The following is a 144,179-nucleotide window of genomic DNA, read 5'->3' as shown; positions in this document are numbered from 1 at the left end:
TGGCGGCGAAACTGTTGGCAAGAAACCGTCAGACATCCTTGACCACATGCGGCGCTTAGCACCAGCCACGGGCTGCGAGGCAGTTATTCGATCGTTGTTTCTGGCGGAGCTTCCAAACTCGATCCGACCGCTCATTTCGGTATGGGACGAGAACAACCTTGACAAATTGGCGGAGATTGCAGATAAAATGCTTGAAGCTAGCGAGCCAGGTTCTGCATTTGTTGAGTCAACGGCACTAACAGAGCAGCAGCACCAAGTTGATGCTCTGAGCGGCAAGCAAACCGGCATGTCAGAAGTAACATCGGCATTACGAGCGCTCACTACAAAAGTCGACAAGCTTCAGGGCGAGCTACGCCAATCAAAACATGCCCAATCGTCACGGCATCCACATGATAGCTCTAATGATGTCGGTTCGAAACTATGTTTCTACCACACTAGATTCGGTGAGAATGCTCGCAAGTGCCAGCCAGCATGTCCACGCTACCAGTCGTCAAACTAAAGATGCTACCGTTGACTCAGCTGGTAAACGGTAGCGCAGTAACCACCAGCAGCCACAAAGCTCCAAACATTCAACAAATTGGCCTGGACCGGCGTCTACACATCAAAAGATCGCTTGTCAAACCAATCATTCCTTATTGATTCCGGATCAGTGGTGTCAGTGATTCCACGCAGCATGGCACCGCACACACGCATCAACGGCAGACTTTATCTGTATGCCGCCAACCAATCTACAATCAAAACCTATGGAAATTGTACTCTTCAGCTCGACCTGGCCCTGCATCGCTCGTTCACATGGCCATTCATCATCGCTGATGTACAAACACCTATAATCGGCGCAGACTTCCTTGCCGCACATCATCTCCTCGTCGACGTCAGTGAACAACGATTGCTTGACAACTCAAAGTCAACTCCTCACCATGGCACCACTGACCCGTCACACGACTCTGGATCTCTGGAACTCAAGTCCTCGAATATGTCAGCTGATGTGCAAAAGATCGACAAAATGGTTTGTCTCGAGCGAGTCCATGCACACAACGTTTGTCACTTCATTAAAACAAGCGGCGCACCTGTAGCTGAGCGACCTAGACGATTATCTGGCGAGAAACTTGCTTCAGCCAAATCGCAAGTCAATACGCTCATTGATAAGGGAATTTGCCGTTACTCCAAAAGCCCATGGGCCAGTCCCTTGCACATGGTGGCTAAAAGGATGGATCTTGGCGCGCCTGTGGCGATTACCGCAAGCTGAATGGAATTACGGTTCCAGACCGTTATCCGATTCCACACATTCAGGATTTTGCTGATCGCCTTCACAATAAGAAAATTTTCACAACGCTAGATCTCGAAAAGGCTTATTACCAAATTCCCATGGCGCAGGAGGACATAGAGAAGACGGCTATTTGCACTCCATTTGGCTTGATTGAATTTGTTTTTATGCCATTTGGACTAAAAAATGCAACGCAAACGTTCCAGCGGTTCATTGACCAGATCTTCCGTGAAATTGATTACGTGTTTTGTTATGTTGATGACATTCTCATCATGTCGAGCTCGGAAGAGCAGCATAAGCAACACGTGCAAAATGTTCTTAACATTCTTAAGAAACACGGATTGGTCATCAACCGAGACAAATGCAATTTTGCTCAGGCAGAGGTACAGTTCCTTGGCTATGTGGTCAGCAGCAAAGGCATAAAACCACCACAGGACCGAATAAGCGCGATGTTGAACTTCCCACAGCCACAAACAATCTGTGAACTGGGCCGATTCCTGGAATTTTGAATTATTATCGACGCTGCATCCCTCACGCCTCGCGAATACAGGCTCCCCTCAACGACTTAACACGCAACATGAAAAGAATGACAGGCGTCCCATTGATTGGAATCCTGAATCTATAAACACTTTTCTGGAATGCAAAAGAAGCTTGGCAAACGCAACCACGCTCGTCTACCCCAATCCACGCGCTGATCTCTGCCTGGTGTGTGACGCGTCGGACACAGCTATTGAGCTGTTTTGGAGCAGAGCTCTGAACATGGTTGGCAACCTCTTGGATTTTATTCCAAAAGCTCAATAGTACAGAACGCAACTACAGCACATACGACCGCGAATTGTTGGCAATCTACGAGGCGATAAAACATTTCAAGCATGTATTGGAAGCAAGAGTGTTTGTGATCAAAACTGATCATAAGCCCCTAATTTATGCCTTTTCACAGCGACCGGAGAAGGCGTCACCTCGCCAATTGCGACATCTTAGTTTCATTTCCCAATTTTCAACCTCAATTTGTCATTTGAGTGGCGACGAAAACGTGGTTGCAGATGCATTATCCCGTTTAAACGCAATATCCATGCCGTCATCACTCGACGCCCAAAGCATTCAAGAGGCGCAAGCATCAGACGGCGAGTTATCTGCACTTCTAAATGGAACAACTTCGCTGCAGCTGCAACCTGTGGAGCTCACCAAAGAAGTCTTTGTGTACTGCGATGTTTCAACCGGATCCGTTCGTCCATACATTCCTCAGTCATTGCGACACCGCATTTTCTCCCACGTACATGCATTGTCACACCCTAGCGGCAGAGCAACGCTTAAACAAATCCGGCACAAGTACGTGTGGCCTTCTATGTGTAAAGATGTCCTGTCATGGTCAAGGAATTGTTTATCATGTCAAAAGGCGAAAATCCACAAACACAATTCATTGTTGCCTGAAAAGATTGCGATTCCAGATCATCGATTCGAGCATGTCCATCTGGACATTGTCATTATGCCACTGGTCGACGGATACAGGTACTGCCTCACAATGATTGACAGATTCTCTCGCTGGCCGGAGGCGGTCCCTCTTCGAGACATGACTGCGGAAACTGTCTGCAGAGCTTTTGGAACTGCTGGATAGCGCGATTTGGTTGTCCAAGGATCATAACGACAGACCAAGGAACGCAATTTGAATCCGCACTATTCAAATCATTAGCGAATCTCGTGGGAAGCAATCATATCCATACAACTCCGTACCATCCACAGTCAAATGGTATGATCGAGCGCTGGCATAGGTCCTTGAAGGCTGCGTTGATGTGCGACTCCGAGACACCGTGGTTAAAAGTGCTTCCTACCGCCCTCCTTGGCCTCCGTACTTGCATCAAGGAGGACTTACAAGCTTCGGCTGCTGAGATGCTTTATGGATGCACACTTCATCTGCCTAACGATTATTTCGCAGATTTAAATTCGCCGCCAAGACCAGCTGAGTTTGTCAATGAATTTCGAACCAGCATGCAAGCGCTAAGGCCCATCTCGGCAGCACACCACAGCAAGCCAAAACTATTCATTCACAAGCATATCCACGAATGTTCCCATGTTTTGTGAGAACTGATGCCGTGAAGCAACCGCTGCAACCACCATACTCTGGGCCATACCAAGTGATCGACAAGCTTTCAGATCGAGTTTTGTTATTCGAATGAATGGCAAGGACACATCTATCTCAGTGGACAGACTGAAACCAGCATACTTAGAGAGCAACGACCCTAGCAACGAGACGGAGGATTCCTTAACCACAAAAACTCGGTGCACAAAAACTTATGAAAGACGTGTCTAGAGGGGAGTACTGTGGCAACTCTGTCATCCACCTAGTGCCCACATGCTGGCAACACCAATCGATGAGTGGGTTAATCGTTAATCGTTCGCAGCCAACTTCACTTAATTGTGTGCTTTCAATTTCATCAGACTGATACGTATATATTAATCAATAAAGTTAAGTTGAATACAACGGCGTTTTCATCAAATCTCTCACACCTATGAAGACGCCAAAGTGCCAACAAAATACAGTTATCCTAAAAGTTTATACTTACATTAAACAATTATTGTACATTTAACATTTAACTAACAAAATTGGATTATTTACATATATATACATAACTTTAATAAATATACTACATTAACTACTTTTTCTACAAAAGAGCCGTGGCGCTGACGTTTTCCAATAGCAAAAAACTTTGCCTACTTTTAGGCCCAACAAAGAAATTTGCTCGGCTCAAGCGACCACTATAGCTTGTTGATCACCGTGCCATATCCCGAACTATCAAAATTTATTTGAGTGTTGGCCGGTTTAAGCTGGATAGGAGTTGATGAACTCGACGATGTGTTGATTCCATATGACGAGAATGAGCGGCCTATATGCGCTGCTCTATTGCGCTTAAAACCCGCGACAGCTGCCTGCACATTAACGGCTTCATGTAAGCCATTGGCAGGTCCAATTGGATCTTGAGGAGCAGCTCCATCTAATTGCTGACAAGCAATCGTCATCTCTTTTCCAGCCACGTTCCTCCCGATTTGCCATAGTCTTGGTTGAGGTTATGTCACGAAGTGACAAAGTGTTCCACACACGATATCTCCAAAACCTGATATTATTCTAGATTCAGACTTAATGTTTCCGATGAGACTGAATAATTCAGAATGAGACTGAATATTTCAGAATGAGACAGAATATTTCAGAATGTTGGCACCTGATCCGTGGCTTGGTTGGTGTGCCGTTGCTCGTAATTCGAGCAGACCACTGCACGAAAACAACAACTCTGTAGTGGATCAAAATCTGCTGAAATCTTTATTATTTTATTACATTTTGTACATTTCATTAAAACTTTCATAATTTTACTTACATTCGTGCTCTGCACACCTTCAAAACCCTATTATATTCTTCACAATTTTTGCCTCTACTTGGGCTCACATACAAATCAAAAGTAAATCACGATGCCAAAATTTACAGCTGCATTACTACATCTAGCGGGCCTAACGGTGAAATTCCCAAGCATAAAAGAGAATCACCGATTACAAACGACCAGTAGGAAATGCGCTTACAAAGCCCCAGTAGAGAATTTAGTTCGCCCGCCAACACTATGCTTTGCTCCGAACAGGGGCAACTGGTCGTACCTATGTATACCTACCTATACCTATATATTGTGTAACTTATACACACTCAAAAGAACGGTGGTGTAAGATTGTTAATTAACTCTTTTATATTTTTGTGTTTAAAATTGGGAGAGCGACTGTTGTTATCGCTACTCCCTGTCTTTATTCAATGATTTCTTATTTTTCTTACATTAAGGCTTGCTAGCTGCCGGCGCAGCGGCAGAGCAGCCGTTTTATGTATTATATTTATTATATATATATATCATAACAATATGTAAGTATGTCGAGAGGAAGAGTTATGCGCGCATTTATATATACATAGCGACGGTCAAGCGTGAGAACGCTGACTTAGCCATTTGGGCGGTCGCTGCTATCAAGTGCGGATCATATATCGAATGCACTGACTATGTGCAGAGGGCACTTATCGTTAGCGACAAAGTCGCTGTTAATGTAAACATTGTTGGCATAACAACAAAGTGTTGCAGCCTTATTTATATGTATGTGTATACATATGTACGCCTACTGCAGTGGAACGATTATGTACTTGTCGGAGTCTGTTCTGCCGAAGTCTGTTCATTCAGGCGATTGTTCTGTTCTGTTCAGGCGATTGCATGAGCACACTGCTCGTTCGATCCTTTTATTGCCTACGCCACAATCATCGAACATCGAACTAGCTGTACTTGTCAAAACTACAAAATGGAGACAACCAATCACCGCGCAAATAACGGATTATGCAATCTAACATGCAAGTTATCACCCAGCTCACATAACAAATCTTATTGGAAATATAAACACTTTCAATTTCTCACTTCAGCATATTTCCAATTAGTCCAATTCCAATTGCGAAGTCATTTTTGATGTAAACAATTATTCCTTAGCATAAACACAATTAACGTAAAGCCCAGATCATAATGCGCAAACCTAAATGTAAACTCAACAGCGAATGCTGACATGTCAAAACGCAATTGTAAACACAATTGCATTTCACACTTCGATCTTTGATTTCATCATCCGTTTTGTAAACATAAAGAAGCTTTGTCCCATCTTAGCTGACTTGCAGCATAAGTCCACTTTTGTACTTTAGTTCTAATTTGGTATCCGAATTAAGCGGAAGCTTGCAGCTCCCAACAAACAAATATATTTTTCTATTCAGTACAACTGAATTGATTAATTGGCGCCCGAACGTGGGACTGGTGTTAAAACATACAAAAAGGATCCGTAACTAAATCCTTTGTATCGCGAGAAAAAAGAATTCGGTATCAAAAGTAACCAATAATATAAAACGTTACTCGAACTCAATAACTCAAAACTATCGTGAGCATAAAAAATTTTCCTATAGCTGGAAAAACCGTGTGTTCCGAAACTCAAAACAAGTGACGAAGTTACTTGAACTCAAATCATAGTGAGCATCAATGTTCCGAAAAACAAAACAAGTGACGAAGTTACTTAAGCACAAATTATAGTGAGCATCAATGTTCCGAAAACAAAACAAGTGACGAACTTACTTAAGCACAAATCATAGTGAGCATCAACAAATTTCCTATAGCTGGAAAAACTGTGTGTTTCGAAAACGAAACAAGTGCTGAACAACACAAGTTAACAAGAGCATTAAAAATTTCCTTTAAATTGGAAAAACGTGTGTTCGAAAACTCAAACAAGTGGGAGTGATCCAAAAGAAAACATCAAATAAGTTATGTGAACATAACGCAGTGTATTTGAAAAAATACTCGAAATGAAAAGGTTTTCAAAGTTTTCAAAGTTGTATCAAAATCATCCAAAAGAAGGAGGTCCAAAATCATCCAAAAGAAGGAAGACTACAACCAACAAGAAGGAGGTCCAACCTGACGGGAGCCAAGTGAGCTTCAGTTATTTTAATTGCTTATAAGTAAAATTAATAATTAAACCCTGGACGAATTGATAAGTGATTTTGAAAAATTAAACATGGCTGTAAATAATAATTTGGCGGCAGATCTTGTTACTAAATTAATAGCCAATCAAACCAAGGCTCTTCAAAACAAATTGCGGAGTTAAATTTGCAAATCTCGACTAACACAAATACAGTAGAAGAATATAAATCCACAGTCATCAACGATTCAATTTGTTGTGACGAATCTTTCGATGTTGTCAAATCTGTTCCCGAGTTTTCGGAAATTTTAACCAATATGTCAGTTGGCATGAATCCGCCACTGGTGCCATGAAAATGTATAAGGAAAATAGTAGAAGATACGTAGGCGCGCTTACTATCCTAAGAAACAAAGTGACAGGGAAAGCGAACGACACCTTAACGAATCATGGAACAGTCTTAAATTTAGAAGCCATCTTATCTAGATTGGATTTCGCTTATAGCGATAAACGTCCAATTTATATAATTGAACAAGAATTGAGTGTTCTAAGGCAAGGCAGAATGACCCTGGTAGAATACTACAATTTGGTTAATAAAAACTCACCTTACTGGTGAATAAAACAATCATGACATATGGCAACAATGCCAATGTCATAACAGAAACTCACCTTACTGGTGAATAAAACAATCACGACATATGGCAACAATGCCAATGTCATAACAGAAATGAACAAAAGAATAGAGATAACGCTTTGCGGATCTTTATCACTGGTTTAAACGGTTCAATGTCAGAAATTATGTTTTCTCTCAAGCCCGAAAATTTACCTAATGCCTTGGCAAAAGCCCAAGAGCTAGAGGCAAACCATCAAAGCAAACTTTGCTTACAATTATTATGCAAATACAGTGCAAAATAATAATAACTCAGATTCAAAAGGTTCAGGAAAAGAAATCTGAAACTGTGAATCAAAATAACAAAAGTTTAACAATCATAACGGAAAAACAATAATAATCTCCGTTTTAATCAAGCAGTGAATAACCAAAATCAAAATCCTGTACAAGGTAATAACCAGTTACCAGAACCAATGGAAATAGATCCATCGATTCAAATTCAAAACAAACCATATAATCAAAATCGTTCACATCCTATGAAACGCGATTGTGCTTCTGTTTCTGTACAACAAGCAAATAAAGTAATGCGTATCAATAACCTTGATGAGGACCATTTTTTAGAAGAACAGGGGACAACTCCCATTCATCTTCAGAATAGATAAGAAAGAAAATAAGAACCTAAAATACTAATTGATACTGGAGCAACTGCTTGCTATATCAAAAAAGGTATATATAATAACATTAATTGGCAATTAAGAAAAGAGTTAGAACAGTAAATGGCTTTAGCCTTATTACGCATTTCCATAATATAAATATTTTCGGCAAACGCCACAGATTTTACGAAATAGAAAACCTGTGTGGTGACCTACTGGTCGGCTCAAATCTATTAAAAGTATGAATACTATAATAGATATTTCTAAGGAAATCTATATTATAACAACAAAATTGAAGAAATAAATTGCGAAATAAATGCTCAAGAGACATTAGGCAATCTGCAAAGTTTAGATGAGTCTTTTGACATTGTTCAAAATAAAGCAAGGAAAACTTTTCCTTATTTCAAGTGTCTGATCATGACTCATCGTCATCAAGTGACGCTGATGATCAACTCAAAGCAAAACGCATAAAAAGAAAGTCAAAAGAGCAGACGTTCAAATACGTCGATATCCTCAAAGACAACAGAAAACAAACCAAGCCATTCATCTAATGAAATAAATGAAATGGAAAACTTGGACAATCTGGAACAACAAATTGTTCAAGACATAATAACAAAAGATTTCTAAACTTCAAACGTGTTTTCCCTTTAGAACAGATATTAAAGGAGAAATAAGAACTTTGAATGATGATGCAATATACTGTAAACAATATCCTTATCCGCATTCAGTTAACAATTTTGTTAACAAGGAAAATAATAGGATGTTAGCAGAAAACATAATAAGACCTAGTAAAAGTCCCTACAATTCTGCAGTATGGGTAGTAGGAAAGAAAGGCGAAGACGGTACTCCAAAAATCGGTTAGTAATCGATTTCAAAAACTGAACGATAATACCATTCCGGACAGGTATCCTGATCCTACAGTAATATTATCTAACCTTGGAAAAGCACGATTCAATAGATGTAGAATCAGGTTTTCATCAAATATTGATGAAAAACGAAGACATTGAAAAACAGCATTTTCCATTAACAATGGAAAATATGAATTTCTCCGTTTACCATTCGGATTAACAAATGCACCAAGAATTTTTCAGAGAGCAATGGATAATATCTTACGAGATAAAATCGGCAAAATATTTCACATTTACATAGACGACATAATAGTGTTTTCAGAAACTGCCAAACAACATTCAGATGATTTACAAGAAATCATTGAAATCTTATACAATGCAAACATGAAAATTTCTTTAGAGAAATCTAAATTTTTCCGAAAAGAAATAGAATTTCTTGGATATATAGTATCCCACAAAATTATAAAACAGACCATCAAAAGGTCAAAACAATAATAAATTTTCCTCCACCTAACGATATAAAGAGAACTACGAGGTTTCTTAGGACTTACCGGATATTACAGGAAATTTGTAAACAACTATGCAGCCATAGCTAAACCATTAACCAAATACTTACAAGGCCATAATGGAAAAGTTACAAAACATATCTCAAGGAAAACAGAAATAACTCTTGACGAAGAGGCAATGCAAGCCTTTCAAAATTTGAAATCCCAGTTAATCACAAAAGTTGAATTAACACAGCCAGATTATTCAAAAGAAATTTGTCCTTACAACAGACGCATCTGATTTTGCTATAGAAGCCGTACTTTCACAAGATAATAACCAATTACCTTCATTTCCAAAACTTTGAATAAAACAGAAAGAAATTATGCAACCAACGAAAGAGAATTATATGCCATTGTGTGGGCATTAAAAAATCTCAGAAATTACTTGTACGGAGTAACCAATCTAGAAATCCATACAGATCATCAACCTCTTTCGCAGTATCTGCACGTAATCCTAATTCAAAAATGAAAAGATGGCATGCATTTATTGAAGAATTCTCTTCTAAAATATTTTATAAACCAGGAGCAACAAACGTCGTTGCAGACTCTTTATCAAGAGTTATTATAAACCCCATAACTAACGAAAACATTGAGTTGTCCGATATTGAAATAATTCCGCTGACAGCAGTAATCAAATTATAATTGAGGAAACTAATAAACCTTTAAACCAATTCAAACAACAATTACTCATTGCAAAAAATAGATTCACAATCCATGATAAATACGAAGTATTTAATAAAACAAGGCACATTATAGAGTACGATACAGTCGATAATTTGATTGCCATTTTGAAAGAGTTCCTCCAACCAAACCTTACAACAGGTATTCAATGTACTCCTGAAGATTTGTATCCAATTCAAAATATTATTAAAAACACTTTTACAAATAAATTCCTTTATACAAGAAAATTCGTTCAAGATATAGAAAACAAAGATGATCAAGAAATAATTATAGAAGAGACACATGCTCGAGCACATAGAGGATTCGATGAAAATCTTAAACAAATCCTTAAATATTACTATTGGCCAACTTTGTATAAAAACTTCAACACTATATTCATTATTGTGAAATTTGTAACAAAAATAAATATAACACGCACCCCAAATTAATACCGATATCTAAAGCACTCATTCCAGAACGAGAAGGAGAACAATTGCACATTGACATTTTTTATGCAGAAAAATTATCATTCATTACTTGCGTAGATGCATATTCGAAATTTCTAGTAGTGAAACAAATAGAAAACAAATCTAACATGGAAAATAAAGTACTAGAATTACTCCAAGTCTTTCCGTTTGCAAAATCCGTTATGATGGATAATGAACCTAGTTTTTCATCAGCTCAATTTAAATCAGCTATGTATGAATCGCGCAGACTTAACAATTTATTTCGCAGATCCCAGACATAGTTTAACCAATGGTCAAGTAGAAAGAGTACATTTAACATTAATTGAAATTTCTCGTTGCATTCAAGAAGAATTTAAAATAATGGATCTTTCCGAGGTCATATATAGAGCGGCGAAAGAATACAATAATACTATTCAATCAACAACCCAGCAAAACCATTTGACATATTGTTTAATAAAACATGATAACTTACCAGCCAAACTTCAAACAGCTCAAGACAAAATGTTAGAATACCATAATGAAAAAGGAACACCCGAAAATTATCATGTGGGAGAAGTAATTTACGAGAAAAAACATGGTGAAAGAAATAAATTAAGACCCAGATATAAAAAACAAGTTGTTAAAGAAGACTTGGGAAATAAAGTAATAATAAATAACAGAGAGAGAATAATTCATAAAGATAACATAAAATTTTAAATACCATTTTACTTATTTAATATTTTTTTATATATATATTTTATTATTTATCATGAAGATATACATGATTCTATGCATTTTACTACCGATTTGTGGTTCGGAAATTATTAATTATTCAAACGACGACTACGTCTTACTAGAGGATACAGACCAATTATTATTATACGAAACAGATGGAGAAGTTTTCCACGTTACTAACTTAAGTTTTTAGAATGACATATTTGAGAAAGAACTAAAATTTTTCAAAAACAAGAACAGTACTATCGATTGGGAAGTAACGATGGAATTAAATTTAATCAAAACACTTATTTCTCAACTCACACCTCACAAAGTTTTTAAACGCAGCGTCAATGAGCTAGGTACATGATAAATATTCAAACTAAAATCAATCAACACGTACAGAACAATAATCAACAAAATAAAATTAATTCTGCAATTTTTAAAGAAGTAGCCGAAGTATCAAAAATTTTAAAAAATATTTAACTTGATCAAGAATTTTTATTAAAAAATACAGACTCAAATTATTATCAATTCGACCTACAAGATTTGTTAAACACTATAACCTTTTCAAAAGCCAAAATATTAAATCCAAAAATATTAAGCAAAGAAGATATGATAAAAATTTTTAACCACTAAAAATTAAACATTACTTTAATTCACCTTTTAGATGTTTCGTCTTTTTCATTATATCATTATATCATATCAAGGTTTAATCATAATTTATATAAAATATCCAACTGTTAACTATGGTTGTAAGTTATATCACGCAAAAGCAATAGCTCAAGAAGATGGAAAATTATTTGTAAACAACAAAGTAGCTAAATGCAATAACACTTTTTACGCCATCGGAAAATATAAAAGAAATATTTAATAGCTTTGCTAAAATTAATTTTGAATCAAATTGTTTTGTAAACCTTCTTAATAAAAAATTTGCAAGTTGTATAAAATTAACTGAAAAAATAGACCCACAGAAATCATAACAGATGGTGCTCTTCTTGTATCAGGAACAAATTATATTATTGAAACATTGTTTATTGGCTCTTATCTGGTTACATTTAAAAACATGGTTGTAATCAATAATACATCCTATTTTAACGAAAAGAAAAATATTAAACTATATAAAAGACAAAAAATTTACAAACTATTTAGTAACTGAATACCAACCTACTAATATCACAGAATTACAAATGGAAAACATAAGCGTTTTATCAAGAATTGTTATCATTTTAGAAAATAACCATTCTAAAATAACATTTTTATTATTTGTATTAATTTTAATATTTTTTGTGATAAAGCTTCTTAAGTACCGGCCCGCGTATTTCAATTATTGCAACCTTTTAAAAGCAAAAGAATTCTGAAAATCAAAATTATAATTTACCAAATCAAGAATTAGAGCTTGATAAATAAATTAAATCAAAAAGTTGAAGATTTGATTTCATCATCCGTTTTGTAAATATAAAGAAGCTTAGTCCCATCTTAGCTGACTTGCAGCATAAGATCACTTTTGCACTTTAGTTCTAATTTGATATCCGAATAAAGCGGAATCTTGCAGCTCCCAACAAACAAATATATTTTTTCTATTCAGTACAACTGAATTGATTAATTTGCACACTCTTAACATAACTTTACTTTAACATAACTTAGGTTATATTCTCTTAAAGACTTTTTTCATTTACAAATTCAAGCAAAAGATCGTTTAACATTTTTGAATTTTACAAATCAAATCATCAATTCCATTGCCAATCACATGACTTGTCGAAAACACTTCAGTTTCAACAGACCTTTTGAACAGACTTTGTTCCTTGTAATTTACATCAAGCTCTTCTGGAACTTGCACATCCTATAACTTTCGCAAGCTTTCATGTGGATACTTGTAACGTCTATTGTTCTGTGTAGACTTTAAAACTTATCTATCTCCATTCAATACCTCAACACCCAAAAAGGTCCTTTGAACTTTCAATTGTTGTCTCTAGCTGTTTTTCAGCAACACAAAGTCACCCACACGGAACCTAATTATCTTAGCCAAATTTTTTTACAAAATTTTTATACCCGCTACCCATAGGGTATGTATGTATGTATGTATGTAACAGGTAGAAGAAGGCATCTCTGACCATATAAAGTATATATATTCTTGATCAGCATCAAAAGCCGAGACGATCTAGCCATGCCCGTCTGTCCGTATGAACACCTAGATCTCAGAGACTATAAGAGATGGAGCTATAATTTTTTTCGACAGTATTTGTTATGTTTGCAGATCAAGTTTGTTTCAAATTTTTGCCACGCCCACTCCCGCTCCTGCAAATCAATAATAACAAGAGTAATATTAAAGCTAGACGTGCGAATTTTGGTATATACAATAATAACAATGGTCTTCGTGATTCTTAAAAATTTGGTTGCGATCAGATAAAAATTGTTTAAGTTATAATACCCTTCTACCCTATGGGTAGCGGGTATAAAAATAATATTGTAATTGGTAAAAAATATTGGATCAAGGGTTATTAGTGGAATATTACTAAAGCAATACTCAAAATGTTTTATCGAAGGAAGAAGTGTATGAGCGGTTGCAACTTGTGTTAGACGTTCAGGATTCTCATTTAACATTTCAATATGTTTTTCTTGAGATTCCATTAGCTGTGGGATAAAATCGAAGAGAAGATACATCCAACTTTCAAGAAAATAGAATTGCTAGTGTCTTTGCTCCTAAAACATGGAAGAGATTGCTAGATATGAGAAGAAAACCAGTACGAAAGCTACAGTCGAGTGTGCTCGAGTGTCTGTCCGTCTGTCCGTATTGTAACGAACACGTCTTGGGCGTCGTCTTATAATAAGACGACCCGTTGAGTGGGCAGCAAACTGGAAGCATACTCTGCCTACATTGTCGACTAAAGCTCAGGAAAGTGGGGTGGGTCTTTTGCCACCTAGTAAGCTACCGTGCCACACAGATAAAAGAAGGTAGACAGAGTTAAGACGGGAACAGACAGGATAGGCTATCAACCGATAGACCGGTTAAGAAGTATATGCATTCAATATATAAATAAGAAGAACGAAGATATTCTTCTCTACCCTCCCAACCTGTAAAAGCTTCTGGCTCTATGCCTTTACCCAAATTTAGCAACAACAAGTAATATCAGGTGCCCATTACCTTATAATTTATTTCAACTTCATGATTATTCAACGGTGTTAAGATCAAAAGACTTCAAAAATACTTTAATGCATGTACAAAACTTCATTTTATGCATTATTTGCCTACTATACTACTTTTATCTAGTATTTCCTAATAGGATGGGTATGAATATAATACTAATAAGAATAATAATAACAATAATAATAGCTGTCATATACGAATGATTTCGGTGCGGCTATGCCGTGATGATTGATGAGTTGATGAGCTGGGTGAACTTCAAAAAGGATTAGAATATATAACAGCTTTGATATAATATTATATACATACCATACCCATATGAGGACTTACTATTTGATTTTATCTAACTTAAAATATAATACTAAATATAAAATTTAAATTTAAATTCAAATATGAATTACATTTCAATACTATTTTTAATTGAATTTACGTTATATTGTTGAACATTTTATATGGCAAAAGAAAAATTATATACGAGAAAAGAAACAGCAACAAAGGCGGCAGCGAGTGCAATAGCCCTATCGACGGCGTCAGAAGCAGCAACGAAAAACGGCAGTGGTCTCCAGTGGCAATCGCACTGTCAACACAACATCCAATGAGAGATGCGACGACGAGTGGCGGCAAAAGATCTCAATGCCGACGAGTGGTGCAGGCTCGGCAACTCATAGCCGCGAGTTGTAGCAACGAGTCTGCGAAACGCGCAGCCTCAGCAGCGCATGGCGCAACTTCCACGATGATAATGAGAAGTGGCAACGATCAGCTCTATGCTAATCCGTTCTCTCTCAAAGGATTTATCCGGCGCTTGTGTTCCTTCTGGAACCGTTTTAGCAACGCATGGCGTCGCTTCTACAGCCTCCTGCTGTCTTGGGTGTCACTAAACTGGTGACTCAAGTGCAAATATCTAGGCGCTTGGTGGCAACTCCTTTGCAAAGTTGTTGCCACGCCTTTTTGGCGCGGGGCCTCTGCAGTTGCAGATCAGTTGGTGTGTGCTGTACAGTGGTCGTTGCCACGTGATTACACACACACAATATCCTACACCAGGAAAAACGTACTAATTAAAATTATGAAATTTTCTCGCTACGTACCTTGTAAAACCAACGAGAGGGCCGAAGAAAATCAAAACAATGCCCTTTGAAAAGTGCGCACTCCCGAACAACACCAATAAAATATATATATATAATATTGTGACGGATGCCGTCAGATTTATTTTCAATATTTTCTGCGGCACACTTTTATCTTTGTAGCTGTCGAATTGAAAAGAGATGGTCTAGCCTAGATTAAGCATGGATATCGATATTGCTTGATTAATCTAAGTTAGATATCGATATTATTTAATACAATACTTTTGTGAATGGCAAAAGTGATCCTGCCAACTCACTGCAAATATTCGATTGATAATTAATAATATACTAACATCTGTTGGCGAGTGCATCAATCATCGAATGCAGATGTTATCGCGCGCAGCTGTTAGCTTGCACAACAGTCGCGTCGCAAATATTGATGCCGCCATACAATTCAAATTCAAACTGCAATTAACGGACATTGCTCACCCCTGCAGTATGAACACCTAGATCTCAGAGACTATAAGAGATAGAGCTATAATTTTTTCGACAGTATTTGTTATGTTTACACGCAGACCAAGTTTGTTTCAAATTTTTTGCCAAATTTTTTCCGGAAGACCTTTTCCATACTTTCCAATTGCTGTCGTAAATATCTTTATATTTTGTTCCGCCAATCGCGTACGTATGTGTGCATGTGTGTTTATTTTTGTAAGTGCAAGTGCATATTAGTGAAAAGTGTAAATTATTAAGAGAGCTACTAAAGTGCAAGTATTATATATTGTATATTCCATACTTATGTAAACATACATAATAACTAAAATCCACGCTGTGTGTACCAGCATTTCGTATTGCTTTTAATTCTTGTCCGTTTTATGTTTTGTATGTCGCGATAATCGCCGACATACATACATACACACATACTTCGTGCACTCTCTTGTCCGCAAGCTCTCTTGCTCTCGCTCTCTCGTCACATACACACATACTTTTGTGCACTCGCTCTTGTTCGCAAGAGTTATACATTTGTCACCACTTACCACTTCCCCATCTCATTTGTCACCACTTACCACTTACCCAACACTAACACATACAAAGCATTCCATTAGATCGGGATTGCGATCGTCAATTATGTAAACATAAACATTCAAGCTTCCACTATAAACTAATAACCCAAACTGGGACTGCTAGCTTCTTTAACGTAAACATAAACAACCAAGCTTGCACTCTAAAGTCAGAATATGCTAACGTAATTATAAACAACTCAGACGGTTTGGCTGCCGCCAACATCCAAGTATAAAATAGCACTTCTTGCACAGCTTAGTTTCAGTTTGTATCAATTCTCTGAATAAACCAGTTCAAATCTACGACACTGTGTACATTCTTATTTATTGAAATACAACTCATGTATATATGTCAAACATATATAACTGGCGCAGCCGGTCTGAACGGACGGATAAATTAATAACACACTAAGAAGTAACATTTGAACTAGCTGAAAAGGCATAACAAGTGTTATCGAAAGTGAAAAAGTTAAAACAAAAACAAAACACACACTAAGAAGTGATATTTGAACTTAGCTGAAAAGGCATAACAATTATCGCCAAAAGTGAAAAAGTGTAAAACAATAGTGGCATAAAAGGGACAAAGTCATAATTGTGCAACTAAACTAACAAATCTAAAAAAAATATATAAACTGGACAAGATGGTACTCTCCATGGATTCATTGCTTCAGTGGACCAGATTATGCAGGAATATGCAGATGATGCGGATCAGGTTTTCAGCGTTATATTCAACACGAAGATTCAAGGACAGGCAAGAACAGTTCTCACCATCAATACACCGACAACGTGGGAGGAATGCAAGGAGAAATTGCGACATCATTACCGGCCAAGAATGGACCAAATGGGTTTGACTAGGAAGATCAACAATCTCAGAGTGACATCTATTAAAGATTTAGATATTAAGGTAAGGTACATAGTGGAAGAAATAACAGACTTTGCTGTATTTGAAAATAATGAAAGCTTAGTAAAAATATTAAGTTCACTATTGATTCAACGAATAAAAGAATTAGCTGCAGGCTCCATGGCAGTCTCGCTAATGCCATTAACAACAGTGCAAATGGTTAGAAATGAAATTGCTAAATATATCGGTCTAAATTTTGGAAATTTAAATCAAAAGATTCTTAATTCGTAAAAATACCGAGAATGACTCAGGTAACAATATTGATCAAAGAAATAATAATAATAACAACAATAATAATAATAATAATAACAATAATAATAATAAAACAACAATAATAATGGCAATTTTCCAAAAAGTCAAAATACTAGGAGACAATATAACAATCAACAACAAAATAGGAATAACAATACTAATCCACAATACAATCATAACTATAACAATAATCAACAAAATCAGAATACTAACAATAATCCACATCAATATCCAAATAATAATTACAATAAAAATGAAAGTCAAAATGTTAGACAGAATCCCCAGAGGCAATGAGTGTTGATAATATAATTGATGAGGATAATAAAAGTACAACAAGTGAAATCCCTAAAGATTTTTTACCCAGTAGCCTCGGATGAAAGAAAAATTTTAATAGAAGGAACAATTGAAGATTGTAAATTTACTTTTTGTTAGATACTGGATCCACAATTAGTATATTAAACACAAATAGAGTGCAGGAAAATTTATACAAAATAATTGAAAAATATTCAAAAACAATTCATACAATTAATGCAAAGTTTGAAACTAATAATTACTTAGTTATGACAGAAGCACCAAGAGAATTTCAATATTCTCCACAAGTTCGTTCAAGATGGGTGGCTTTACCCTGAATAAATCATATGATTTTCTATTGGGTATGGACTTCATCCAAAGAAACGTTCAATTTATTGATTTCAAGAAGAAAACAATTAAACTGATAAATGATGCTGAAATTCCATTCCATTCCAAGCATCCTGAAGAGGCTTGTGTTTTGGAAGTAAGTGAAATTGAAAGCTTTATTTAACAGATTTAAATTTAGAAGAAAAGGAAATTATTACCAATCTAAACAAAAGATTTAACAAGTTATACTATAAAGAAGGCGACCAATTGACAAATACAAATACAGTGGTACACAATATAAGAACAATAACGGACCAACCGATCAATTCGAAAATTTACAGGTGTTCTCCAAAATATGAAGAAGAAATTCGAAAACAAATTTTAGAAATGGAAAGAAACGGCATAATAAGAAAAAGCAGAAGTAAATACAGCTCACCTATATGAATGGTGCCAAAGAAAATAGATAATTCAGGAGTACAAAAATATAGATTATGTGTAGACTATCGTCGATTAAATCATGTAACAATACCAGACAAATATCCGTTACCTCTCATGGACTCAATATTAGACAAACTTGGTAGGGCTCAATATTTCAGTACATTGGACTTAGCAAAAGGTTATCATCAAATCTTGATGGCTGAAGAAGACATAGAAGACAGCGTTTGTTTCACCATTAGGACTTTATGAATACGTTAGAATGCCATTCGGACTAAAAACGCACCAGCAACTTTTCAAAGATTAATGAATGATGTTTTAAGAGATTACATAAACAAAATATGTGTAGTCTACTTAGACGACATTTTAATATTCTCAACAACGCTCGAAGAACACAAACATGCTTTAGAAAAATTTTTAAAAACTCCAAGAACACAGATTAAAAAATACAAGTAAATAAATGCTCATTTATGAAACAAGATACAGAATTTTTAGGACATGTACTCAGTAAAGACGGAATTCGACCAAATCCAAAAAGATACAAGATATTTTAGCTATTCCAATCCCAAAAACAGAAAAACAACTAAAAGGTTTTTTAGGCATGACTGGTTTTTATAGAAAGTTCATAAAAGATTACTCAAAAATTGCATACCCTATGATCAAATATTTACAAAAAGGAAATAATATTAATAAAAATGACCCAGAATTTATAGATTCTTTTGAAAATTTAAAAGAACTTATAAGCTCACATCCAATTTTGAAATTCCCAGAATTCGATAAACTTTTTACATTAACGACAGATGCGAGTGATTTTGCAATAGGAGCAGTGTTATCACAGCAAACTCAGCCAATAGCATTCGTATCTAGGACCCTAAACAAACACGAAAAGCAATACAGCGCGACAGATAAAGAATTTCTGGCAATTGTGTATGCCGTAGACTACTTTAGGCATTACCTATATGGCACACAATTTACAATTATAACTGATCACCAACCAATTATGTATCTAAATAAAAAATACAAAGGGAAAAATCTCAAGGACAAACATCAAAGATGGATATTGAAACTACAAGAATTTGATTGTGATATCAAATATTTAAAAGGAAAAAATAACAAAGTGGCGGATTTCCTCAGTAGGCAGGAAACAGCCCGCTTATAGACAAAGAAAATATTAATGAATCAAATTTAGCATTGACAGACACAATTCACTCAGCAAACGAGAACGAACCAATAGATTTTTATATAACAGATGATATAGTTAATAAATTCAAAACTCAAATCATTATCACATATTTAGCAACAGACCGTATAATTAAAAATAAAGGCAGAAAAATTATTGAAATTAATCCAGCAGACGACAATTTAGAAATAGAACAGAAACTCTTAAACAATATTAATAGGGGAACTATTGGCATATATTCAGAAGTACCAGATTCCATTTACTATAAAGTACAATGTATTATAATAGACAGTTTTAAAGACACGAAAAATATAAAATTCTTAAAATGTACAAAACGAGCAGTAGACATAAATGACGAACAGGAACTCCACAAACAAATAGCTTTATATCACACAAAAGAATCCCTATATAGTGGCATGAACGAGACATTTTATAGTTTGAAAGACAAAATTTATTATCCAAAACTTAGAGAGCACATTAACTTAGTTATATCCAACTGCACAAAATGTAGAGAAATTAAGTATGACAGGAAACCGATCAAAGCAAAATTCAATATCACAGAAACTCCTCAAGAGAAAAATGAAATAATTCAAATAGACATTTTCCATATCAAACACCGATCATTTGTTACAATCATAGATAAACTTACAAAATTTGTAGCTGCATACAATATAAAAGATAGGAATTGGAGGGCAAAATTGCAAATTATAATAGAGCAATTCACAAAATTTAGCAAGCCCAACAAAATTATTATGGATAATGAATTTAGATCAGAACAGATTCAAAGTTTCTTAAATAAAGAAAAGTCGAGTTACATTTAACAAAACCAAACTCGCACACAGGTAACGCAGACATTGAAAGACTTCACTCCACGTTAATAGAAATTGTCAATAGCATAGATGAAGACATCTCGATAGAATCAAAAATTCAAATTGCTGTCAACACTTACAATAATAGGTATCACACAACTATAAAATGCTCCCCAAACGAAGCTAAAAATACAAAGAACTCACAAGACCTTAAAAGAAATAATAAGCGCTAACAAAGAAAAATCATAACAAAACTAAATGAAGAAAGAGAACAGTATGAAGAAAAAGAAAGGAAGGACCAATTAAAAATTACAAAAGATTAAGACATAAAGATGAGCCGTATTTTAGATACGCCAAACTAGAAGATATTCATCCATGTAATATCAAAAGACCATTAAAATGGAACAAAATTAAAATACATGCACATATACATTAACAGTTTTAGTAATAAATACATATATATATATACATTTTTTTCTTTTACTCGCACTTTCAGAATATTTTATTAATCACTTTAATGATTTTATCAATGACACATGCTAGACTGCATGTGGTCCCAATTCAAGAGGAGGCAGGATATGTCCCTATACATATGTATTCTACAGAAATTGTAAATGAAACTATTTTAATTTTGCACATTATTGACATTAATCAAATCACAATAATAATCAATAAAATATACGACAATATAAAGAATATCGAAATTAATTGATGAAATAGAATTACTAAGGGCAAAAGTAAGTTCTATCACTCCATCAACACGAACAGAAAGAGGTATTTTTAATGGAATAGGCACCGTACATAATTGGCTATTTGGCATTATGAACAATGAGGACAGGGAAGAAATTATAGAACACTTAAATATAATAGATCAAAATAATCACAATGCAATCACTAACTTAAACCAACAAATTCACATTAACAACCATTTTAATAATACTATTAACACACTAGCAGGCATAATCCATCAAGACAGAAATATGATAGAACTTCTTTCAGCCTAAATGAATAACCAAACAAAAGAAACAATAAAAACATATTATTCAATAATCAAATGAGAACTTTAAAAAATATTGAAGAAAAATTAAATTATATTCAAGAAACCATTGCATCAGCAAAAAACAATATATTTTTACCAGAAATATTATCAAAAGACGAAATAAATAAATTTAAAATAGATTTTTATAAAATTAAATTAATCAGAATGGGCATATTAAAATACAAAAACAACGCAATTGTCATGGCAATCAAGCTACCCAAAAACTTTATAAAAACAGACATCAAGATCATAACTGCAATACCTAACAGCAACAATATTCAAATTGATCAAGAAAATTTACTAATTACTCAAATTTGTAATAAAATATACGATTATAAAGAAAATGTAATTTTAAGGGAACTAACATTAAGTAAAAGCTGCACAATAAACAACAATTGTAAATTCAAATTCAACAATAAATCCAGTATAGAACAAATAGATGATGAAACAATAATTGTAAGAAACAGTAAAACGAAAAATTAAAACAAAATTGCGATCAAAGAAATATTACATTAAATGGAAACTACTTAATACAATTTGTTAACTGTAAAATTCAAATATTATCTGAAAACTTTGCAAATGAACAAATAGAATTTTATGATAGATTTTTTACCCAACAAACTTATTGAACCAATCTTATAAAAACACAATAAACTTTGAACACTTCTCAATACAGAACTTTGAAAACTTACAAGAAATCACAGAGTTAAAATTTCATAAAAAATAAGTTATGGCATTTCAATTACATTTGCAATTATTATATTAATATTAATATTTTACTTGTGTATAAAATTAAGACCTAATAATATTCATGTTAATTTTAAAAAGAATTCAGGAGAATTCAAATTCTGGCGATGGAGGAGTTATACATTTGTCACCACTTACCACTTCCCCATCTCATTTGTCACCACTTACCACTTCCCCATCTCATTTGTCACCACTTACCACTTACCCAACACTAACACATACAAAGCATTCCATTAGATCGGGATTGCGATCGTCAATTATGTAAACATAAACATTCAAGCTTCCACTATAAACTAATAACCCAAACTGGGACTGCTAGCTTCTTTAACGTAAACATAAACAACCAAGCTTGCACTCTAAAGTCAGAATATGCTAACGTAATTATAAACAACTCAGACGGTTTGGCTGCCGCCAACATCCAAGTATAAAATAGCACTTCTTGCACAGCTTAGTTTCAGTTTGTATCAATTCTCTGAATAAACCAGTTCAAATCTACGACACTGTGTACATTCTTATTTATTGAAATACAACTCATGTATATATATGTCAAACATATATAACTCAAGCGCACCGGCTTGTAGCAGCGCTTGCTCTATCTCTCTCCGAATACAAACATACGTGCACTTCGCCTGCTCGAACGTTTGACAGCGTAGTGCAGACATACATACATACATACGTACATACTGAAAGTACTTCTGCGAGTAAAGTAGAAGTTTGGTTTTTATTATATTCAAGGTATGTATTTTCAAAAAAATCAATGTTTGTGACCGGTCTATAAATGTGTAGCTCATAAAACGTAGTGGTAATTCAGTGTATTAACAACTAGCCCGGATTAGCGTACACCTGTCTTTCGTGAGTAGAACTTAATTTATTCAACTGAATTCAGTCTAACTCCTTTATTAGCCGAAAGTGTGAATCAGTGGCGTCCAAAATGTGTAATATCAACTGCTATTATCTGCTAGCCTTGAAACTATGGTACTTTTTAGACACAGTGTTAGTACCAAAAAGGGATCTTTTTTTAGTATTGCACTCAGAAGTCATCCCATTTTTTTCCATCATCCCATCATTTTTTAGATAAAGTTTAAAAATGGAATATGTTAGTGAAGTCCAAATAAAATAAAAATAAAACCAAATTTTTAAATAAAAAAAAAAATTTTTAAATTAAAAAAAATAAAAAAAAAAAATTTTTAACTTAAAAATTCTATGATTTTTCTGATCAGTGAAAAAAAACCGACTGAAGATATCTATTTTAGTTTAGAAGTTATTAATTAAATGCCGCTAGCGGGACCAAATCGCCCACTGTGCGCCCTGGAGAATTATCCGGAGGACCTGATGAGGCTGTACAATAGGTGCCTCCGGAGGAGCCTTCTTCGTACCGACCGATCTGCTTACTAGACACGGCGGGCAAAGCGCTAGAAACGTTAGTACGGGAGCGCCTGGAGGTCGCTATAAACCGTGCAGGGGCTTATCACCATGGCAGTTTGGTTTCCGGAAGGGTCGCTCTACGATTCAGGCTATCAGCCATATTATGGACAAGGCGGAGGAGGCAAAGACGATTACTGCAGTCAAAGCAGTGCGGGATTGGCTGGAAGAAGCAGGGGCTCCGACTGGCGGAGCATAAAACCGAGGCCGTGTTAGTTACTTCCAGGAAAAGGTGGAGTTTGTTGACATCGTAGTTGGGGATACAACGATACGTACGCAAGCCACTATGACCTATCTCGGAGTCAAGGTGGACAACAGACTCCACGGCCTTAGCTCGAATAATGCCGAATACAGGGGCCTAGGCAGAAAAGAAGGTTACTGCTCACGAACGTGGTCAGGTCCATCAGCCTTTACGCAGCCCCGATCTGGCTAAAGGGAACAGAGATCGGTACCTTCCTGAGGCAGATGAACTCGGTGCACAGGATCTGCGCGCTCAGAATGTGCTGCGCATTCCGGACGGTATCGGGAGAAGCTGTAATGGTCCTTGCGGGAACAGCGCCATACAGGCACCAGAACGCGCGAAGGCCAGGGATAGAGCCAGCATCATCCAGGAGTGGCAGGCAAGGTGGAACAGAGGCACGAAAGGTCGGTGGACACATCGCCTGATACCGGACGTGTCAAGGTGGTTAGACAGAGGTCACGGAGAGATGAACTTTACCTAACACAATTATTAAGTGGTCACGGGTGTTTGGAAGGATACCTGCACCGTTTCGGCCATGCATCAGACCCTTACTGCGCCCACTGCGAGCCGCAGGTGGTGGAAGATGCAGAGCACGTCTTTTGCACTGCGGACGCTTCGCGGGTGCTAGAGAAGAACTAGAGGTCCGCCTTGAGGGGCGTGTCTAGACGGAGTCCGTAGTCGAGCATATGGTAAGCTCGAAGGAGAAATGGGTGGCTGTGAACACGATGGCAGTGGCAGTAATGAAGCAGCTAAGAAGAGAAGAGATAGCACGAATCGCAGCCAACTCAGAAGAGGGCCGATAAAGGCCGAACCCTCCCTCTGAAGTAATACCTCACGGCAGTTCCGGGGAGTGCGTTGAATGCGGGAGAAACAGGCGTTAGCCTGGTTTCGCAGGATCACTTGAACGTACTGCCACCCACACACATACACACACACACTCACACACTCACACACACACACTCTCCTAGTCACTAAGCTTAGTTTTAGAATAAAACAAGTAAAAAGCTACAGTCGAGTGCACTCGACTGTGAGATACCCTCTACCCATTTTGAATAAAAGAAATATATTTTGCGATATTTTCTCAAAATATACCAAATATACTGCAAAATACTAAAATATACCGAATGGTATATTTGGTATATCGACATAGTACCGTATTCAAAATATACCATAGACGGGACAATATACCAGATTGTCAGCCAAAGCAACTAAGACCCCTAGTAAGTAGGCGTTTTGCCCATACAAAAGTATTTCTTTAATAACTTAGACAATTTTTATCTGATCGCAACCAAATTTTCAGAAATCATAAATACTATAGAACTCTAGCTTTAAAATTACGCTTGTTATTCGATTTTTTGATTTGCAGGGGCGGAAGTGGGCGTGGCAAAAATTTGAAACAAACTTGATCTGCGTGCAAACATAACAAATGCTGTCGAAAAAAATTATAGCTCTATCTCTTATAGTTTCTGAGATCCAGTGTTTCATACGGACAGACGGACAGACGGACAGACACACAGACGGACAGACGGACGTGCCTATATCGTCTCGGCTGTTGACGCTGATCAAGAATATATATACTTTATAGGGTCGGAGATGCCTCCTTCTACCTGTTATATACATTTCCTGCCGGCACAAAGTTATAATACCCTTCTACCCTATGGGTAGCGGGTATAAAACGAACAACAGAAGCGCACACATAACAACATTCTGTTTTGGCAGCAGACAGACAAAAAAATCATGGTTTCAATTAGATTTGAAATCATACAAATTACTGCTGACCAATTTAATTTTTTTAAATTTTCACTTGTAATATTGATATTAAAACGGCAATATGCATATAAATAGTTTTTTGCTTTTATTTTTAGTGTGTTTCACATTTTAGTATGTATAATTCAACAAAATCAAAGGGCTGTAATTAGTTGTACAATATAAAACGCAATAAAAACATGTGAAATTCAAAGAAACATTTCAATTAAACGTAAACAGTTGGAATATTTTTTTTTTTTTTTTCGTTTAATTTTTATTTACAATTTGTCTTAAGACAATAAGTAAATTTTATGACTAATATTTACATAACAGGAATAGCAGATTTCCAGTGAAACCTGCTATTAAATAAAACTTCTTGTTTACTTAAATTTACCTTTCAGGAGATCAAGAATGTGAAATCTTTTAAGTCTTCTAACAGTTGAGCTATTGTCTAAAATACCTAAGTCTTCTAACAGTTGAGCTATTGTCTAAAATACCTAAGTCTTCTAACAGTTGAGCTATTGTCTTAAAGACCTAGGGCTAAATTATTTACATGATTGTGAAGTCTATCTGTATATTTCTTACTATATTTCTTTATCTCTTCTTTTATAGTTGGAATATTTAGATCTCTGTGAATATTTGCATTGGTTACATAAAATGGAGCGTTAACAATTTGTCGCAATGTTTTTGATTGGTAGCGCTGAAGTATTTCAATATTTGAATTGCTAGTTGTTCCCCAGAGCTGAATAGCGTATGTCCAAACAGAGGAGAATTTTGTTTTCCAAAGTAACCGCGGATTTTCTACTTAGTAACCAGGACATTTTCAGTGTTTTATTTTGAGTTGTTGACATTTCGCTTTTAAGTGCGGTTTCCATGTTAGTCTGCGGTCGAGGTGCATGCCAAGATACTTCACACAGGATCTTCTGGAATTACTGAGCCGTAAAGTGTTACATTAGGGCATCTTCCTGGTCTTAGTGCAAACTTTATTTGGACAGACTTCAGGGAATTAATTTTAATTTTCCAGCGAAGAAACCAGGCTTCAATCAGACTGAGCTCACTTTGCAACAGTTGAGATGCTTCGTCTCGAGAAGAGCTTGTTGCCAGAATGGCTGTATCGTCAGCATATGTTGCAATGGTGCAGTTGTTTGTTGCTGGCATATCTGCCGTGTACAAAGTGTAGAGGACTGGTCCTAGTACACTCCCTTGAGGAACGCCTGCGTTTATGAGAAATAGTGTTGATGTATCATTTCTCTGCTGAACGTAGAAGCATCTCTTCGACAAGTAGGATCTCAGTAATAGATAGTATGGGGCAGGTAGCCAATTCTTTATCTTGAAGAGCAGTCCGATCAAACGCTTGTTGAACATCAAGAAACGTAGCAGTACAGTATTTTTGTTCTCAAGTGCATATACAATTTCATTAATGACCCTATAACATTGTTCAGTGGTGCAGTGGCCTCTTCTAAATCCGAATTGATATTCAGGAATGATGGCAAGTTCGTCCAAAATTGGCAACATCCTCTTAAGTAGTATTTTTCAAATACTTTCGAGAATATTGTCAACAGACTAATGGAACGGTAGGATGATAGTTCAGCTTCTGGCTTGTTTGGCTTGAGGATCATAATGATTTCTGCACATTTCCATTGACTTGGGAAATGGTCTAGCCTGAGAATAAACACTAGCGTTAGAGATCGTATGCATTTTAATGATAGAGTTTTAAGAGTGATGCCGTCTATCTTATCCGGGCCTGGAGATTTTTATTGTTTAAGCATTTAATTTCTGACACGACTTCGTTAACCTGAATTCTTTTAATAGGCAAGCTCATTTGACAAGGTGACCCAAGAGAGTTTTCTATTTCAGCTTCTGTCATAGGATTGTCAATGTCATTTGGAAATGTCTAAGGAAACTTTTCAATCAAAAAGTATAAATTGAAATATTTATAGAATAGTAAACAAGATTTATATTAATAGCAAATTGCACTTGTTCTTTTCGTAAACAAACTTCAAAACCAAAATCGAAAACGTCATTTCGCAATAAGTACGCAACATATACATATGCAATCAAGATTAGCGGCAACAAAGCGGGCGTGGTGCTAAATTGCCGCACATGCACCCGGGCATGTAAACAATACAAGTCGCTGCAGGATGAGATCGAGATTGCTTAACTTTCCTCAAAAAGCCAGAATTCCTTCTGCCCGCTGTATTTATATTTTTCCCGCAATCACGCTTTAAAAAATCCAGATCTGACGGGAAAAAAGCGGAAGTGACACCACTGCTATGAATTGGACGACGGACAAGTGGTTTGCGACGCCATCCCGCATTGAGTGATAATGTCCAGCTGCCGTCCAGAACCACTTGAGACTTTACTTTTAAGCTTATCATGCGAAGAACATAAAAACAAAGAAGGCTACAGTCAAATGTGCTCAACTCTGAGACCCTGTACTCATTTTGAAGAAAGTCAAAATATAGCGGTATTAATTTTTAAATATACCAAAATAACCGCAGAAATACTGGAAATTTACCAAAGGATCACATTTACCAAAGGGAGCACATATTTTTTCGTTCTCGTTTTTCAAAACGAAAACAAAAAGTGAATACCGGAGCATGCCTGTATGTACCTAGAATATCCTTTGGTAAATTTCCAGTATTTCTGCGGTTATTTTGGTATATTTAAAAATTAAAATGAGTAGCGGGGGTCTCAGAGTTGAGCACACTTGACTGTAGCCTTTTGTTTTTATGTTCTTCGCATGATAAGCTTAAAAGTATGCAATATTTCGTTCTCCAATTACAAATTTGTATGGCATAATTGCAGGTTTGTTTACATAAATTAAAAACGTAAACAGTAAATTTTACTTTTTCGCCTGTTGTAATTCTCAAGTGGTTCTGGACGGTAGCTGGACATTATCACTCTCAATGCGGGATGACGACGCAACCACTTGTCCGTCGTCCAATTCATAGCAGTGGTGTGCATGGTATGCAGTGGTATGCAGTGGTATGCATATAAATAGTTTTTTGCTTTTATTTTTAGTGTGTTTCACATTTTAGTATGTATAATTCAACAAAATCAAAGGGCTGTAATTAGTTGTACAATATAAAACGCAATAAAAACATGTGAAATTCAAAGAAACATTTCAATTAAACGTAAACAGTTGGAATATTTTTTTTTTTTTTGTTTTCGTTTAATTTTTATTTACAATTTGTCTTAAGACAATAAGTAAATTTTATGACTAATATTTACATAACAGGAATAGCAGATTTCCAGTGAAACCTGCTATTAAATAAAACTTCTTGTTTACTTAAATTTACCTTTCAGGGAGATCAAGAATGTGAAATCTTTTAAGTCTTCTAACAGTTGAGCTATTGTCTAAAATACCTAAGTCTTCTAACAGTTGAGCTATTGTCTAAAATACCTAAGTCTTCTAACAGTTGAGCTATTGTCTTAAAGACCTAGGGCTAAATTATTTACATGATTGTGAAGTCTATCTGTATATTTCTTACTATATTTCTTTATCTCTTCTTTTTATAGTTGGAATATTTAGATCTCTGTGAATATTTGCATTGGTTACATAAAATGGAGCGTTAACAATTTGTCGCAATGTTTTTTGATTGGTAGCGCTGAAGTATTTCAATATTTGAATTGCTAGTTGTTCCCCAGAGCTGAATAGCGTATGTCCAAACAGAGGAGAATTTTGTTTTCCAAAGTAACCGCGGATTTTCTACTTAGTAACCAGGACATTTTCAGTGTTTTTATTTTGAGTTGTTGACATTTCGCTTTTAAGTGCGGTTTCCATGTTAGTCTGCGGTCGAGGTGCATGCCAAGATACTTCACACAGGATCTTCTGGAATTACTGAGCCGTAAAGTGTTACATTAGGGCATCTTCCTGGTCTTAGTGCAAACTTTATTTGGACAGACTTCAGGGGATTAATTTTAATTTTCCAGCGAAGAAACCAGGCTTCAATCAGACTGAGCTCACTTTGCAACAGTTGAGATGCTTCGTCTCGAGAAGAGCTTGTTGCCAGAATGGCTGTATCGTCAGCATATGTTGCAATGGTGCAGTTGTTTGTTGCTGGCATATCTGCCGTGTACAAAGTGTAGAGGACTGGTCCTAGTACACTCCCTTGAGGAACGCCTGCGTTTATGAGAAATAGTGTTGATGTATCATTTCTCTGCTGAACGTAGAAGCATCTCTTCGACAAGTAGGATCTCAGTAATAGATAGTATGGGGCAGGTAGCCAATTCTTTATCTTGAAGAGCAGTCCGATCAAACGCTTGTTGAACATCAAAACGTAGCAGTACAGTATTTTTGTTCTCAAGTGCATATACAATTTCATTAATGACCCTATAACATTGTTCAGTGGTGCAGTGGCCTCTTCTAAATCCGAATTGATATTCAGGAATGATGGCAAGTTCGTCCAAAATTGGCAACATCCTCTTAAGTAGTATTTTTCAAATACTTTCGAGAATATTGTCAACAGACTAATGGAACGGTAGGATGATAGTTCAGCTTCTGGCTTGTTTGGCTTGAGGATCATAATGATTTCTGCACATTTCCATTGACTTGGGAAATGGTCTAGCCTGAGAATAAACACTAGCGTTAGAGATCGTATGCATTTTAATGATAGAGTTTTAAGAGTGATGCCGTCTATCTTATCCGGGCCTGGAGATTTTTATTGTTTAAGCATTTAATTTCTGACACGACTTCGTTAACCTGAATTCTTTTAATAGGCAAGCTCATTTGACAAGGTGACCCAAGAGAGTTTTCTATTTCAGCTTCTGTCATAGGATTGTCAATGTCATTTGGAAATGTCTAAGGAAACTTTTCAATCAAAAGTATAAATTGAAATATTTATAGAATAGTAAACAAGATTTATATTAATAGCAAATTGCACTTGTTCTTTTTCGTAAACAAACTTCAAAACCAAAATCGAAAACGTCATTTCGCAATAAGTACGCAACATATACATATGCAATCAAGATTAGCGGCAACAAAGCGGGCGTGGTGCTAAATTGCCGCACATGCACCCGGGCATGTAAACAATACAAGTCGCTGCAGGATGAGATCGAGATTGCTTAACTTTCCTCAAAAGCCAGAATTCCTTCTGCCCGCTGTATTTATATTTTTCCCGCAATCACGCTTTAAAAAATCCAGATCTGACGGGAAAAAGCGGAAGTGACACCACTGCTATGAATTGGACGACGGACAAGTGGTTGCGACGCCATCCCGCATTGAGTGATAATGTCCAGCTGCCGTCCAGAACCACTTGAGACTTTTACTTTTAAACTTATCATGCGAAGAACATAAAACAAAGAAGGCTACAGTCAAATGTGCTCAACTCTGAGACCCCTGTACTCATTTTGAAGAAAGTCAAAATATAGCGGTATTAATTTTTAAATATACCAAAATAACCGCAGAAATACTGGAAATTTACCAAAGGATCACATTTACCAAAGGGAGCACATATTTTTTCGTTCTCGTTTTCAAAACGAAAACAAAAAGTGAATACCGGAGCATGCCTGTATGTACCTAGAATATCCTTTGGTAAATTTCCAGTATTTCTGCGGTTATTTTGGTATATTTAAAATTAAAATGAGTAGCGGGGTCTCAGAGTTGAGCACACTTGACTGTAGCCTTTTGTTTTTTATGTTCTTCGCATGATAAGCTTAAAAGTATGCAATATTTCGTTCTCCAATTACAAATTTGTATGGCATAATTGCAGGTTTGTTTACATAAATTAAAAACGTAAACAGTAAATTTTACTTTTCGCCTGTTGTAATTCTCAAGTGGTTCTGGACGGTAGCTGGACATTATCACTCTCAATGCGGGATGACGACGCAACCACTTGTCCGTCGTCCAATTCATAGCAGTGGTGTGTGTCATTTCCGCTTTTTCCCGTCAGATCTGGATTTTTAAAGCGTGATTGCGGGAAAAATATAAATACAGCGGGCAGCGGGAATTCTGGCTTTTGAGGAAAGTTAAGCAATCTCGATCTCATCCTGCAGCAATTTGTATTGTTTACATGCCCGGGTGCATGTGCGGCAATTTAGCTTTGTTGCCGCTCATCTTGATTGCATATGTATATGTTGCGTACTTATTGGGAAATTACGTTTTCGATTTTGGGTTTTGATGTTTGTTTACGAAAAGAACAAGTGCAATTTGCTACTAATATAAATCTTATTTATTATTCTATGAATATTTCAATTTATACTTTTTGATTGAAAAGTTTCCTTAGACATTTCCAAATGACATTGACAATCCTATGACAGAAGCTAAAATAGAAAACTTTCTTGGGTCACCTTGTCAAATGAGCTTGCCTATTAAAAGAATTCAGGTTAACGAAGTCGTGTCAGAAATTAAATGCTTAAACAATAAAAATCTCCAGGCCCGGATAAGATAGACGGCATCACTCTTAAAACTCTATCATTAAAATGCATACGATCTCTAACGCTAGTATTTATTCTCAGGCTAGACCATTTCCCAAGTCAATGGAAATGTGCAGAAATCATTATGATCCTCAAGCCAAACAAGCCAGAAGCTGAACTATCATCCTACCGTTCCATTAGTCTGTTGACAATATTCTCGAAAGTATTTGAAAAATACTACTTAAGAGGATGTTGCCAATTTTGGACGAACTTGCCATCATTCCTGAATATCAATTCGGATTTAGAAGAGGCCACTGCACCACTGAACAATGTTATAGGGTCATTAATGAAATTGTATATGCACTTGAGAACAAAAATACTGTACTGCTACGTTTCTTGATGTTCAACAAGCGTTTGATCGGACTGCTCTTCAAGATAAAGAATTGGCTACCTGCCCCATACTATCTATTACTGAGATCCTACTTGTCGAAGAGATGCTTCTACGTTCAGCAGAGAAATGATATAAATGACATAAACACTATTTCTCATAAACGCAGGCGTTCCTCAAGGGAGTGTACTAGGACCAGTCCTCTACACTTTGTACACGGCAAATATGCCAGCAACAAACAACTGCACCATTGCAACATATGCTGACGATACAGCCATTCTGGCAACAAGCTCTTCTCGAGACGAAGCATCTCAACTGTTGCAAAGTGAGCTCAGTCTGATTGAAGCCTGGTTTCTTCGCTGGAAAATTAAAATTAATTCCCTGAAGTCTGTCCAAATAACTTTTGCACTAAGACCAGGAAAATGCCTAATGTAACACTTTACGGCTCAGTAATTCCAGAATATCCTGTGTGAAGTATCTTGGCATGCACCTCGACCGCAGACTAACATGGAAACCGCACTTAAAAGCGAAATGTCAACAACTCAAAATAAAAACACTGAAAATGTCCTGGTTACTAAGTAGAAAATCCGCGGTTACTTTGGAAAACAAAATTCTCCTCTGTTTGGACATACGCTATTCAGCTCTGGGGAACAACTAGCAATTCAAATATTGAAATACTTCAGCGCTACCTATCAAAAACATTGCGACAAATTGTTAACGCTCCATTTTATGTAACCAATGCAAATATTCACAGAGATCTAAATATTCCAACTATAAAAGAAGAGATAAAAGAAATATAGTAAGAAATATACACACAATCATGTACATAATTTAGCCTTAGGTCTTTTAGACAATAGCTCAACTGCTAGAAGACTTAAAAGATTTCACATTCTTGATCTCCCTGAAAGGTAAATTTAAGTAAACAAGAAGTTATATTTAATAGCAGGTTTCACTGGAAACGTTTAATTGAAATGTTTCTTTCAATTTCACATGTTTTTATTGCGTTTTTACATTGTACAACTAATTACAGCCCTTTGATTTTATTAAATTATACATACTAAAATGTGAAACATACTAAAAACAAAAAGCAAAAACTATTTACTTCCATATTGCCGTTTTAATATCAATATTACAAGTGAAAATTTAAAAAAATTAAATTGGTCAGCAGTTATTTGTATGATTTCAAATCTAATTGAAACCTTGATTTTTTTTTGTCTGTCTGCTGCCAAAGCAGAATGTTGTTATGTGTGCGCTTCTGTTGTCTGTTTTTTTTATTCTAAAACTAAGCTTAGTGACTAGGAGAGTGTGTTGGTTTACACCCCGGCAGGAAAATCTTCAAAAGATTCCATCTACCTCCTGTAGATTGATATGTGCGATTCTTACGCACTAAAACCTCCGTATGGTCTTGAATGTCCAGTACGTGCTCACCGGGACTGTCAATAAAGATACTTCGTCGGTGAGCAGGATGTAATGCTTCTATGCATTCCTTCCTAGGAGAGTGTGTGTTTGCGAGTGTATTTTTTTTTTTTTATTCGGAGGAACTAGATCTAATACTAAATATAACAAATATAACATAACATTAGGCACTAGAATATAGAAAAAGGATAGAAAGAAAACTGTCAAGGAAATTCTCGTGGTACTGCCGTGAGGTATTGCTTCACGAGACCTTAACGGGAGCTCACTCCCTCCGTTACGCCTGCGGGTACGTTCCCTTTCGAGAGTTCGTTGTGCGGTGGTCACCTTTTCTGCATAGCTGCATACCGCTGACCAGTATTCCTCCTTCTCCAGCATACGGTTTACAATAGAGTCCGTCGTGACTCTACATCCTATCGCTTCTTCTAGCTCTCGTCTCTCATTAGCAAAGCGCCGACAGCACAGTAGTATGTGTTTCGCCGTTTCTTCAGCTTCGGGGTAGCAATATAGGCACATCGGGTCGCTGTCGTGTCCAAATCTACATAGGTAGCTGCGGAAGCAGCCGTGCCCACTCAGGATCTGCGTCAGATGATAGTTGACGAATCCGAAATTTCTGCTGACCCATTTGCCTATGTTTGGGATCATAGCATGGGTCCAGCGGCCCTTACTAGATGTGTCCCACTTATCTTGCCATTTCCTTAGGCACTCTGTCTTAAAATTGGTCGACATGTATTGAACATCCTCCATCTGGTTAGCCCTCTTGTGCTTGTAGCTGTGAGACCTCTCTATCGCCAGAGTATCCAACGGCATCATGCCAGCTATCACTAAAGCGGCGTCATCCGATATGGTCCTGAAGCCACTGCAGACTCGCAACGCGCAGAGTCGATAGGCCGACTGCATCTTCCGCCTATACGCCTTCACCTCCATTGCTTGCACCCATACTGGAGCGCCATAGAGCATTGTTGCTCTAACCACATTTTGTAGCAGTAGTCTCCGACCTTACTTAGGGCCGCGCGTATTTAGCATTATTCGACTCAATGCCTGCCCTACGGCAGCAGCTCTTTTACCAGCATACTCCAGGTGTTCGCGGAAGCTAAGCCGCGTGTCGATTAGGACGCCTAAGTATTTAATGGCTCGGCTCGACACTATTGAGGTCCGACCAAGGTTAATGTGAGCCACTTCGACGATCTTTCGGCTACTTATCAGGACCGCTTCAGTCTTGTGATCGGCCAATTGCAGCCCCACTGTCGCAAGCCAGTCTTTGACAGTGGCAACCGCTGCACTACAAAGTAGCTCAGCGTCGCCTAGTTGTTTCGCTGTCACCACTAAGGCCACATCGTCTGCAAAGCCGACAATGGTTACAGACTCTGGAACGTCGAGCCGCAATATGCCATCGTACATGATGTTCCATAGTAGCGGGCCCAACACTGATCCTTGCGGTACTCCTCCAGTGATGTTGAACGATTTGGTTCCGTTATCCGTTCTATATCTCAGAATGCGTTTCCTGAAGTAGTCCTCAATTATTTCCATTAGGTAGCTCGGGGTGTTGAACCGCCTTAAGGCGCCTATAATGCAGCTCCAGTTTGCAGAATTGAAGGCGTTCTTGACGTCCAGAGTCATGACTATGCAGTACTCCTTTGCACCACCACGCCATCTTCTGCCTGCTATGGCTCTCCTTGCTATGTCCGTTACTTGTGAGCTAGCGTCTACGGTTGAGTGATGCTTTCTGAAACCATATTGCATGGGTGACAGATCTCCTGCTTGTCGGACAGACTCCTCTAGCCTATGGCTCACCAGCCTCTCAATATTTTGCCTGTTGTATCAAGCAGACAAATCGGTCGGTAGGACGACGGCGAATCTAGTGGCTTGTTCGGCTTTGGGATCAGCACCAGATTCTGCAGTTTCCATGGGCGGGGAAAGACACCTTGCCTCATACACTGTCAAAAACTTCTGTAAAGCACTGCGGATGGAGCCTGATCGCCATCTTCAGCGCACGATTTGGGATCGCGTCCGGCCCAGGTGACTTGGAGTCCTTGATTCTTGCCGCTGCCAGCATTACTTCCTCTACCGTAATCTCTGGGACCTCCGTATAGAGCCGGTGCTCTACGTGATCTTCCACTGATGGAACAGTGAATGAGCCCGTGAACAGAGAATCCACTATGCCGTTTAGGACGCTTGAGTTTTTAAGCACCACTTTGTAGGCCATTCCCCAGATGTCTCGGTCGGCTTCGTCGCAAAGTTCTAGGAATTTCTCCTTCTTGCTGCTCAAGATGGACTTCTTCAGCAGCCTGCGATTAAGCGCGTACTCCAGCCTTCTTGCCTCAAAATCAGCTCTGCCTCGTGAACGTTGCAGGATCCTTCGCGATCTTATACATCGCCTTCTTACGTCTGCGATCTGCTGGTTCCACCAGTATACTGGTACGTGGTGTCTTTTGCACGATCTTCTCGCCGCCATGCTAGCGTCGCAGGCATCCGTTATTGAACGCATGAGCAGCTCGGCGCTCACCTCTGCGTTGTCACTCCAGTTGGGAACTGCAAAGGATCCAGCGAAAGCTTCCGGGTCCAGGGTGTCAACTTTGTAAGCCGTTCCGCTCTGTAATCCGTTTGCTCGCGGTGACTCGGTATGGTCCAAATCTATCGTGATCGCCCTATGATAACTCGCTGTGTAGACATTGCTAATGGCCCATTTCGCTGATCTAGCAATTGGATAGCTAACGAATGCTAGATCTATAACCGATCCAGTGCCAGCTCTGGTAAAAGTGTGTTGGTTGCCATGGTTCATGTGGGCCAGGTCTAATGTGGCAAGGGCTTCCAACACTGTTTGTCCTCGGGCGTTTGTCCGGCTGCTACCCCATTCCTCCGCCCAGGCATTGAAGTCACCAGCGATGATCACCTGTGGCTTTCCCCTTACATCGAGTGCTATCTCCTCCATGACGGATGCGAATTCTGAGATGGTGAGATTGGGAGCCAGATAACAGCTGTATAGCCACTGGTTCCCCATCTAGCCCGCACGAACCCACGCGATGAGCGCACATCAGTAAGCTGGGGCTGTTCCAGGCCACATACCCATATTGACGCCTTTCCTTCCGTGTCTTCGACGTACTTTGGACTATGAATTCTCTTATATGGTTCGCTCAGCAAAGCAGCATCCACCTTTAACTCTCTAACCGTCTGCTTCAGTAGCTCTTGGGCCGCCAAGCAGTGGTTTAAGTTGAGCTGCAGGAGCCTTTGAGACATTTTGGCCCCGCGTGACCCGCTGACCCCTTTGAGAGGGCAGTGACTGCTTCCTGCGTGATGTCTGGTATCCTCTTTGCCCGCATCTGCACAGATGAAGCATTTAGCAGCATTTTTGCAAAGCGCCGCTTTATGGCCAGCTGCACCGCATCTTAGACAGCACCCAGAGCGGTCGATCGTGCTCTTGCAAAACTTAGCAATATGTCCAAACTCAGGCATTTGTAGCACCTCTTTTTCTGGCCTCTCAGGCCTTTCTCTCACTCTACAGCTTGTCCAGCCTATCCGGATTTTTCCATTCTGTAGAATAGATGATGCAGCCTCCTTCGGCACACTAACGATTGCCAGCTGCATACCGTCAAAACCTAGCCTAAGTGCTTTGATGGCACTTAGCTCCAGATTCGCTTGGCTGAGTTTTCACAGGCTACCAGCACGTCTTCTTTAGAAACCAGGCAGTCTATATCTCTGATCTCCAGGATGGTTTCCTGAGTTAGAGCTCTCACTTTGTCTTTCAAGCCGAGCGCTTCGCTTAATTCTTCTTTCATTTTTAGCATAGATGGCTTGGAGTTCATCCCAATTTCCAGAATCAGTCCGTCGCCGGCAGTTTTTCTTGTCCGCCTTACTTGCTCCCCGACGCTCTGTAACTTGCTATCGTTGCTACGCGTCACTAATTTGAGCACTTCACTATAGGATATCCCATCCGTGGGTTGGATAATAATGGCGTCCGGCCTTCTGCGTCTTCTCGGTGGCTTATTTGTGGATTTGCGCCCTTAAGTATCCTGACGCACTCTTTCCTTCTCTGCTTTATTCTTAACCGTAGGATAAATACGCTGCTTGGATATGGGCTTCGTGGAAGAATCAGTTTTGTGCTTGCCTTGGTCACCGCATTACTCGGCGAGGTCTGCGTCGACGAGCTACGTACGCTATTGAAGACTTCATCCATTTTCTTTGCGGTCACCTGCTCCACTGTCTCTACAGCCGACATCTTTAAACTAGCTGCCATCTCAATTTGCACGGTTTTGATTCGTGCGAACGTATTCTTGTTTGTTTGTGTGACGTGTCGCACTTCTCTGGGCGTAAATGTCTTAATCAGCCCATCGATCAACTCGCCCAGCTCTTCTACCGCCTCTTGAAGTCTTCTATGGATCTTAATCTTTTTGACACCGCTTCAGATGAGACACCAGGACTCCGATCCTCCCGGGCTCTTTTGGGCGTTGCCGCTTCTTCGCCTGCATCAAAGCTAAACACAAGCTCATCCACCTTTGGGGGCGCAGATGCAGGCCCTCCGCTCTGGGGCGATCTTGCGACTCTTGGAAGCTTGAGGAACTTTGCCAGCATCTCAGCTTCCGCCTCACTCGTCTCAATATTGCTCATGACGAGCAATATCGGTCACTAACCAATCTGCAATACTCAATATAATATAATAACGCTCTACCAAGCAGTCCAACGTTGGCCGAGAATTTCCTACGACTTTTGTCGGAGGAGGTTATACCGCCCCGACTCGGTCACCAGGGCCTCTGTTTTTTGAGCGCCGTTACACGGCAGAGGTTGGTAATTGGTCAGTTCCACGACCTTTAGCTCACGATTCTGCTATGGCAGGCGCTAAAATTAAGTAAGAACCTTCGGCTATGCAGCACTTTCTGTAGCTCCTGAAAGTATGCCGCGATTCTTTACTCCTTTTGGTTCGTGTCACAGCTATGGGTCATATATGCAGTGGTTTGTCTCTTTGCTATGCTCACCACTCAGCTGTTTGAATTGGCTCCACCGGTTTGCAATCCGCAATCGCTGTCCAGCACTGCCACCAGCTGATCGTCTGACAGCTGACAGAGTGTGACGAGATTGCAGAAAAAATGCAAAGTGCAGTGAAAGTGGAAACAACAAAAGAGAGATTCGCCAGAAAAGGACAGTGAGTGTACTTACTCACTGAGCGAGAGATGGTGTATCTCTGCCCCTCTCCGACCCGAACCCACGGGTCACGCTTGGGCCGCCGAAATAAAAACACCAAAACTCCGGCCGCATGGACTCGAGCGGCAGAAGTATGATGCAGAGTGAGTGACTCTACTTGCCGAGAAGCGTTTGATACTATTTCCAATTTTTGCAGGCTGTGCTTACTGCTTAAACGACTCGGTGCACTATCGGCTTAACAAAAAACGCGTCCGCGCACTTGCACACTTGACACTTGGACACTTGTTTGCGAGTGTGTGTGTGTGTGTGTGTTTTTTTTTTTGGTTTACACTCCGGCAGGAAAATCTTCAAAAGATTCCATCTACCTCCTGTAGATTGATATGTGCGATTCTTACGCACTAAAACCTCCGTATGGTCTCGTCTGTCAAGTACGTGCTCACCGGGACTGTCAATAAAGATACTACGTCGGTGAGCAGGAATGTAATGCTTCTATGCATTCCTTCGTCATATTGCGCGAATTCGCGTTCGCTAGGTACTCGTTTGGTCGCCTTGTACGACAAGCCAAGATGGCTGAGATGGTATTCTTAACCCGCCACCCCACGGGCGTCGAGGATCAGCTATCGGCGCCTGGTCTGTTGGTCGTCTCGTCAGCTCGCACTCGTGTCATTATATTGATGATGATATCGTGGCACGCCTGCCATGTCACAGCGTCTGCCATCATCGCAGCTAGCAATCCCGCTGGTGATAGTGGAGATCCTATCATTCTCGTCAAACGTTCCCTCTCGTCAGTAAAGCCTGAGCAGTGTAGAAGCACGTGCTCTGCTGACCCCACCTCATGCACGCAGTAAATGCACTCTGGGGTATCTACGTGATGAAACCTTGCTAGGTACCTCCGAAAGCACCCATGATCAGTAAGGAACTGAGTTAGGTGATAATCCAGCTCCTTGTGTTTGCAGTGGGTCCATGCTATTAGGTCAGGAATAAGAACGTTTGTCCATCGACCTTTTGTTGATGATCGCCATCTGCCCTGCCGGTTGGCTCCCGCCCGCATGTCTGCAAGTGCCCTGATCTCCAGGTCAACTGGTAGCGTCCTGCCAGCACTAGTGCCGCATCCTCCGAGATGGTACGGAAGCCCATTATCAGGCGTAGGGCTACTGTGCGATAGACCGCCCGCATCTCCTTCAGATAGGACGGTTTTCCCGTTACGCAGCTCCATATTGGAGCGGCGTAGAGCAGTGTCGCCCTCGTCACTGAGGCCATCAGCCTCTAGCAGGCATTCTGGGGCCGGCGACATTCGGCATTAGCCTAGCTAGCACAGTAGCTGTCATAGCCGCCTTCCTGCTGGCATATTTTGCATGTTCCTTGAAGCTCAGCCTATGGTCGACCAAGACCTCCAAGTACTTCAATGCCTCCGCTGACTCCAATTGTACGCCATTTACAGATATTTGCAACTTCTCAACCCCTTTCCTGCTGCTTAGTAGAACCACTTCGCTCTTATGTGCTGCAATTTCGAGCCCTGCATTCTGTAACCAGCCAGTAGCTGCTACAATGGTATTATTGCAAAGAGATTGCAGTTCTACCAGTGTCTTGGCTACGGCAGTGATGGCCACGTCGTCCGCAAAGCAGTGTAGCTGCGTATCACGAGGTGTACTGATGGTCAGGATACCATTATACATAATGTTCCACAGAATTGGTCAAGGACCGACCCTGCGGAACTCCCGAGGTGACTTGGTACTTTTTGGGGAATCGGTCGTTTCGTACCAAAGTACTCGGTCCCTAAAATAGCTGCCAATTATACCCTTTAGGTAATCTGGGATTCCCATGGAGCTCATGGCACTAAGAATACTGGTCCATCTTGCTGTATTAAAGGCGTTCTTCACGTTCTCCCGCTAGTGCATTTTGTGCAATATCCCGGACGTTGGCCAATGCGTCAAGAGTGCTCCTTCCCTTTCGGAAGCCATACTGTTGATGGTCCAGCCCATTAGGTCCCTCCGTAAAAGCTTCTATCCTACTGTAGATTATTCGCTCGAATAGCTTTCCCACGATATCCAGCAGGCGGTAACCACTGGCGTTGGATGTGTCGCCTTTCCCTTTCGGAATAAGAACAAGTTTTTGCTCTTTCCATGTGCTCGGGAATATCCCTTCCATGAGACATTGTTGGAAGGTGCTGCTGAATATGTCCGGTTTGGCTACTGCAACGGCTTTTACAACTATTCCTGGGATACCGTCAAGTCCAGGGGCCTTACCGGGCTTTATCCTGCTAGCGGCTTGTAGTATTTCATCAGGAGTGATGCAAGGAAAAAGTGCTCCAGGAGATACCTGCGCCGGCTGCCATAGGGATGTTTGCTTGGGAAACAGCTCCTCTACGATGTTCGACATGTCATTGTCAATTTTGTTGACGTCCCACGCCCGTCTTAACTCACTTATCCGTTGTTTGCTTATCACGCACGTCAGTGTAACATTAAAACAATCAATGCATGGTCACTCATTGTCACGTCGTCAAGTACCTCCCACTTCGCATTCCCTGCTACAGCCCTACTGGCGAAGGTGACGTCAATGTATGATGAGCCTCTGTCATTGTCAAATGTTGGTTTGAGTCCGTCGTTCAGCAATATCAGGTCAAGCTGACTCATTGCATTAATGACTGCCCTACCTCGTTGATTTGATGTTCGGCTCCCCATTCTACTGCCCAGGCGTTAAGGTCGCCCGCTATAACCGCTGGCCCTCTTACTCTCGCATGTTGTACCAGATGCTCCAGCATCTCTTCGAATTAGTCATAACTATCGCTCGGAGGGGCGTAGACGCCCCTTTGCATACGCAAAGCCACGATGGGGAGCGGACGGAACTTCCTGTACGTGTATTCCGGTGCAGCATTTTACCGCCGCCTTTCCTCGCTCGTCTAGTATAATGTCTGCGTTCCCCACTAAAGATGTAGGGCTCACTCAACAAAGGAGATCTACCTTGCGTTCCACTGCGGTTTGTTGTAGTAGGCTCTGGGCAGCCGCCCTGCATGGTGCTGGCTCCTTATTCCTTCCTGTTTTTGGCCTTCTTGTATTTTGGACACGCAAAACCACCAGTCGCATGGTTCCTATCTTCGCTGCAGATAAGGCATTTATACTGTTCTACGCAGCCTTTAGCTTTATGTCCCCTGCCTCCACATCGTAGGCAGCAATCTGAGCGATCTGTATGCCTGCAGTTGCTTGCGCGGTGCCTGAAGCCTAAGCATCTGAAGCATCGCATTGGCCTAGTGTCTTGGGTGATCCGACACCTAGACCATCCCACGGTTACGGTACCCTTCTTAAGTACCGTGATAGCGTCAGTTATATCCAGCATTAACGTGGCGACTTGGGTCCCGTCTCGCATTCTTCTCATGCTTCGCACTTCCGGCTTTGAGATCTCACCAAACTGAGTCTTAAGGCATAGGGCAAGGTCTTCGGCAGTCGTTGCCTCGTCCATACCAGTACACAGTAAGGTGGTCTTTTGTGATCCCGAGCCAACTGAGGCTAGTTCGTTCAGGGAATTCTCTATGCCCTCTCTGATCTTACTAGCTAGAGGACCTGATTTTCGCTCAATTCCAGTATTAGTTCTCCCTTCTGGGTCCGTCTAATTTTTGGACTTGTTTTCCTATATCTGTCAAACTCGGGTCCCCTTCAATTTCCGTAGTATTTCTACATACGTAGTCTCTCCCGTCTTGGTCACTATAAGCGCCTCTGGTTTCTTGCGCAGCTTTTAGGCTGTACTTTCATCCACTCAAAGCTTTTGCTATTGGGGCTCGGCTTCTTGATCACTTCAGCATATGATGTCTTCTTGCTTGTTTCCATCTTTTGCTATGTTGCCCATTATTATTCTGGGGCATCGCTTTCTTTTCTTCCGGTTCCTTGGCTACAGGCGTCCGTTTTTCTTAAGGCCCTCTGTTTGGGTGCTAACATTCCTGGCGAGAACCTCCTTTGTGTTTCCTTCCTGTAGCTTCAGTGCTCTATTATTGAGAGCGGAGAGTTCAGCTATTGCATCCTTTGATACCTTAGTGACGTGTCGCTGAGTCTCGAATGCTGCCGTGAGTACGCTGATTCTGCTTTGCATTTTATTAAGAATACTAAGCAGATCATCATTTTGCCATGCCGTGGACAGATCCACAGGCCGTAAAGGCGAGACAGGTGGTGATCTTGTTCCAAACTTTTGAGTCGGGACGCTGATGAGATCGGTAATCCCATTGCTAGCACCGTGCACCCCGAGTTCTGAAAATTTCGCCGGGTCCGGTCGTAGTGTCGAGCTCTCCTTCGTAGGGTTGTCCGATGGTGGGACTGGCTTTGACCTCTGCATTTACGCAACTTTAAGGTTTGGTTGCGTTGACGCGGGTCGTTGTTCACCCTGGTGTGCTTCCCTACATGCAGCCAATTCGGACGCCCGTTGAGATGGCGCAGATACAGCAGCAATTACAGGCACTCTTATCGGCGAGTGTGAAACCCTTGGCTTCCTTGCGAACGGGTCAGCATTCGCCACTTCTTCCGATCGCTGTCGATCCGCAGACTCCTGTATATCTCTCCTCTCTCTCTCCTCTTCTCCCTTCCTTCCTTTGCTTGTTGTCAACATCGTTGTGATTGGGTCCCTACTCTAAGTCGTTATCAATGTTCGTAATACAGTCGTGTCTAATGATCTCATGGTTGTCTATGTAGCAGGGAGGCCATGCGAGGGTTGACATACGCCTTCATGGGGTCGTATGTTCAGAGCCAGATCCACGTAAATCAGGAGCAGTCTCAACTGAGCCTGTACGCCCAACTGAATGGGGACGAACCATTGAGCGTGCTTAGAGGTCAGTCACGATTTTAACGGGACGGGGCAGTCACAGCATTAGCCTAGTAGTCGTTTCGACAAGATATCACTCTGTCTACTCAGATACTAGAATACTGTGACTGTCAGCCCAACTCATCAAATCAGAAGTGGTGTTTCCAGTATCCTAATCAAGGCTGTACTGGGCTCGGCCTTGATACCACATTAGTCGACTTTTACGACAAGCAGTGGTTAGCGGAGGTGGTATTCTCATAACCGCCACCACCACGGGTGTGTGTGTGTGTGTGTGTGTGTGTTTTTTTTTTGGTTTACACCCCGGCAGGAAAATCTTCAAAAGATTCCATCTACCTCCTGTAGATGGATATGTGCGATTCTTACGCACTAAAACCTCCGTATGGTCTCGTCTGTCCAGTACGTGCTCACCGGGACTGTCAATAAAGATACTACGTCGGTGAGCAGGAATGTAATGCTTCTATGCATTCCTTCGTCATATTGCGCGAATACGCGCCCGCTGGGAACTCGTTTAGTCGCCTTGTACGACAAGCCGAGACGGCTGAGATGGTATTCTTAACCCGCCACCCCACGGGCGTCGAGGATCAGCTATCGCTGCCTGGTCTGTTGGTCGTCTCGTCAGCTCGCACTCGTGTCATTATATTGATGATGATATCGTGGCACGCCTGCCATGTCACAGCGTCTGCCATCATCGCAGCTAATAATCCCGATGGTGATAGTGGAGATCCTATCATTCTCGTCAATTGTTCTCTCTCGTCAGTAAAGCGTGAGCAGTGTAGAAGCACGTGCTCTGCTGACTCCACCTCATTCACGCAGTAAATGCACTGTGGGGTATCTACGTGATGAAACCTTGCTAGGTACCTCCGAAAGCAGCCATGGTCAGTAAGGAACTGAGTTAGGTGATAATCCAGCTCCTTGTGTTTGCAGTTGGTCCATGCTATTAGGTCAGGAATAAGTACGTTTGTCCATCGACCTTTTGTTGATGATCGCCATCTGCCCTGCCACTCAACTAACAGATGCTCGTACACTATGGTCGGGTTGGCTCCCGCCCGCATGTCTGCAAGTGCCCTGATCTCCAGGTCAACTGGTGGCGTCCCTGCCAGCACCAGTGCCGCATCCTCCGAGATGGTACGGAAGCCCATTATCAGGCGTAGGGCTACTGTGCGATAGACCGCCCGCATCTCCTTCAGATAGGACGGTTTTCCCGTTACGCAGCTCCATATTGGAGCGGCGTAGAGCAGTGTCGCCCTCGTCACTGAGGCCATAAGCCTTCTTGCGGGCATTCTGGGGCCGCCGACATTCGGCATTAACCTAGCTAGCACAGTAGCTGTCATAGCCGCCTTCCTGCTGGCATATTTTGCATGTTCCTTGAAGCTCAGCCTATGGTCGACCAAGACCCCCAAGTACTTCAATGCCTCCGCTGACTCCAATTGTACACCATTTACAGATATTTGCAACTTCTCAACCCCTTTCCTGCTGCTTAGTAGAAACACTTCGGTCTTATGTGCTGCAATTTCGAGCCCTACATTCTGTAACCAGCCAGTAGCTGCTACAATGGTATTATTGCAAAGAGATTGCAGTTCTACCAGTGTCTTGGCTACGGCAGTGATGGCCACGTCGTCCGCAAAGCAGTGTAGCTGCGTATCACGAGGTGTACTGATGGTCAGGATACCATTATACATAATGTTCCACAGAATTGGTCCAAGGACCGACCCTGCGGAACTCCCGAGGTGACTTGGTACTTTTTGGGGAATCGGTCGTTTCGTACCAAAGTACTCGGTCCCTAAAATAGCTGCCAATTATACCCTTTAGGTAATCTGGGATTTCCATGGAGCTCATGGCACTAAGAATACTGGTCCATCTTGCTGTGTTAAAGGCGTTCTTCACGTCTAAAGTGACGATAGCACAGTATTTCTTTGCTCCTCCTAGCCATCTTTCTCCCGCTAGTGCATTTTGTGCAATATCCCGGACGTTGGCCAATGCGTCAAGAGTGCTCCTTCCTTTCGGAAGCCATACTGTTGATGGGCTAGTCCATTAGGTCCCTCCGTAAAGCTTCTATCCTACTGTAGATTATTCGCTCGAATAGCTTTCCCATAATATCCAGCAGGCAGAGTGGGCGGTAACCACTGGCGTTGGATGTGTCGCCCTTCCCTTTCGGAATAAGAACAAGTTTCTGCTCTTTCCATGTGCTCGGGAATATCCCTTCCATGAGACATTGTTGGAAGGTGCTGCTGAATATGTCCGGTTTGGCTACTGCAACGGCTTTTACAACTATCCTGGGATACCGTCAAGTCCAGGGGCCTTACCGGGCTTTATCCTGCTAGCGGCTTGTAGAATTTCCTCAGGAGTGATGCAAGGAAAAGTGCTCCAGGAGATACATGCGCCGGCTGCCATAGGGATGTTTGCTTGGGAAACAGCTCCTCTACGATGTTCGCCATGACATCGGGCTCCATATATATTTTCTTCCCTGCTGATTTAATCCTCTTGTAGACGATTTTATATACCGGGCCCCATGGGTTCTCGTCAACACTTGCGAGCAGGTCCTTGAACGCCTCGGCTTTGGCTTTTGCAATGGCTTTTTCAACGTGGCACGAGCTATTCTATGGCGGTCAACCATGTGCGAGTGGTTTCGCGCCCCCGTGCCCGCTGTGCCCGTCTCCTCGCTGTGAAGCACTCCGTCCTCAATTCCCTAAGGGAGTCACTCCACCAATATACTGGTGGTTTAGTCTTCTTTCGCGTTCTACGCGGCATTGTTGCATCGCATATCCTTCTTAGTGATTGCGTAAGGTTTGATACCATTGTCTCTGCAGGTCAATTGGGTTTTCCAGATCGTCAATAACGTAATTTAGCATGTCATTGTCAATTTTGTTGACGTCCACGCCCGTCCTAACTCACTTATTCGTTGTTTGCTTATCACGCACGTCAGTGTAACATTAAAAACAATCAATGCATGGTCACTCATTGTTACGTCGTCCAGTACCTCCCACTTCGCATTCCCTGCTACAGCCCTACTGGCGAAGGTGACGTCAATGTATGATGAGCCTCTGTCGTTGTCAAATGTTGGTTTGAGTCCGTCGTTCAGCAATATCAGGTCGAGCTGACTCATTGCATTAATGACTGCCCTACCTCGTTGATTTGATGTTCGGCTCCCCATTCTACTGCCCAGGCGTTGAAGTCGCCCGCTATAACCGCTGGCCCTCTTACTCTCGCATGTTGTACCAGATGCTCCAGCATCTCTTCGAATTGGTCATAACTATCGCTCGGAGGGGCGTAGACGCTGTAGAAATGAACCCCTTCAATTTTGCATACGCAAAGCCACGATGGGGAGCGGACAGAACTTCCTGTACGTGTATTCCGGTGCAGCATTTTACCGCCGCCTTTCCTCGCTCGTCTAGTATAATGTCTGCGTTCCCCCCACTAGAGATGTAGGGCTCACTCAACAAAGGACATCTACCTTGCGTTCCACTGCGGTTTGTTGTAGTAGGCTCTGGGCAGCCGCGCAGTGGTTTACGTTCAGCTGGGCAATTCTAAGTTGGCTCTGCATGGTGCTGGCTCCTTACTTCTTCCTTCTGGCTCCTTACTCCTTCCTTCCTGCCTTCTTGTATTTTGGACACGCAAAACCACCAGTCGCATGGTTCCTATCCTCGCTGCAGATTAGGCATTTATACTGTTCTACACAGCCTTTAGCTTTATGTCCCCTGCCTCCACATCGTAGGCAGCAATCTGAGCGATCTGTATCCCTGCAGTTGCTTGCGCGGTGCCCGAAGCCTAAGCATCTAAAGCATCGCATTGGCCTAGTGTCTTGGGTGATCCGACACCTAGACCATCCCACGGTTACGGTACCCTTCTTTAGTACCGTGATAGCGTCAGCTATATCCAGCATTAACGTGGCTACTTGGGTCCCATCACGCATTTTTCTCATGCCTCGCACATCCGGCTTTGAGATCTCACCAAACTGAGTCTTAAGGCATAGGGCAAGGTCTTCGGCAGTCGTTGCCTCGTCCATACCAGTACACAGTAAGGTGGTCTTCTGTGATCCCGAGCGAACTGAGGCTAGTTCGTTCAGGGAATTCTCTATGCCCTCTCTGATCTTATTAGCTAGTGGACCTGATTTTCGCTCCAATTCCAGGATTAGTTCTCCTTCTGGGTCCGTCTAATTTTTTGGACTTGTTTTCCTATATCTATCAGACTCGGGTCCCCCTTCAATTTCCGTAGTATTTCTACATACGTAGTCTCTCCGTCTTGGTCACTATAAGCGCCTCTGGTTTCTTGCGCAGCTTTTAGGCTGCACCTTCTTCCACTCAAAGCTTTTGCTATTGGGGCTCGGCTTCTTGATCACTTCAGCATATGATGTCTTCTTGTTTGGTTCCATCTTTTGCTATGTTGCCCATTATTATTCTGGGGCATCGCTTTCTTTTCTTCCGGTTCCTTGGCTACAGGCGTCCGTTTTTCTTAAGGCCCTCTGTTTGGGTGCTAACATTCCTGGCGAGAACCTCCTTTGTGTTTCCTTCCTGTAGCTTCAGTGCTCTATTATTGAGAGCGGAGAGTTCAGCTATTGCATCCTTTGATACCTTAGTGACGTGTCGCTGAGTCTCGAATGCTGCCGTGAGTACGCTGATTCTGCTTTGCATTTTATTAAGGATACTAAGCAGATCATCATTTTGCCATGCCGTGGACAGATCCACAGGCCGTAAAGGCGAGACAGGTGGTGATCTGGTTCCAAACTTTTGAGTCGGGACGCTGATGAGATCGGTAATCCCATTGCTAGCACCGTGCACCCCAAGTTCTGAAGATTTCGCCGGGTCCGGTAGTAGTGTCGACGAGCTCTCCTTCATAGGGTTGTCCGATGGTGGGACTGGCTTTGACCTCTGCATCTGCGCAACTGCAGCCAATACGGACGCCCGTTCAGATGGCGCAGATACCGCTGCAATTACAGGCACTCTTATCGGCGAGTGTGAAACCCTTGGCTTCCTTGTGAACGGGTCAGCATTCGCCACTCCTACCGATCGATCCGCAGACTCCTGTATATCTCTCCTCTCTCTCTCCTCTTCTCCTTCCTTCCTTTGCTTGTTGTCAACATCGTTGTGATTGGGTCCCTACTCTAAGTCGTTATCAATGTTCGTAATACAGTCGTGTCTAATGATCTCATGGTTGTCTATGTAGCAGGGAGGCCATGCGAGGGTTGACATACGCCTTCATGGGGTCGTATGTTCAGAGCCAGATCCACGTAGGTCAGGAGTAGTCTCAACTGAGCCTGTACGCCCAACTGAATGGGGACGAACCATTGAGCGTGCTTAGAGGTCAGCCACGATTTTAACGGGACGGGGCAGTCACAGCATTAGCCTAGTAGTCGTTTCGACAAGATATCACTCTGTCTACTCAGATACTAGAATACTGTGACTGTCAGCCCAACTCTTCAAATCAGAAGTGGTGTTTCCAGTATCCTAATCAAGGCTCTACTGGGCTCGGCCTGTGTGTGTGTGTGTTTTTTATTTTCATGGACGTTGACGCACCGCAGTACGTTCAAGTGGTCCTGCGAAACCAGGCTAACGCCTGTTTCTCCCGCATTTAACGCACTCCCCGGAACTGCCGTGAGGTAATACTTCAGGGGAGGGTTCGGCCTTTATCGGCCCTCTTCTGGGTTGGCTGGGATTCGTGCTCTCTCTTCTCTTCTTAGCTGCTTCATTACAGCCACTGCCATCGTGTTCACCGCCACCCATTTCTCCCTCGAGCTTATCATGTGCTCGACTACGGACTCCGTCTCGACACGCCCCTCAAGGCGGGCTTCTAGTTCTTCTCTAGCACCTGCGAAGCGTCCGCAGTGCAGAAAGACGTGCTCTGCATCCTCCACCACCTGCGGCTCGCAGTGGGCGCAGTAAGGATCTGATGCATGGCCGAAACGGTGCAGGTATCCTTTGAAACACCCGTGACCACTTAGTAATTGTGTTAGGTAAAGTTCATCTCTCCGTGACCTCTGTCTAACCACCTTGAAATGTCTGGTACCAGGCGATGTGTCCACCGACCTTTCGTGCCGCTGTTCCACCTTGCCTGCCACTCCTGTATGATACTGGCTCTATCCCTGGCCTTCGCGCGCTCTGCTGCCTGTAGATCGAATGGCGCTGTTCCCGCAAGGACCATTGCAGCTTCTCCCGATACCGTCCGGAATGCGCAACACATTCTGAGCGCGCAGATCCGGTGCACCGAGTTCATCTGCCTCAGGAAGGTGCCGCTCTCCGTTCCCTTTAGCCAGATCGGGGCTGCGTAAAGGCTGATGGACCTGACCACGTTCGTGAGCAGTAACCTTCTTTTCTGCCTAGGGCCACCTGTGTTCGGCATTATTCGGGCTAAGGCCGTGGATGCGGTTGCTGCCTTACTCGCCGCGTACATGAGGTGTGCTCGAAAGTTGAGTCTGTTGTCCACCTTGACTCCGAGATAGGTCATAGTGGCCTGCGAGCGTATCGTTGTATCCCCAACTACGATATTAACAAACTCCACCTTTTTCCTTGAAGTAACTAACACGGCCTCGGTTTTATGCTCCGCCAGTCGGAGCCCTACTTCTTCCAGCCAATCCCGTACTGCTTTGACTGCAGTATTCGTCTTTGCCTCTATATCCGTCAGGTGCTTCGCGACCGTCACGATCGCTATGTCGTCTGCAAATCCGACAATATTCACACCGTCCGGCATCCTTAAGCGGAGGACTCCGTCGTACATAGCGTTCCACAAGGTGGGGCCGAGCACTGATCCCTGGGGGACGCCTCCAGTGACCTCGTAGCTCTCAGTGCCTGTACTGGTCGTGTACCAGAGCTTCCTGTCGCTAAGGTAACTTGCAATTATCCGGGTGAGGTAGCTCGGGATATTGAAGTGCTGCAGCGCGTGCAAGATCCTATGCCAGCTGGCAGAATTAAAGGCATTTCTTATATCCAGTGCGGTGATGAGGCAGTACTCCTTACTGCCCCAGAGCCAGCGCTCCCCCGCGATTGCCTTCTCCGCCTTGTCCATAATTTGGCTGATAGCCTGAATCGTAGAGCGACCCTTCCGGAACCCAAACTGCCATGGTGATAAGCCCCCTGCACGGTTTATAGCGACCTCCAGGCGCTCCCGTACTAGCGTTTCTAGCGCTTTGCCCGCCGTGTCTAGTAAACAGATCGGTCGGTACGAGGAAGGCTCTTCCGGAGGTTTCCCCCCTTTCGGGATTAGCACGAGCGACTGCTTTTTCCATCGGGCAGGGAACACTCCTTCCTCTAGGCACCTATTGTACAGCCTCATCAGGTCCTCCGGGTAATTCTCCAGGGCGGCTTTGATGGCCAGACTAGGGATACCATCGGGGCCGGGCGACTTGTTCACCTTGATGCCTCTAGCGACATCCCGGAGCTCTTCCCGAGTAACTGCGGGGAAGCTGATACGATGTCCTTGCAGTAGCGTATTTGGCCTTCCTACTCTACTCTGCAGTGGGAATAGTTCGCGCACAATCCTGCCAAGGAGGGTTGGGCAGGATGGACTGGGAGTCCTAAACGCTTTCAGCCTCTTCATCGTCAGCTTGTAGGCCATACCCCACGGGTCGTTGTCCGCCTCGTTCACCAGATGCTGGAAGGACGCCCTCTTGCTTTCCTTGATAAGTTTCGCCAGAATCCGTCTCTTTGTGTTGTGTACTCCTCTCAGGTACTCGTATGCGGAACCAGGGGCAGCACGCTGGTAGTTCCGCCTGGCTCGGAGGCACTCTCTCCTTGCGTCCGCTATCTCGTCGTTCCACCAGTGGACTTGCGGAAGACGACTTCCTCCCTGCACTCTCCTGGACATTGAGGCATCGCAAGCACTCGCTATCCTTGCCATTACCTTGCTGGCCATAACCTCCGCCGTGCCATCCAGCTCTGCTCCTCTGATCATATAATTGAAGACCTCGCTATCGAAGGACCTCATATTATATGAGAGTCTCCTGGGGTGCTTCTCCGTAGCAGGTTTCCACCAATCTCCGTAATAATCGCAGAGTGGTCGCTATGCGTGTAATCACCGCATACCTTCCAGGATGCTCTGCGTGAAAGGCTGCTACTTACGAAAGTAACATCGATGGTGGATCCCATACTACCCCTACTGAACGTGTACTGGTTGCCAGAGTTTAGCAGCACTACATCCATCCTCCAGCAGAGCTTGACCTTTGTCGTTGGTCCTCGCGCTCCCCACTCCGTGGCCCAAGCGTTAAAGTCCCCTGCAATGAGGCATGGCGTCTTTGACCTCGCGTCATCCGCAAGTTCATCCGTAGCCGCCCTGAAGCTTTGTAAATCCATGGATGGAGGCAGATAGCAACTATAGAAATAGATCGGGCCTATCCTGGCTCGGACAAAAGCTACCGCTTTTGACTTCTGACATCATCGCCGGGTTTCCCCGCAACTCCACACCGCTGCCTTACCACATCTGTCCCCGACCCACGTATTGGGGATTTCTGTCTGTAGGGTTCGCATAGAATGGCAACATCGATTTTCCTTTCCCTAAGAGTCTGTTCTAGCAGGTCCTGTGCCGCTGCGCAGTGATTCAAATTTAATTGGTATATGCGCATCATTTATGTGACCGGGCGACAGCCTTCTTAAAAACGGACAAAGAAGGCTATTTGTTGCGTGCTTGCAATCCTTTTCTCCTTTCCTTGTGCACAGCATGCAGGCCTTATCCTCCTTGCAGTTCCTGGCCTGGTGCCCTCTTCCTCCACAGTTAAAGCAGTGGTCCTTGCAATCCGTCTCGGATGTGCATCTACTTGCTACATGGCCGAACTCCATGCATCTGAAGCATCGAATAGGCTGTACCTTCTGTCTAATGCGACAGATGACCCAGCCTATACGGATTTTGCCTGCAGATAGTAACTTCCCCGCCAATCCGCCGGATACCCTCAGTGTGGCTGTTTGGGTGCCTCCGTACGCCGGCCGAAGCGATTGTAATGAGGATCGGCTGATGTCCGTACCTCCAAACTGGGTGACCAGAGCCTCCAGGATTTCTGCTTCTGTCGTCAGCTCATCAATGTCTTTTACCTCTAGCGACACGGTTTCCGACAGCACCCGGACTTCCGCCTTGTCACCTAAAAGTGTGCTCACAGCCTCCTGCATGACCTTCGTGTTAGGATCGGAAGCGCGCACCAGTTCGAAGAGTAGTTCGCCTTTTGCGGACTTCCTAATTCCCTTCACTAGTTGAGCTAGATCCTTGAGTCGAGGTTCTGTCTTCACCGATCGCAGGATATCCGCGTAGCTCACTCCCGTCGCTCCTTGGATGACAATCGCATCCGGCTTTGACTGCCTAACTCGCTTCTTCTTCGGCTCCACCTTCGTCCAACTCTCGCGCTGCTGCTTATCGCCGCCTGTGCATCTACCTTCCCTTGCCTTGTTTTCCTTCCTAGGTTTACCATTCCGGATCATTGGCTCCCTTGCGTGGGACTCCGTTGTTGCCGCTGTGTCAGCGGGGCTGTCACCTTTCCGCCTCCGGGCCTCTTTGTCGACTCCTTTCCAACATTGTTCTTCCGGGATGGTTTGTCACTAGGTGACTCGCCTTTCTGCATGGGTGAGGAGGTGCCGAGGCTATTCTCCTTAATCTCCTTATACAGGTTTGTAATCTCCTCGATCAGATTCCTCATCGGTTGGTGAATAGATCTCCGACCTTCGAGCATATCGTTAAGGAGACCAATTTTCTCCCCGAGTACCGTAAATTTCACCGGGTCCGATCGTAGTGACGACGAGCCCTCCTTCGTAGCGTTGTCCGATGGTGGGACTGATTTTGACCTCAGCGTTTGCGCAACTTTAAGATTAAGTTGCATTGGCGGGGTCGTTGTTCGCCCTGCTGTGTTTCCATAACTGTAGCCGATTCAGACGCTCGTTCAGATGGCCCAGATACCGCAGCAATTACTGGCACTCTTATCGGCGAGTGGGAAACCCTCGACTTCCTTGCGAACGGGTCAACCTTCGCCGCTCCTTCCGATCGCTGTCGATCCGCAGACTCATGCAATTCTCTCCTTTCTCTCTCCTCTCCTCCTTCCTTCCTTCTCTTGTTGTAAACATCGTTGTGATTGGGTCCCAACTCTAAGTCGTTATCAATGTTCGTAGTGCAGTCGTGTCTAATGATCTCATGGTTGTCTATGTATCAGGAGGCCATGCGAGGGTTGACATACGCCTTCATGGGGTCGTATGTTCAGAGCCAGATCCACGTAGGTCAGGAGTAGTCTCAACTGAGCCTGTACGCCCAACTGAATGGGGACGAACCATTGAGCGTGCTTAGAGGTCAGCCACGATTTTAACGGGACGGGGGCAGTCAGAGCATTAGCCTAGTAGTCGTTTCGACAAGATATCACTCTGTCTACTCAGATACTAGAATACTGTGACTGTCAGCCCAACTCATCAAGTCAGAGGTGGTGTTTCCAGTATCCTAATCAAGGCTGTACTGGGCTCGGCCTTGATACCACTTTAGTCGCCTTTTACGACAAGCAGTGGTTGACTGAGGTGGTATTCTCATGTAACCGCCACCACACGGTGTTGTGTGTGTGTGTGTGTGTGTGTATGTGTGTGTGTGTGTGTGTGTGTGTGTGTGTGTGTGTGTGTGTGTGTGTGTGTGTGTGTGTGTGTGTGTGTGTGTGTGTGTGTGTGTGTGTGTGTGTGTGTGTGTGTGTGTTTGTGTGTGTGTGTGTGTGTGGGTGGGTGTGTTCTTTTTTTTTATTCAACTGTGCTCTACTATTACTAACGTTAATATGCTAACGAGATACATGAAATAAATAATGCAATGCTTCACAAGAGCGCCACCTATTCCATCGACTCTCTCCTGGCTCTCTCCATGCTTCTTTGGGTCTGCATCACAGTTGACACAAACTCGCATATCACAACCCAGTTGTCCACTGATTGCAGCATTAGCGGGACCAAATTTCCCATCACGATCGATGCAGACGAACATAGTATGCTCAGCATCCTCCAGTGTTCCACACTCAGAACAGTCGCCAGAAGCTTCATGACCAAAGCGGTGCAGGTAACTTCTGAAGCATCCATGGCCGCTTAGCACCCGAGTCAAGTCGAAGTTGACTTGGCCGTGCTTCCTACCAGTCCATACACCGATGTTCGGGATAAGCCGATGCGTTCAGCGGCCTTTTAGAGACCTATCCCAACGTCGCTGCCACCTCTCTAAGCATTCTTGTTGTCCTGCAGTCCGAACAGTTCGTGTTTCGGCGTTGCTGTGGTACCGGGATCGCAGCTGCCGATAAGTAGCAGCTCAATCTCTAGCCATTTCCACAAACGGAGGTACACCAGCGATGACGAAAGCTGCGTCCTCAGAGATTGTGCGAAATCCACTAATGATGCGGATGGCACTCTTTCTGATCGTTGCCTCCAGCCGTTGGCAGTAACTCCTGGTGTCCAGTGCTCGAACCCATACTGGTGCCACGAACAGTGCGATGGATCGCATGGCACCCGCGATCAGAGATCGTCGCAATTGTTTTGGGCCTCCAGTATTCGCCATGAGCCTTGAAAGTAGCCGGTTCATGCCTGCAGCTTTATTGCTCGTCGCTTCCAGGTGCTCTCGAAAGCTGAGCCTTGTATCGATCCATACTCCCAGATACTTTATCGCTCTTTTGGACGAAATAGTTGTGCAAACGACCGAAATTTTCGCAACTTCTACAAAAATTTTTTAAATTAAAAAAAATTAAAAAAAAATTAATAAAAAATTTTTAACTTAAAAATTCTATGATTTTTCTGATCAGTGAAAAACCGACTGAAGATATCTATTTTAGTTTAGAAGTTATTAATTAAATGCCGCTAGCGGGACCAAATCGCCCACTGTGTGGCGGTGGCGATTTTCTCATTCGAACAGTACACTGGCAGATGGTGGTGGGTGGATGATCTTCTGGGGGCATCGTATCTTTGCATGCTTGCGCTAACGCATGCAATGCTGTCGTAGCCATCTGCCCAGCGCTTCCTGCCGCTTCATACACTGGATGCGAGCGCTGAAGCGCAGCACATCCATTTTATCCGCGTTGAAGTTAACCCATCGTGATGGATCACCTGTATTGCTGGGGCGCCGCCCGCCAACGTCGCACAGAATGACACGGTGGTGGCAAGCTGTGTAGGCGTCGCTCAAGCGCCAACGTGCCGAAGGCGACAGCGCGCTGCACACATAAGTCAGGATGACTATGGACCCCACGCCAGCTCTACAGGAAGTCTGCTGCGTGCCCTCGTTCAAGAGGATTAGATCCAGCATTTGGAACGTTTCCGTCACAATCGAGCCTCTCGCATTTGTGCAGGACTGCCCCATTCCATTGCCCATGCATTGAAGTCGCCGCCGACAATTAATGGGAAGCGGCCTATAGCATCTGCTGCGAGTTCATCCAGAATGCGTCCGTACTCCTCCAGAGAAAGACTGAGGGCCAGATACACGCTATAGACCCATGTACCGCCAATTTTTGCTCGCACAAATCCACGTGCAGCATGCTCGTGTCCGAACTGCAACGGTGATTTGCCGCACACCCAGATTGCTGCCTTGCCCGTAGTATTCGCTGAGCCTGTTACCGCTCTGTACGGTTCGCTTAGGATAGCTACGTCAGCGCTATCATCTCGAACTGCTTGCTGAAGAAGGTCATGCGCAGCTGCACAGTGATTTAGGTTGAGCTGGACTACTTGCATGAGTGTGCTTTCGTTGCGCTCTTTGTTGCCAATGGGCAATTGCGACTACCAGCCTGGTGGTTTAGCTGTTTGCTTCCGTTTGCGCAGCAGATGTAGCAATTCGCTGCGTTGGTGCACAATGCCACTTTGTGACCAGGTACTCCACATCTTAGACAGCAGTTAAGTAGTTGGAATATCAAGTTTCTATACAAATCTAATTCTTGTACAAGGAAGTTAATTAGGGTCACCTGTCATTAATGTCAATTTAGGGGTAATAAAAATGCAATTTAATTAGGGTCACCTGTTGAAATGTCAAGTGTGAGGTAATAAAGATGCAATTTAATTAGGGTCGCCTGTGGAAATGACAAGTGTGGGATTTGTGTGACGAATCGTACGCGACCCGAGACGGGGCGATGAAAGGATCGGGATCGGGGGCGTTTCGTCACACAAATCCTTCGGAGTCGGGGTCGGGGTCGAGGTCGCTTGTCCCGAGACGCCCTCGGGGTCGGGGTCGAGATCGCTTGTCCCGACACGCCCTCGGGGTCGGGGTCGCACTTGGGCTCGCACTCGGGGTCGCGGTCGAAAACGATTCGTAGATCGAGGGCGAAAACGTGCTCTCGAGGTCGCGTGTCCCGAGACGAGACGGTTAGGGGATCGGGGTCGGGGTCGCAGTCGATTCGTAGATCGTACTCGAAAACGTGAGACGAAGTCGTCCTACGAAAACGTGATACGCTCTTTAACGAACGTAGCGTACGAACGCGCGAACACCCACCTCGAAAACGTAGGGCGTGGGGCAACGCATCATACTAGATCGAAACGTTACGAAACGAAAGGACGGAAACGTGACGCAGCGCCACATCCAAGACGATCGAATACGTGAACGTCTAACACGAATCAACGTTACGAAACGTGATGAAATATGCTCGGAAGCCCAACGCTACCTGTAAAACGATCGTAGGCGCCACGCTACCTGTAAAACGAACGAAGGTGTGATGCCCACTTGTCTCGTCAATTCGAATGTATTCGAAATCGGAGCGGAGGAAGGAAGACGTGATGAACGTTAAAAAGGATGGGAACATGATGTAATTCAGAAGAGAGTACAACACCATTTCCAAGACACTTGAAGATAAAATAGAAAAACCGAATAGTGCTGTAAAAATTCAATTTCCCTTAAAGATATACTATTCTTCTTTGCATGTTCTGTATGTAACATAATTTTATTTCCAAATGCATTGTTTAAAATCGATTCTCTAAACTAACATACATTTTATAATTTTTTTATTTTTGTGAGCGAACAGTATAGAATTGACAGGCACATGTATCGACTCCATCCTCCACATCGTTATGAGCCCAACAACAGGATGCGAAATGTTGTCCATGAACATTAGAAACCAATGGTCCATCACATATTCTATTATTAAAATATTTCAATGATTCTGATAAATATTCCATGTGTTCAGGAAAAATTTTTCCTTAAAAATTTTCATAAAATTATTTATTCCAGTTATAAGTTGTTGTATCGAAATATGAGTTGTGGAGTTGGTCTTGTTTTCAATCAATATCATTTTAAATTTCTTTCGATCCGTTGACGTCTACTCGTAATGATTTCAAAAGGTGAATGAAGAAATATTTTGAGAAAAAATTATACGATACGTTGAACTAATCCGGTCAGTGGGGTATATTCAACTAGACGATCGTGAATGAGAAGGCAACTCACTTGGTACTCTTAATTCAGTTGAAATTTTAACATCAATTGGCCCTGATTTGACCGACTCGTTTTGATATGAAAGATCAACAACAACAATAGGAGCCTTTGACTTGAAGTCTAGTGGTGATAAAAGTGGACGAGGCTCGCGGTTGTAGTAACTCTCTTGGAATTTCACGTACATATCATACAAGGCAGCAAACCGATTTTCATTGAATTTTACATTTAAATCTTCATATGGATAGACTTCAGAATTTAAATACACTTTTGCATTTCTCAAATTGTTTGTAATTAGATTGCCATTTAATGTAAACGTTCTCTATTTGCAGCTAGCTTAACGTTCCATACATGATGAGTCCCTGTACCAACGAGGGATTTATATAACAATCCCAGCTGCGGAATGAAAGTGGAAGTGTAGCTCCACTTTTGACTACATTGAACATTTTAATTTTAGTAGTATCGCTTGGAACAATGTGGGTATTTTCCAAATAATGTTCTGTATAGCAATTTTATGTTCAACACCTCCGACTGTTTTTCAAACATATCATTCATATTTTTAGCTAGCAAGAGAATGAGTTCATGTTTACAATTTAATATAACTTTTTATGATCTTCAGCGAATCCCATTAGCATTTTTAGTGGTATTGAAAAGCTGAAATGACCTCCGCAAGATATACTCTCTCCTCCACTCCACCCGGCATTACGATAACATAGAGACTCCTGTCGACCAATGGAAAGAAAGTTTTTCAGAGTAGATGTGATTCCAGTAAACCGTGTTTTATCCAGTTCGCATCCGTTCAATTCATATCTTATTTCATCAAAAAATAGGCCATGCAATTATTTTTAAGTAAGCCGACAACATCATTTGTTGTACTTGTGCCAGAATTTTGGTTAGTAATTTTACTAAGTGACCCTTCAAAGTGGAGGAAACTTTCAGACGGCAACACATACAAATCTTGGTTTTGTATTGTAATACGAACTTCATCATTTGTTTTGAAGTTCTGCTGATATGGGTAATAAGTGTGATATTCTTTTTCGTGATACTCTCATCATTGTAAGGTTTATCTTGCACAAAAAATTTCATTCATTTGAAATGAAGGTAGTAATTTTACTGAATATTAAATCCAAGTGATTTTAAAATCAGTTTATTTTTAATGATACCGCAGGTCGTGGATATGATGGTCCTCGAGATGATAATGATGATGGTGTTTTCACTTCACCTTTACATTTAGTAATGGGAGTTGTGAGGTGATGTAACGACCTTTTATTATAAATAATCATTCTGTTGCTCGTAAATGAAGACGAATTGATATAGTTTCCTCGAAAATTGATTAATTCCCCTCCAGATCAGTTATCCGTACTTCGAGCGTGCTTATTTCTCTAGTGTTGATATGTAAATAAATCAAGTTTCGTGGTGTAATACTCATTTTATATCCCGGAGGAACATTGATCCCAAATTCATGAAGCACTTGATTTGGTCTATTACCCACATATGAGCCACTGATAATGTTGCATTCCAATCTAATTGTATTTACTTTTAAAATATTCACAGGGTTATCTGAGACATAAATTTCAGTATTGTGCGGTTTTAGAATACGTGCACCAAATCCAAATAGCTTTCCAATACTTCGTTCACGATTAAAATATACTATTTCTTTTTAGTGGTAACTTGAACTTTCAGCGTATTGTTGTTGGTTTCTATTTTAACGCATCATTAGAACCATACCCCTTTAGGACAGCAATAATATATGTTGCAATCTCTTCGAGTTCATACGATCCAACAGGTATTTCTATACATTTATTTCCAATATGAAATAGATTGTTCCCTCTATCTACGTTTGATATAGAATTGTATGTGTGAAAGTCAAAAATGTTCGATTATAACTGATGTGTTTCCATTTAATGCAAATGTTAGTGATGTAGACATTTTGAAGTCTGAGTTTGGACTGTTGTTTAATCATCATATCATTAGTTTTATATTCATATTTTTAAAGTATAATGAATTGATCAAAACCTTTTCTGTATCGCCCATTTTTCATCATCTTTAGAGATTTGTAGAAATCCAAATTTCTCCTCCCAGCATTTTCGGAAATTTCCATAAATGATTCATAGTCCATGTCACTGTTTACGTGATCTCGATATATACGACGCATGTTCAAATCATCTTGTTTAAACATTATAATAAAATTAGCATTGTCACGTATTAAATGCTTCGGTATATGTGTGTATGTTTGACATAAATAGAATGAATCAATATTCTTATGTCTTCCCATACAAAAATAGTTTCGGATATTATCCTGCTTTTCACATGCCACATCATCGAATATCATAATGGAATTATTTTTAGCTTCGTGCGGTGATAACACTGCATCGTTTCCGGAGAATGTAAAATATCCCATTCCTTGAATTGGTTTGATAAGTTTTTCCAAATATTCATATTTGGGTTGGTATAAAATCTTTGAAAATACATAAGTATTTTCAAATTTGAGACCATTGGGACTCTCTATAAGACTAAGCATTACATTGGTTTTTCCACAATTTGATGGTCTAACAATTAATGCTCCAATTGTATTGGGTAGCAAAACACTATGTCGAGGTTGTTGATTATTCTCTCCATGTCCACCACCCTCAATGTTTCGTACTAGTATGCTATTCTTATGTCTTAAAAACGCATGTTAGTGAGAGAAGTACTTCATTCAATGGGAAACGTTTGTTGATTGAGGTTGCTATAAAATGGCCAAACGTTTTATAATTTAATTAGTTCAAAATCAAAATTCAAACAGGGTAGTGGTCTTGTAAACAATATAATAGACTCTCTACCTTTTGAGGCTCATATACCTGGATACAATTACTGTGGACCTGGAACAAAGTTAGAGAAAGGATTAGCACGTGGTGATCGTGGAATTAATGGTTTGGATGAAGCGTGTAGAGAGCATGATATTGCATATTCAAACAGTAAAGAGTTGAGTGAACGTCATAAAGCTGACTCAGTTTTAATTGAAAAGGCTTGGAATCGTGTAAAAGCGTTAGACAGTAGTATTGGAGAGAGAGCAGCAGCATACTTTGTAACAAACATGATGAAGACGAAGAAAAAATTTGGAATGGGATCAAATCAGGAGAGAAAGAAAAGAGTGAAAACATCATTGACTACAATAATCAAAAAGGCTACAAAGGAATTGAAAAGAATAAACCGCTTGATATCTTGAGTGCAATAAAAGTTGCACGTAAAGCAGTATCGAACTCGATGGGATGTAGGAAAAATGTTGTTATTCCATGTGTTATAAATGTACCCAAGATAGGTGGGTTCTTACCACTTGTCCCAATTTTAACAGCTCTGAGTGCTGTGGGTAGTTTGGCGTCAGGTAGTGCAGCAATAGTAAAATCTATTAAAAATTCAAAGATGGCTAAAATGGAAACGGTTGCATTGGGAGCTGGCTTGTATTTACAACCATACAAAATGGATATAGTATATCATTTGCTAGAAATAATCAAAGACAAAAACGCGTTCAAAAAACTAATAGGTAAGCTACCCAAGAGAGCATTATCAAACTTTGATATAATGAAGTTTGATTTTAGAAAGATTCCTCATTTTCGAGTTGTTTATATGAAGGATCAATTACCCAAATTGCCACATCATTTCGAGTGTGGAATAATAAATTTAGCAGACTTAATATCGAATGGAACGCATTGGGTAGCATATTACAAGAGAGGATCAGATTCTTATTATTTTGATAGTTTCGGGAATTTACAGCCACCATTAGAAGTAGTCAGATATTTAGGAAAAACATTAAGTACAATTATGAACGTTTACAAAATTTTGGGACTGTAAACTGTGGACATTTGTGTTTAGAATTTTTAATGAGGTGTATGTCGGTTGAAGAGTAGAGAGACACTTATCAGTGGGATGGTTGTCCTTCTCTAGCACTTGAGAAGTCCTACAGGTAGCAACGGGTAGAAAGTCAACCAATCAAAGGAAAACGTCCTTACGTAATGAAAACCTTCGGAAACAACAGTGGAAGGGGAAAGTGACAAGTATAAAATCAGCTAGCCACTCGAAGGAAAATATCATTCGGTCATCAGTACTTATCACTCAACAACACCAGCAGCAGTATCATCACCGCCAGGAGCACACACAATCAACACTGAAGAGCAGGAGCAGTAGCAGCACTTAATAGCACCAGCAGTACTAGACACACACACACGCATCAAATAATCAGGATGAATCCATCGTTTGAGGTTAGCAACGGAGAGGAGATTGACTTCACCGAAGTTAATCTTCCTCTTATTACTACTCTTGCTGAGGACATTCAATTCCTCGCCAATGACATGGAGATTGAATCAACAGTGAATTATTTGAATGCAATCAAGAAGAAAAGAAGCTCCCTTCCACGCTCTACCAAGGAATACGGAATTCAGAATCTATGGAGCGTCTAAGGTTCCTAGTAAATTTAATAGCAATTCCCTAAAATTAACATTGGAAAAGTATTTAATTTACCTCCCGGCACGCTATGATGAAGTTAAATCTGTATACATTAAAGAATTAAATACTGGTAATTATACTATAACAAAACAGGATGATGGAGAAATTGTATTCAAATTGAAAATGTAATTGAAAAAAAAAATATGCAAAACAATAAATTATATTAACAAAATAAAATTAAAAATTTTTTAAATGGGGACTGGTAAATTTGGGGAATTTCAGTCTTCTTTTTCAGCTTTTCCAGCTTTATTACTTCTGATACTTATTACAAATAAATGTTATTGAAATATAAATTCGAAATTTTCATTAGGGAATGGGAAATTGGGAAATTTTCAGCTTTTTTTTCAGCCACTTTTCTCCTTTTACATTGTGTGAATAAATGTAATTGAAAATTTAATTTCATCATTTTAAATGGAGATATGGAAATTGAAAAGATCTGTTAACAGAAACAGGTCCGTTATCAGAACCGGATACCTGATCTGTAGAACCAGGTCTGTTTAAAAGAACAGCTAGCTTTTCGATACAACCAGGTACCTGATCTCTACAACCAGGTCTGTTTAAAGAACAGTTACCTGGTCGATACAATCAGGTACCTGATCTGTACAACCAGGTCTGTTTAAAAGAACAGCTAGCTGGTCTATTTAACAGTCTGATAGCTGATCTGTACAACCAACTCTCTTCATAAAAACATGCTAATGTATCTGTTTATTGGTTATATATGATTATGTTTCGTAAAATAGATCACAGTACACTAATGACCACAAGACTGAAATAATCATTAATCCACTAACAGTTGAATGAGATAAATTTGAAAGAAAATTAATCAAAAAGTTTTAACTCAATTAACTAAAAGCCGAAATGCTCTAAAAAATTTTCTGATCTTAAACAACTCAAAAGTCAGAACAGTATTGGTCTGGAGGAAACATTTAAACCTATAACTGAACCACTACATGAACTTGTGAATGATAACAAAAAATTTCAGACATTGATACCATCAGAGTTAAATAATGTTGAGACTGGAAAAAACTATGCAAAACTACCGATCGAGAGAGAAACACACCACCTAACAAGAAAAGGAAGCTCACATTTCACAGTGCTAAGAGTCAATTCTCAAAACCTAAATATGATATTGAGAAGGCATTGATTGGGGAATGGATAGTGTTAATGCTCAAGATGATGATGATGATGATGATCAATTCTATTCTCAACCAGCTATAGAAGACACATCGTTTGAAGGCTTACCTCATACCTCGAAATCGTTAGCGAGAGAAGGTTCTCCTTATTCATCAACTAAGTTTATGAAACAAATATCCCCCACACTTCGCTTCCATTACCGGTTCAAGACTCACCCCATTCATCATTGCCGTTAACGAGTCAAGAGCCCTCTCATTCATCGAACGTGTTATCAAATGAAACAGCTATACATTCAATGCCTTCGATAACGAGTCAATCAACCCAACATTCAATATCAGTGAACTGGCACGGAAGATCTTTTGATAAGACATATGGTCCATACAAAAATGCAAGTGGACAATTAATGTTGTTAATGTTGTTGTCACATTAATGTGACTCACAAAAAATTGAATTGATGATGGAAAAACTGGCGTCTTACAAGTGGATTATATTCATTAATATTCCACCGCCTACCTCAAAATTATAATTCAAATGATCTAGAAATATATAATGAAATTTTATTGATAACTAATGTGCACCGGAGAAATTTTAATTCCGATGTACAGATCAGAGGAACAAGGGCAAAAGAAATATACAAAAATTATTAAACCACACTTAACAAAATCACGTACTGCTGAGTCTACACCTAAATTCTCAAAATCAATTGTTTCTGGGACTGATTCATGTCACTCGCGACGAATAAACCCAATTATGTATATTGGGACGATCCAAATGAGTTGGTTGAATGATTACAACTCTTAATTGCCTCTCAAACAGCTGGAAATACGAATCATACTAATGAAATTACGTCAATAATTGAAGAATTGAGAGAGGCTCAAATTATACACTAAATTCATATATAATTGATTGATAATATTGAAATGAGCTTATAATCATCATGTCTGTTAACAAGTTTGGACGTTATGTAAATGATAAGCAGATCTCTATTCATTTAAAACGACGTGAGAAAATACCAGGACTCTACATTGATAATGATGGAAGTTACAATATACAAGGAAGACGTTTAAAAAATGGTCGCTTACCAATTGAGAATGCTGACTTGGCGATAAAAAGAGTATGTGGACCAAGTTGTAAACGATCTGAGAAATTTTCTAACATCAATGATTTCAAGTCATCAAGAAAGGAATGAGAGATTATTATCCGATAAATTGACTACAGTTGATCAGCGAATAATCAAGACTGAGAAAACTACATCAGATATTCTTGATAAAATTGTACACTCTCATATTCGAAAGTAATAAATATGTCTAGACGGGGAATAATTAATGAAATACATGCTCCTTCACGTAAGCATTTTCTTAGGCGTAGAGTCATAACAAAAGGGATAAACGAATTATGGCAAGCTGACTTGGTTGAAATGGGGAAGTATGCACACTCAAACAATGGGTATCGCTACATGCTGATAGACACATTCTCAAAATTTGGATGGGGAAGCAATAAAGTCTAAAAATGCAAAAGACGTTGCTGAGGCCATGGAGAAAATATTTCAATCAGGGAGAGGATTCCCCAAAAATCTTCAAACAGACGATGGAAAAGAGTTCTTTAACACCCAATTTAAGATATTAATGAAACGATATGGAATCAACCACTATTCAACATTTAGTAGTCTAAAGGCGTCAATTGTTGAACGATTTAATAGATCATTAAAAGACTAATGTGGCGTGAATTCAGTTTCAATGGGACATACAAGTGGATTGATATATTCAAATCACTAATTTCCGTTTACAACAATAGACATCATAGAACTATACGAATGCCACCCGTTAATATAAACACTAAAAATGAGAAACATATTTTGAAAACTGTCTACAACAACATTAAAATGTTTGCGGGTAGCAAATTGAAAATGGGTGATTATGTACGCATCAGCAAGTACAAACACGTATTTGAAAAAAGCTATACCCTAATTGGACAACTGAAATTTTAAAAATAAGCAAAGTACAAAATACTTACCCAACAACATACTTACTACAAGACTTTAATGGGAATCCAATTCAAGGTGGTTTCTACAAAGAGGAACTGAAAAAACAAGTTTTCCTAACACTTATCTGGTTGAAAAGTGTTAAAAAAGAAAGGCAATAGAGCTTTCGTGCGCTGGTTGGGTTTCCCCAAAACCGAAGACAGCTGGATTCATAAGAATGAAATTTTGTAATAATATAAGATTGAAAACAATTTTTGTGTTTTGTATTTTTCTTTTATTTTATTTCAAGTTATTTATAATTTTTATTTTTCTTAATTTACTAATATGTACACTTAATTTTAAACATTTTATACCCGCTACCCATAGGTAGAAGGGTATTATAACTTTGTGCCGACAGGAAATGTATGTAACAGGTAGAAGGAGGCATCTCCGACCCTATAAAGTATATATATTCTTGATCAGCGTCAACAGCCGAGACGATATAGCCACGTCCGTTCTGTCCGTCCGTCCGTCTGTCCGTCTGTCCGTCTGTCCGTATGAGCACCTAGATCTCAGAGACTATAAGAGATAGAGCTATAATTTTTTCGACAGCATTTGTTATGTTTGCACGCAGATCAAGTTTGTTTCAAATTTTTGCCACGCCCACTTCCGCCCCCGCAAATCAAAAATCGAATAACAAGCGTAATTTTAAAGATAGAGTTACGAATTTTGGTATATGCAGTAACAACTATAGTAGTTATGATCCCTGAAAAATTAGTTGCGATCAGAAATTGTGGAAGTAATTAAAGAAATACTTTTGTATGGCCAAAACGCCTACTTACTAGGGGTCTGAGTTGCTTTGGCTGAAAATCTGCTATATTGTGCCGTCTATGGTATATTTTGAATGCGGTACTATATCGATATACCACATATACCATTTGGTATATTTTTAGTATTTTTGCAGTATATTTGGTATATTTTGAGAATAATACCGCAAAATATATTACTTTTATTCAAAATGGGTAGTGGTATCTCACAGTCGAGTACACTCAACTGTAGCTTTCTTACTTGTTTATTTTTATTTTATACATTTTAATTTTCAATAAAGTATTGTTTTACTATTCTATACATCTAGTTTTATTTTTTTGATCCCATCCATTAACATGAAATGTAATACTAATTGTCCTTCGTAAATGTTGATCGCACTTTCATTATTATCCAACTTTCTTTTAAGATTATTTATTTTGTTCACACTAGTTTGATTACTGTGTGAGTTCTCTAGCGCAAAATTTGGCTGCGCCAAACTCTTGACTCCGCTTCTAGAATTGATATGGAACTCTCAATTTCAAAGGGAATTACTAAATAATGTGCTCTTGCTATAGTTGAAATCCTATCTTTTTCTATTATTCACTTATTATCCTCGCTATCTAATGTAGTTTTTGTTATTTCGACTGTAGTGATTTCATGCCCTCTAGACCTAAACATCTGCACACTAGAACAAATACAAAGTATTTGAATAGTTTGATAATGAAATACCCATCAAACAACATGCCTTTACCCCTTATTTTTTGACGCATATTTCACCAGAGTTATCGAAATTTTCATAAGTGTACGCATACATTTTTGGGCATTTTTGGGTAAACCAACAAACTCAGTCATTGGTTTACCATGCAACTCATCCTTAAAGAAACCCAATCGTTTCTTATTACATTTCTTAAACTTATACAACTCGGCCAATTCATCTGGATATTCGGACGTGTCAAACTTTAACTCCACATCATCCCGAATATCTGCATAAAAATCATTTGTTTTATGCTGTAAATAAATGAATTCATATCCATATAATTTAATTTGAGTGCTGTCCCAAACTTAGGTTTCATGTAGTCATAATGGAAGTCATACATTTTGTATTTTGACATCTCCAACACTACAAATCCTAAATAAATTGGTTTATCACAAATGTTGTGTAACCTCTTCATTTGAATTGCATACATAGTTTCACTGAACCTTGATGCACTATGAAAATTAGATTTTGATACTAAATCCCTGGCACATAATTTGGGTCGCCCCGACTTCCTATTTTCAATTGGATACTCCCACCCGTTATTATCCGTACATCCACCCTTTTTTTACTGTTTTCCATGGTTTTTCCATAAACAGCATTGTTCAATAATTTGAAAAATCTTTTCAAAATTATTTTTGGCTCTGGTCCTATGCTCAGTGTTTATATCAATATATTTCTTGAGCCAGGCTTTCTGCCTAAATTGAAGGATGGAGTGAATTTTTTAATTCCAAGCCATGTCTCATACACTGTTTTAAAGTCTTATAGTATATGATATAATTCTTCTTTTCAGCGAGATCGGCTATTAACTTTGGAGTTTTACAAGTGCTTGATGGTAGCTTGTTATCCGGACAGAATGGTAGATCATTATGTTCATCATGGATTGAGTAAGGGTAATCTAGATCAACCTCTAGAATATACCCATACTCACTATTTTCATGAATATTTTCTAGATTAAAACTCTTAACCTGATTCGTGTCTAACCATTTGAACTCACCGTAAGGTAGTGGTTCAGACATAGCCCATCCATACAAATTGTTTGCAACCACATACATTAAAAATTCCGATTCTTTAGTAGGATCGAAATCTTTTAAGTATTTGTGGTTTGCTTTTGTATGCCTATGACTACATTGCACCAACCCACCCCGAATTCCACTCTAAAATATGTAATCATATCAATGTCAGTGAGTAACTCGAGTTCAATCTCTGTTGTTTTTAACATAGCATCCCACGACAATCCTGGTGTAGTGTAATAATGGGCGGGGTCAAGATTGTAAATTGAAGAACAAATTGCCCTAAAATTTTGGAAAACGTCTGTTAACAATAAAACATCAGTTTTCAAATACAATTCTAAGTATTCCTTCAATGAACGACAATTAAAATGATACCATACTTGGATGGCATGAGCGTAATCCTCTTCTGAACATTCTGACTCTGTTAAATTACTATAGAACTTGGACCTTGGTGGGAGAGAAGTTTCATCTAGTTTTTCAACAGAATCTAAATATTCGTAGGGAAAACACCTTTCCTGCGAAGTAGTTCAAAACTGACTTGTTTTTGTACTGTGATTTCAGCACATTGAAATTCTCCTCACTCTAATTCCCCGCGAGTGTGTGTCTAGACTAGAGGGCATGAATCTGATAGTATCCAAAACCTGATTTCTAGCGTATTTTTCCTATGATAGGTGGGTAGTCATCACGCATTCCAAGTGAGGGATCAGTGCTAATCCAGCCTCATTTAGGAATTCAATAGGCATCCTTACATCCGCTCCCTCATTCTCAAACATGTATTGGAGAATACGTCCCTTGTATCCATTCACAATCTGCTTGATTCTTCCGTCCACCGGACGGATAGACTTGTATTTATGTATCTCGGTGCGAGCGTGGAAATGCCATTGCATACCTGCAGGTAGGTAATGCTGGCAGGAATAGCAATACTGCCATTGATGGTGTTGGTGGTGTTGTTGAAGTTGTTGGTGTTCTCGGGATTCATGTTGATGTTTTTGTTTATTTTTTTATTTTGTTGGTTGAATGTAATAAAGTTTATTTTATTTGTAGTATTGTTTTTAAAGTATTTGATTATGTATTGTAAAATTGATTTTTATAATGTTGATTAAGAATAATTTTGAATTTTACAATTTGTTTAAACAAACTTTTGAAAGTTATTATCAATTTTCACTGCACAATTATAATTTGTTTTCGACGAGGGTTTTATTGTTAATATTGAAGGTTTAAACAATTTTCACTACACAATTATTCACTTAACAATTTTTCAATATTGTTAACTTTGGAGAATCGCGGAGCCGATGTGTATCTTCGAGTCACAAACTAGAAGTGATTTTAAGGATTTTAGGTTTTGGATGAAAACCGAGGAAAATTGAATAGTGGGCGAATATCGATGGGTATTCATGGTGTGCTACCCTCATTGCATCTTGGTTATAATATTCGGCTTTTCTTTTAGATTTTCTATTTTATCTTCAAGTGTCTTGGAAATGGTGTTGTACTCTCCTCTGAATTACATCACGTTCCCATCCTTTTAACGTTCATCACGTCTTCCTTCCTCCGCTCCGATATCGATTACATTCGAATTGACGAGAGAAGTGGGCGTCACACCTTCGTTCGTTTTACAGGTAGCGTGGCGCCTACGATCGTTTTACAGGTAGAGATGCGTCACGTGCAAGGCGCCTTCGATCGTTTTTCAGGTAGCGTTGGGCTTCCGAGCATATTTCATCACGTTCCGTAACGTTGATTCGTGTTAGACGTTCACGTATTCGATCGTCTTGGATGTGGCGCTGCGTCACGTTTCCGTCCTTTCGTTTCGTAACGTTTCGATCTAGTATGATGCGTTGCCCTACGTTCTACGTTTTCGAGGTGGGTGTTCGCGCGTTCGTACGCTACGTTCGTATCACGTTTTCGTAGGACGACTTCGTCTCACGTTTTCGAGTACGATCTACGAATCGACTGCGACCCCGACCCCGATCCCCTAACCGTCTCGTCTCGGGACACGCGACCTCGAGAGCACGTTTTCGCCCTCGATCTACGAATCGTTTTCGACTGCGACCCCGAGTGCGAGCCCGAGTGCGACCCCGACCCCGAGGGCGTGTCGGGACAAGCGATCTCGACCCCGACCCCGAGGGCGTCTCGGGACAAGCGACCTCGACCCCGACCCCGACTCCGAAGGATTTGTGTGACGAAACGCCCCGATCCCGATCCTTTCATCGCCCCGTCTCGGGTCGCGTACGATTCGTCACACAAATCCCACACTGTCATTTCCACAGGTGACCCTAATTAAATTGCATCTTTATTACCTCACACTTGACATTTCAACATGTGACCCTAATTAAATTGCATTTTATTACCCCTAAATTGACATTAATGACAGGTGACCCTAATTAACTTCCTTGTACAAGAATTAGATTTGTATAGAAACTTGATATTCCAACTACTCAGTTACTCCTGTCAATGAGATTTTTGCATCTGCTGGCTATCTCCCGATCTCAAGGCATTTGAAGCACCTCGTTCTCTGCTCTTGCTCCACAATTCTGCATCGTGACCACCCAACCTTAAGTTTGCCCAACTCAAGGATTTTGGAGCCCATAGCGGTGGCACCTGAAGAATTGCCACCTGCCTGCCTGCGTATGCCGCTCTCAGGCTCTTCAGCTGGCACACGTCGATAGGAACGCCCGCTTGCGCATGCACTGCTGCCAACACTTCCTCCTGTCGCGTGAGTTCGTCCAAGTCACGAATAGCAATTGTGGTTCGCTGGGTTATGCTGCACACCTCTGCGCAATCCCCTAGCACGTTCTCGATTGCGTCCTTCAGTTTGGAAGTACTGTCCAGCCCAGAGCCGCCGAGCTCCAACAGAAGATCTCCCTTGGCAGTTCTTCGCGCTGTGATCACGCTATCAGCGACATTTTGCAGTTTCCCATCCTGCCGTCTGGTAACCATTGAGAGCACGTCGCTATAGCTCGTCTCTCCTTTTGCACTGACCACCAGTGCGTCTGGGTGTGGCTTGGTAGTGGTCCTCTTCCTCCCAGTGCTTTTCGACTCCACAGTAGTCCACTCGAGTGAGTTACTGTTTTATTTCGCTTAGGTGGAGTTTTCTCGGCTCCGCCTCGGTATCCTCTGTCTCTAGGGCGTTGCCGACGGCTTGCTGCCGATTACCGCTGACACGACTGCTCTTGGGGCCGCTTATTCCAATGCGCCTTCAGTGGACTGTGACGCTTGCCTCTATACACAGCTCTGTTGCGGCACGATGCATTTCTGCATTCTTGCCAACTCACCTTTCATTAATGTGCCTCTGCGAGGCAAACTACTCGGAAAGGCCGTCCAGCTCTGTGCTCAAGCGCTCCAACAAATCTTTAAGCGACCTCTTCTCGCTGGCTGGGCCAGCAAAAGGCACAATGCGTGTGGCCATATCGGGATCCGACAACACAACGACCGCCGACGAGCTTGCTGGTTCCTCGCTCCTGCTCCTGTTGTCGCTCGTTTGGTTATGGCATGCAGTTTCTTCTATGCTGCTGCCACACGGGAACTTAGGCCTGTTAACTGCTGGTGGTGGTGGTGGTGGTGGCGTGCGCTGCATCGCCGACCCACTCTTATTCGACCAGACCACTTAATAAATTAAGTGTTGGATTTTTACGATCTTGGTGGACTCAAACGGTGGATCGTTGAGTAGTTCGCACCTCTATGCACTGCGCCACTGCAGCTGCACTCTTTCAGCGGAGCTCATTGCGTATATTAATATGCAGCTCCTGAAAGTATGCACCTTCAAATCACTCGCTACGCTCACGGCAAGTAACAGGCCCTCCTGGAAGTATGCAGTTATTTTTGCGCTTTTAAGCTTTGCGCTGTGCTTTTAAGCTTTGCGCTGTGCTTCTGGTTGACCGACTGGCAACGCCAGAACGCCCAGTCTGGCTGAGCAGCTGGTGATAGTGCAGCCCTCGTCGTCAGCTGATCGTGGGAGTACTATTGCTATTGCTTACCAGTAGTTGTGGTCAATTGTACTGGAACCAACAACAATTTCCCTCGCAGCCGTCAATTCTGCCAATGCGTCTCCTGGTAACGCGGCTGCCTACGACGTCTAGCAGCAGGTGCCCCGACCGACCGTGAGTACACAAGGATTGAACACATCTCGAGCTCACTCGTAGTCACTTTTTAGATTTTCGACTTATTTTGGCGAATTCCAGAGCGATCAAAAGGAGCGTCTTCAAAACGCGACCGGCTTGTGGAAAATTCACTCACTCACTCCGGTGTATGTGTGTGTTTGGGTGTGTGTGTGTGTGTGGACACCTGCTGATCACTGACATCGGGCATTGTGCTTGTGCTCATCACCGTGCGACGTCTAGCGACCGTCGTTAACCGTTCCGACTGCTGTAGCTGCGACGGCGACAATTGCGATTGCGACTGTGCTGAGCTATTGTGTGTGTGTGGACACCTGCTGATCACTGACATCAGGCATTGTGCTTCCGCTCATCACCGTGCGACGTCTAGCGACCGTCGTTAACCGTTCCGACTGCTGTTGCTGCGACGGCGACAATTGCGATTGGGACTGTGCTGAGCTATTGGTTGTGTCGCCGCCGCCGCCGCCGACGCTGCTGTTGATGGTGGCAGTGACGGGCGCCTTCTTATTATGGACACGCATATGGCTATTGAGGCGATTCTTGGTTGGGAATGCCTTCATGCATTTGTCGCACTTGAAGGGCTTTTCGCCCGAATGAAATCGCACATGGGCCTTCAGATTGCTGGTGAAGGTAAAGGCGCGTCCACAGATCGGGCATTTGTGCGGCTTTTCGCCGGAATGCACAAGCATGTGCTTCTTGTAGCCAGACTTCTGGGATAGGCCAACGCCGCAAATCTCACAGGTGAACGACTTCTCGCCCGTATGACTGATTTTATGCAATGAGGATGAATCACAGTACGCCTTGTCGCACAAATCACACGCATACGGCCGCTCCCCGGTGTGCGTCTGTTTTGGCGACGCAGATGATCGAAGGCCGCATAGCTGCGTCCGCATTGATCGCATTTATACGGCTTGTTCTCGGCATGGGTTGTAACGAATCACTAGTGTAATATTCGTCGGGTGCTGGTGTTGGGTTTACTAGTGTGGCGTACGCGCTGGCTTCTCCGGGCTTTGCTCAGATTGCATGGGGTTCAGGAAAGGGCCAACTAATAGGACGCACCACTTATAATAATAATACATTTAAAATTCGCGTACATAAGGGAAGACAGAAAAAGAAGTGCAATGGGAAGGTTACAATAAACAATAGTGAAAGAGAAGAGAAAGGAAGGAGAGGAAGGTAGGTTAACAAAGAAGACGGAGCCACTCTCTCATGCAACACAGCTGATATTGTGTGCAGACGCCCACCCTACCGTGATCCTGCATTCAAATGCCAAAAATTAAAAGTTGGCAGGATCCCTAAGAGACAGTGGTTCGGCTAACCTACTCCTGCTTGGTTAGGCATGGTTCCAAATAAAAGTAAACACTTAAGCGGACATACTTAATTTATTAACATATAAGAAAAGTGATTTGAATTTTAACATTACAAACGAAATGACAAGAAAAATAAATAAATAAATAAATTAACGGACAAACATAGTAAGTGTGTATGAGGCGTAATTAAAATAAGGCAAAAAAAAATAAATAAAGAAAAACAAAAAATAATTAACCTATAAATATAAAATATGATCTAACATAAATATAATATAAATAATTATTTTTGGTTTTTGAAATTTACTAATAATTTAAGAATTTTGCAAATAAACTGAATTCATTGAGAATGATGGAAAGCACAATGCATATAGGCAAACATTATCTATCTTTTAAACAAAAAAAAATTTCTGCGCAAGCAATTGATGAGGATCAGCTGATGGCTGTCACCAATGCAGGCATATGTATATGGCCAGCCTTACAAGGTCATTGACCGCTGGGACTGCAGTAGCAGCTGTAGCAGCGCTATGGTGAGATGTACCAAAAGCTCTAACTCATATGTATCTAATCAATTAGTAAGAGTGAAACAGACTTACATACATTCGGCGACTCCCACGCAGAAAGATCTTTCCTTGTGTTAGTGACTGTCTGTGGTGAAGCTGTGGATAAACAATAACAATAAAGCTTTTGCGCAAGCGTAAAAGCTGGCTGCTATGAGCTGCTAGGGCAATTCTTTGCAGGCAATACAGGCACAAGAAATTTTACAACTAAATACAATTTTTAAAAAATATTTTGCCTATATATAGTGCCTTATATGCATTCTTAACTGATTGCAGTTGTTACTTTCTACAGCAATACCGTGGTACTTGCATTATGAGTGCCCAAGAAAAGTTGTTGTTTCAATTTTCTCGCCACATCATAATACACTTACAACAATTATAAACATTCACTTAAAAATGCACATTTTAACTAAACAATTTAAACTAACAATAATCCAACAAAAATACTCAAAAACAAAGGCTGACAATCAGCTATTCGCCTTCTGCCGCGATGACACAATAAGGAGCAGCAAAATCCGTAGCCAGCGAATGAGGCGAGACTGCCAACGGTAAGTTGTTCTTCGACAACAGACGAAGCCAACCTGCTTGGAAGCAGTTCTCCGTTTAGCAGTGCGAGTCGGCAACTATCTCTGGCTACCGTCGTTTAGGTAGACCATCTGTTTTGGTGTACCGACAGCTGAGGAGGCCAGCACAGCTGCGACGAAGCTTTGTTGTTGGCCGTTAGTCAAGCAGTTGTGTGTGTTGAAGTTTCATTTTAAATGATTTCTAATTTACACACGGATGTTTTTATATAACTTATAACGGGGTTATTATATAAATTATGGCTGGGTTTATATAAAATATGACTGGGTCATTAGAGTCAGTTTAATACCAGGTTTTATATAAAATATGACTAAGTGCCGAATCTAAAATAAATAGACAAAACTAAACTTAGAACAACGAAAAACTAAACATACGTTCAACAAATATTTACCCTAATCTGGAAAACGGCACTTGGTATGGGAGGACAAACTCCCGCAGTGGACAACCATCTATTGCATGTGTTGGGTTGACGGCAAAGGTGCACTTTTGCGAGAACAAATACCATTAATATATCAGTATAACAATTATACATTGCAGTATCATTGTATACTTACAAGTAAGATATCTGCATCAGGCTTCGCCAACCACTTCACTGAGATATATACTTTTTAGTCACATGCACTTGTACACATTTTTTCAGGTTCGGCACATAACCTGCCAACCATTTTTCTTCCAGCCAAAACCAACAACAAAAACCTTTTTTCGGAAATTTGACAATTAATCCTACTCAAAAAGGTAATCGCTTGTCTATTTTGGTCTGACTTCACACGATCAGCTGATCTAGCAATTAATGCTTGCATGTATCGTGGTCCACCAATAGATGGCGCTATTTCTGAGCTTTCAGTATCATTTGTAAATAAAGCTCCGCTTCTAAGCACAAAACACGACAAGACATTGAGTACCATTTTCACAGACTACAAATTATGTTATACAACGAAACAAATTAAATAATACAAATTAACTAGTACAATAAACATATAAATAAATAATATAATAAATAATAGGTAGAAATATGTATGTGTATAGAAAAGAACGAAAAAAATGTTGCATACTTTTTAGGCTTAGCCAATTTCAGATACGACAAGCGGCCTATTACACATCCCCTGGCAAAATCACACTTAGTCGTTGTAACGACAAAGTGGGATACCCGCTTGAGGTAGCTTAACTGCAATGATGCAAGATAAACGATTATTGCCTAAGGTCCTTCGTATGAAATTTGCCAGTTCTGTTTGTTGCTCCGATGTCAACTCGAGTTGCTGCGAATTGTCAAAGGTAATTGAGGCAACGCTGTCAGTCTGAGCCGGGTGCATCAAACATCTTGGCGAAATTGAGTATTTATAAATTGCAAACTAAACAAAAAAACGTATGGAAACACAAAACAATATTAAATAAACAAACAATAATCGAAATCAAACTCAAAAATATAAACCAATATACCATGAATAAATTTGGAACCATGCAACACTTATCGAAAGAAGAGTTGCTAACTAATAGTCGAAAACAGATATGGATGAAAAAGGAAATAGGAAATTTAAGAACACAGATAGGTTTTGTTGCATCACTACCACTTACACTCGTATCCACGCAGAAGATAACGACCATGCTCATGTGTAGTGATTAACCCAGAAAAAAAGATATTGAAAAGAAAAGAGGAAATTCGAAACATTGTTCCAGATACAGATCGATTTTGGCTGCATCACTATCACTTACACTCGTATCCACGCATAAGATAACGACCATGCTCGTGTATAGTGATTAACACAAAAAAGAAGTATATATCGAAACCAATGAAAATAGGGAAAAAAAACATAGTTCCAAATATAGCGGCAAGTTAAGTAGTTCGAAACCACTTACTTGTTCCAAGCGAATATTTAGAACCAATGTCCACCTACAGATAGATTTTGGTTGCATCACTACCACTTACACTCGTATCCACGCAGAAGATAACGACCATGCTCGTGTGTAGTGATCAACACAGAATCAAAAAGCAGATATCGAAAAAGAAGAAAAGAATAGGAATGAATGGAAAAGGATAGGACTAGTTGCTAGATAGGCATACCTTCAATTAGTATGACGAGAAAGCAGCTCTGAGCCACGATCCGTTTCAAACACTAATTGAAATGTGAATGCCTTAACAGCCACTAAAAGGGAAGTTTAAGTTCTTTTGTTCTTTGGTTAAGTTCTTTTGTCTTGATTTTACGAGGTATTACTTTCTCGCTAATAAAATAGACACAAAGAGACTAACCTAGTACACAAATATGTATAAGGACAACAAAAAGACTTGAATCCTAGATGTTATTGATTCTAGAGCATATATAATATTTTTAAAGGCCATGTTTAGATTCTATCCAAAAACAGGCCACACGATTGGGCGCCAAAATATATTATTAAATTATAATTATATCTGTAACGAATCACTAGTGTAATATTCGTCGGGTGCTGGTGTTGGGTTTACTAGTGTGGCGTACGCGCTGGCTTCTCCGGGCTTTGCTCAGATTGCATGGGGTTCAAGGAAAGGGCCAACTAATAGGACGCACCACTTATAATAATAATACATTTAAAATTCGCGTACATAAGGAAGACAGAAAAGAAGTGCAATGGGAAGGTTACAATAAACAATAGTGAAAGAGAAGAGAAAGGGAAGGAGAGGAAGGTAGGTTAACAAAGAAGACGGAGCCACTCTCTCATGCAACACAGCTGATATTGTGTGCAGACGCCCACCCTACCGTGATCCTGCATTCAAATGCCAAAAATTAAAAGTTGGCAGGATCTAAATAAAATAAAATATGACTGGGTCATTAGAGTCAGTTTAATACCAGGTTTTATATAAAATATGACTAAGTGCCGAATCTAAAAATAAATAGACAAAACTAAACTTAGAACAACGAAAAACTAAACATACGTTCAACAAATATTTACCCTAATCTGGAAAACGGCACTTGGTATGGGAGGACAAACTCCTGCAGTGGACAACCATCTATTGCATGTGTTGGGTTGACGGCAAAGGTGCACTTTTGCGAGAACAAATACCATTAATATATCAGTATAACAATTATACATTGCAGTATCATTGTATACTTACAAGTAAGATATCTGCATCAGGCTTCGCCAACCACTTCACTGAGATATATACTTTTAGTCACATGCACTTGTACACATTTTTTCAGGTTCGGCACATAACCTGCCAACCATTTTTCTTCCAGCCAAAACCAACAACAAAAACCTTTTTTTTCGGAAATTTGACAATTAATCCTACTCAAAAAGGTAATCGCTTGTCTATTTTGGTCTGGACTTCACACGATCAGCTGATCTAGCAATTAATGCTTGCATGTATCGTGGTCCACCAATAGATGGCGCTATTTCTGGAGCTTTCAGTATCATTTGTAAATAAAGCTCCGCTTCTAAGCACAAAACACGACAAGACATTGAGTACCATTTTCACAGACTACAAATTATGTTATACAACGAAACAAATTAAATAATACAAATTAACTAGTACAATAAACATATAAATAAATAATATAATAAATAATAGGTAGAAATATGTATGTGTATAGAAAAAGAACGAAAAAAAATGTTGCATACTTTTAGGCTTAGCCAATTTCAGATACGACAAGCGGCCTATTACAGGGTGCGCATGTGTGCCGCCAGGCTAGAGGCGGTATGATAGAAGCGTTCACAGATGTTACACTGATGTTGCTTCACATTCGTGTGCTTCATCATGTGCTCCTTGTAGTTGCGCAGATGTTTCAGCATCTTGCCGCACACTTCGCACATGTAGAGCTTCTCGTCGTCGTGCGAGCGCAGGTGCTGATTGAGGCGACACTGTTGGCGGAAAGCTTTGTTGCACACATGACACACATGGGGCAGTACTTCACCGCCAGCGTTGCCAGTTGTTGCCTGCTGCTGCTGGGAGGCGGAGACAACGACATTGCCGGACGTTTCATCCATGGAATCGTCAAGGTATTCTTCAGCCTCAGATGCATTAAACGTACTGTAATAGTTGTTTAGTTTATATAGTTTAGTTTTATTAGACATTGTAACAACTGCTGTTTAGCTCCAAATCCACAGATAAATTAGAAACGAATACTCTGCTTGTTTTCTGAGTCTTTATTTGAGGAGCAGCAGTGGTGCCGCTCCAACGATCAAAATGTATGTCTTTTTACAATATTTCTTAAGTCTAAGTAAGGCTAAGTCTCGTAGCTGCGCTGCTCGCAGGCGGCGGCAGAGAGACGGCTATGTACTTATGTATATATATATTGTAACAATAAGTATTCATGTGGAGAGAGAGTTATGCGCGCATATGAATACATAGCGACGGTCAAGCGTGAGAACGCTGACTTAGCCATTTGGGCGGTCGCTGTTATCAAGTGCGGATCATATATCGAATGCACTTGATTATGTGCAGAAGGCACTTGGCGTTAGCGACAAAGTCGCTGCCTATGTAGACATTGTTGGCATAACAACAAAGTGTTGCTGCCTTATTTATATGTATTTATGTATTTACATATGTACGCATGCTACATCTCCCTTTTAAAAAAAATAACGTAATTTATGTAGTTATTTTAGGTATTAATTAAATACTATTTTTTTTTGTTTTTTTTTTGTTTGTTTTATTTTATGAATTAATTAGTTAATCTTATTTTTTTTTTTGGGTTTTTTTTTGAAATAAAAATAATATTTGAAAATAAAAGATTTCTTGTTTTATATTATTTTGGTTATGTTAAAGTTTTCAATTCTATTATTAAAAATTTTATAAAATTTAAAAAAATTTTTTTTTTGCATTATTATTTTTTTTATTGAGATTGTACTTAATATCAATAAAGAAAATCAAAAATAAAATTTATATATATATATATATATTGTATTACTTATGTATGGGTGTCTTTGTATGGCCATACTAAGTACTAAGTGCAATTTATGAAATGAAGATTTTTATTCTATCCTTATGAACTGTTTGTTTCTTATTTTTATTATTTGTTATTACTATGTTATTTCTATCTCCTATTTCCGTTACTATATACGGACCTGTATATTTAGGATCCAACTTATGACCTGTCTCGTTTTTAATAAAACTTTGTCACCTACTGATATATCTATATCCCTTACTTTATGATCGTATAGTAGTTTATTTCTATTCTTATTTGCTTCTAACAAAACTCTAGCTCTTTTATAGGCTACTTCTAATCTATACTTACTCTCCTTAGCATAGTCATCTATATTATATAGTGCTTCTACACTATCAATGCTATTAAAATGTTTTGGCAAATTACTTGTCTTACCAAATACTAGCTCATATGGACAATAATTATGTGCCATAGAGGGGTTCGTGTTGAAACAAAAGACAAAGTATTGAATCCATACGTCCCAATCAGTTTTATCAACCGATATATAAGATCGTATGTATTCATTAAAAGTTCTATGACTTCTCTCTATTGTTCCAACTGTCTGGTGGTGGTGTGCTGTAGACGTAATATTTTTAATATTTAAGTACTTGCACAAATTTTCTATAATTGAATTCTTGTATTCTGTTCCCATGTCCGTAATGAACGTCTTCATTGGACCGTACTTCAGAATAAAAGATTCAAATATTGCTTTAGCGACAGTATTAGCGTTCTTATTTGGTACAGGTATGGCAACTAAATACTTAGTTAGGTCACATATTAAAGTGACTGCATACTCGTTACCATTTTCTGATTTTGGTAGCGGACCAATAGTGTCCACTATCACTCTGTCGAAAACATTTATAGCTGTATCTGTTATAGTTAATGGGGTCTTGCTGTGTTTAGTTACTTTAGCTTTCTGGCATTTTTGACATTTTCTTACGTACTCAGTTATATCTTTAGACATACTTTTCCAGTAATAGTGTCTTTTACTTTGGCCAAAGTTTTTGATATGCCAGTATGACCTCCTTGTATGGGATCGTCATGAAATTTAGACAGAATAGCTTCTTTATCTTTTGTTTATTTATTATGGTCACCGGGCTGAGTAGCGCTACTCTTAATGTTTTCAATGTTTTATTGCCCATTAATTTGAAATTATCTATTGAAGTATATTCAAAGATATTCTCCCGCGGTGCCACTTTGAGTTGGCTGATTTTATGTATACCGGCTTGCATTTCAAGCCTTTGGAAAAATTGATCTAAATCAATAACTCCATTAGTATATAAATCGCTAACATCATATCTTGCAATAATTTTTTACCATGCTTGAAGAAACATAGCATATTTTTTATTTGCAAGGTCACTACTTTACGTACTTCGTCATTGTTTATGACTTCGTATACGTTGGGCTTAGAAGCTTTTCTATAGAATGCGTAGGCAATTCTATTTCTTTGTTTTCCGCGCGGATTTTCTGTCTAGTCTGATATCGCGTAGTGACTTTTAATATATTTCGAGTTATATTTTGTAGCTCCTTGATGGTTATCCTTGATAACGCATCAGCTACATGATTATCTTTTCCTTTAAATATTCGACTGTAAAGTCGTATTCTTCTAGTTCGAGCCTCATACGTGTCAGTTTAGAACTGGGATTGGTCATTGAGAAAAGGTATGTTAAGGGTCTATGGTCTGTTCTTATTAAGAAATGTGTTCCATATATATATGGTCTGAAGTATAATATCGCCCAATGTATTGCAGCTAATTCCTGCTCAGTAGTACATTTGTTACTTTCACCTTTTGTAAATGCTCTTGATGCGTATGCAATGGGAAGTTGGAGACCATTATGGTTTTGAGTTAAAACCGCTCCACATGCTTGCTTACTTGCATCAGTTATTATACAGAATTCTTTAGTGAAATCTGGATATTGTAGCAAGGTAGGTTCCATAAGTTTTGTTTTAAGTATTGGAATGCATTCTCACACTCATCCGTCCATTTAAAAGGAACATTCTTTTTACATAATCTTGTTATGTGCCGTGAATAGTCGGCGAAATTTTTATAAAACGTCTGTAATAGTTACAGAATGCTACGAAGCGTCTAGCACTGTCCGCGTCGTGCGGAACTGGGTAGTTCATAATGACATCGTATTTCTTGTCATCTGGAAGTATTCCTTTATCAGTGCATTTATGACCTAGAAAAGTCACTTCATGCATAAAAATGAACATTTTTCTGGATGTAGCTTTAGGTTGTGTTTCCTACATTTCTCAAAAACATCTGTTAAGTTTTTAAGCATATGTTTTCGGAACAACCGATTACTATTAAGTCATCCATATAAAGGAATGCTTGAGAAGCTTCTAGACCAGAGAATGCAATAGTCATCATTCTCTGAAATGAATTAGGAGCTATTTTAATCCGAAGGGTAATCGCGTGAAGCGATATGAGCCGTTGCTCGTTGAAAAGACGTTATATCTCTTGAACTTTTTCTAGTTCAATTTGATGGAATCCTGACATTAAGTCAAGACATGAAAAGTATTGTGCTCGACCTAAAATATCATCAATTCTAGGTAATGGGAATTTATCAGATAGTAATTTTTTATTAATCTGGCGGTAGTCAATTACTAATCGCCATTTCTTTACATTTGATCCGGGGATGATTTCTTAGGAACAAGTAACAACGGGCTATTATATTCGGATACTGACGGTTCGACAATCCCGTCTGAGATTAATTTTTCTACTTGTTTTTGTATTTCGTTCACCTCACTATGTGGGCTTCGATAGTTCTTTATATAAACTGGTTCATCATCTTTTAATCTCAGTTTCTGTTTATAAAAATTATTTGTGGTTATTGCTTCGGTTTCCAATCCGAATATATCGCTATACTGGGTGCATAGGCTAGTAAGCTGAGACTTGAACTGTGGAGGGAAGTTTTTGATAGTTGCGATAGTATGGATTTTTCTCTATTGTCTGTATTTGTGTTGACTACATCGTAGTTCGAAAGTGATTCATATGTTAGGTTATCTGTACTGACTACTTGGTCGGTATTTGTTGTGTTTAATAGTCTTATGAAGGCATTATTGATGTTGCTATGGTATTTGCAACGTAAATACCATGTTGAATTTCCTGATTTGGAATTAATACACTGTCTACTTTTGAATTAAGTTCAATTTTCCGAATAACTTGGGATCTTGCTGGCAGAAGTATTGAATTATTGCCAGAACTATGAGCTATTGGTACTTTAATTGGAAATTTTAAATTATTGGGTCTAATTATAAGCCAATCTTCAGATGGCGTGAATGTCAATGCCTATTATTCCATCACATGGGATTGGGAAATATGAATTTAGGATATGAAAATCGTGTGGAATTATGTATTTGGTTGTCTGTAGCTCTATAGAAACTAAACCTTTGGATTTTATTATTTCTTGACTTATGCCTTTTATGTCTATGATGTAATCATCTTGGATGTTTTGAAGTTATCCGAAGTTTCTTTTAAAATGGAAATGTCTGCACCTGTGTCTATTAAAAGATAAGTTCTTTCCCAGTAGCTACATTATAAAATGAAACGAATATATTTTGGCTGAGATTAATAGTGTGAACTCTGACTTCTTTTATTGTTGAGTATTTAAAGGGTTTTGGGAGTTTTCCGATGTGTTATGGTTATTATTTTGGGTCATTCTTACATTTCCTTGGTTATTGCTATTGTGGCCTCGGTTCGAGTTACCACCGCCTCTATAGTTTCCTCTATATGGGCCTCGTCCTCTATTGTTATTTTGATAATTGTTGTTATAATTACCATTGTTGTAGTTATTGTGGTTACCACGAAAACCACCTCTATAACCTCCACGTCCGCGATTTGAGCCGCGCTGTGGATGATTCTTATAATATAGGACGGTGTTTGACTGCCCAGTTGCTTCAGTGCAAGTATTGACAAATTTGGAAACGGCTTCGTTCATAGTACTAAATGTGCCGGCTTGCATGATAAGTTTTACCTTATCGTTTGTGCAATTTTTGGTCATTGCTTTGACTGCATGCTGCACGGAATAACTCTTGGCTAGCTCTAAAGGTAAACCATCTGATATATAGGCACCTTCTAAGGCTTTCGTCATCTGCTCAATTTCTTGCGTATATTGATTAGCAGTTTTATTGCGCTGCTGTAGGTTCATCAGCTTCGCTGATAATACCTCAACAGTTTCGCCTTTGACGTTGCTTCTTAGTCTGGAAATCACCTCAGTAATTGTTGTTTCATTACCGATTAGATTCCTGGCGACACCTTTTAGCTTTGTTTTAATAATACAGACAGCTAATTCTTCGTTCTCGCCTTTTATTGATTGTATTATTTGCAAAGCATCAATGAAACTTGTTAAATTTTCAGCCTTACCATCAAAAACTGGTATCAGCTTAGATGCTGTATTAATAAAATCAATATTTGATTGTGCCATTATGATGGAGTTACTTATTTTGTTTTCTATTACACTCGAAGTATCTGAATCTGTAGAATTATCCAGATCAGTGTATACCGCCGGAATAATAAGATTATTCAAATCTTCATCTTCTATTTGAATGTCCTCCGTCCGAACTTCAAGGTTTTCACCGAGTTCCAACTTAACAGGTGTGTTCAAAATAGAAGGTAAAATTAGATTTAAATTATGTCTGTCTTTGACTATTTGGATATTGTTTCTTAGTTTTATTAGGAGCCTTGACGTTTCTGACCAATGTTCTTTGGTTAATACGTCTTTATGTTGATGTACCAGTAATCGAGCTTCGTTGAAACTGTCGATTAATGTTAAGGCATGCCTATTAACTGTATCCGTGTGCGTTTGTCTATTTTGAGTTAGACATTTATACGCTTTATCGAATTTCGTTTTAATATTTTGGATCCGCTCAGAAAGTTCTGGCCATTCCATAATACGAACGAGCAAGTTTATTTACATATAATATATCTCGAGGTTTAGTATTTAAATACCTCGTAGTTAATTTCCTCAGATTTCTCGTTAAATACCGTCATAATTTCTATGCCGGGTATTAACTTTAATAATTCAGCCTTTTCTTTATTAGATAGGCCAATAAATGGGGAGAAATCTAGGTCATATGTCCTCATATATATACTTCCGAAATTACGTATATACGTGGGACTATATGACACGATGAAATTAACTCTTTGATTAAATCTGGGTCTCTTAACAAGACGTTCTTTAAGATTCTTTTAATGGTTTTCCCATTATTGTTTATTAAATGTTTCTCTTTGTTTTCTCTGTTTTTCCTGTATAATATTTATATTTTGTCCAGGTCATTTGCCTGGCTCATATATTTCTTTTAAGCACTTATTGTGCAATTTATACAGTTTAAAGAAACAATTTGCGCACATCACAATGGTTATTATAATTAACAGAATGTTAATTAAATCCAAATCCACTGTTTGTGGCTCTACCTTATTGATAACGTTAGCAGTGGAATCCACTGTCTTAACGTCTACTAAACCATTTTGGGTGAATATTTAGATTTAATTGCTATCTTATAGATCCCTGGGCCCTTTTGGGGTATTATACTTGATTCTCTGACTGCTTCTATTTTGTTTTTAACATTCGTTATGCTGTCAGAGATCAACAAAAATATAAATTTTGAGTTGTAATGATTGAAATGATTGAAAAGTAAATTATTTTTAGTATTTTTTTTATATCATTTACTGAATTGAAAACTTTTTTTTTTCGAGATTTATTAGTATTATTATTTTTATTTTAGTTTTTATCTTTTGCCACATGTGTATTTGCATGTGTATTCACAGCCAGGATTGTCAAAAGCACCCTTACAATCTGCTGGGCATTTTGGCTTTCTGGCTTCTATTATGTCTTTCTTATTCTTATATGCTTCTAATTCCCTATATGTGGCCTCTAATTCTTGTCTTAGAGCCACATTTTCTTCCCAGGAAACTGTTTCAGTTCCTGGGTTGTACAATTCTTATGTAATTTTTAATTTTTAGATTGAGGAAGTTCTTTTGACCTCCTCTTTTGTTTTTCTTATTATTTTTAGGCATTTATAATATTTTCATTTAAAAAAAATTATTTGCCTTTTTTTTGTACATACTTCCCTACCTTTTAAAAAAGAGAAAACCCGCAGCTAGAAACTGCCTGGTTTGTACAATTGTTATCTATTGCTATTTTTGCATCGCAGTGCAAATTAAAATTAAGTAATTTCTAGTATTTTGTTGGGCGCACTTGGTTGCGCTGCCGGAATGTATCTTCAGATTTTCCCTCGATGGCACAAGGGGCGGACTGCCACTCGCACTTGTTGATTAATTTTTCCTCTTCGGGTGATCCATCGACGGCGCAAATGACGGACTGTCATTCGCACTTTTTAGATATTTTCCTGGTTATCCCTCGATGGTACAAGGGGCGGACTGCCACTCGCACTTGTTGATTAATTTTTCCTCTTCAGGTGGTCCATCGATGGCGCAAATGACGGACTGTCATTCACACTTTTAAATATTTTCCTGGTTATCCCTCGATGGTACAAGGGGCGGACGGCCACTCGCACTTGTTGATTAATTTTGATTCTGTAGCTCGTCTGCTACTCCTACGTTGCTATAGTGTGCGGATGTGCACACCATAGTTTTGTTAACTTTTGTTATGTATGTATTGTACTTTTCACTTGGCACTTTTCATTGTTTGTTTAGTGTACTTTTTTGGTGGCTCTGCAGTAGCAGTTTGCTTGCACACACACATTTGCACGCTCACTCACACACTAACACTTTCAAAGCCCACAAAATTGTCTGCTTTATGTGTTGTTGCTGTTGTAGTAACTTCACATTTACTTTATATTAGCAGCAGCTTTTATTTTATTTCATTTGAATTCTTTTCGGTTTTTCTTTTTTTTTGGCGGGCGCTGAATTGTCTTGTGTTTCTTTATTTTTATTTTTATTATTATTTTATTATTTTTTTTTGCTTTACAGTCTCATCTTGTGTGTTCTCTGCTCCTTTGTGCACTTCTTGGAAACTTTCGTTACTTTGATTTCTTGTGTTTTGCGTTTGTTTTTCGAAGAGCCTTAGCTCTCTGTCACGGTCGCCATGTAATAGTTGTTTAGTTTATATAGTTTAGTTTTGCTGCTGTTTAGCTCCAAATCCACAGATAAATTAGAAACGAATACTCTGCTTGTTTTCTGAGTCTTTATTTGAGGAGCAGCAGTGGTGCCGCTCCAACGATCAAAATGTATGTCTTTTTACAATATTTCTTAAGTCTAAGTAAGGCTAAGTCTCGTAGCTGCGCTGCTCGCAGGCGGCGGCAGAGAGACGGCTATGTACTTATGTATATATATATTGTAACAATAAGTATTCATGTGGAGAGAGAGTTATGCGCGCATATGAATACATAGCGACGGTCAAGCGTGAGAACGCTGACTTAGCCATTTGGGCGGTCGCTGTTATCAAGTGCGGATCATATATCGAATGCACTTGATTATGTGCAGAAGGCACTTGGCGTTAGCGACAAAGTCGCTGCCTATGTAGACATTGTTGGCATAACAACAAAGTGTTGCTGCCTTATTTATATGTATTTATGTATTTACATATGTACGCATGCTACAGTACTTGTGAGTATACAAAGATACTTCATTGTATAATTGTTATACTGAGTCGTTAATCTTGTCATCTTCTTTTTTTTACAAAAGTGCACCTTGCCGTCCACTTGTAGCTGTTTGTCCACTAGAGGAATTTGCCAACTGGCGTAAATAAACCAAGTGCCGTTGTTCTAAGTTTAGTTTTGTCTATTTATTTTAGATTCGGCACTCCGTCATAAATTATAATAACTCAGTCATAAATTATAATAACCCAGTATCTAATAACCCAGTTATAATTTATATAAAACCCAGTATTAATTTATATAACACCCGGTATAAAGCTGAATATAATGACCTAGTCATAATGTATATAATAACCCCGTGTGTAAATTATAATAACCCAGTGGTAGAATTTTAAATTAATTTAAAATGAAACTTCAACACACACAACTGCTTGATTAACGGCCAACCACCAAAAGCTCCAAGTCGCAGCTGTGCTGGACACATCAGCTGTCTGGGCCAAGCAAACATATGAGCTGTTGCTAGCTGCAGACGCTCATTGAGCACAGGAGAATTGCTTCCCAGCAGGTGGTGTTTCTACTGCAAAACACCTGCGTCCGGCAGCCTTGCGATCTTCGTTGGCTATTTGCTCCGCACTTGTGGTGGCATCGAGGCCGAGTATCTGCGTCACCCAGGAGGAAGGCGAACGGCAGCTTTTTTTTGTTTGTTTGTTTATTATTGTTAATTTACGTTATGTTGTTTAACTATGCATCTATAAGTGATAGTCCATCAATGTTGTAAGTGTAATATGATGTGGCGAGAAAGTTGAACCAACAACTTTTCTGGGTCCTTCATAATACAAGTACCACTGTACTATTGTATAAAATAGAAATGCCAATCATTTAAGAAGGCATGTAAGGCAACACCTATAGGCAAAATATCTTTGTAAAATTGTATTTAGTTATAAAATTTAATGTTTTTGTATTGCCTGAAAAGCATGTAAAACCATACCTGCATACATTTGTATGTATGCATGTTCGTTTTGATCGACGCTACCGGTCATAGCAGTCAGCTTTCATGCAGGCGCAAAAGCTCGCAATTATTATTATTCCCCACAGATACACCACAGACAGGCACCAACACAAGGAAAGATCTTTCTGCGTGGGAGTCTCTAATGTATGTAAGTCTGTTTCACTCTAACTAATTAATAATCTATGAGCTAGAGCTAAAGCTTCCTGTTGCTTGTGGTCATCTGACCATAGAGCTGTTACAGCTGTCTGCAGTCCCAGCGGTCAGTGACCTTGCGAGACTGGCAATAGCAAAACATTTCATTGAGTGACAGCCATCAGCTGATCCTCATTTTTACTTGCATCTAGTGATTGCCTATATTCGGTGTGATGGTCTAACATTGCATTTCTAAATGAACCAAAACTAGTTCATTTTAGCTAATTTTTTTTCCTTCTCTTAATTTAGTCAACATTTAAATGCTAAAATAATTATTTATATTATAATTATGCTAGAACATATTTTATATTTATAGGTTAATTATTTTTAGTATTTATTTATTTATTTTTCCTTTTTGGCCTTATTTAATTAATTCCGCCTCATACACACTTACTATGTTTGTCCGTTAATTTATTTATTTATTTATTTTTCTTGTCATTTCGTTTGTAATGTTAAAATTCAAATCACTTTTCTTATATGTTAATAAATTAAGTATGTCCGCTTAATTGTTTACTTTTATTTGGAACCATGCCTAACCAAGGAGTAGGTTAGCCGAACCACTGTCTTTTAGGGATCCTGCCAACTTTTAGTTTTTGGCAATGAATGCAGGATCACGGTAGGGTGGGCGTCTGCACACAATAACAGCTGTGTTGCATTAGAAAGTGGCTCCGTCTTCTTTGTTAACCTACCTTCCTCTCCTTCCCTTTCTCTTCTCTTTCACTATTATTTCATGTAACCTTCCCATTGCACTCCTTCTCTGTTTTCCCATATGTACGCGAATTTTAAATGTATTATTATTATAAGTGGTGCGTCCTATTAGTTGGCTCTTTCCTTGAACCCCATGCTATCTGAGCAAAGAAAGATCTTTCTGCGTGGGAGTCGCGACTGTAAGTCTGATTCATTCTAACTTATTGATTTCTTATGAGCTAGAGCTAAAGCTTTCGTTTGCTTGTGGTCCCTCTGACCATAGCGCTGCTACAGTTGTTTGCAATCCCAGCGGTCAATGACCTTGCAAGACTGGCAATAGCAAGTCATTTATTTGAGTGACAGCCATCAGCTGATCCACATTTAATTTCAATATAATGTTTGCCTATATTCTAAATGCTAGCAATGCATTAGTTAATTAGTTAATTTTAACTATCATTTTAGTTTTCACTTCATTTTATTTCCATTTAATACATCATATCTTATATTTATAGGTTAATTACTTTTAGTATTTATTTATTTATTCTTTCCTTTTTGCCTCATTTAAAATAATTTTCTGCCTCATACACACTTACCATGTTAGTCCGTTAATCTATTTATTTATTTATTTTTCTTGTCATTTAATAATGTTGTTAATATTCAAAGTATTTTTGTTATCTATTAATAAATTAAGTATGTTCGCTTAAGTGCCTATTTTTATTTGGAACCAGGCATCACCAAGCAGGAGTAGGTTAGCCGAACCACTGTCTTTTAGGGATCCTGCCAACTTTTTAATTTTTGGGTGGGCGTCTGCACACAATAACAGCTGTGGTGCATTAGAGAGTGGCTCCGTCTTCTTTGTTAACCTACCTTCCTCTCCTTCCCTTTCTCCCTCTTTCACTATTGCTCAATGTAACCTTCCCATTACACTCCTTCTTCTCTGTCTCATATGTACGCGAAATTTAAATGTATTATTATTATAAGTGGTGCGTCCTATTAGTTGGCCTTTTATTTAACCCCATGCTACCTGAGCAAAGCCCGGAGAAGCCAGCGCGTACGCCACACTAAGAACCCTTCCACCAGCACCAGACGAATATTACATAAGTGATTCGTTACACAATAGCTCAACTGTTAGAAGTCTTAAAAGTTTTCACATTCTTGATTTTCCCGAAAGGTAAATTTATGTAAACAAGAAGTTATATTTAATAGCAGGTTTCACTGGAAATCTGCTATTCCTGTTATGTAAATATTAGTCATAAAATTTACTTATTGTCTTAAGATAGATTGTAAATAAAAATTAAACGAAAAAAATATATATATATATATTCCAAGCGTTTATGTAAACTATTGAAATTTATTTCAACTTTTACCCCGAAGACTTAAACGTCTAATTGAAATGTTTCTTTGAATTTCACATGTTTTTATTGCGTTTTTACATTGTACAACTAATTACAGCCCTTTGATTTTATTTAATTATACATACTAAAATGTAAAACATACTAAAAACAAAAGCAAAAAACTATTTACTTCCATATTGCCGTTTTAATATCAATATTACAAGTGAAAATTTAAAAAATTAAATTGGTCAGCAGTAATTTGTATGATTTCAAATCTAATTGAAACCTTGATTTTTTTGTCTGTCTGCTGCCCTTAATTTAACATATTATATGTTTTTGAATCACTAATTATCAAACAAAAAAACTTATGTTATTATAAATAGTTTTAATTTGTGAGACCCATTGCGCGCCTTAGGGTCAAAAATCTTGCAGCGGGCGAAGGCTTCGTGAGGACATCAGCCACCTGGTGTTCTGTGGGAATATATTAAATAAAATATAAAAAAATTTTAATTAAATGTGAATAAAATTTGGTGACTACAAAAGGAGCATACAAATATAATTGTGGAAATGTAGCATCAAACTGGATGCAAAAACAGTATATACATATGTTATCGCACCATCTCATCACTAATATATTAAATCAGTATATATTATATATCGAATATCGGTTGATGTTTGGCCTTACATGGTCTCACTTTTTCTTAATCTGAGCTGAGCAGCTAATTGAGCTCTGTTTTTACGCATTCAATATGCGGCTCCACTTTTGCCCTTGTTTACATTAGTGAACGTGTGAATGGCAAAAGACATGAATTAATCGCAGCGGCGTTGTAGCTTAAGAGATTTAATCATCTCTTACACCACAGCGAATAAATCGCAGCGGCAGCGGCGGGAATATATAATTATATTGCGTCTTATGATCGTATGTATGCATGCAGAGGTCTGCATGAATACAGTCAAAACAGCATTTGGTACTCTCACTCAAAGTTCTGACTGACTGAGTGAGACATTGTGTAAAACGGATTTGGCAAATGTGGTGAAGGCATGAGTAGAAAATTTACCGTATCCGAACGGCGAAGCAATGCAAGAATGAGTTTCGCCACCGAGTACTCGGTTAGTTGTGCGCCGCATTTGCGATGCCAAATTTTTTGCGTGTTTGTTTTATACCCGCTACCCTTAGGATAGAAGGGTATTATAATTTTATGCCGACAGGAAATGTATATCTGTGCGTTCCATTGGGTATATTTTTAGTATTTTCGGTATATTTTGAAAATAATACCGCAATATTTTGCTTTTATTCAAAATGGGTAGCGGGTATCTCACAGTCGAGCACACTCGACTGTAGCTTTCTAACTTGTTTATGTTATTGGTATGATCAGCTTCAAAGAATGCAATATTTCGTTCTCCAATTACAAAATTGTATGGCATAATTCCAGGTTTGTTTACACAAATTAAAACGAAAATAGTAAATTTTACTTATTCGTCTGTTGCAATTCTCAAGTGGTTCTAGTATGTTGTTGATAAGGACTCATCCGTCAGCCGGCAGAGGGCTGGAGGAATTTTTATTGTTTCTTCTGACATTTGCTACTAATATAAATCTTGTTAATTATTCTAATAATATTTCAATTTATTAATAATTTTTAATTGAAAAGTTTCCTTATAATTTTACATATTTGTGTTGCTGCGACGGCGACAATTGCGATTGGGCCTGTGCTGAGCATGGGTGCGCATGTGTGCCGCCAGATTGCGCCGATGTTTCACCATCTCGCCGCACACTTCGCACAATTGCGATTGGGACTGTGCTGAGCTATTATGGACACGCATATGGTTACTGAGGCCTTTCTTGGTTGCGAATGCCTTGATGCATTCGTCGCACTTGAAGGGCTCAATTACTTCATCGATTTGCTCTTCGCCCGATATGACCATCTGATCGTCGAGCATCTGCAGCTCGTCCCCTCGATTAATTCGTTTTTTTTTCGTGAGCATTTTTGCTGTATTGTTGTTGCTTGTTATTGTTTGTTTTCTTGATAAACTTGTTGTTAAAAATTCTTTTGTACATTTTTTGTTTTGTGTTTTTCTGCTTCAATTCAATTTAACAATTATTTTTTTTGTTGGGGATTTTTTGTTTTATCGTTTAACAATAAACTTAATATGTTTATAAACTTTAATACCATATACATACAAATTGCATTTGTCGAAAAGTTTGTTTGTTTTGCATTTTCATTTCTTGTTATTGATTTGATTAGACAGAGATAGCGAGCAGTTTATTCATTTGTTTAAGTCTATCCGAAAAGTTATTTAGCTGCTGTTGATTTCTCAGTTTTGTAAACTATACAATTTAAAATTAAAAATATTTTTGGTTGGCTCGCTTTGGTAGCCTCACTAGCAACGCTTTAGATTGGTATTTATTTTGGTTTTAGTTGGTTTTAGGAGTTGTGTTTTTTCTGTTTGCAATTCTAGATTCTGGCTCTGTCTTTAAACAATTGGGGAAATTCGTTGGCGATTTCGCGCACTAACTGCTGATCGGATGCACTGCATTCGGTCTCCTCGCAAAAGATGCGCATAAAGATCTTCATGAGATCGTGCTAGCGATGCTGATGGTCCTGATAGTTGGTGTTGCGCAAAATGCGACGACACAGCTCAAATAGCACGGACGGAACTAACACCAGATTATTAGTAAGTAATTATATGTATTATAATATATTATTACTTAACACATTGCCCGCATCCAGATTGGAAAGTTGACGCACCACAATATCGATGAGGTCATTGATATGGTTTGTATAAAACATGCCAGCCGTATCCGGATGACTGAAGATGTCAATAAACATGCGCAGCACCGTGTTCATGTGCTCATTGTGATGCTTCAGCAGTCGCGTTGGATCATCTAAGTATTATAGTATTATAGTATATAGTATTAATCACAAAATAAAGTACACATTGTTTGGCTTTACCTTCTCGATTGAGCTGCAACAAGAGCTTCTCGGTGAACACTTTGGCTGTGGGCCGATTCTGCATGGCTTCGATGATCACATTCACCGCATGCTCGCTAAACTGCTGATTGAATGCCAGTATCAGAGCGATCACCATATCCACCAGCACCTCCGGGTTGTTGCCCTCGACTATTTCAAGCAAAAGCTGGCAAAGTGCACGCCCAAATAGTCTGCAAAAGTTAAGAACAAATTATTAGATATCTAAGTGAATAAAATAATTGAAAATGTTCTAATCTATATCCAACACTTTATGATTATATATATGAGAAATTCTCTGACGAAAATATTGCATGTGACAATTTTAACGTGGCATTATTTTTCTGTTTAAAGATAATTGCAAATATTAGCGAAATGAACGCAAAAAAATGAATTTATGTATTTTATAGTAAAATAAAACAAGTTCCTAAAATCAATCTTAGCTCTAAATATAGTGTAAATCCAGAGGTATAAGAATAACCTTTACTTATTTTTAAAATTTTTTCAGTTTATGTTTTTTACTGTAAATATCACATGACAAATTTTGTCAGTGAATTAGCCACATAAAAATTTGTAACTTTCAAGTTAAACAGTCAAAATCACAGCTACGTATTACGTTAACAATTTGAGAATCGCAGAGAAGGGAAGTTCAGAATTTACTAACAAACAAAAGCAAAGAGCTACAACACTTTATGCATTAATGCTTGCCAAACTTGCAATAAGTGTTTTAATATCTTTAAAGCACGATATTTATAAGTCGATTAAAGCAAATTATGATAGTTTAGTTAGTCAATGCATAAGAAGTTTGTCAAGACAAACGAATTAGTTGATTGTTTTCCAAATTAAATTAAATGTCACAAAGAATTTCCCTAAATAACCTAGTAATTCCCATTAAAAGCTTCTTTAAAATGAAATTTGCTCACCTTGATGATTCACAGGCATCAGCTGGCCCAACGAGAATATTATGGTTAGCATCTTGACCAGCTGCTTAAACAGGTCCAGATCGGCAAAGTGTGCCTTCATGTCTTTGACGTTAAGAAATTCAATTTTGTCCACAAATTAGATCACTTTGCAAAGCAAATATACATATATGAATAAAATGTGCAACTTACAATCTCGAGTGGCAGCAGTGAAGTTAGCAGAATGTCGACGATAATGTGATCAAGATGACAGGCAGCTGTGAAGGTCTGAAGCAGGAGGCGTTTGAGCGCCTCTCCATCTGATAGTACTGCACCAGATTGATGAACATCTGATACTGATCGCGCGACATCTCATAGCAACTGATGTTCTCATCCGCATTTTTCTGTCCAGCACAAGCAGACAGAGAAGAGAATAAACAAAGTTAATAAAAGGTAAATAAGCTTAATTCGTTTAACGGCCAAAATAGTGTTCATAAAATAGGTGTAGCAACAGCATATTTCTGTGTATTTCTATGAAATTCTTTCCATCTTGTGTTTCAGTAAAGTGAGTAAACAATGCCACTAAATATTATATAGTTATTATTATATATACATATATAAAATTCGCAACTCTAGCTTTAAAATTACGCTTGTTATTCGATTTTTTAATTTGCGGGGGCCGAAGTGGGCGTGGCAAAAATTTGAAATAAACTTGATCTGCGTGCAAATATAACAAATGCTGTCGAAAAAACTATAGCTCTATCTCTTATAGTCTCTGAGATCTTGGTGTTCATACAGACAGACGGACGGACGGACAGACGGACATAGCTAGATCGTCTCGGCTGTTGACGTTGATCAACAATATATATACTTTATAGGGTCGGAGATGCCTCCTTCTACCTGTTACATACATTTCCTGCCGGCACAAAGTTATAATACCCTTCTACCCTATGGGTAGCGGGTATAAAAATTATAGGACTACTCTACTAGCCTCCCTGGACTTTCTATTGCAATTTGTTTGGCTCAGCTCGACCTTGGATCAAGAAACATTGTTAAATAAGAAAAGAAATGTATAACATTTGAAATTATTCCTACTTAATATGTGGAAAACTTTGAGGCCGACATATTGAGGTGTTTGCTGCTTTTAAACGAGTCCGCAAATTTGTCATATTCGCCCTGCTTGCAAGTAATTATGTATTATAATTGATTTATTGATTATAATAGTGAAATTGTTTGACTTACCAGCTGAGATTGACATCAAATGTTCTTAGCATTTGAGGTGGCGGCAAGTTCTCTTCATCGGAATCCAAGTTTACCTATAAAAATAAAATAATTATTGTCTTCGCTAGTTGCTGCTGACTTCTTTTTCACGCCTGGCACGTTGTTTGACGAGTTGTCGGCCAAATCGGCTTATGACAAGTTATAGAGTATTATTTTATAAATATACCCACAAAAATTAATAATTTTATCACTATTCGTTTTGAGATATTTCAGGAAAAGTACGATAACCTCAGCTCCAGCCCCATACAAAATGAGCACAAAAATCAATGTTGCCGATTAATTACCGTAACTTTTTTGACTTTCTTGTCGGCCATAGCGCACATTATACTTTCGTAGATACAACTATAAGGAAGATATATAGCAATTTTGGTTGAAATCCTACTAGCTGTTTTAAGAAAATTGACCTTTTCTAACCCGCATAAACAAGTTCATTTCGCAGGTGCATCAAATCACTGGAACCAGTCAGTGTTAAATAACACCATTTGGACTTTGGCGGGACTTCAAATACTTGCAGAAAATAACTAAATGAAACAAATATTACTATAATTTAAAATTACTTTTAAATACTCTATTTACATATATATTGCTTTGTTATAATTAATAAATATACGCAATTTTATATTCTTATGTAAATCGTAATTTTGCAGTTATACTTTATATTTGCAGAACTTGTAGGCCATGTCGCGCTAATTCACTCTATTCGAAACAAATAGACAAATATTTTGTTTTTGTTTTATTCAAATCAGTTAAGCCGTTTTCGGGAAAATTCAATTTTTGTGATTATTGCCAAACTAATATTACCATGGTGGCAACACGTGTTACGGCCGAAAATTGGGCCACCCTTTATGAACTTGGTGGCAACTCTGGAACATAACGGAATAGTGCTGTATGTTCTGCTAAACAACAAGTTCTGCACAAGTGATTTATAAAGTCAAAAGTTTATAAAGTTTAAAATGGAAAATATAAGTTAATCATATACAAAATTATTATTATTAAGAAATTACCAGCAATTATAAAGTGCTGGTAATTTTTGTTTGTGTAAAGCAACAGCTACAAAGGCCTTCTGCTTAAAATCTATTTTATAATATGAGATAACTTAAATATGTATTTACATATATACAGATGTGTGCACTTATTCTAGTTATGTACAGTAAGGATAAACTTATATGCTGTTGTAAAGGTTTATGGATTTAAGGAATTGGATAGTTGTGGTTATATTCATAGGATCTAATATTTCTTCTAAAGTTTTTTGAAGGAATTTATGTCTGTGTTGAATGTAGGTAGGGCATTCAAGGAACATGTGAGATATGGTGAGGTTAAAGTTACATTGTTGGCATATGGGTGGAGGTGTTTTATCAAATAGGTGGCTGTGTGTCAGTTTAGTGTGTCCTATTCGAGTCTCACAAATTTGATGGTCTCTAATCGAGAAATAGTTGGTTTTAAAAGTTCGATATTGCTCTGTTTTTTGTGTTAATAAGTTTGTAGTGTATAGATGTGTTGTTCCATATAAGGTAATTTTACTCTTTCATGTGATTGTTGATGGGTATCTGATACGTTGTAATTATACCCGCTACCCATAGGGTAGAAGGGTATTATAACTTTGTGCCGACAGGAAATGTATGTAACAGCTAGAAGGAGGCATCTCCGACCCTATAAAGTATATATATTCTTGATCAGCGTCAACAGCCGAGACGATCTAGCTATGTCCGTCTGTCCGTCCGTCCGTCTGTCCGTATGAACACCTAGATATCCGAGACTATAAGAGATACAGCTATAATTTTTTCGACAGCATTTGTTATGTTTGCACGCAGATCAAGTTTATTTCAAATTTTTGCCACGCCCACTTCCGCCCCCGCAAATTAAAAAATCGAATAACAAGCGTAATTTTAAAGCTAGAGTTGCGAATTTTATATATGTATATATAATAATAACTAATGTAGTTATGATTCCTGAAAATTTGGTTGCAATCAAATAAAAATTGTCGAAAATATTAAAGAAATACTTTTGTATGGGCAAAAACGCCTTCTTACTGTGGGTCTGAGTTGCTTTGGCCGGCAATCTGGTATATTATGCCGTCTATGGTATATTTTTAATGGTGTTCTATATTGATATACCACATATACCATTTGGTATGTTTTTAGTATTTTTGTAGTATATTTGGTATATTTTGAGAATAATACCGCAAAATATATTGCTTTTATTCAAAATGGGTAGCGGTATCTCACAGTCGAGTACACTCGGCTGTAGCTTTCTTACTTGTTTTTACTGATATTAAAGGTAGTGCGGTTGCTTGCTTAGCAGCTAGGTCTGCAAGCTCGTTGCCAATGATGCCGGAGTGGCCTGGGACCCATATCAGAGTGAATTTGTATTTGTGTTTATAGATAATTTTTCTGATTTCTAATGTATAGTATGTAGAGTTGTTTGGGTTTTCAAGAGCTGTAAGGGCTGAGAGTGCATATATTAATGTATGTATGTCCATATTGCAGACATTATCTTTCTCGCACATTGAAAGGCATTGGAAACGCTCGCAGAACTCCAAAGTTCCCAGCACGCGGAAGGTCTGGGAGGGTAAGAGCTATTGAGATCAAAAACTTGTTGAATGATTTTACTAATATATTTTGACCTTTGTAAAACAGATGCCAATCCGCACAAGAAAAGGTCTACGAACAGCAGGAAAACGAAGAGAATCTATTGCGCTGTCCTGTGCGTCTATACGAATTCTATCTATCGAAATGGTCTGTTCTAATTGATATAAATATTTTATATACGATTAACTTATATTTTCCATTTTAAATGTAAAGACGCTCAACGATGTTTTCTACTTGCAACCAGAAAGATCTTGTGTGCCCGGTTCGCCGTTTTGGTACTCCACACAGGGGCTTAGCCAGGATGCATTGCAGCGAATGCTGCATCGAGTGAAGATGGTTAAGGAAATCAACATAGCGCTATTGACAACTTAATGCGCCGGAGCAAGTGGTGGCATGAACACGTCTGGGGACAGCAATAAGCCAGCAACACCAGCTGCGGCAGCTGGTAAATCGCCAGCACTGTCCGCAGTAGGCAGTGGAGGCATCATTAAGAATGGTGGCATAGGAGCCATAAAGCAGGAGGTCACATCACAGAATCCACCACCATTGCATCCCACATCGGGTGCGGCGTCAATGCTGCAGAAGCAACAGCAGGCTGCCGCTGCTGGTGGCGGTGGCAATGCAGCTTCTGGTGGACAGACACCCATACCAGTTGTATCGCAATTGGACCCCAATCGCATAATGCCTGTGAATGTAAGCAGTTGTCTCCTGGCTATTAAATTCGCTTAATATTCAAATTATAATTTCCTTTTATAGATTACGTTACCTTCGCCACCTGGCTCAACAAGTTCGGAATCTCGTGTGGTCACCATACAAGTGCCAGCATCGGCACTGAAAGAGAATCAGCTGACCCAAATATTAACAGCTCATCTGATTTCATCGATCATGTCATTGCCCACCACATTAGCCTCATTCGTGCTGCAGCAGCATGTCAATGCGGCTCTCACCAATGCCAATCATCAGAGTAAGCACTGTAAGACTTTATTATATGAGCATTACTAATAACTCTTTGGTGGCTTCAGAGAATATTGCCATTGCTAAGCAATTGGATGGCGCTTTGGATTCGTCGGAAGAGGATGAGAGCGAGGAGAGTGATGATAACATGGATAATGATGACGATGATGATTTGGACAAAGACGATGACGATGATGCTGAGCATGAGGATGCTGCCGAAGAGGAGCCCTTGAATAGCGCAGACGACGTCACCGATGAGGACAATGCCGAGGTCTTTGACACAGATAACGTTATTGTGTGCCAGTATGATTTAACAACATGTAAAATATGTATCCATTAATTATATTTCCAATTTTGCTTTCTCTATAGATCACACGATCGCGCAACAAATGGAAATTCTATCTCAAGGATGGCATCATGAATATGCGCGGCAAGGATTACGTATTTCAAAAGTCGAACGGCGATGCTGAATGGTAATCGAAACTAGCACCAACACAACAAAATAAAAGCAGAGCGTAAAACATGCATCCATAAAATGAAACAAACAAAAGACAGAACGAAATGCCTCACAGTACGCCTTCAGCAAACAAAAACACAGCAACAAATACCTTACTAAGCACCCCCATCTGAACAGGTCATCATACCATAACAGCTTCTTCATTTCAAGCTCGTAGCGAGCATACACCATTTGAGCGTATAGCTTCTCTTTGAGGGTAACCATCCGTCTAAGGAACGTTTGTCTCTGGCGGCTGTGGTGATACGCAGTGCCGCAACCCACATGTTGCCACCCATTGAGGAGTGCCCGAAACAAATTTTCTTCAGAGAATTCTCTTCACAAAGCTTGTTCTTGACCTTCCCAATGGGTGGCAACTTGTGGGTTGCGCCACTGCACTATTGGCAAAAAGTCGCAAAGTGCGGCATTTTTACATTTTTTGTGTTAGGTATCATTAAATTGACTTTATTTTTTGAATTAGAATACTTCAAGAATACTGAAACATATTATTAAATTTTTTGGCTTCGTTGGTAATTTTTATTTGCCCATATTTAAAGACTATGGTCTGGACCCCTAAAAACAAATTGGCGAGAAAATTTGTGATTTTTTCTGTCAATTTTATATTCAAATATTAAATCAAACAAAAAGCTTGAATATGGAATTTAATTGTCAAGATATGTAATTTTAATTATTGGCACTAAATATGTGTTTCTGTGGAGTGTAACTAGTGCGTCTAGGCCGGTCGAGGCAATATTAAAGCTGAATGTTATTAACCAAACTGTTAACAATCAAATAGTGGTTAACATTTTTGCCCGTTTTGCCCGATTTACGGCAAAACTCAATGTTGCAGTTGTATTTACGTCTTGTTTTGCAACGTTGTTTGATTTTGGGGCAACAACAACCGCCAACAAACTGCTGTGAAGCAGTTTGTTTTGCAAAATATCGATGAAAATGAATTAAGTGATGTTCAGCAAATCTTAATAAAAGATAAGCTTATTCAGTTTTCAGATTGAATAACACTAATTTACGAAAATGCAACAGAAAAGCCTGCGCAATGGCTTGCATCCTCTGTCATAATTGAGTTTCTTAAGATGATGTTCCACGCGAAAAGACTGGTCGTAAGCGATTGACGTATACTGAGGCAGGACCAAGGTTAAAGTGAAAATTAGCATTTAAACTAGTCTATGAAACAGAAAACTCAATGCTATTGTTGCATGACTTTTGAAAAGTGTTTATATAATTTTAATCGCTACATAATATAAGTTTGAGGTATGCCCATCAAAAGTTAAAGCAGATACTTGAGGTATCCAATGTCTCAAATTTTGCATAAAGTACTGGTACATTGGCACCAAATTATGGAAACCTCCGTACTTTTCTAGGGCTCTCCGTGAAAATGCATCAGAAGAGCGCAAAAATTGTACAAACTCGATATGTTTTCTCATGCAAGGAAAACAGCGGCCTGAATACTATATCAGATGTGTTTAATAGAGCATTCAATTCCTCTGACCCACTGCTTTCAACTATAAATCTAAAGTAACGCCGAAGATTAAACTATAAAAAAGCCTACCGAGAGATGTTATAGCTCTTTTGGAATCTCCTGATATTGAGCCTCCAATAACATGAGCATGTGTAGACAATAATGATAATCAGGTAGAAGAAGGCGGAGATAATGAACTCGAAATTTTCGGGCAAAAGTTTTCCTGGAGTTGGAGGAAGAGCTTTATGAAGCATAAATTATTAACTGGGCACCAAGGTATGGAGTCACAAAACATAATATTGGGCTCTAATTAATTTTCGATGCAAAATGCATGGATCCAAATCAAATTTAAAATGCGAACTTGCTAAAAATATATTAATTTAATAAATTTAGTTTAATTTTATTAAATATATTACATTAAAATATTTTAAAACAAATTTTTAGAATAAAATCATGGTAAGGTGGGCGGGAAGGAAGGCGTGGTCCAATTGAAAAAAGAAAAATCCGAAATTCTATCTTTATTTTTTATATGTACAAAGTTTCATGTTTCTATCTTCAAAAATGGTAAAAATGACGCAATTCGGGACTTTTTGCCCATAGTGCACTGTGTATCACCACAGACGGCAGAGTTTTTCCTCCGTCGCCACCACCACGTTACTTGCACCCCATCTGATCAGATCATCATCCCATAATAACAAAAAGTTAATTGTTTGGGTATAGCAAAAATATTGTATCGAACTATTTGTACTGAGTCATGTTGAGTGGTGTTTCAATTTAACTACTTGTAATCGTAATTTATGTATTAATTACACTGCTGCACATTTAATGTCAATAAAATTGGAAATTTTGTAATGCAACTAACCGCAAAAATCTTATTTCAATATTTGCTGTTATCCCTCATTTCCAAGGACCCGTGTGAAATATTAAAAATGCATATATAGGCTGTAAAATACACGCGAGAAGAAGCGTGCCCATCAGGAGGTACAGAAGCGTCACGAACGGAAGCAACAAGTTGCCATTGATCTGATCAATCAGTGCAAGGAGCATCGTTTCTATGCCGATAAGGATGCCAAACTCGGCCAAATCACACGCGACGCGAGCAGTTTCATGGAGCGACACTATCAACAGGCTGCCGATCGAGTGGCTGCCAGTCGTGCCATCAATAAGGCCAGCTACGATGCCAATGCCACCGATATGATATCAATATGCGACTGCGTGCCGCCGTTGTTGAGGAGGAGCGCATGATCATGAAGGCGCTGCAGGACATGGAGCTGGAGATGGAGCGACGTGTCGATGAGGAGCGAATGCGTGTGCTACACGCCCAGGCCAGGGACATCATCGAAGAGGTGCAAGTTGTCGCATGCGGAGCGTCAGACATTTGGGTTGCCCGCTTGCAGCTTGCATGACGATGACAAGCACAACACTCACACGACTTAAGCGATCATTACCATTAATTTACCATTTGTTGATTCATCTAATTCCGTGCAGACTCAACAAAAATATATTTGGGCGTGTTTTGTATTTGTTTTTTTTGATTTTTATTTCTTCAATTCACTTCAATAATATAATTAAATTTAATGATCGTATACATACATAATTCATAATTTGTCTAACATCTATGTACATACATACACAATAGTTTAGTCACAGCCTGCTCTGCAGCTCTCCTGGCTACTTTTACCTCCAACAAACATTTATGAAAAACAAATATTCCAGAAATGTGTCTTAGCAAATTTTTGTTAACTTGGACTCGACTCTGGCAACTTACTGACTAATAAATGCATTTGCCTCCGGTACGTTTCCAAAATTATTTTTGTTTTGTGTGTGCGTTGTTTTTTGGTAATTTTTTATACCCGCTACCCATAGGGTAGAAGGGTATTATAACTTTGTGCCGGCAGGAAATGTATGTAACAGGTAGAAGGAGGCATCTCCGACCCTATAAAGTATATATATTCTTGATCAGCGTCAACAGCCGAGACGATCTAGCCATGTCCGTCTGTCCGTCTGTGTGTCTGTCCGTCTGTCCGTCTGTCCGTATGAAACACTGGATCTCAGAGACTATAAGAGATAGAGCTATAATTTTTTCAAATTTTTGCCACGCCCACTTTCGCCCCCGAAAATCAAAAATCGAATAACAAGCGTAATTTTAAAGCTAGAGTTGCGAGTTTTGGTATATACAATATTTACTATAGTAGTTATGATTCCTGAAAATTTGGTTGCGATCAGATAAAAATTGTCGAAGTTATTAAAGAAATACTTTTGTATGGGCAAAACGCCTACTTACTAGGGGTCTTAGTTGCTTTGGCTGACAATCTGGTATATTGTGCCGTCTATGGTATATTTTGAATGTGGTACTATGTCAATATACCAAATATACCATTTGGTATATTTTAGTATTTTTGCAATATATTTGGTATATTTTGAGAAAATACCGCTAAATATGTTTCTTTTATTCAAAATGGGTAGCGGGTATCTCACAGTCGAGTACACTCGACTGTAGCTTTCTTACTTGTTTTGATTGTTTTAAATTTTTTTTTTGTTGTTTTTGATTTTTAGATCTGCTCTTGCTTGGGCAGTTCCTGAACTTAAGACTTTGGTTAGCAATTAAATTATTTTTAGGTTTTCTTTAAAAGAATTTTGTTGTTTCAATATTTGTCGTTTTGCTAATTGGAAGTAAAAGCGTGAAAAAGTTATTCATAAATTTTATGAAATCCACGTCTCTGATCTGATTTGAATTGAATTAAGTAAATTTCTCATAAATCAAAAACGAAACGAAACAGTAAAAAAGTGATAATCAAAAAAAAACATCGAATATAAATAAATAGAAATTAGATTGATATATGATATATCGTATATCGTATATAGATAGGTAAATGTATATAGTAACTATATAGCATGGGTGCAAAGCCCGGCCCTTAACTTATAGCTAATTAGGTAAGCAGCTCTATACATAAATATATACAGCTTTTTAGTATATGTGTGTTTTACATATAGTTCGAATGTTGTGCAAACATTCATTTAAATGCAACAAACAAAAATTCGAGCACATTTTTCAACCCAGAAACTCTCCTCTCTTCTGACTTCCAAAAATTCTTTTCGATTGAATAACACTAATTTACGAAAATGCAACAGAAAAGCCTGCGCAATGGCTTGCATCCTCTGTCATAATTGAGTTTCTTAAGATGATGTTCCACGCGAAAAGACTGGTCGTAAACGATTGACGTATACTGAGGCAGGACCAAGGTTAAAGTGAAAATTAGCATTTAAACTAGTCTATGAAACAGAAAAGTCAATGCTATTGTTGCATGACTTTTGAAAAGTGTTTATATAATTTTAATCGCTACATAATATGAGTTTGAGGTATGCCCATCAAAGTTAAAGCAGATACTTGAGGAATGAACTCAGAAATTTTCGGGCAAAGTTTTCCTGGAGTTGGAGGAAGAGCTTTTATGAAGCATAAATTATTAACTGGGCACCAAGGTATGGAGTCACAAAACATAATATTGGGCTCTAATTAATTTTCGATGCAAAATGCATGGATCCAAATCAAATTTAAAATGCGAACTTGCTAAAATATATTAATTTAATAAATTTAGTTTAATTTTATTAAATATATTACCTTAAAAATATTTTAAAACAAATTTTTAGAATAAAATCATGGTAAGGTGGGCGGGAAGGAAGGCGTGGTCCAATTGAAAAAGAAAAAATCCGAAATTCGATCTTTATTTTTTTTTTATGTACAAAGTTTCATGTTTCTATCTTCAAAAATGGTAAAAATGCCGCAATTCGGGACTTTTTGTATCACCACAGACGGCAGAGTTTTTCCTCCGTCGCCACCACCATGTTACTTGCACCCATCTGATCAGATCATCATCCCATAATAACCAAAAAGTTAATTGTTTGGGTATAGCAAAAATATTGTATCGAACTATTTGTACTGAGTCATGTTGAGTGGTGTTTCAATTTAACAACTTGTAATCGTAATTTATATATTAATTACACTGCTGCACATTTGCAGCAGGAGGTACAAACGTCACGAACGGAAGCAACAAGTTGCCATTGATCTGATCAATCAGTGCAAGGAGCATCGTTTCTATGCCGATAAGGATGCCAAATTCGGCCAAATCACACGCGACGCGAGCAGGTTTCATGGAGCGACACTATCAACAGGCTGCCGATCGAGTGGCTGCCAGTCGTGCCATCAATAAGGCCAGCTACGATGCCAATGCCACCGATATGATATCCAATATGCGACTGCGTGCCGCCGTTGTTGAGGGAGGAGCGCATGATCATGAAGGCGCTGCAGGACATGGAGCTGGAGATGGAGCGACGTGTCGATGAGGAGCGAATGCGTGTGCTACACGCCCAGGCCAGGGACATCATCGAAGAGGTGCAAGTTGTCGCATGCGGGGCGTCAGACATTTGGGTTGCCCGCTTGCAGCTTGCATGACGATGACAAGCACAACACTCACACGACTTAAGCGATCATTACCATTAATTTACCATTTGTTGATTCATCTAATTCCGTGCAGACTCAACAAAAATATATTTGGGCGTGTTTTGTATTTGTTGTTTTTGATTTTTATTTCTTCAATTCACTTCAATAATATAATTAAATTTAATGATCGTATACTTACATAATTCATAATTTGTCTAACATCTATGTACATACATACACAATAGGTTAGTCACAGCTTGCTCTGCAGCTCTCCTGGCTACTTTTACCTCCAACAAACATTTATGAAAAACAAATATTCCAGAAATGTGTCTTAGCAAATTTTGTTAACTTGGACTCGACTCTGGCAACTTACTGACTAATAAATGCATTTGCCTCCGGTACGTTTCCAAAATTATTTTTTGTTTTGTGTGTGCGTTGTTTTTTTTGGTAATTTTTTTTTTGATTGTTTTTAAATTTTTTTTTTTTTTTTGTTTTTGATTTTTTAGATCTGCTCTTGCTTGGGCAGTTCCTGAACTTAAGACTTTGGTTAGCAATTAAATTATTTTTAGGTTTTCTTTAAAAAGAATTTTCTTGTTTCAATATTTGTCGTTTTGCTAATTGGAAGTAAAAGCGTGAAAGTTATTCATAAATTTTATGAAATCCACGTCTCTGATCTGATTTGAATTGAATTAAGTAAATTTTCATAAATCAAAAACGAAACGAAACAGTAAAAAGTGATAATCAAAAAAACATCGAATATAAATAAATAGAAATTAGATTGATATATGATATATCGTATATCGTATATAGATAGGTAAATGTATATAGTAACTATATAGCATGGGTGCAAAGCCCGGCCCTTAACTTATAGCTAATTAGGTAAGCAGCTCTATACATAAATATATATAGCTTTTAGTATGTGTGTTTTACATATAGTTCGAATGTTGTGCAAACATTCATTTAAATGCAACAAACAAAAATTCGAGCACATTTTTCAACCCAGAAATTCTCCTCTCTTCTGACTTCCAAAATTCCTTTCCTCTTCTCTAAAAACTATAACCTACTAATACACAAGTGCGGCACAAGTTGGATGCTTAGTCAATGACCACCGACCAGGGATGATCCACTTTGCCGTACTGAATGTCGGTCAACGTTTCGCGAATCAGTTCATGCACCGGCTTCTCCTGCTCCATGGTGGGAATATACAGATCCTGGCCCAAATAGTTGATGCGATTGATGGAACTAACCACACAGGCGGTGCCAGTGCCGAACAGCTCCAATAACTGCAAAAATGTGAACGGAAATTAGTTTCACGTGAGATAATCAAGTGCTTGAACAACTTACGCGTCCTTGGTTGAGCAGCTCGGAGACCATGGGCATGGTGAAGGTGGCTTCGCGTACTTTGAATTTGCCCCACTGGCGAGTCATGGCCAGAATGGAGTCGCAGTGATGCCCGGCAGAATGAGACCATTCAGCGGTGGTGTAATCAGTTCTTGTTCTGTAAATTAAGCAGAAGTGAGTAAAATGTTGAAAAGTAGCGAGTTAAGCAAGATGTTACCTCCTTGATCGTTGACGTAGAACATGAATATGTTCATGGTGCCCACTTCGGTGAGCTGGTGATCCTCGCCATAAAGCCAGAGCACCTGTTGCAGGCCACGAGCAGCGGCCTCCCTTGTACATTGATGGTGGGTGCATAGTTGGAGCCCATTTTGCGATTGCCAACGCCGCCGGGCCAGGCGCGAGTGTAGGAGGGATCGGCAAGCAGGGAGACGGCGCCATTGCTGCCAGTCTTAAAGTAGCTGCCTACTGGGCTGAGTATGGAGTAGAGTAGCGCCGAGTCTGAGGAGGCCACACCCAACGTGGGCTGTAAAAAAACAAAACTGAACAGATTAGTAAAGGTCTTGGAAGAATGGAGATATTTTCACTCACATCAATGCCAATCAAGGTGGGACGAATGTAAAGGCTGGCGGCTTCTGTGTGTGGCACCCACTCGGAGTCGATGGAGAGCAGACGGGTGAGACATTGTACGAATTCCTTGGTGGGCAGACCGGAACGCTGGGCGGCTAGATTCATGCGATTCATGTTCATGTCCGGTTGGAAGATGCGGATTTTGCCATCGACACCGCGATAAGCTTTCATGCCCTCAAACAGCTTCCAACGACAGGCAACAACAGTTTCAGTCTCGATAAGGAACAGCACTAATCAGATCAGATCAGATGATGATGAAGCGAATAATGATGCGAATGATGATGACGAGCATGATCCAATTGATCATTGATGATAGGCACGTGTGGCTTCTACTGACGCACTGACGCACTCACCTCGACGGCATAGTGAAGCACTTCGGCAGTCGGATGCATAACCAGGTTCTCAAGGGGCGTAATCTCTGGTTTCTGCCATCCGCCCAAGCTCTTGTGATAGTAGATCTTGAGCATGTGATCCGTGAACAGTTTGCCAAAGCCAAGTTCCAGGACCGTCCCATGTTTCACTCTAGTATGTTCTAGCGTTGCCACTCAACTAACGTCACCATTTGATTGTCATTTCCACTTGGCGTTACCACTAAGGGAACGCCGCTCCTCGCGCTCAATGTCAGGATGTCATCGGCATCAACTTCGCCAATTACTTCATCGATTTGCTCTTCGCCCGATATGATGACCATCTGATCGTCGAGCATTTGCAGCTGCATTTCCATTACCTCAATGTCATCGTCCTCCTCGGCCTCCAGTAGTTCCTCTTCGTCCTCCTCGGGTTCGGCCTCGGCATCAATCTCTTCCTCCTCCACCTGGGAATCGTATACACTTTTAATGGTCACATACTCAATGTCAGTAGGTTGAAAGTCTCCCAAAGATTCGCTAGCATCATTAGTTTCTGAGTCCAACTCATCCACCTCCATCTCGGTGACCTCCTCGACCAAGTATTTCTGTCCTGGCTCCGGCTGTTGCCTCCACAAGAGCGGTCACATGATGTGGACCCGAGTTGCTGCCTTTGGCTGAGGCCACTGCTTCAGCCTCATTGGCGCCGTTGACGCCCAGCAGCTCGTTCACAACATACTCTTGATTGGCGGAGCACCGGCGGCGGCAGCACTGTTGCTGTTATTATTGTTGTTGTAGCTGCTATTGGCATTGTTGTTGTCCATCTCCTAGGAGGCCAAAACGCAAAAGTTCGTCGGAATCGATGACCATGCGCTTGAAATCGAACGCTTGCTCCAACAATTGCAAACAATGCCTGCAAATGTGCTGTGGTAAATGTGCTGCGGCGCCATCTTGCGGCTCAAATGACAAGCTGGAGCAATAGTTGAGCATCTTTGCCAGCGTTGTGCTGCCCTCTGGCCCAATATCGATCTCATCCTGCAGCGATTTGTATTGTTTACATGCCCGGTGCATGTGCGGCAATTAAGCACCACGCCCGCTTTGTTGCAGCTCATCTTGATTGCATATGTATATGTTGCGTACTTATTGCGAAATGACGTTTTCGAGTTTGGGTTTTGAAGTTTGTTTACGAAAAGAACAAGTGCAATTTGCTACTAATATAAATCTTGTTTATTATTCTATGAATATTTCAATTTATACTTTTACTTAGACATTTCCAAATGACATTGACAATCCTATGACAGAAGCTGAAATAGAAAACTTTCTTGGGTCACCTTGTCAAATGAGCTTGCCTATTAAAAGAATTCACTTTGACGAAGTCGTGTCAGAAATTAAATGCTTAAACAATAAAAAATCTCCAGGCCCGGATAAGATAGACGGCATCACTCTTAAAACTCTACCATTAAAATGCATACGATTTCTAACGCTAGTATTTAACGCTATTCTCAGGCTAGACCATTTCCCAAGTCAATGGAAATGTGCAGAAATCATTATGATCCTCAAGCCAAACAAGCCAGAAGCTGAACTATCATCCTACCGTCCCATTAGTCTTTTGACAATATTCTCGAAAGTATTTGAAAAATACTACTTAAGAGGATGTTGCCAATTTTGGACGAACTTGCCATCATTCCTGAATATCAATTCGGATTTAGAAGAGGCCACGGCACCACTGAACAATGTCATAGGGTCATTAATGAAATTGTATATGCACTTGAGAACAAAAAAATACTGTACTGCTACGTTTCTTGATGTTCAACAAGCGTTTGATCGTGTTTGGCACAATGGACTGCTCTTCAAGATAAAAGAATTGGCTACCTGCCCCATACAATCTATTACTGAGATCCTACTTGTCGAAGAGATGCTTCTACGTTCAGCAGAGAAATGATACATCAACACTATTTCTTATAAACGCAGGCGTTCCTCAAGGGGAGTGTACTAGGACCAGTCCCTACACTTTATACACGGCAGATATGCCAGCAACAAACAACTGCACCATTGCAACATTTGCTGACGATACAGCCATTCTGGCAACAAGCTCTTCTCGAGACGAAGCATCTCAACTGTTGCAAAGTGAGCTCAGTCTGATTGAAGCCTGGTTTCTTCGCTGGAAATTTAAAATTAATTCCCTGAAGTCTGTCCAAATAACTTTTGCATTAAGACCAGGAAGATGCCCTAATGTAACACTTTTACGGCTCAGCAATTCCAGAAGATACCTGTGTGAAGTATCTTGGCATGCACCTCGACTGCAGACTAACATGGAAACCGCCCTTAAAAGCGAAATGTCAATAACTCAAAATAAAACAAGTAAGAAAGCTACAGTCAAGTGCACTCGACTGTGAGATACCCGCTACCATTTTGAATAAAAGAAATATATTTTGCGATAATTTTCTCAAAATATATACCGAATATACTGCAAAATACTAAAAATATACCAAATAGTATATTTGGTATATTGATATAGTACCGCATTCAAAATATACCATAGACGGCACAATATACCAGATTGTCATCTAAAGCAACAACAACCCTAGTAAGTAGACGTGTTTGCCCATACAAAAGTATTTCTTTAATAACTTCGACAATTTTCATCTGATCGCAACCAAATTTTCAGGAATAACTACTATAGTTATTATTATATATACCAAAATTCGCAACTCTAACTTTAAAATTACGCTTGTTATTCGATTTTTTGATTTTCGGGGCGGAAGTGGGCGTGGCAAAATTTGAAACAAACTTGATCTGCGTGCAAACATAACAAATGCTGTCGAAAAAATTATAGCTCTGTCTCTTATAGTCTCTGAGATCGAGGTGTTCATACGGACGGACGGACAGACACACACAGACACACAGACGGACAGACGGACATGGCTAGATCGTCTCGGCTGTTAACGCTGATCAAGAATATATATACTTTATAGGGTCGGAGATGCCTCCTTCTACCTGTTACATACATTTCCTGCCGGCACAAAGTTATAATACCCTTCTACCCTATGGGTAGCGGGTATAAACACTGAAAATGTCCTGGTTACTAAGTAGAAAATCCGCGGTTACTTTGGAAAACAAAATTTTCCTCTACAAAGCCATTTTGAAGCCTGTTTGGCCATACGCTATTCAGCTCTGGGGAACAACTAGCAATTTAAATATTGAAATACTTCAGCGCTACCAATCAAAAACATTGCGACAAATTGTTAACGCTCCATTTTATGTAACCAATGCAAATATTCACAGAGATCTAAATATTCCAACTATAAAGAAGAGATAAAGAAATATAGTAAGAAATATACAGATAGACTTCACAATCTTGTAAATAATTTAGCCCTAGGTCTTTTAGACAATAGCTCAACTGTTAGAACTCTACAAAAGATTTCACATTCTTGATCTCCCTGAAAGGTAAATTTAAGTAAACAAGAAGTTATATTTAATAGCAGGTTTCACTGGAAATCTGCTATTCCTGTTATGTAAATATTAGTCATAAAATTTACTTATTGTCTTAAGACAGATTGTAAATAAAAATTAAACGAAAAAAAATATATATATATTCCAAGTGTTTATGTAAACTATTGATATTTATTTCAACTTTTACCCCGAAGACTTAAACGTCTAATTGAAATGTTTCTTTGAATTTCACATGTTTTTATTGCGTTTTTACATTGTACAACTAATTACAGCCCTTTGATTTTATTTAATTATACATACTAAAATGTGAAACATACTAAAAACAAAAGCAAAAAAAAAAACTATTTACTTCCATATTGCCGTTTTAATATCAATATTACAAGTGAAAATTTAAAAAATTAAATTGGTCAGCAGTAATTTGTATGATTTCAAATCTAATTGAAACCTTGATTTTTTGTCTGTCTGCTTGCCCTTAATTTAACATATTATATGTTTTGAATCACTAATTATCAAACAAAAAAATTATGTTATTATAAATAGTTTTTAATTTGTGAGACCCATTGCGCTCCTTAGGGTCAAAATCTTGCAGCGGGCGAAGGCTTCGTGAGGACATCAGCCACCTGGTGTTCTGTGGGAATATATTAAATAAAATATAAAAAAAATTTGAATTAAATGTGAATAAAATTTGGTGACTACAAAAGGAGCATACAAATATAATTGTGGAAATGTAGCATCAAACTGGATGCAAAAACAGTATATACATATGTTATCGCACCATCTCATCACTAATATATTAAATCAGTATATATTATATATCGAATATCGGTTGATGTTTGGCCTTACATGGTCTCACTTTTTCTTAATCTGAGCTGAGCAGCTAATTGAGCTCTGTTTTTTTTACGCATTCAATATGCGGCTCCACTTTTGCCCTTATTTACATTAGTGAACATGTGAATGGCAAAGGACATGAATTAATCGCAGCGGCGTTGTAGCTTAAGAGATTTAATCATCTCTTACACCACAGCGAATAAATCGCAGCGGCAGCGGCGGGAATATATAATTATATTGCGTCTTATGATCGTATGTATGCATGCAGAGGTCTGCATGAATACAGTCAAAACAGCATTTGGTACTCTCACTCAAAGTTCTGACTGACTGGTGAGACATTGTATAAAACGGATTTGGCAAATGTGGTGAAGGCATGAGTAGAAAATTTACCGTATCCGAACGGCGAAGCAATGCAAGAATGAGTTTCGCCACCGAGTACTCGGTTAGTTGTGCTTGGTTCCAGTACAATTGACCACAACTACTGGTAAGCAATAGCAATAGTACTCCCACGATCAGCTGACGACGAGGGCTGCACTATCACCAGCTGCTCAGCCAGACTGGGCGTTCTGGCGCTGCCAGTCGGTCAACCAGAAGCACAGCGCAAAGCTTAAAAGCACAGCGCAAAGCTTAACAAGTAAGAAGTTACAGTCGAGTGTGCTCGACTGTGAGATACCCGCTACCCATTTTTAATAAGGGAAAAATATTGGTATTATTTTCAAAATATACCATATATTATATTCCACAATGTTTATCTGATCGCAACCAAATTTTCAGGAATCATAACTACTATAGTAGTTGTAGTATATACCAAAACAGTAGTGGTCCTCTTCCTCCCAGTGCTTTTCGACTCCACAGTAGTCCACTCTGAGTGAGTTACTGTTTTATTTCGCTTAGGTGGAGTTTTGCTCGGCTCCGCCTCGGTATCCCTCTGTCTCTTGGGCGTTGCCGACGGCTTGCTGCCGATTGCCGCTGACACGACTGCTCTTGGGGCCGCTTTTCCAATGCTCCTTCAGTGGACTGTGACGCTTGCCTCTATACACAGCTCTGTTGCGGCTCGATGCAATTTCTGCATTCTTGCCAACTTGCTCCTCATCTTTTCATTAATGTACTTCTGCGAGGCAAACTACTCGGAAAGGCCGTCCAGCTCCGTGCTCAAGCGCTCCAACAAATCTTTAAGCGACCTCTTCTCGCTGGCTGGGCCAGCAAAAGGCACAATGCGTGTGGCCATATCGGGATCCGACAACACAACGACCGCCGACGAGCTTGCTGGTTCCTCGCTCCTGCTCCTGTTGTCCCTCGTTTGGTTATGGCATGCAGTTTCTTCTATGCTGCTGCCACTCGGGAACTTAGGCCTGTTAACTGCTGGTGGTGGTGGTGGTGTGCGCTGCATCGCCGACCCACTCTTATTCGGCCAGTCCACTTAATAAATTAAGTGTTGAACTTTTCCGATCTTGGTGGACTCGAACCGTGGTTCGTTGAGAAGTTCGCACCTCTATGCACTGCGCCACTGCAGCTGCACTCTTTCAGCGGAGCTTATTGCGTATATTAATATGCAGCTCCTGAAAGTATGCACCTTCAAATCACTCGCTACGCTCACGGCAAGTAACAGGCCCTCCTGGAGCCTCGGAGATGGCACAGAATAATAGCATCACATCGGAGCCATCGGAGACAACCACAACGACAACGACGACCAGTGAAGATGTGGTCATGGCAAGGAGACCAGTCAACTGAGTGCGGCCAACGGTGTTGCAACTGCCTCAAATTCGGCAACGCCAGCCAATGGCAATTCAGCAGCAGCGGCCAACTCATCGTCGGCTGCTTCATCGTCGGCAGCAGCAGTAGCGGCGACGGCGTCGTCATCGACTCGAAAACCAACGCATGCTGAGCCACAGAGTCTAAGTCTTAGCCAGGGAGCGGAAGATAAATCGGATGAGGCGAGCGATGAGGATGATGATGTCGATGTCGATGTCGATGATGATGGCTGCAATGGCTGCACAAATCCGGCCATCAATAGTGGCGACAACAGTCAAGCGCTGGACGACAGCATTGAGAGTCCATCGCCATCGCATCGTCTCGCAGCTGCTGCAGCAGCGGGCACAGCAGGGAGCGTCATCATCGATCAATGGCCGAGGACAGCTGAAGGTGGAGTCATCGGATGTCTATCAAATTGTCGATGAGCTGCGTCGGAATTCGAATCTCAGTTTCGATTTGTCGTGCAAGGCATTGCGTGTTGTGTTGACCAGCCTGGAGGAGTTGTACAATGGCGTCATCAATCCGTATCTGGAGGCAGTTGCTGTCCATGTTACCGGCAAAGTGCCGACGCCCAAGGAGCTGCTGGGCATCACACATGATGCGAAGCGTTTGCAGTATTTGTTTAACCAGTTGGCCGAAGCTACATTGAGTGAAGCTACATTCTAACTTATGCACTTAACGGCCATATCTGAAATGCACTTAGTGACACTTGAGGGGCATATAAGAGAGTTAAAATTGCACTTCAGTTATTTCGCACTTAGCGGCCACACCTTAAATGATTTTACTCACTTAACTGTCATTCAAGAGCGTTAGAACTGCACATCCTAAATTTCACACTTAGCAACCATATCTGAAATGCATTTAGTGGCAATGTTTACTCACTTAAGGGTCAGACAATAGATTTAGAATTACACATCAGTTATTTCGCACTTAGCGGCCCCACCTTAAATGATTTTAGTGGCAAAGTTTACTCACTTAAGAGTCACACAAAAGCGTAAGAACTACACATTCAAATTTCGCACTTAACGGCCACATCTGAAATGCACTTAGTGGGAAAGTTTACTCACTTAAGGGTCACACAAGAGAGTTAGAATTGCACATCAGTTATTTCGCACTTAGCGGCCACATCTTAAATGCACTTAGTGGCAAAGTTTACTCACTTAAGGGTCACACAAGAGCGTTAGAATTGCACATCAGTTATTTCCCACTTAGCGGCCACACCCTAAATGATTTTAGTGGCAAAGTTTACTCACTTAAGAGTCACACAAGAGCGCAAGAATTGCACATCAGTTATTTTTCATTTAGCGGTCCTCCTAAAAATAACTTAGTGACAAGGTTAACTCACTTAACTGTCATTCAAGGCGTTAGAATTGCATATCCTAAATTGCGCCTTAGCAACCACATCTGAAATGCACTTTGTGACAAAGTTTACTTACACAGAATTACACATTAGTTATTTCCCACTTAGCGACCGCTCTAAAATGAACTTAGTGGCAAAGTCTACTCACTTAACTGTCAAAATTTAGAAAAATTGCACATCACAACCGTTGCGCTTAACGGCCACTTCTAAAAACACTTCGTCTCGAAATTGACCCACTTAAGGGTCACACAAGAACGTAACGCATTTAGTGGCATTGTTTACTCACTTTACTGAAACACAAGATGGAAAGAATTTCATAGAAATACACAGAAATATGCTGTTGCTACACCTATTTTTATGAACACTATTTTGGCCGTTAAACGAATTAAGCTTATTTACCTTTTATTAACTTTGTTTATTCTCTTCTGCTCTGCTTGTGCTGGACAGAAAAATGCGGATGAGAACATCAGTTGCTATGAGATGTCGCGCGATCAGTATCAGATGTTCATCAATCTGGTGCAGTACTATCAGATGGAGAGACGCTGGTCCATCAAACGCCTCCTGCTTCAGACCTTCACAGCTGCCTGTCATCTTGATCACATTATCGTCGACATTCTGCTAACTTCACTGCTGCCACTCGAGATTGTAAGTTGTACATTTTATTCATATATGTATTTTTGCTTTGCAAAGTGATCTAATTTGTGGACAAATTGAATTTCTTAACGTCAAAGACATGAAGGCACACTTTGCCGATCTGGATCTGTTTAGGCAGCTGGTCAAGATGCTAACCATAATATTCTCGTTGGGCCAGCTGATGCCTGTGAATCATCAAAGTGAGCAAATTGCATTTTAAAGCAGCTTTTAATGGGAATTACTAGGTTATTTAGGGAAATTCTTTTGTGACATTTAATTTAATTTGGAAAACAATCAACTAATTCGTTTGTCTTGACAAACTTCTTATGCATTGACTAACTAAACTATCATAATTTGCTTTAATCGACTTATAAATATCGTGCTTTAAAGATATTAAACTTTTAAAGATATTAAACACTTAATGCAAGTTTGGCAAGCACTAAAAGCATAAAGTGTTGGAGCTCTTTGCTTTTGTTTGTTAGAAAATTCTGAATTCTTGGCTCTAATAAAAGTGCTAATCAAGAGCTATAGGATTTATTTTACTTAAAATAAAAACATGTTGTTCCGTTAAAATTGTCACATGCAATATTTTCGTCAGAGAATTTCTCATATATATAATCATAAAGTGTTGGATATAGATTAGAACATTTTCAATTATTTTATTCACTTAGATATCTAATAATTTGTTCTTAACTTTTGCAGATTATTTGGGCGTGCACTTGCCAGCTTTTGCTTGAAATAGTCGAGGGCAACAACCCGGAGGTGCTGGTGGATATGGTGATCGCTCTGATACTGGCATTCAATCAGCAGTTTAGCGAGCATGCGGTGAATGTGATCATCGAAGCCATGCAGAATCGGCCCACAGCCAAAGTGTTCACCGAAGCTCTTGTTGCTGCTCAATCGAGAAGGTAAAGCCAAACAATGTGTACTTTATTTTGTGATTAATACTATATACTATAATACTATAATACTTAGATGATCCAACGCGACTGCTGAAGCATCACAATGAGCACATGAACACGGTGCTGCGCATGTTTATTGACATCTTCAGTCATCCGGATACGGCTGGCATGTTTTATACAAACCATATCAATGACCTCATCGATATTGTGGTGCGTCAACTTTCCGATCTGGATGCGGGCAATGTGTTAAATAATATATGTATTATATAATTACTTACTAATAATCTGGGTGTTAGTTCCGTCCGTGCTATTTGGAGCTGTGTCGTCGCATTTTGCGCAACACCAACTATCAGGACCATCAGCATCGCTAGCACGATCTCATGAAGATCTTTATGCGCATCTTTTGCGAGGAGACCGAATGCAGTGCATCCGATCAGCAGTTAGTGCGCGAAATCGCCAACGAATTTCCCCAATTGTTTAAAGACAGAGCCAGAATCTAGAATTGCAAACAGAAAAACACAACTCCTAAAACCAACTAAAACCAAAATAAATACCAATCTAAAGCGTTGCTAGTGAGGCTACCAAAGCGAGCCAACCAAAAATATTTTCAATTTTAAATTGTATAGTTTACAAAACTGAGAAATCAACAGCAGCTTAATAACTTTTCAGATAGACTTAAACAAATGAATAAACTCTCTATCTAATCAAATCAATAACAAAAATGAAATTCAAAACAAACAAACTTTTCGACAAATGCAATTTGTATGTATATGGTATTAAAGTTTATAAACATATTAAGTTTATTGTTAAACGATAATACAAAAAATCCCCAACAAAAAAATAATTGTTAAATTGAATTGAAGCAGAAAAAACACAAAACAAAAAAAATGTACAAAAGAATTTTTAACAACAAGTTTATCAAGAAAACAAACAATAACAAACAACAACAATATAGCAAAAAATGCTCACGAAAAAATGGGGACGAGCTGCAGATGCTCGACGATCAGATGGTCATATCGGGCGAAAAGCATATCGATGAAGTAATTAAGCCCTTCAAGTGCCACGAATGCATCAAGGCATACGCAACCAAGAAAGGCCTCAGTAACCATATGCGTGTCCATAATAGCTCAGCACAGTCCCAATCGCAATTGTGCGAAGTGTGCGGCGAGATGGTGAAACATCGGCGCAACCTGGCAGCACACATCCGCACCCATGCTCAGCACAGGCCCAATCGCAATTGTCGCCGTCGCAGCAACACAAATATATGTAAAATTATAAGGAAACTTTTCAATTAAAAAATTATTAATAAATTGAAATATTATTAGAATAATTAACAAGATTTATATTAGTAGCAAATGTCAGAAGAAACTATAAAATTTCCTCCAGCCCTCTGCCGGCTGACGGATGAGTCCTTATCAACAACATACCAGAACCACTTGAGAATTGCAACAGACGAATAAGTAAAATTTACTATTTACGTTTTTAATTTGTGTAAACAAACCTGGAATTATGCCATACAATTTTTAATTGGAGAACGAAATATTGCATTCTTTGAAGCTGATCATGCCAATACAATAAACAAGTTAGCAAGCTACAGTCGAGTGTGCTCGACTGTGAGACACCTACACTACCCATTTTGAATAAAAGCAAAATATTGCGGTATTATTTTCAAAATATACCGAAAATACTAAAAATATACCCAATGGAACGGACAGACAACCAAACGGATAGACGGACATGGCTAGATCGTTTCGGCTGTTGACGCTGATCAAAAATATATATACTTCATAGGGTCGGAGATGCCTCCCTCTACCTGTTACATACATTTCCTGTCGGCACAAAATTATAATACCCTTCTATCCTAAGGGTAGCGGGTATAAAACAAACACGCAAAAATTTGGCATCGCAAATGCGGCGCACAACTAACCGAGTACTCGGTGGCGAAACTCATTCTTGCATTGCTTCGCCGTTCGGATACGGTAAATTTTCTACTCATGCCTTCACCACATTTGCCAAATCCGTTTTACACAATGTCTCACTCAGTCAGTCAGAACTTTGGTGAGAGTACCAAATACTGTTTTGACTGTATTCATGCAGACCTCTGCATGCATACATACGATCATAAGACGCAATATAATTATATATTCCCGCCGCTGCCGCTGCGATTTATTCGCTGTGGTGTAAGAGATGATTAAATCTCTTAAGCTACAACGCCGCTGCGATTAATTCATGTCTTTTGCCATTCACACGTTCACTAATGTAAACAAGGGCAAAAGTGGAGCCGCATATTGAATGCGTAAAAACAGAGCTCAATTATCTGCTCAGCTCAGATTAAGAAAAAGTGAGACCATGTAAGGCCAAACATCAACCGATATTCGATATATAATATATACTGATTTAATATATTAGTGATGAGATGGTGCGATAACATATGTATATACTGTTTTTGCATCCAGTTTGATGCTACATTTCCACAATTATATTTGTATGCTCCTTTGTTGTCACCAAATTTTATTCACATTTAATTAACATTTTTTATATTTTTATTTAATATATTCCCACAAAACACCAGGTGGCTGATGCCCTCACGAAGCCGTTGCCCGCTGCAAGATTTTTGACCCTAAGGAGCGCAATGGGTCTCACAAATTAAAACTATTTATAATAATATAATTTTTTTTGTTTGATAATTAGTGATTCAAAAACATATAATATGTTAAATTAAGGGCAGCAGACAGACAAAAAAAATCAAGGTTTCAATTAGATTTGAAATCATACAAATTACTGCTGACCAATTTAATTTTTTTAAATTTTCACTTGTAATATTGATATTAAAACGGCAATATGGAAGTAAATAGTTTTTATACCCGCTACCCTTAGGATAGAAGGGTTTTATAACTTTGTGCCGACAGGAAATGTATGTAACAGGTAAAAGGAGGCATCTCCGACCCTATAAAGTATATATATTCATGATCAGCGTCAACAGCCGAGACGATCTAGCCATGTCCGTCTGGGTGTCTGTGTGTCTGTGTGTCCGTCCGTCTGTCCGTATGAACACCTAGATCTCAGAACTACGAGAGATAGAGCTATAATTTTTCGACAGCATTTGTTATGTTTGCACGCAGATCAAGTTTGTTTCAAATTTTTGCCACGCCCACTTCCGCCCCGCAAATCAAAAAATCGAATAACAAGCGTAATTTTAAAGCTAGAGTTGCAAATTTTGGTATATATAATAATAACTATAGTAGTTATGATTCCTGAAAATTTGGTTGCGATCAGATAAAAATTGTCGAAGTTATAAAAGAAATACTTTTGTATGGGCAAAACGCCTACTTATAAGGGTTTTAGTTACTTTGGCTGACAATCTGGTATATTGAGCCGTCTATGGTATATTTTGAATGCGGTACTATATTGATATACCAAACATATCATTTGGTATATTTTTAGTATTTTTTAAAGTATTTTCGGTATATTTTCAAAATGATACCGCAATATTTTGCCTTTATTAAAATGGGTAGTGGGTATCTCACAGTCGAGCACACTCGGCTGTAACTTTCTTACTTGTTTTGCTTTTGTTTTAGTATGTTTTACATTTTAGTATGTATAATTAAATAAAATCAAAGGGCTGTAATTAGTTATACAATGTAAAAACACCAATAAAAACATGTGTAATTCAAAGAAACATTTCAATTAGACGTTTAAGTCTTCGGGGTAAAAGTTGAAATAAATATCAATAGTTTACATAAACACTTGGAATATATATATATTTTTTCGTTTAATTTTTATTTACAATCTGTCTTAAGACAATAAGTAAATTTTATGACTAATATTTACATAACAGGAATAGCAGATTTCCAGTGAAACCTGCTATTAAATATAACTTCTTGTTTACATAAATTTACCTTTCGGGAAAATCAAGAATGTGAAAACTTTTAAGACTTCTAACAGTTGAGCTATTGTGTAACGAATCACTTATGTAATATTCGTCTGGTGCTGGTGGAAGGGTTCTTAGTGTGGCGTACGCGCTGGCTTCTCCGGCTTTGCTCAGGTAGCATGGGGTTAAATAAAGGCCAACTAATAGGACGCACCACTTATAATAATAATACATTTAAATTTCGCGTACATATGAGACAGAGAAGAAGGAGTGTAATGGGAAGGTTACATTGAGCAATAGTGAAAGAGGGAGAAAGGGAAGGAGAGGAAGGTAGGTTAACAAAGAAGACGGAGCCACTCTCTAATGCACCACAGCTGTTATTGTGTGCAGACGCCCACCCAAAAATTAAAAAGTTGGCAGGATCCCTAAAAGACAGTGGTTCGGCTAACCTACTCCTGCTTGGTGATGCCTGGTTCCAAATAAAAATAGGCACTTAAGCGAACATACTTAATTTATAAATAGATAACAAAAATACTTTGAATATTAACAACATTATTAAATGACAAGAAAAATAAATAAATAAATAGATTAACGGACTAACATGGTAAGTGTGTATGAGGCAGAAAATTATTTTAAATAAGGCAAAAAGGAAAGAATAAATAAATAAATACTAAAAGTAATTAACCTAAAAATATAAGATATGATGTATTAAATGGAAATAAAATGAAGTGAAAACTAAAATGATAGTTAAAATTAACTAATTAACTAATGCATTGCTAGCATTTAGAATATAGGCAAACATTATATTGAAATTAAATGTGGATCAGCTGATGGCTGTCACTCAAATAAATGACTTTGCTATTGCCAGTCTTGCAAGGTCATTGACCGCTGGGATTGCAAACAACTGTAGCAGCGCTATGGTCAGAGGGACCACAAGCAAACGAAAGCTTTAGCTCTAGCTCATAAGAAATCAATAAGTTAGAATGAATCAGACTTACAGTCGCGACTCCCACGCAGAAAGATCTTTCTTTGCTCAGATAGCATGGGGTTCAAGGAAAGGGCCAACTAATAGGACGCACCACTTATAATAATAATACATTTAAAATTCGCGTACATATGGGAAAACAGAGAAGGAGTGCAATGGGAAGGTTACATGAAATAATAGTGAAAGAGAAGAAAGGGAAGGAGAGGAAGGTAGGTTAACAAAGAAGACGGAGCCACTTTCTAATGCAACACAGCTGTTATTGTGTGCAGACGCCCACCCTACCGTGATCCTGCATTCATTGCCAAAAACTAAAAAGTTGGCAGGATCCCTAAAAGACAGTGGTTCGGCTAACCTACTCCTGCTTGGTTAGGCATGGTTCCAAATAAAAATAGGCAACAGATAGCACAAATAATTTGAATGATAACAACATTATTAATTGACAACAAACGAAATGACAAGAAAAATAAATAAATAAATAAATTAACGGACAAACATAGTAAGTGTGTATGAGGCGGAATTAATTAAATAAGGCCAAAAAGGAAAAACTAAATAAATAAATACTAAAAATAATTAACCTATAAATATAAAATATGTTCTAGCATAATTATAATATAAATAATTATTTTAGCATTTAAATGTTGATTAAATTAAGAGAAGGAAAAAAATTAGCTAAAATGAACTAGTTTTGGTTCATTTAGAAATGCAATGTTAGACCATCACACCGAATATAGGCAAACACTAGATGCAAGTAAAAATGAGGATCAGCTGATGGCTGTCACTCAATGAAATGTTTTGCTATTGCCAGTCTCGCAAGGTCACTGACCGCTGGGACTGCAGACAGCTGTGGCAGCGCTATGGTCAGGTGACCACAACCAACAGGAAGCTTTAGATCTAGCTCATAGATTATTAATTAGTTGGAGTGAAACAGACTTACATACATTAGAGACTCCCACGCAGAAAGATCTTTCCTTGTGTTGGTGCCTGTCTGTGGTTTATCTATGGGGAATAATAATAATTGCGAGCTTTTGCGCCTGCAAAACAAACATGCATACCATTCAAATGTATGCAGGTATGGTTTTACATGCTTTTCAGGCAATACAAAAACATTAAATTTTATAACTAAATACAATTTTACAAAGATATTTGGCCTATAGGTGTTGCCTTACATGCATTCTTAAATGATTGCCATTTCTATTTTATACAATAGTACAGTGGTACTTGTATTATGAAGGATCCAGAAAAGTTGTTGGTTCAACTTTCTCGCCACATCATATTACACTTACAACATTGATGGACTACAACTTATAGATGCATAGTTGAACAACATAACGTAAATTAACAATGATAAACAAACAAACAAAAAAAATAAGCTGCCGTTCGCCTTCCTCCTGGGTGACGCAGATACTCGGCCTCGATGCCACCACAAGTGCGGAGCAAATAGCCAACGGAGATCGCAAGGCTGCCGGACGCAGGTGTTTTGCAGTAGAAACACCACCTGCTGGGAAGCAAATCTCCTGTGCTCAATGAGCGTCTGCAGCTAGCAACAGCTCATATGTTTGCGTTGCCCAGACAGCTGATGTGTCCATCACAGCTGCGACTTGGAGCTTTGGTGGTTGGCCGTTAATCAAGCAATTGTGTGTGTTGAAGTTTCATTTTAAATTAATTTAAAATTCTACCACTGGGTTATTATAATTTACACACTAGGTTATTATATACATTACACACTAGGTCATTATATACAGCTTTATGACTGGGTCATTATATTCAGCTTTATACCGGGTGTTATATAAATTAATACTGGGTTATTAGATACTGGGTTATTATAATTTACGACTGAGTTATTATAATTTATGACTGAGTGCCGAATCTAAAAATAAATAGACAAAACTAAACTTAGAACAACAAAAAAAACTAAATATACGTATAACAAATATTTACCTAATCTGGAAAACGGCACTTGGTTTATTTACGCCAGTTGACAAATTCCTGAAGTGGACAAACGGCTACAAGTGGACGGCAAGGTGCACTTTTGCGAGAACAAATGACCAGATTAATGTATCAGTATAACAATTATACATTGCAGTATCATTGTATACTTACAAGTAAGATATAAACATCAGGCTTCGCCAACCACTTCACTGATGTATATATTTTTATACCCGCTACCCATAGGGTAGAAGGGTATTATAACTTTGTGCCGACAGGAAATGTATGTAACCTGCTAACCATTTTTCTCCGACCCTATACCAACAATATATATTCTTGATCAGCGTCAACAGCCGAGAATTTATCCTACTCCGTCTGTAATCGCTTGTCTATGTTGGTCCGGACTGTCCGTATGAACACCTAGATCTCAGAGACTACGAGAGCTTGCAGCTATCGTTTTTTTCGAATAGCATGGCGTTATGTTTGCACGCAGATCAAGTTTGTTTCAAATTTGTGCCAAGCCCACTTCCGCCCCTCAAATAAAAACATCGAATAGACATTGCGTACCATTTTAAAGCTAGAGTTACAAATTTTGGTATATATAATAATAACTATAGTAGTTATTCCTGATTAAATTTGACGATACAGATAAAAATTGTCGAAGTTATAAGAAGAAATACTGTTGCATACTTTTAGGCAAAACGCCAACTTATAATACGTCTTAGCGGCTTATGACACATCCCCTGGTATATTGAGCCGTAGTCGTGGTATATTTTGAAGTGCGGTACTATATTGGATATAGCTAAACATACCATGATGCGAAGATAAGCGAGTATTTTTTAAGTATTTTCGGATGATATTTTCAAAATCCGATTGTTGCCCGATGTCAATATTTGCTGCGAATTATTGAAGGTAATTGATGCAATGCTCTCACAGTCGAGCACACTCGACTGTAACATATTGGCAATAGCTTGTTTTCTCTCAGACACATGCACTTTAACACATTTATTGTTTCTCAGTTTTTTTCTCACATAACCTGCTAACCATTTTATCTTCCAGCCAAAACCAACAACAACAACCTTTTTTCCACAAATTCGCTGACAATTTCCATCAGCAGTACTCAAAGAGGACAATATTTGCTTGTCTTCCTTGTTGTCTGCTAGTAACACGATCAGCTGACTTCCCAGCAATTCATGCTTGCAAGTATCGCCAGTCCACCAATAGATGGCGCTATCGTTTTGCCTTTCAGTCTCGATTTGTAAATAAAGACTCGGCTCACCAGAACAAAACTATGACAAGACATTGAGTACAGCTCTTTTCTCAGACTACAAAGTATTTTATACAACTCCCTCAAATTAAATAATGCGAATTAACTAGGACAATAAACATATAAATAAATAATACTAATAAATAATAGGTATTATTATGTATGTGTCAGAAACTATGTTGGATAAAATGTTGCATACTTTTAGGCTTAGTCAATTTCAACTACGACAAGCGGCCTATTACACATCCCCTGGTTTTGTTGGAATCACACTTCGTTGTAACGACAAAGTGGGATACCCGCTTGGAGGTAGCTTAATTGCAATGATGTGAAGATAAGCGATTATTGCTTAAGGTCCTTCGCATAAAGTTGTCAGTTCTGTTTGTTGCTCCGATGTCAACTCTGAGTTGCTGCGAATTATCAAAGGCAATTGAGGCAATGCTGTCAGTGTCAGCCGGGTGCATCAAACATATTGGCAATAGCTTGAAATCTCTTAAAACTCAATACCCAAATATACGTCTTGCGACAAAGTCGGTACGATATAAAATCGTTGTGGTTGTATCTTGCCCTTAAATTGGACAGGAACACTCAACTTCGCACAAATTCGCTGCCTATTTCCATCAGCAGTTTTCACAGATGACAATAGTTGCGTATATTCGGTGTTGTTTGCTAGTATTTCCTCAGCTAACTTCCCACCAATGCAGTTAATAGTAGCGCCCGTGTCCATTAACCCGGTTATCGTTTTGCCTAGCATCTTGACTTGGGCATAAGGACGAGGATCACCAGTGATGTCTACTATTGACGCTAATACAGCTTTCTTTTCCTCCTTATTGCTTATTATGCAAAAAATCCGCTGTTTATTGCGTGCAATAATTGCAAACATCCCTTTTGGAACTAATAGATCTGGCCGGGTTTATTTGAATTTCAGAAACTATGTTGGATAAACTGTTATCTTCACATACTCGGGGTTGGTACCCTTTGAGACTTGTTTGCGTACACTTGTTAACGGTGCCCGCACCTACAGGTTTAGTTGGAATTGCACACTTCGTGCAACTGGGTCGATAAGTATCACGCTTACCACAACCATAACAAAATACTTTACGTACGGCTACACAATCTTGGTATCTATGACCACTCTTCCCACAATTCCAACATGAAAGTGTCAGAGCATCCACCTCCAGATTCTCTGGCTCTGCAACATCATCCTCTTCATGCATTGTGGCTTGAACCGTGACTTCACTTACATGCCGTCTCGGTAAACCTCTTGGAATTGATGATGGCATTGAAATGGTTTTAAAACCTCTCTGCGTACGAACAGTGTGACGCAACTGCTCAACGCTGAATATTGGCACATACAATAATTCGTGCTGAATATCAGAGAGCAAATTGGCTCGCAAGACCTCCAGTATGGACTGCTCACTCATTGGGCTGATCAAACGATCTACTAATGCCACAATGGCTTCGTAGAACTGATCGAATCTCCAAGCTGTTCGAATCTCCAAATCGGTGCTGCCATCCGTAAACTGAGTTTTCAATGCCTTGCATAAGTCTGCCCAACGAACTTCGGTCACACTTTTGTGGTACCTCCAGAAAAATTCATTTCCTCTACCCTCAAACAAGTTACTCGCATATCTTGCTAGATACTCAAAGTCTCCGTCCAGAGTTTGTCGAATCAATGACTCTACTCGATATAGAAAGTCTTCTATCGACATAGACGAATGTCCAGAGTACCTCAGCTTCCAATTAGCAATAATCTGGCTAATTCTGTCGGGTCGTAGAATATTACTCAGTTGAGAACCTTGTGGCGAAGAGTTGGCACCAACTTGCGGCTCTTGGACCAACTTGTGGCACTCTCGTTGTTGTTGTGGCACTCACTAACTGTTGCTGAACTAATCTCTGAAAACCATTTTCCATCACCTGCGATAGAATCTGCGTCTGCTGCACTAATGCTGCTGATATCGCAGCCGCAATTGTCTGCTGTATCTCTTGACCCATAACACTTGCCACTGGCTGAGCTATTGGATTCTGGACTACAACCGGTTGCGTAGCTTGTGGACTTAGCGTCGGCTGCCTTGGCTGCGAGCTGGATCTACTACCAATATTAGTAGCATTTTCTACATTGGAACTTGCTGATACGACCGTCGCCGTGGCTTTCGCTTGCCCTCTAGTTCTCATAGTGACACTTGAACTGGCTGCTTCCAATTCTTCAGCAAGATTCACAGAAGATCTTGTTAACACAGTTCGGCACACTGGACACAAATTCCTATTGTCAGTGCGAGTATTAAAGCAGACGTGGTGAAAATAATGATTGCACCTTGTAGCTAACAATTGAGCAGGATGTTCGACCTCCTGAGTCCAAACACAACAAATGGTTTCACCTTGAATTATGGGACCTGGCATGATATGTAAGACCTAATCTTCAGAATTTCTGCTAATGAAGGAAAAATTTTTCTACAAACAACTGTATAAATAAATAATAATAATGGGGAAAAATAATATATAGATAAATAAAGATTTAAATAAATAATAGAAAAATGAAATAAATAAATAAATAAACAAATACCAAAAATAATTAACACACAAAAATAACTGAACAATTAAATAGATAAATAAATAATAATACAAATGCAAATTTCAACAAAACTGTTAATCAAACACGATTCATAAGATATTTGGAAACCATGCAAAACTTCACAAAGTGTAAGTTAGCCTCCAGATTTTCCTATTAACCCACCTAAATGGATAGGACTAGTTGCTAGATAAGCATACCTTCAATTAGTATGACGAGAAAGCAGCTCTGAGCCACGATCCGTTTCAAACACTAATTGAAATGTGAATGCCTTAACAGCCACTAAAAAGGAAAGAAAAGAAATTGGGGAAAATATAAGCATTCATAAAGCTCCTGCATGTTAATAGTACCAACTTTAAGAGCAATTATTTCAAAACCAAGTATAGCGTAATAGCGCATGCAAACCATACTCGGTCGATAATAGATCGCCTAATTAGTAATATTACATTGTAAACTTTTATGATTGATAAAGACGGACAATAAACAATACTAAACACATTAAGCTGACTTGCGCCACCACGGGACTATGCAACCCCAGTCAATGAGTTTAGTTGTCAATTGCTGAATTAATTTGTAGTACTAATTTATTTCCATCGTTTTCATTAGGTGTTTTGCTTACCGCAAGAGGCAGATCTGGTCCACGAACTTTTTCAAAGTAAGCTCTACACCTAAAGAAATACGACAGCATATAAATGACAGTAGACAGTTCGACCGTTTGAGTATAAAGCCATTTTGAAGCTATTATTTTCTAAAACGTCAACCACTACCGTCTTGGTTAAGTTCTTTTGTCCTGATTTTACGAGGTATTACTTTCTCGCTAATAAAATAGACACAAAGAGACTAACCTAGTACACAAATATGTATAAGGACAACAAAAGACTTGAATCACTAGATGTTATTGATTCTAGAGCATATATAATATTTTTACAGGCCATGTTTAGATTCTATACAAAAACAGGCCCCACGTTGGGCGGCAAAATATATTATTAAATTATAATTATATCTGTAACGAATCACTAGTGTAATATTCGTCGGGTGCTGGTGTTGGGTTTATTAGCGTGGCGTACGCGCTGGCTTCTCCGGGCTTTGCTCAGATAGCATGGGGTTCAAGGAAAGAAAAGGCCAAAAGGAAAGAAACTAATAGGACGCACCACTTATAACAATAATACATTTAACATTCGCGTACATATGGGAAGACAGAGAAGAAAGAGTGTAATGGAAAGGTTACACTAAACAATAGTGAAAGAGAAGAGAAAGGGAAGGAGAGGAAGGTAGGTTAACAAAGAAGACGGAGCCACTTTCTCATGCAAAACAGCTGTTATTGCATGCAGACGCCCACCCTACCATGATCCTGCATTCATTGCCAAAAACTAAAAGTTGGCAGGGTCCCTAAAAGACAGTGGTTCGGCTAACCTACTCCTGCTTGGTTAGGCATGGTTCCAAATAAAAATAGGCAATTAATAGCAAATACTTAATTTATTAATGTATAACAAAATTGATTTGAATTTTAACATTACAAACGAAATGACAAGAAAAATAAATAAATAAATAAATTAACGGACAAACATAGTAAGTGTGTATGAGGCGGAATTAATTAAATAAGGCCAAAAAGGAAAAAATAAATAAATAAATACTAAAAATAATTAACCTATAAATATAAAATATGTTCTAGCATAATTATAATATAAATAATTATTTTAGCATTTAAATGTTGATTAAATTAAGAGAAGGAAAAAAAATTAGCTAAAATGAACTAGTTTTGGTTCATTTAGAAATGCAATGTTAGACCATCACACCGAATATAGGCAAACACTAGATGCAAGTAAAAATGAGGATCATCTGATGGCTGTCACTCAATGAAAGGTTTTGCTATTGCCAGTCTCGCAAGGTCACTGACCGCTGGGACTGCAGACAGCTGTAGCAGCGCTATGGTCAGGTGACCACAAGCAACAGGGAAGCTTTAGCTCTAGCTCATAGATTATTAATTAGTTGGAGTGAAACAGACTTACATACATTAGAGACTCCCACGCAGAAAGATCTTTCCTTGTGTTGGTGCCTGTCTGTGGTGTATCTGTGGGGAGTAATAATAATTGCGAGCTTTTGCGCCTGCATGAAAGCTGACTGCTATGACCGGTAGCGTCGATCAAAACAAACATGCATACATACAAATGTATGCAGGTATGGTTTTACATGCTTTTCAGGCAATACAAAAACATTAAATTTTATAACTAAATACAATTTTACAAAAATATTTGGCCTATAGGGGTTGCCTTACATGCATTCTTAAATGATTGCCATTTCTATTTTATACAATAGTACAGTGGTACTTGTATTATGAAGGATCCAGAAAAGTTGTTGGTTCAACTTTCTCGCCACATCATATTACACTTACAACATTGATGGACTACAACTTATAGATGCATAGTTGAACAACATAACGTAAATTAACAATGATAAACAAACAAACAAAAAATAAGCTGCCGTTCGCCTTCCTCCTGGGTGACGCAGATACTCGGCCTCGATGCCACCACAAGTGCGGAGCAAATAGCCAACGGAGATCGCAAGGCTGCCGGACGCAGGTGTTTTGCAGTAGAAACACCACCTGCTGGGAAGCAAATCTCCTGTGCTCAATGAGCGTCTGCAGCTAGCAACAGCTCATATGTTTGCGTTGCCCAGACAGCTGATGTGTCCATCACAGCTGCGACTTGGAGCTTTTGGTGGTTGGCCGTTAATCAAGCAGTTGTGTGTGTTGAAGTTTCATTTTAAATTAATTTAAAATTCACACTGGGTTATTATAATTTACACACTGGGTTTTATATACATTATGACTGGGTCATTATATTCAGCTTTATACCGGGTGTTATATAAATTAATACTGGGTTATTAGATACTGGGTTATTAGATACTGGGTTATTATAATTTATGACTGAGTGCCGAATCTAAAAATAAATAGACAAAACTAAACTTAGAACAACAAAAAAACTAAATATACGTATAACAAATATTTACCCTAATCTGGAAAACGGCACTTGGTTTATTTACGCCAGTTGACAAATTCCTGAAGTGGACAACCACCTATTACATGTGTTGGGTGGACGGCAAAGGTGCACTTTTGCGAGAACAAACACCATTAATGTATCAGTATAACAATTATACATTGCAGTATCATTGTATACTTACAAGTAAGATATCTGCATCAGGCTTCGCCAACCACTTCACTGAGATATATATATTTTATTAAGACACATGCACTTTAACACATTTATTTTTCTCAGGTTTTTTCTCACATAACCTGCTAACCATTTTTCTTCCAGCCAAAACCAACAACAAAAACCTTATTTTCGGAAATTTGACAATTAATCCTACTCAAAAGGTAATCGCTTGTCTTTTTGGTCTGGACTTAACACGATCAGCTGATCTAGCAATTCATGCTTGCATGTATCGGGTCCACCAATAGATGGCGCTATTTCTGGAGCTTTTTGGCGTCTTCATAGGTGTGAGAGATTTGATGAAAACGCCGTTGTATTCAACTTAACTTTATTGATTAATATATACGTATAAGTCTGATGAAATTGAAAGCACAAAATTAAGTGAAGTTGGCTGCGAACGATTAACGATTAAACCACTAATCGATTGGTGTTGCCAGCATGTGGGCAATAGGTGGATGACAGAGTTGCCACAGCTTTCAGTCTCATTTGTAAATAAAGCTCGGCTTCTCAGAACAAAACATGACAAGACATTGAGTACCATTTTCTCAGACTACAAATAATTTTATACAACTAAACAAATTAAATAATACAAATTAAATATGACAATACACATATGTAGGTGTGCAGAAAAAAGAAGAAAAAATGTTGCATACTTTTAGGCTTAGTCAATTTCAAATACGACAAGCGGCTTATTACACATCCCCTGGCAAAATCACACTTAGTCGTTGTAACGACAAAGTGGGATACCCGCTTGGAGGTAGCTTAATAGCAATGATGCGAAGATAAGCGATTATTGTTTAAGGTCCTTCGGATGAAATTTGCCAGTTCCGTTTGTTGCTCCGATGTCAACTCGAGTTGCTGCGAATTATCAAAGGTAATTGATGCAATGCTGTCAGTGTCAGCCGGGTGCATCAAACATATTGGCAATAGCTTGAAATCTCCAAGACTCAATACCCAAATATACGTCTTGTGACAAAGTTGGTACGATATAAAATCGTTGTGGTTGTATCTTGCCCTTAAATTGGACAGGAACACTCAACTTCCACAAATTCGCTGCCTATTTCCATCAGCAGTTTTCACAGATGACAATATTTGCGTATATTCGGTGTTGTTTGCTAGTATTTCCTCAGCTAACTTCCCACCAATGCAGTTAATAGTAGTGCCAGTGTCCATAAAACCCAGTTATCGTTTTGCCTAGCATCTCGACTTGGGCATAAGGACGAGGATCACCAGTGATGTCTACTACTGACGCTAATACAGCTCTTTTTTTCCTCTTTACTAGTTTTTATGTAGTTCCCCTCTCGCTGCTTATTGCGAATATCTGAACTAAAAACATTCTCTTCATTCGAACTACTAGATCTGGCCGGGTTTATTTGAATTTCAGAAACTATGTTGGATAAACTGTTATCTTCATTTACTCGCGGTTTGTACCCTTTGAGACTTGTTTGCGTGCACTTGTTAACGGTACACGCACCTAAAGGTTTTGTTGGAATTGCACACTTCGTGCAACTGGGTCGATAAGTTTCACGCTTACCACAACCGTAACAAAATACTTTACGTACGGCAACACAATCTTGGTATCTATGACCACTCTTCCCACAGTTCCAACATGAAAGTGTTAGAGCATCCACCTCCAGATTCTCTGGCTCTTCAACATCATCCTCTTCATCCATTGTGGTTTTGTACCGTGACTTCACTTACATGCCGTCTCGGTAAACCTCTTGGAATTGATGATGGCATTGAAATGGTTTTAAAAAACCTCTCGCGTACGAACAGTGTGACGCAACTGCTCAACGATGAATATGGGCACATACAATAATTCGTGCTGAATATCAGAGAGCAAATTGGCTCGCAAAATCTCTAGTATGCACAGTGGGCGATTTGGTCCCGCTAGCGGCATTTAATTAATATCTTCTAAACTAAAATAGATATCTTCAGTCGGTTTTTTTCACTGATCAGAAAAAATCATAGAATTTTTATGTTAAAAACTTTTTTAATTTTTTTTTATTTAAAAAATTTTTTTAAATTTAAAATTTTGTTGTACTTTTTATTTTATTTGAACTTCAATTAACATATTTCATATATAAACTTTATCTAAAAAATGATGGAAAAAATGTGATGACTTCTGAGTGCAATACTAAAAAAGATCCCTTTTGGTACTAACACTGTGTCTAAAAAGTACCATAGTTTCAAGGCTAGCAGATAATAGCAGTTGATATTACACATTTTGGACGCCACTGATTCACACTTTCGGCTAATAAAGGAGTTAGACTGAATCCAGTTGAATAAATTAAGTTCTACTCCACGAAATACAGGTGTACGCTAATCCGGGCTAGTTGTTAATACACGGAATTACCACTACGTTTTATGAGCTACACATTTATAGACCGGTCACAAACATTGATTTTTGAAAATACATACCTTGAATATAATAAAAACCAAACTTCTAACAAATTCACCAAAAATTGTAAATTTCCGAGGAACTCAAATTCCATGCGCGCAAAGAAAAAAATTGTGTAAAAGCTCTTTTGCGAAATCATATGGTGTGTTTGACCGATCACAGCTGATGATCAGCTGATCGTAGAGCTTTCAAAAAGCTTTTAAAAATCTAATCAAAGCATCTGCTATCGATATGTGAAAAAATATTAACGGATTTTTAAATTTGAAATATTGAATTAAATGCCGCTAGCGGGACCAAATCGCCCACTGTGGTATGGACTGATCACTCATTGGGCTGTTTAAACGATCTACTAATGCCACAATGGCTTCGTAAAACTGATCGAAAGATTCGTTGGCTTTCTGTTTTCTTTGTGAAATAGCTGCTTGAATCTCCAAATCGGTTCTACTATCCGTAAAATGATTTTTCAATGCCTTGCATAAATCTGCCCAGCGAACTTCTGTCACGCTTTTGTGGTACCTCCAGAAAAATTCACTTCCTCTACCCCTCAAACAAGTTACTCGCATATCTTGCTAGCAACTCAAAGTCTCCGTCCAGAGTTTGTCGAGTCAATGACTCTACTCGATATAAAAAATTTCTATAGACATAGACGAGTGCCCCGAGTATCTCAGCTTCAATTAGCAATAATCTGGCTAATTCTGTCGGGTCGTAGAGTATTACTCAGTTGAGAACCTTGTGGCGAAGAGTTGGCACCAACTTGCGGCGCTCTTGGATTTACCAACGGATTCGTTTCTAGCCGATTTGGTAATCCAAACAACTCTTCAAAGCTTTGATGCTGTGGACTTGGTGGAGAAGGTCTAGGAATAGATTGAATTGGTTCAGAATTGACAGCTAACTGTTGCTGAACTAATCTCTGAAAACCATTTTCCATCACCTGCGATAGAATCTGCGTCTGCTGCACTAATGCTGCTGATATCGCAGCCGCAATTGCCTGCTGTATCTCTTGACCCATAGCACTTGCCACTGGCTGAGCTATTGGAGTCTGGACTACAACCGGTTGCGGAGCTTGTGGACTTAGCGTCGGCTGCCTTGGCTGCGAGCTGGATCTACTACCAATATCAGTAGCATTTTCTACATTGAACTTGCTGATACGACCGTCGCCGTGGCTTTCGCTTGCCCTCTAGTTCTCATATTTGCACTTGAACTGAAGATCTTATTAACACAGTTCGACACACTGGGCACAAATTCCTATTGTCAGTGCGAGTATTAAAGCAGGAGTGGTGAAAATAATGATTGCACCTTGTAGCTAACAATTGAGCAGGATGTTCGACCTCCTGAGTGCAAACACAACAAATGGTTTCACCTTGAATTATTGGACCTGGCATGATATGTAAGACCTAATCTTCAGAATTTCTGCTAATGAAGAAAAGAATTTTTCTACGCCAAACAACTGTATAAATAAATAATAATAATGGGGAAAAATAATATATAAATAAATAAAGATTTAAATAAATAAGAGAAAATGAAATAAATAAATAAATAAACAAATACCAAATAATAATTAACACACAAAAATAACTGAACAATTAAATAGATAAATAAATATTAATACAAATGCAAATTTCAACAAAACTGATAATCAAACACGATTCATAAGATATTTGAAACCATGCAAAACTTCACAGAGTGTAAGTTAGCCTCCAGATTTTCCTATTAACCCACCTGAATGGATAGGACTAGTTGCTAGATAAGCATACCTTCAATTAGTATGACGAGAAAGCAGCTCTGAGCCACGATCCGTTTAAAACACTAATTGAAATGTGAATGCCATAACAACCTACTAAAAGGGAAGAAAAAGAAATTGGGGAAAATATAAGCATTCATAAAGCTCCTTCATTTTAATAATACCAACTTTAAGAGCAATTATTTCAAAACCAAGTATAGCGTAATAGCAAACCATACTCGGTCGATAATACATCGCCTAATTAGTAATATAACATTGTAAGCTTTTATGATTGCTAAAAGACGGACAATAAACAATACTAAACACATTAAGCTGACTTGCGCCACCACGGACTATGCAACCCCAGTCAATGAGTTTAGCTGTCAATTGCTGAATTAATTTTGTAGTACTAATTTATTTCCATCGTTTTCCTTAGGTGTTTGCTTACCGCAAGAGGCAGATCTGGTCCACGAACTTTTTCTTTCAAAGTAAGCTCTACACCCAAAAGAACTACGCTAGCATATAAATGACAGTAGACAGTTTGACCGTTTGAGTATAAAGCCATTTTGAAGCTATTATGTTCGAAAACGTCAACCACTACCGTCTTGGTTAAGTTCTTTTGTCTTGATTTTACGAGGTATTACTTTCTCGCTAACAACACAGACACAAAAGAGACTAACCTAGTACACAAATATGGATAAGGACAACAAAAAGACTTGAATCACTAGATGTTATTGATTCTAGAGCATATATAATATTTTTAAAGGCCATGTTTAGATTCTATAGCAAAACAGGCCCCACGTTGGGCGCCAAAAATATATTATTAAATTATAATTATATCTGTAACGAATTACTAGTGTAATATTCGTTTGGTGCTGGTGTTGGGTTTATTAGCGTGGCGTACGCGCTGGCTTCTCCGGGCTTTGCTCAGATAGCATGGGGTTCAAGGAAAGAAAAGGAAAAGGAAAGAAAACTAATAGGACGCACCACTTAAAATAATAATACATTTAAAATTCGCGTACATATGGGAAAACAGAGAAGGAGTGCAATGGGAGGTTACATGAAATAATAGTGAAAGAGAAGAGAAAGGGAAGGAGAGGAAGGTAGGTTAACAAAGAAGACGGAGCCACTTTCTAATGCAACACAGCTGTTATTGTGTGCAGACGCCCACCCTACCGTGATCCTGCATTCATTGCCAAAAACTAAAAGTTGGCAGGATCCCTAAAAGACAGTGGTTCGGCTAACCTACTCCTGCTTGGTTAGGCATGGTTCCAAATAAAAGTAAACAATTAAGCGGACATACTTAATTTATTAACATATAAGAAAAGTGATTTGAATTTTAACATTACAAACGAAATGACAAGAAAAATAAATAAATAAATAAATTAACGGACAAACATAGTAAGTGTGTATGAGGCGGAATTAATTAAATAAGACCAAAAAGGAAAAATAAATAAATAAATACTAAAAATAATTAACCTATAAATATAAAATATGTTTTAGCATAATTATAATATAAATAATTATTTTAGCATTTAAATGTTGATTAAATTAAGAGAAGGAAAAAAATAGCTAAAATGAACTAGTTTTGGTTCATTTAGAAATGCAATGTTAGACCATCACACCGAATATAGGCAATCACTAGATGCAAGTAAAATGAGGATCAGCTGATGGCTGTCACTCAATGAAATGTTTTGCTATTGCCAGTCTCGCAAGGTCACTGACCGCTGGGACTGCAGACAGCTGTAACAGCAGCGCTATGGTCAGATGACCACAAGCAACAGGAAGCTTTAGCTCTAGCTCATAGATTATTAATTAGTTAGAGTGAAACAGACTTACATACATTAGAGACTCCCACGCAGAAAGATCTTTCCTTGTGTTGGTGCCTGTCTGTGGTGTATCTGTGGGGAATAATAATAATTGCGAGCTTTTGCGCCTGCATGAAAGCTGACTGCTATGACCGGTAGCGTCGATCAAAACGAACATGCATACATACAAATGTATGCAGGTATGGTTTTACATGCTTTTCAGGCAATACAAAAACATTAAATTTTATAACTAAATACAATTTTACAAAGATATTTTGCCTATAGGTGTTGCCTTACATGCCTTCTTAAATGATTGGCATTTCTATTTTATACAATAGTACAGTGGTACTTGTATTATGAAGGACCCAGAAAAGTTGTTGGTTCAACTTTCTCGCCACATCATATTACACTTACAACATTGATGGACTATCACTTATAGATGCATAGTTAAACAACATAACGTAAATTAACAATAATAAACAAACAAACAAAAAAAAAAAAGCTGCCGTTCGCCTTCCTCCTGGGTGACGCAGATACTCGGCCTCGATGCCACCACAAGTGCGGAGCAAATAGCCAACGAAGATCGCAAGGCTGCCGGACGCAGGTGTTTTGCAGTAGAAACACCACCTGCTGGGAAGCAATTCTCCTGTGCTCAATGAGCGTCTGCAGCTAGCAACAGCTCATATGTTTGCTTGGCCCAGACAGCTGATGTGTCCAGCACAGCTGCGACTTGGAGCTTTTGGTGGTTGGCCGTTAATCAAGCAGTTGTGTGTGTTGAAGTTTCATTTTAAATTAATTTAAAATTCTACCACTGGGTTATTATAATTTACACACGGGTTATTATATACATTATGACTAGGTCATTATATTCAGCTTTATACCGGGTGTTATATAAATTAATACTGGGTTTTATATAAATTATAACTGGGTTATTAGATACTGGGTTATTATAATTTATGACTGAGTTATTATAATTTATGACGGAGTGCCGAATCTAAAAATAAATAGACAAAACTAAACTTAGAACAACAAAAAAAACTAAATACACGTATAACAAATATTTACCCTAATCTGAAAAACGGCACTTGGTTTATTTACGCCAGTTGGCAAATTCCTCTAGTGGACAAACAGCTACAAGTGGACGGCAAGGTGCACTTTTGTAAAAAAGAAGATGACAAGATTAACGACTCAGTATAACAATTATACAATGAAGTATCTTTGTATACTCACAAGTACGTTTAATGCATCTGAGGCTGAAGAATACCTTGACGATTCCATGGATGAAACGTCCGGCAATGTCGTTGTCTCCGCCTCCCAGCAGCAGCAGGCAACAACTGGCAACGCTGGCGGTGAAGTACTGCCCCATGTGTGTCATGTGTGCAACAAAGCTTTCCGCCAACAGTGTCGCCTCAATCAGCACCTGCGCTCGCACGACGACGAGAAGCTCTACATGTGCGAAGTGTGCGGCAAGATGCTGAAACATCTGCGCAACTACAAGGAGCACATGATGAAGCACACGAATGTGAAGCAACATCAGTGTAACATCTGTGAACGCTTCTATCATACCGCCTCTAGCCTGGCGGCACACATGCGCACCCATGCCGAGAACAAGCCGTATAAATGCGATCAATGCGGACGCAGCTATGCGGCCTTCGATCATCTGCGTCGCCACAAACAGACGCACACCGGGGAGCGGCCGTATGCGTGTGATTTGTGCGACAAGGCGTACTGTGATTCATCCTCGTTGCATAAAATCAGTCATACGGGCGAGAAGTCGTTCACCTGTGAGATTTGCGGCGTTGGCCTATCCCAGAAGTCTGGCTACAAGAAGCACATGCTTGTGCATTCCGGCGAAAAGCCGCACAAATGCCCGATCTGTGGACGCGCCTTTACCTTCACCAGCAATCTGAAGGCCCATGTGCGATTTCATTCGGGCGAAAAGCCCTTCAAGTGCGACAAATGCATGAAGGCATTCCCAACCAAGAATCGCCCCAATAGCCATATGCGTGTCCATAATAAGGAGGCGCCCGTCACTGCCACCATCAACAGCAGCGTCGGCGGCGGCGGCGGCGACACAACCAATAGCTCAGCACAGTCCCAATCGCAATTGTCGCCGTCGCAGCAACAGCAGTCGGAACGGTTAACGACGGTCGCTAGACGTCGCACGGTGATGAGCGGAAGCACAATGCCTGATGTCAGTGATCAGCAGGTGTCCACACACACACAATAGCTCAGCACAGTCGCAATCGCAATTGTCGCCGTCGCAGCTACAGCAGTCGGAACGGTTAACGACGGTCGCTAGACGTCGCACGGTGATGAGCACAAGCACAATGCCCGATGTCAGTGATCAGCAGGTGTCCACACACACACACACACCCAAACACACACATACACCGGAGTGAGTGAGTGAATTTTCCACAAGCCGGTCGCGTTTTGAAGACGCTCCTTTGATCGCTCTGGAATTCGCCAAAATAAGTCGAAAATCTAAAAAGTGACTACGAGTGAGCTCGAGATGTGTTCAATCCTTGTGTACTCACGGTCGGTCGGGGCACCTGCTGCTAGACGTCGTAGGCAGCCGCGTTACCAGGAGACGCATTGGCAGAATTGACGGCTGCGAGGGAAATTGTTGTTGGTTCCAGTACAATTGACCACAACTACTGGTAAGCAATAGCAATAGTACTCCCACGATCAGCTGACGATGAGGGCTGCACTATCACCAGCTGCTCAGCCAGACTGGGCGTTCTGGCGTTGCCAGTCGGTCAACCAGAAGCACAGCGCAAAGCTTAAAAAGCACAGCGCAAAGCTTAACAAGTAGAAAGTTACAGTCGAGTGTGCTCGACTGTGAGATACCCGCTACCCATTTTTAATAAGGGCAAAATATTGGTATTATTTTCAAAATATACCATATATTATATTCCACAATGTTTATCTGATCGCAACCAAATTTTCAGGAATCATAACTACTATAGTAGTTGTAGTATATACCAAAACAGTAGTGGTCCTCTTCCTCCCAGTGCTTTTCGACTCCACAGTAGTCCACTCGAGTGAGTTACTGTTTTATTTCGCTTAGGTGGAGTTTTGTCGGCTCCGCCTCGGTATCCCTCTGTCTCTTGGCGTTGCCGACGGCTTGCTGCCGATTGCCGCTGACACGACTGCTCTTGGGGCCGCTTTTCCAATGCTCCTTCAGTGGACTGTGACGCTTGCCTCTATACACAGCTCTGTTGCGGCTCGATGCAATTTCTGCATTCTTGCCAACTTGCTCCTCATCTTTTCATTAATGTGCCTCTGCGAGGCAAACTACTTGGAAAGGCCGTCCAGCTCCGTGCTCAAGCGCTCCAACAAATCTTTAAGCGACCTCTTCTCGCTGGCTGGCCAGCAAAAGGCACAATGCGTGTGGCCATATCGGGATCCGACAACACAACGACCGCCGACGAGCTTGCTGGTTCTCGCTCCTGCTCCTGTTGTCGCTCGTTTGGTTATGGCATGCAGTTTCTTCTATGCTGCTGCCACACGGGAGCTTAGGCCTGTTAACTGCTGGTGGTGGTGGTGGTGTGCGCTGCATCGCCGACCCACTCTTATTCGGCCAGTCCACTTAATAAATTAAGTGTTGAACTTTTTCCGATCTTGGTGGACTCGAACCGTGGTTCGTTGAGAAGTTCGCACCTCTATGCACTGCGCCACTGCAGCTGCACTCTTTCAGCGGAGCTTATTGCGTATATTAATATGCAGCTCCTGAAAGTATGCACCTTCAAATCACTCGCTACGCTCACGGCAAGTAACAGGCCCTCCTGGAGCCTCGGAGATCGCACAGAATAATAGCATCACATCGGAGCCATCGGAGACAATCACAACGACAACGACGACCAGTGAAGATGTGGTCACCACATACAAGGAGACCAGTCAACTGAGTGCGGCCAACGGTGTTGCAACTGCCTCAAATTCGGCAACGCCAGCCAATGGCAATTCAGCAGCAGCGGCCAACTCATCGACGGCTGCTTCATCGTCGGCAGCAGCAGTAGCGGCGACGGCGTCGTCATCGACTCGAAAACCAACGCATGCTGAGCCACAGAGTCTAAGTCTTAGCCAGGGAGCGGAAGATAAATCGGATGAGGCGAGCGATGAGGATGATGATGTCGATGTCGATGTCGATGATGATGGCTGCAATGGCTGCACAAATCCGGCCATCAATAGTGGCGACAACAGTCAAGCGCTGGACGACAGCATTGAGAGTCCATCGCCATCGCATCGTCTCGCAGCTGCTGCAGCAGCGGGCACAGCGGGAGCGTCATCATCGATCAATGGCCGAGGACAGCTGAAGGTGGAGTCATCGGATGTCTATCAAATTGTCGATGAGCTGCGTCGGAATTCGAATCTCAGTTTCGATTTGTCGTGCAAGGCATTGCGTGTTGTGTTGACCAGCCTGGAGGAGTTGTACAATGGCGTCATCAATCCGTATCTGGAGGCAGTTGCTGTCCATGTTACCGGCAAAGTGCCGACGCCCAAGGAGCTGCTGGGCATCACACATGATGCGAAGCGTTTGCAGTATTTGTTTAACCAGTTGGCCGAAGCTACATTGAGTGAAGCTACATTCTAACTTATGCACTTAACGGCCATATCTGAAATGCACTTAGTGACACTTAAGGGGCATATAAGAGAGTTAAAATTGCACTTCAGTTATTTCGCACTTAGCGGCCACACCTTAAATGATTTTACTCACTTAACTGTCATTCAAGAGCGTTAGAACTGCACATCCTAAATTTCACACTTAGCAACCATATCTGAAATGCATTTAGTGGCAATGTTTACTCACTTAAGGGTCAGACAATAGATTTAGAATTACACATCAGTTATTTCGCACTTAGCGCCCCCACCTTAAATGATTTTAGTGGCAAAGTTTACTCACTTAAGAGTCACACAAAAGCGTAAGAACTACACATTCCAAATTTCGCACTTAACGGCCACATCTGAAATGCACTTAGTGGGAAAGTTTACTCACTTAAGGGTCACACAAGAGAGTTAGAATTGCACATCAGTTATTTCGCACTTAGCGGCCACATCTTAAATGCACTTAGTGGCAAAGTTTACTCACTTAAGGGTCACACAAGAGCGTTAGAATTGCACATCAGTTATTTCCCACTTAGCGGCCACACCCTAAATGATTTTAGTGGCAAAAATTACTCACTTAAGAGTCACACAAGAGCGCAAGAATTGCACATCAGTTATTTTTCATTTAGCGGTCACTCCTAAAAATAACTTAGTGACAAGGTTAACTCACTTAACTGTCATTCAAGAGCGTTAGAATTGCATATCCTAAATTGCGCACTTAGCAACCACATCTGAAATGCACTTTGTGACAAAGTTTACTTACACAGAATTACACATTAGTTATTTCCCACTTAGCGACCGCTCCTAAAATGAACTTAGTGGCAAAGTCTACTCACTTAACTGTCAAAATTTAGAAAAAATTGCACATCACAACCGTTGCGCTTAACGGCCACTTCTAAAAAACACTTCGTCTCGAAATTGACCCACTTAAGGGTCACACAAGAACGTAACGCATTTAGTGGCATTGTTTACTCACTTTACTGAAACACAAGATGGAAAGAATTTCATAGAAATACACAGAAACATGCTGTTGCTACACCTATTTTTATGAACACTATTTTGGCCGTTAAACGAATTAAGCTTATTTACCTTTTATTAACTTGGTTTATTCTCTTCTCTGTCTGCTTGTGCTGACAGAACAATGCGGATGAGAACATCAGTTGCTATGAGATGTCGCGCGATCAGTATCAGATGTTCATCAATCTGGTGCAGTACTATCAGATGGAGAGACGCTGGTCCATCAAACGCCTCCTGCTTCAGACCTTCACAGCTGCCTGTCATCTTGATCACATTATCGTCGACATTCTGCTAACTTCACTGCTGCCACTCGAGATTGTAAGTTCGTCATACAACCAAAACGTCTCTCCCGGTTCAACTCCCGATCGAGAACATATGCATATTTTGTTTTTTTAAATCGATTTAACTTTTTCATTCCCTTTCAAGTTTACTGATAGAAGTAAAATTTAATAACGCATTGATTTTTGATGATTTACAAATTCCTTTTGCAAACACTTTTTAATATTCTATTTAAAAAGTTTTAACTTTAAAATTTTGTTTTTACATTTTAAGATAACAATAACATTTCAGAAAATTAGAGAAAATATAAATAATACAATTATTATTATTAAATTCTATAGTTAGTTAGTAGTGATTAGTGATTAGTGAAATATGGCAACAAATCGTTTTGACTCGGATGAAGTTTTTCTGGCCAGCCTTTAGTGACGAATTGTAGGACTTTTTGAGAACTTTGTCGTTGCTTAAGTGTTTATGAATTGTGTCAGCATTAATGGGCGGTAACGAACCGTGGTGTAGGCTTCCTCTTCTTTGTCGAAGTCTGAGTCCATACCTACTAGAAGGCGTGAAAGAGCATCGGCTTTGCCATGTGTCATCGAAAGAAGATGCTTGCCTGGATTGAAAATAGTTACAAGCGGCTTGTGATCTGTTATCAACGTAAATTTTCCTCCATATAAATATTGGTGAAATCGTTTTTCTCCAAAGATTATAGAAAGTCCTTCCTTTTCGATTTGGCTGTATTTCAGCTGGTGCTTGTCTAAAGTTTTTGAAGCGAAAGCTATTGGTCTTTCTGTGCCGTCATGCTGACGATGAGAATGCACTACTCCAATACCCAAAGATGAGGCATCAGTTGCAAGTATTAGCGGTAAATTTTCGTCGAAGTGGGCTAGATGCGTTGCATTGATAATGTGCGACTTTAAATCCATAAATGCTTGTTGCTGCTGAGATCCAAACTTGTAATCTACATTTTTTCTGCGAAGTTGGTTCATGGGAGCAGCCAATTGCGAATAATTTGGAATAAAGTTGCAATAGTAATTTACTTTTACCCATAAATGCTTCCAATTGCTGCAGATTCTCAGGAGGTTTCAGTAGTTTAACCGCTTCTAGGCCTGAGCTGTCTGGAAGAATTTCATGTGCGCTAATTCTCCGTTCAATTTCATCTTCGAAAAGAAGCATTTCGCCATTTTGCATCTAATTCCATTTTCCTGAAGGATTGCAAGAACTTGGTCTATTCTCTTTAAATGTTCTTCGCTGGTCGGCGCTGAGATGATGATGTCATCCAGATAATTTCCACAACCTTTATCCCCTTTAGAAGTTGCTCTAAATATCTTTGAAAGATCGCTGTTGCGCTGGCTATTCCGTATGGAAGACGCTATTGGACGATATTGAAAAGCCCCAGCGGTGTGTTCACGACCATGATTTTCTTGGATTCCTCATCCAGTTTCATTTGTAGATAAGCATTCGTGAGATCTATTTTGCTAAATTGCTTACCATGACGGATGATATGAAATAGAGCTTCCTTTGTAGGCAACGGATACTGTTCCACATCGATTTG

The 144,179-nt window shown here is 39.6% G+C and overlaps 8 protein-coding genes, 1 long non-coding RNA gene and 1 pseudogene across 9 annotated transcripts in view; 4 read left to right on the top strand and 6 right to left on the bottom strand.

Moving 5' to 3' along the window:
• Positions 1-499, top strand: part of LOC132797720 (uncharacterized) — an 864-nt gene extending 365 nt beyond the window's left edge. The window contains exon 1 of the mRNA XM_060809473.1: positions 1-499. This exon is cut by the window's left edge and continues 365 nt beyond it. Coding sequence (XP_060665456.1) covers positions 1-499 — 499 coding nt within the window.
• Positions 500-35,942: 35,443 nt separating this feature from the next.
• Positions 35,943-37,249, bottom strand: LOC132797719 (uncharacterized). Its single transcript, XM_060809472.1, has 2 exons — positions 37,033-37,249; positions 35,943-36,958 (listed from the first exon to the last, which is right to left on the bottom strand). The coding sequence occupies exons 1-2, from the start codon at positions 37,247-37,249 to the stop codon at positions 35,943-35,945; spliced, it is 1,233 nt and encodes a 410-aa protein (XP_060665455.1).
• A 35,050-nt stretch (positions 37,250-72,299) lies between these two features.
• On the bottom strand, positions 72,300-73,413 carry LOC132797718 (putative zinc finger protein 56). The gene has a single exon (XM_060809470.1). It carries the CDS (start codon positions 73,411-73,413, stop codon positions 72,814-72,816), a length of 600 nt encoding a protein of 199 aa, XP_060665453.1. The 3' UTR covers positions 72,300-72,813.
• Positions 73,414-77,748: 4,335 nt separating this feature from the next.
• Positions 77,749-78,103, bottom strand: LOC132797700 (uncharacterized). Its single transcript, XR_009633773.1, has 3 exons — positions 78,052-78,103; positions 77,889-77,980; positions 77,749-77,819 (listed from the first exon to the last, which is right to left on the bottom strand). It is a non-coding gene; the product is annotated as an uncharacterized LOC132797700 (long non-coding RNA).
• Positions 78,104-78,593: 490 nt separating this feature from the next.
• Positions 78,594-92,620, bottom strand: LOC132797717 (zinc finger protein 189-like). The gene is made up of 3 exons (XM_060809469.1): positions 92,304-92,620; positions 83,524-83,706; positions 78,594-78,963 (listed from the first exon to the last, which is right to left on the bottom strand). The coding sequence occupies exons 1-3, from the start codon at positions 92,618-92,620 to the stop codon at positions 78,594-78,596; spliced, it is 870 nt and encodes a 289-aa protein (XP_060665452.1).
• Positions 92,621-93,065: 445 nt separating this feature from the next.
• LOC132797701 (NCK-interacting protein with SH3 domain-like) lies at positions 93,066-93,918 on the bottom strand. Its single transcript, XM_060809453.1, has 3 exons — positions 93,589-93,918; positions 93,345-93,521; positions 93,066-93,293 (listed from the first exon to the last, which is right to left on the bottom strand). The coding sequence occupies exons 1-3, from the start codon at positions 93,722-93,724 to the stop codon at positions 93,220-93,222; spliced, it is 387 nt and encodes a 128-aa protein (XP_060665436.1). The 5' UTR covers positions 93,725-93,918; the 3' UTR covers positions 93,066-93,219.
• A 4,846-nt stretch (positions 93,919-98,764) lies between these two features.
• LOC132797716 (transcription initiation factor IIA subunit 1-like) lies at positions 98,765-99,869 on the top strand. The gene is made up of 4 exons (XM_060809468.1): positions 98,765-99,064; positions 99,128-99,335; positions 99,394-99,643; positions 99,700-99,869. Exons 1-4 carry the CDS (start codon positions 98,765-98,767, stop codon positions 99,800-99,802), a joined length of 861 nt encoding a protein of 286 aa, XP_060665451.1. The 3' UTR covers positions 99,803-99,869.
• A 6,675-nt stretch (positions 99,870-106,544) lies between these two features.
• LOC132797699 (branched-chain-amino-acid aminotransferase-like) lies at positions 106,545-108,168 on the bottom strand. Its single transcript, XM_060809451.1, is given in 7 exon segments — positions 106,545-107,016; positions 107,078-107,175; positions 107,178-107,231; positions 107,292-107,414; positions 107,417-107,597; positions 107,663-107,884; positions 108,055-108,168. Coding segments are annotated over 7 exon segments (981 nt in total). The 3' UTR covers positions 106,545-106,827.
• A 5,787-nt stretch (positions 108,169-113,955) lies between these two features.
• Positions 113,956-117,634, top strand: LOC132797698 (NCK-interacting protein with SH3 domain-like; annotated as a pseudogene).
• A 20,426-nt stretch (positions 117,635-138,060) lies between these two features.
• LOC132797702 (zinc finger protein 625-like) lies at positions 138,061-139,041 on the top strand. Its single transcript, XM_060809454.1, has 2 exons — positions 138,061-138,463; positions 138,626-139,041. Exons 1-2 carry the CDS (start codon positions 138,177-138,179, stop codon positions 138,954-138,956), a joined length of 618 nt encoding a protein of 205 aa, XP_060665437.1. The 5' UTR covers positions 138,061-138,176; the 3' UTR covers positions 138,957-139,041.
• The last annotated feature ends 5,138 nt before the right edge of the window (positions 139,042-144,179 follow it).

The sequence above is a fragment of the Drosophila nasuta genome, unplaced genomic scaffold (genome assembly GCF_023558535.2).
Source record: "Drosophila nasuta strain 15112-1781.00 unplaced genomic scaffold, ASM2355853v1 ctg17_pilon, whole genome shotgun sequence".
NCBI lineage: Eukaryota > Metazoa > Arthropoda > Insecta > Diptera > Drosophilidae > Drosophila > Drosophila nasuta.
This window is presented reverse-complemented; position numbering and strand designations above follow the sequence as displayed.

Excerpts from the sequence above, each read along its gene's own strand:
- LOC132797719 (XM_060809472.1), bottom strand. The coding sequence starts at position 37,249 with ATGTCTCAAAGGCTCCTGCAGCTCAACTTAAACCACTGCTTGGCGGCC. Across the intron at positions 36,959-37,032 it reads TACTGATGTGCGCTCATCGC|AATTCGCATCCGTCATGGAG; the intron begins GTGGGTTCGTGC and ends TCACCATCTCAG.
- LOC132797718 (XM_060809470.1), bottom strand. The coding sequence starts at position 73,413 with ATGCGGACGCAGCTATGCGGCCTTCGATCATCTGCGTCGCCAAAACAG.
- LOC132797717 (XM_060809469.1), bottom strand. The coding sequence starts at position 92,620 with ATGCTCACGAAAAAAAAACGAATTAATCGAGGGGACGAGCTGCAGATG. Across the intron at positions 83,707-92,303 it reads CGTCGCAGCAACACAAATAT|CGCGGCTCAAATCGCGGACG; the intron begins GTAAAATTATAA and ends AATCATCCACAG. Across the intron at positions 78,964-83,523 it reads ATAGCAATAACCAAGGAAAT|TACGTTTAATGCATCTGAGG; the intron begins GTAAGAATGACC and ends CAACTATTACAG.
- LOC132797701 (XM_060809453.1), bottom strand. The coding sequence starts at position 93,724 with ATGGTGATCGCTCTGATACTGGCATTCAATCAGCAGTTTAGCGAGCAT. Across the intron at positions 93,522-93,588 it reads GTTGCAGCTCAATCGAGAAG|ATGATCCAACGCGACTGCTG; the intron begins GTAAAGCCAAAC and ends TATAATACTTAG. Across the intron at positions 93,294-93,344 it reads GGATGCGGGCAATGTGTTAA|TTCCGTCCGTGCTATTTGAG; the intron begins GTAATAATATAT and ends ATCTGGTGTTAG.
- LOC132797716 (XM_060809468.1), top strand. The coding sequence starts at position 98,765 with ATGAACACGTCTGGGGACAGCAATAAGCCAGCAACACCAGCTGCGGCA. Across the intron at positions 99,065-99,127 it reads ATCGCATAATGCCTGTGAAT|ATTACGTTACCTTCGCCACC; the intron begins GTAAGCAGTTGT and ends TTCCTTTTATAG. Across the intron at positions 99,644-99,699 it reads TGCCAGTATGATTTAACAAC|ACGATCGCGCAACAAATGGA; the intron begins ATGTAAAATATG and ends TCTATAGATCAC.
- LOC132797702 (XM_060809454.1), top strand. The coding sequence starts at position 138,177 with ATGTGCGAAGTGTGCGGCAAGATGCTGAAACATCTGCGCAACTACAAG. Across the intron at positions 138,464-138,625 it reads GACAAGGCGTACTGTGATTC|CAGCAATCTGAAGGCCCATG; the intron begins ATCCTCGTTGCA and ends CTTTACCTTCAC.